This window comes from Manihot esculenta, chromosome 15 (assembly GCF_001659605.2).
Source record: "Manihot esculenta cultivar AM560-2 chromosome 15, M.esculenta_v8, whole genome shotgun sequence".
Taxonomy (NCBI): Eukaryota; Viridiplantae; Streptophyta; class Magnoliopsida; order Malpighiales; family Euphorbiaceae; genus Manihot; species Manihot esculenta.
This window is the reverse complement of record NC_035175.2, coordinates 2,795,388-2,896,656: the sequence shown is the minus strand read 5'-3', so window position 1 is coordinate 2,896,656 and position 101,269 is coordinate 2,795,388. Positions and strand designations below refer to the sequence as shown.

Here is a 101,269-nt window from a genome sequence, read left to right as displayed (position 1 = left end):
AAGGTGGAAAAAGAGAAGAAAAAGAAATCCCTCTTCTATTCCACTGCTTAAAGAAGACTATAATTTATTCTCGTTCGAATTTGAATTTAAATTTAAAATATTTTAATTTTGAAAATTAGTTTAAATGCTGATATGATATTTAAAATTAATTAAAAACTATTTTTAATTAATATAAATTATATTTTAATTATTAAAATTAATTTAACATATAATTTAGTCTATATATTTATAATTTTTATTTTATTAATAAATTAATTCATTTAATTATAATTCATTCATATATTTTTATAAATTATTATCTAAATATTATAATAGTATACAAATAAATACTTAATTTTTACAAACTAATTTTTCATATTTATTAAAAAATTAAATAAAAATATTAGTACAATAAATTCATTTATATTTAAGTCAGGATTTTTCTGTAACAGTCCTACCCGGTTATTTAATTAACCGAACCGGAGACATTACATTTTGTAACATTTTCTTATTTTTCCTTTATTTTATATCATGTAAATCATGATTTTTTTTTTTACCAAAAATCCGCCAGAGTTTCCCCTAAAATATAGACTTAATTCCACCTGTAAATAGTAATATCACACTTCTATTAATCTTAACACATAAACTTATACTAATCATCCATATTTACATCAAACTTAAAATATTTAAAAAAAAAAATCTAATACCAACCATATACAACTTCATCTCTAAAACTTTATGTACATGTCATATTTCTAAAATCAAATTCATATAAAAATTTACAAAATATACTCCAGGATAGTGAATGATGTAACTCTGACTGGGTTGAAGCAAATATTGCTCTACTGTTCCTTGAATCTACAGCCTGCGCGAGGAAACATAAATTCCTAGGTGCTAAGCAATTTACTTAGTGATGCTCAGCTTTTTTTTTAATAAAACATTTAAATCAAAAGTCATTTAATAACATTAATTCAAACAAATGACAAATAGCTATATAAAAAATAATTTGAAATACTATAAATCATATTATTAATTCACATAAATATATATATTTTAATTTCATAATCATTTTCTTTTTCTTTATCATGTAAAAAATTTTATTTTCTCTTAATACTTTTATTTATTTATTATTTTTCTGTTGGCCCCTATAAATTTAAATGGGACTGTTAAGTCAGATAAGAAAACTATAACTGTAAGGCACAAAGTGCCAAATAACTGTATGGCTCAAAAACCGATTCTATAACTGTAAGATATCTCATTGTATCTCAAGAATCAGTGTAACTGTAGTGCAGTACTGCAAGATCTGTATATGGTATGTCACACTCTTAAATTAACTCACAATACCCACCAAATTCACTAGGGCCGGACTTTGAATAATTTATACATTTAATCAGGGGGACAAAAACTATCAATACAGTGTAACTGTCAATTATTTAAACTATAATATTTTATCATAATACAACTGTGCTTTTAAACATTGTCATATCATGTAAATTTATTAATTTAATTCAACTACATAAATTACAAATTCATCATTTAATGCTTAATTAATTAACTATTATTCCTTTTATTATTATTATTCTTATTTTTTTAATCTAATATTCTTTTTTTTTTCTATTTATCACAATATACCTTATTTCATTTTTCTTTTTTTTAATTCCTATTTTTATCTTATATTATTCTTATTATTCTTCAATATCATATTTACGCTATGTCTCATTTTTCTTATTCCTTTAATTTCTTTTTTTTTATCTAATCTAATATCTCTTCTTTTTTTTCATCTAATCTAATATCTCTTCTTTTTTTTTAGTATACTAAATTTCTTTTTATTGTCACTATATCTAACCAAATTAGACATAAATAATAATTTTTTGAATTTATTGAAATAGAGTTGAGCACAAATCTTCCCAAGATCTTCCACAAGCTTAAACTTCCCTAATTTTCCTTTTCTTTTCATTTTCCTTTTCTTTTCCTTTCCCTTACACTTCTTCTTCATGAAAAAAATAAACCAATAAATCAAATTAATACAATATTTCTCATAAATATTCACATAAAATGATAAGAAATATCTCTACAACAAAAACCCCTAACATACTTTTAAATTTCCAAACCCTTGGTTACTATTCACTCTCTTTCAATCTTGAATTTTCTATTGATTTCTCTTCTTTTCTTTAAATTCTATTTTAAAAAGGTGTTGGGATAAGATGGGTAATTGATTGGAGGTGGAATTTTGAAGAAATTTTGGTGTGGAAAAAAAAAGATAGAGAAATGGATACTTCCTCTTAGTTGACGGGAAGGAGAAGGAGAATGGGAGAAAAATAGGTTTTTTCTTCTCTGCCAACCTTTTCTTCTTTCTTTTTTTCTTTTTCTTTTTGTTTTTAGTTAAGTGGCTAACCATTACCACTTGTCTTTAAATTAGATTTTTATTTATCTTTTTTTTTTCTTTCTCTTTTTCTCTTCTCTTTTTATTTTTTTCTTATTCTTTTATTTATTATTTATTTTATTTTATTTTATTTCAATTATTTATTTATTTATTTATTTATTTTTACTTTATTTTTTTATTTTTTTTTGGATGCTACAACTCTACCCCTCTTATAAAAATTTCGTCCTCGAAATTTTACCTGTATTAAAGAGATGAGGATATTGTGCTTTCATGACATCTTCGCTCTCCCAAGTTGCTTCTTCTACTTTGTGATTCCTCCACAGAACTTTAACAAGAGGAATTCTTTTATTTCTCAACTTTTTTATTTCTCTTGCTAGAATTTTCACAGGTTCTTCTTCATATGACAAGTTTAGCTGTACATCCACAGATTCTGCTGGGAGGATATGAGAGGGATCTGACCTGTATCTTCTAAGCATGGAAACATGAAAGACATTGTGTATCTTGTCAAGTTCTGGTGGTAAGGCTAGCTTGTAGGCTACCGGTCCTACACGTTCCATAATTTCATAAGGACCGATAAACCTAGGATTCAGTTTGCCCTTTTTGCCAAATCTCAGCACTTTCTTCCAAGGTGAAACTTTAAGGAATACTTTATCGCCCACTGAAAACTCTATATTCTTTCTTTTCTTATCTGCATATGATTTTTGTCTGTCTGATACTGCCTTTAACCTCTCCTTGATGACCTTAACTGTAATACCCGGCTAGAGTCTGGCGTCGGAAGTCCTGTAATCCGGGGAATTTCTGATGTCGGAATCCTCTGGAAGGATATGGATTATGTTTTTCTATGTTTTGAAAGCATTTTCATGTTTTAAAGTGTTTAAAGAAGTAAGGTTTTGCAAGAAAAGCACCAAGGCAGAAAAGCCAAGGTTCGGCCGCCGAACGTGCATGGCATTCGGGTTCTCATTTGGCCGCCGTAGTTGGTCTGGCCAGCCAACTATAAAAGGCCCTAGGTCGGTCAAATGGATAAGATTTGCTTTCCATTTGCACGAGCTGAGGTGAGACTTGATCTTCCTTGGGTGATTTATGTGTTTTCTCGAATCTTTCATGGTTTTAATGGATTTTCATGTGGTTTTGAAGTTTTTGAGCAAAAGAGCAAGTTTGGAAGCCTGGAGAGTTTGAGAGAGGATATCTCCATATCTCCACGTAGGGATCGTTCAATCTCTTGTTTGGAAGAGGTAAGTGAAGATCCTGAACTTCCTTCCTTGATGTTTGAAGGTTTTATGGCAGTTTCATGGGTAGGATGCATGAATAGGGTTATATGCGTTTTTAGTGATTTTTGGTGTATCAGCATGGTTAAGTGTTGTTTGGTATGTTTGTTGGAGATGTTAGGATAGGTTTAGACCTCTTTATGCATATTATATAGTATATGCTAGTTGGGAGTAGTTGCTATGCATGTTGGATAGGTTTTGGGTGAAGTTTGCATGAAACAGAGCAGGTTTCTGCCCAACGGGCAAAACCAGGTTCGGCCGCCGAACCCCTTGTGGAGGCAGTTTTGGCTGCCAAAGCTTGCCCCCGAACATTTGGACTTTCGTCTCTGGAGGCAAGGTTCGGCCGCCGAAGGTTGAGTTTCGTCTCTGGACGAGACTTTTGGCTGCCGAAGGTGCCGCCGAACATGCATGAGTTTCGTCTCTGGAGGAGAGTTTCGGCCGCCGAAGGTGCCGCCGAAAGTGCCATGTCCAGCTTTCTTTTGCATGTTTTAGGTGATTGTTCTATGATGTTTTAGAGGGTTTTTGGGGAGTTTCTTAAAGATGTTCTTGAGTTAGTTTGGTCCTTCATTTCAGTCCACCTGTGTAGGAACGGACCAAAGGAACTAAGGAGTTCAGCAGTGAGCACTGTTTCTGAACCTGCAGAGTCAGTACAGAGTCAGCCAGAGGTGAGTGGAACTGAACTATATCTTTTGCTATGAGAACTCACACATTTTTAGCATGTTTCATGCATCATTTATGCCATGTTTATAGTATTGCATTAGTGAGCACGAAGATGTTGCATTAATCAGTGCATGTACAGATCGGGCGTAGCTTGGATTCATTAGCCCCCTAAATGAAGACCTGAGGAGCCCTGAAAGGGCCGGGCACACGGTACCATAGGGTGCTGAATGAAGACCTGAGGAGCTCCTTCGCGGGCCGGGCAATGTGGGGGAATTTTGAATTAGTCCGTCTGAGATTATGTGATTTACTTGTGTTGTGATGCATTCCATGAGATCATGTTTATAACATGTTTTATATGTGCTACTCACTGGGCTAGTATAGCTCACCCTCTCCCTTAACCCCAGTCTTGCAGGTTCAGAGTCCAGAGGTATCAGCAGGGTACAGATAAAGAGAAGAGTTATGTAATAGCTAGTGTGGACATGTAATTGTAAAAGATAGTGTATGTTGGATAGATGATGCTTGACCTTATGAGTTATAATCCCTTTTGTATATACCTGGTCGGTTATGTACATGATTTTATTGTATATGAAAAACCAGGCTTAACAGTATATGAGTTGACCCGCTTAGAGCAAAGATGAGAGCTCTAGCAGGGGTTTTACAGTACAGAGATAGTGTATGCACAGGTTAAGCCTTGGAGCAGAGAAAAGTTTTAAATGTTTATAGAAAATGTATGATCATGTATGGGATTTCACAGGTACACAGAGTTCACAGCAGGCTTACTACGGGTCCCGGCGGTCTTAAGCCAATCTGGATCCTAGCGCCGGTAGCAGTTCGGTTTTCGGGCTGTTACAGATTGGTATTAGAGCCCTAGGTTCAAATGGTCGGACCTATATAGAGAGAGAGTCGGGCTTATAGCGGTCATAAATGGTCAAGCACCATAGGAAAGCATGTCCATTAGGATAGGACGTCAGTCCTGTCTATCTGATGTGTGAAATGCCATGATTCCTGCATGTGCCATATATGTTGCTAATGTGCTATGTTATGTGTGTTGTGTTCCAGAGAGTGAAGATGCGAGGAGCTCGTCGATCCGCGAGATTGACTGGAGTCCCACTAGGAAGTGAGGGTACAGCTGCTCATCCTCCTGCATTGCCATGGGCAAGATCTCACAGGTCAAGCAGGGAAGGAACGTCACGAGACCCTAGAAGGTCTTCTGACGAGAGCAGAAGAGGAGTAGATAGAGGGGGAAGATCAGAGGAAGAGAGAGAGGCTATGGATGTTGGTCAGAGCAGAGATGAAAGTATGGGTATAGGAAGGTCTGAAGAAGGTATGGGAGAGTCCCAAGGAGGCGCTCAGGCCTCAGGGTTTAGCTATCCACCCTTTCCACAGGGCCCGGGGTATCCGATGTGAGGTACGTCGGATTTCTCCAGCTTTGCCCCATATCCACCTTATATGCCATATATGCCTTATCCTTCTTTTTACCCACCATATCACATGTATCCACCCCCACCTTTTCAGCCAAGTCCAGCACAACCTGAACCAAGAGAAACAGTACCTCCACCTCCACCAGAACCTGTAGCCCCTGTTGTTGAAGCACAACAGCCTAGTTCATCAGGGGGACATAAGGTGAAGATGACCGAGTACTTAAAGTTGGATGCTCCTAAATTCAATACAGGAGATGATCCCTTTGAGTACCTGAGTCCAGTCAGAATGATAACCAGTGAGTTGTGAGCTGATGAGAGCAGGGCCATTGAGATGGCAGGGTTCACATTAAAGTGCAAGAAAGCTAAAGAATGGTTCAAGAACTATGTGGACCCGAGAATAGACAGCATGTCTTGGGAAGAGTTCGCCAATGAGTTTGCAGGGTGGGCTTTTCCTGACAGTTCCAGGGAGATGAAGGTTGTCAAGTTTGAACAGCTGAGACAGACAGAAGAGATGAGCGTTGATGAGTATACAGATAAATTCCTGGAATTGTTACCATACGTAGGTCAGGCGTATGATACGGATCAGAAGAAGGCAAGGAGATATGCCACAAGGCTTCACCCCAGATATTTCTCCTTGATTCTTCCAGCAGAGAAAGAGAGTTTCCACTCCATTATGGATGCAGCTAGAAAAATGGAGGCGAGTGCCATCATACAGGGAACAGGAAAGCAGCAGGTGGCACAGTCTTCGGGTTCTAAGACCCCCAGTGCAGCAGTTTCTGGCAGCAGAAAAGGAGAGAAGTTTAAGTCCAAGAGAGGCAAGTTCTGGAGCAGGATTAAGTCAGGACTGGGAATGGGAAGCGGCTCCAGCTCTGGCACAGGCAGTCCAGTATGTCAAAAATGTGGGAAACCACATAGAGGAGTTTGTCTGATGGGATCTACAGCCTGCTATAGTATACAAACCACATAGTATACAAATAAATACTTAATTTTTACAAACTAATTTTTCATATTTATTAAATTCTAATATTTTATATTTGATAATAAAATAATGAGCTAAAAATTAAATAAAAATATTAGTATAATAAATTCATTTATATTTAAGTCAGGACTTTTCTATTTAACTTTTCTCTTAACAATGAATTTTTTTTAAATTAGGCAAAAAGAAAATAATAATTTTTTATTTTATTATCTTTCATACATAAAATATTAAATTTTAACAAATAAAAAAATAATTTATAAATATAAATACTTACTTGATAATTATAATATCTAAAAATCAATTTATAAAAATTTTAAAATTAATTTTAATTAAAAATTTAATTTTTAAAATAAGATATTATTTTATTAATTAAATAAAAATTTAAAGACTAAATTTTAAAAATATTGAAATTGATATGTAAGCTCCACTAAATACTAAAATAAATTATATTTTGTTAGGCCATCTCCAATCCTATACACCATTTTTTTGCACTATTTTAGTGCTTTACACTAACATGGTGCAATATTATTTCTAATCTTCTACACCAATTTTAACACAAAAAAAAATATTTTATTTATATTCTTCTCTCTCTTTAATATTATATTATTTATTTTACTTTAATTTTATTTATATATTTCACTCAAAAAATTCATATAATTTTATATATTCACCCTAAATATTTATATATTTATATTTCCATCCAATATTCAAATATTTAATTATTTTATAAATAAACAAAAAAAATATTAATTATAAAAATATATTAATTAAATAATAATTATAAAAATATAAAATAAATTATAAATATAATAAATTATAAAAGTTAAAAAAAATAAACTTAATTAAAAATATATATAAATTTTAAATTATATTATAATTTAAAAAAATAAAAAAAAATAAATTTTAAATTATATTATAAAATTTAAAAAAAAAAACAGAAAATAGCGCTGCTACAGTGTCACGCCTAGTGTTGGAGGGCCATCTCCAACACCAAAATAAAAATTAGCGTAGCGTTGGAGATGGCCTTAGCAAATGATACTAGTAAAAAATATTTATTTTGGCAATGGTGTAAAAGTATATATTTTTTTTATTTGGAAAAATATTAAACCGTTATTCCTAATAATGAAATAAAAATACATTTTGGAGGGCACAATTGATAGAAAAAATCCCGCAACTCTAAATATATATTTAAACATAAAAAATAAATTTAATTGATGGATAAAATTTTAAAATTATTAATAATAATAATATAATAAAAGTTGTAACAAGAAAATAGTTTTTAATTTTGAATTTTTTAATTAATAAATTGTGTGATTTTTAACATTTCATAAAGAGTAATTTAGTGAAATACTAGCCTTGTCAATTTATTCTAATTATTCCCTTAATTCTAAAATCGTAGAAGTTTTATGTTAAAATAATTACTCAGCTATTCACACGATTGCTACAATAAATATTAAATTACTTTATTTATTTATATACTATATGAATACAAGAACCCTTAATTTCTCTCAATATATTTTTATTAATAAGATTATAAATTCAACCCTAAAATCCGCTTAGTTTGAAGGCCAAATTTTAAGATTATTCACAAGATATATATATATATATATCAATCTCAGATCTCTTCTCACTCAACTTACTTTGGATTTTAAATATTATTTGCATAATAAAAAAAAATATTTCTTTAATTTTAACGAAACTATTATTGCTGCAATGAAAAGTTCAAAAAATTGCTTCTAAAAATATTATTTAAATACAATTAAAAAAAATAGAATTACCTATTTATTTTTAATTTTCATGATTAAAATATCTTCCGTTTAATCTTCATGATTTCATGTCTTCATTTTCAAATAAAGGTTAATTTACGGCATAAACTGAATAAAATTTCGTCAACTGTACAGAAAAATTGACACGTTTGACTATGGGAAGAGACGCGTGGACCGTTGACTTTAAAATGATTACACTCTGATGATTAATATTAATTAAAATTTTTATTTAATTATGAAAAAATTAAATATTTTGATCATATAATTTAACAATTTTATATGATTAAGAGTTTAAAATTTTAATTAAGATTTAATTTCAGTAAATTAAATTATTTATATAATAAAAATAACTATATGTAATTATAATTTAAATTTAACTAAAATTAATTTAAAATTTTATTATAATTATAATAAATTTAAAATTAGAGTTTTTAATTTAAAATTAAAAATTTAAATTATAAATATAAAAATTTATAAAGTTTGTATCTATTTGAGCGAATGAACCTTAAAAAAATCGTCAAGTTGGCTTTGTTGGTAATTTCAAGTTTAATTAAACTATTCTTTTTTATATTTTATAATTAATTGAATCTTGCTATTAGTTGGAAGGCTAAAATTGACCCATTAACATTTTTCACTTTAACAATTTCGCAGTACATTTCTTTTTTTCTTAAACTGAAAAAGAATAAGTGGTCGCTGGTCAAGTCAAGTATGCCATTCTCAATCGTTGAATTTCCTCTCCCCGTGGGAGAGCATATTTCGATCTAAATCGAAAAATCGAATCGAATCGATTGATTTCGGTTTATCAATTTGATTAATCGAAGTAATTGATTTGGTTCGATTAATATATTTAAAATTATTCGATTTTCAGTTCGATTTGATTTAAACATATTAAATAACCGATCAAACCGAAAAAATCGATTTAGTGGCTAAGTCTGAGCCCGAGCTCTGACCTCTCGTACCCAACCCAGCACCCCAACCCCCTCCATCCCTTTTTGTCACGGGCCCAGGCTTTGGCTCTCAGTTGGGACCGTGTGGCACTTGACTTGAACACTATCAAGGCAAGTCAGCCAATGTGTCTACACGTTAATCTGCACGACGAAGCAAGTTGGTTAGCCGAGAGGCTAGAAAGCTATTAAAGCGAGCAAGATCAATACATATCGAGCAAATATCAACATCCAACAAGCATAAAGGCATAAGCAACAAAAGTATCACATGTAGGCACAAATATTTGATAAAAAGGGCTACTCATTTCATTCCAGGGGCAAAACAATCATTACACAACTCAGCACAAAGGTCCTCACACCACTTGCAGACAGGGGGGAACGCCTACAAGGGTGGAGGCACAACATAGGGACTCGATAGGCCTACGGTGGCCAGCTGGGCCCAGTCCTCACTGGTGGCCAACTAGTCACTCCCCCCTAAAGAGCCATTAGGACAAGTTGAACTATGGCAGGAGGAGACATCAATATGTCTGAGGTGACACCCCCCTTAATAAATACATGAAAATGAATTACAAGGAATTGACATAACACTTTTGATACTACTCTTTTATACTAATTTCTACCCATCTTGTTTCTGAAAAATCCCATGTTGGGAAAATTACATTTTAGTCCCTCTACTATTCTAGAACCCTAACACTCTCCCCCACTTAAACGGTCGACGTCCTCGTCGACTGAGTTTGACGGAACTCTTCAATCTTCTGGGAATGTTGTTGGAGGCTTGACTCTTTCTCCCAACTGGTTTCTTCGATGCTGAGGCCTTTCCATTTGACGAGGTACTCTTTGTAAGGAGGGCTTTTGGTGGTCTTGATAACTCGTTCAGCTAAAATTTCTTCAACGCCTTGATGTACTGGTGCTGATCGTGAAACGGCTGGTCTTGAGGGTTGGTTTCTGGTGACGTCTGTCACATCTGCATGGTATGGCTTGAGTCTGCTCACATGAAGTACTGGGTGGATCTTCATCCATTGCGGTGGCTCCACTTTATATGCAACAGGCCCTACTCTGGCAATAATTGGGATTGACCCTTCATATTTGCGCACTAATCTTCGATCTCGGTTGCGGAGGAATCGCAGTTGTTCTGGTATCAGCTTCACCATCACTAGGTCTCCCACTGCAAATTCTTGAGGTCTTCGATGCTCGTCAGCCATCTTCTTCATATGCTTGGATGCCTTCTCTAGTTGAGCTCGTGCAATGTCTGCATTTCGCTTCCATTCCTTCGTAAATTGATATGCCTTGGGGTTCCTCCCTGTGTATGGCACATCGAGAGTATGAGGTGCCAGTGGTTGTTGCCCTGTAACAATCTCAAATGGACTTTTGTTAGTAGCAGAGCTCTTTAAAGAATTAAAACAAAATTGTGCAACATCAAGTAACGAGGCCCAGTTCTTTTGGCTGGTGCTGACAAAGTGTCGCAAGTACTCCTCTAGCAACCCATTGAATCGCTCTGTCTGTCCGTCGGTTTGAGGATGAAAGCTTGTCGACACATTTAGCTTGGTGCCTAAGATGTGAAATAACTCTGACCAGAAGGTACCTGTGAACCGCCCATCTCTATCACTGATAATGCTTTTTGGGACACCCCAATACTTCACCACATGTTTAAAGAAAGCTTTGGTTGTTTCTTCAGCTGAACAATATCTCGACATTGGTATGAAGGTTGCATACTTGGAAAACCGATCCACGACTACTAAGATGTGATCATACTCCCCCACTTTTGGTAGACCCGCAATGAAATCCAAGGAAACACTCTCCCAAGGTCTGCTTGGAATTGGTAGAGGTTGCAAGAGACCTGCCGGTTTTTGTCTATCCACTTTGTCTTGTTGGCACACCAAACAAGTCTTTGTATACTCTTTCACGTCATCTTCCATGTGAGGCCAATAATAGCCCTGTTTTAGCAAAGCTAGCGTGCGTCGCCAACCAGGATGTCCAGCCCATAACGTATCGTGGCATTCTTTTAATAGTAGTCTTCTGATGTTCCCTCCCTTTGGGACATATTGTAACAGCCCGGCCTTCCTCCGAGACCGGCACTGCTACCACCCACAGCCCGTGACCTCCTTCGGGCCCCGCCACTGTGAGCAGCTCTTAACATCCCTTCACCCTCACGGGATCCAGGCAGGATTTGTCCCTCGGGAGAGCACCTACGGCCCATCTTACCCCAAGTGGATTTGGCCCAAATTTCCCTTTGGAAATTAGGTCGCCTCCCCCACTGCTCGAACCCTTGACCTCCCACTTTAAGGGAATAGTCTGGTGAGAGTGAGTACCAATTGTTCCAATGGAACAATTGGTACAATTGGTACTCACTCTCACCAGACTATTCCCTTAAAGTGGGAGGTCAAGGGTTCGAGCAGTGGGGGAGGCGACCTAATTTCCAAAGGGAAATTTGGGCCAAATCCACTTGGGGTAAGATGGGCCGTAGGTGCTCTCCCGAGGGACAAATCCTGCCTGGATCCCGTGAGGGTGAAGGGATGTTAAGAGCTGCTCACAGTGGCGGGGCCCGAAGGAGGTCACGGGCTGTGGGTGGTAGCAGTGCCGGTCTCGGAGGAAGGCCGGGCTGTTACACATATACTCGACTTCCCCTCGTCAAAATTAGATCATTGTCTATCCAAAATTGGCGAGTCTTCCCTTCTTGAATTAGGTTCCACAAGGCTAGTGCTTGAGGGTCCTTCTTCAAATTTCCTCGAATCCGATCCCCCACTGAGTTCTCCACTCGGCTTTGAGACAACTGAGCAATTCGGCTAAGAGTGAGAACTTCTGACTTTCTGCTTAAGGCATCTGCAACTCTATTGGAACTCCCAGGTTTGTATTCAAATTGGAAATCAAATTCCGCTAAGCACTCCTGCCATCTGGCTTGTTTAGGTGATAATTTCGGTTGTGAAAAGAAATGGCTGACCCCTGTATTATCTGTCTTTACCACAAACTTTGACCCCAACAAGTAGTGTCTCCATGTACGTAAACAATGTACAACTGCTAGCAACTCCTTTTCCTGGGCAGTGTAACGAATCTCTGCATCTTTCAACTTGCGACTTTCAAAAGCGATTGGATGACCGTTTTGCATCAGGACTCCCCCCAATGCTAAGTTTGATGCATCAGTCTGTACCTCAAAAGGCTTGTTCATGTCGGGAAGAGACAATACTGGTTCTGCTGTGATAGCTTCTTTTACATCATCAAAAGCAGCTTGGCACTCCTTCGTCCATAGCCACTTGTTTCCCTTCTTTAGCAATTCTGTAAGCGGACATACTTTGTGAGAGTATCCCTTCACAAATCGCCTATAGTAATTTGCCAACCCGAGGAAGGATCTCAACTCTGTCACGCCCCTCGGCACACTCCATTCTTGGATGGCTCTTATCTTACCCTGATCCATGCATATACGCCCTCGTTCAATCACATGACCCAAGAACTGAATCCGGGTTTGAGCAAAAGCACATTTTTCCTTCTTTAAGAATAATTTGTTCTCCCTCAGTTTTTCAAAGACTAGTTGGAGATGTTTCCGGTGTTCTTCCATGGAGGAGCTGTACACGACAATATCATCGAGATAGACCACTACAAACTGATCAAGGTATTCGTGAAATACCTGATTCATTAGAGTACAAAAGGTGGCAGGAGCATTGGTTAGTCCAAAAGGCATAACAAGAAATTCAAAAGCACCATACCGTGTCACGCAGGTTGTTTTGGGCTCGTCTCCTTCCTTAATCCGCACCTGATGGTACCCTGATCGGAGATCTAATTTAGTGAAGAATTTGGCTTGTCCCAGCTGTTCTCATCAGCACATTCACTTGTGCCCTAAGCCCCTGTATGTCATCTTCTATAGGTTTCACGGTATTTTCAACACCCTCTCTTATAACATCCACGGTGTCTTTGACATTGTCCTTGATCTCATCAACAACCCCCACTAGGGAAGTGTGAGCATCAGCAAGAGATTTTAGATTTTCCGTCATTTCATCAACTTGAGAGGCCACCGCCCCCAGTTCATTCACTTTTGTTTCAAGATCACCCCACCGGGTGTCATTCCCAACAGGGGAATTTTGGATTGGCTCCACCACCGTGGGCTCCCGTTCACTTCTGGACAACTTGGCTATCACAGCCAATAGTTGCTCATTTTTCTCTTCAAGCAGCGCCATGCGCTGGTAAACGGTATCAAACTCCAGTGCCATCCCCTCTTGGGTGGCATATGTATTAGACAACGCAGCAAGATCATCAACCCTCCTCTCAAGGGCATCAATGCGGGTTGCTGACTTCGTCATGCTTTCACACTCTCGTAGATCGTTCGAGCTCTGATACCAAATGTCACGGGCCCAGGCTTTGGCTCTCAGTTGGGACCGTGTGGCACTTGACTTGAACACTATCAAGGCAAGTCAGCCAATGTGTCTACACGTTAATCTGCACGACGAAGCAAGTTGGTTAGCCGAGAGGCTAGAAAGCTATTAAAGCGAGCAAGATCAATACATATCGAGCAAATATCAACATCCAACAAGCATAAAGGCATAAGCAACAAAAGTATCACATGTAGGCACAAATATTTGATAAAAAGGGCTACTCATTTCATTCCAGGGGCAAAACAATCATTACACAACTCAGCACAAAGGTCCTCACACCACTTGCAGACAGGGGGGAACGCCTACAAGGGTGGAGGCACAACACAGGGACTCGATAGGCCTACGGTGGCCAGCTGGGCCCAGTCCTCACTGGTGGCCAACTAGTCACTCCCCCCTAAAGAGCCATTAGGACAAGTTGAACTATGGCAGGAGGAGACATCAATATGTCTGAGGTGACACCCCCCCCTTAATAAATACATGAAAATGAATTACAAGGAATTGACATAACACTTTTGATACTACTCTTTTATACTAATTTCTACCCATCTTGTTTCTGAAAAATCCCATGTTGGGAAAATTACATTTTAGTCCCTCTACTATTCTAGAACCCTAACACTTTTGGCCCCAGGCATTCTCCACATTCTCCAATCTCCCAATTCCATTCCCGAATCCCTATTCTTTCGATTCCTCCCCCTGACCTCTCCACATTCTCATAGTCGAATCCCTAACAAATCAATCATCAAATCCCATCAATCTCTTTCTCTTTCACGTCGATCGTCAATCTCTTTCTCGTCAACCGTCGACTATCAACCTCTTTCCCGTCGATTTGCTGAGTATCGCCGCCGACCGTCGATTGTCTGTCCTCTTTCAGTGTCTTCTTTTCCGTCGATCTGCTGAATAAATTCACGAATCGCTCCCTATCGATCTCTCTCCCTCCCTCCCTACTGATTTGTTGAGTTTCGCCGCCATATGAGCCAAGCTGCTACATGGGTCAGAACCAGACCATCCTAAATTTGACGGATTGCCGAGGTTGTCTCTGAGTTTAAGCATCACGGCGACATCCTCGCTCTGCAAAGAGCGCGCAAAAGAGACAAGACAGAGTAGGAAAAAAGGAACAACGGTAGAACCCAAATGATCTGTTTTTTTTTTCTTTTTTTTTTTTAAGAAAGCAGATAAAAGCAACCCATCCATGAGTAATATGGTAAGGAGGGAGGGAGGGAAAGAGCAAGGCTCTCTGAGGATGCTGCCGTGATGATGATTTTATCGGTTCGATAAAATCACTGAGGCTGTCTCTGAGTTTAAGCAATAACGGTAGCAACTTCAAACTTCAGTGTTTGGTGGTATAGAAATTTCTTGCTATTTAATTTACATAAACTAATAATTCCTTTGCAGATTTCAGTTTGAACCGAACTGAATCAAATCAAACCGATTTTTATCAGTTTAATTCGATTCGATTCGATTATATTTTCATAATCAATTTTTTTAATTTTTAAAATTTTAACAATTTACTTTTCAGTTTTATCGGTCGGTTCGATTTGGAACCGAACCGACCGATTGCACAACCCTAGGGTGCTGCATTCTTTTATGCTACAGAAAAATTCATATTGCGTTCTTTTTTATTTCCCTTTTTGCCCCACTCCATTAGTTTGACTGTTTTCTTTTACTTTCCCCTTATTAATAAAGAGACGAGAGTATTATTAATTTTAAATAAATATTAATATCTTAACAAAAAATTTTAATTTGAATAAAAATTAATATTTTCTTCATGAAATATTAATTTCAACAAAAATTTGAATTACTATTTTCATGAAAATATTAATTCCTTAATATATCTTAATAAAACAACTAACACATGAAATTATTTATTGAAATTGAAATTTTTAAAAATAGAAACAAAAATAAATATAAAAAGACTACAATTTTATTATAAATAAAATGTAACAAAATGTTGTTGGAACGAGGGCAAACGGGGAAGATACTCAATTGCACAAAAATGTTCGGAAAAAAGAAAAAGCACAATAATGATGCTCCTCTCATCCCGGTGAGGGTAAATCCAACGATTGAGAAGCACCTTCACATTTGCCAAGTGGTTTTAATATTGATTTATTTATTCTTATTTTTAAAGGAAAATATTGATTTCTTTAACAATCGTGAAGAAAACAGGCACGGGAAAATGATATTTTATTGCTATCCCCAAATCCACTAGCTATAAATAATCCTACTGCTTCTTTCATCAACACAGTCATCTACACTTCAATTCACCGTTGAATAATAATAAGAAGAAGAATAGTAATCAAGATGCCGCACGGTGAGCCTCTCTCCCTCTTTCTTCTTCCCCTTCTTCCTCTTGTTTCTCGCAGGGCCTTTTATTATGCTCACAGAGGTTTCTTTACTCTCTTGTTCAGATAGTGGTCATGGAAAGATTATCCTCGCACGGATTCTTTATGTCTCCTTCTTGGGTCTGGTCACCGCCGCCGCGACACAGTATTACCGGGAAAGGTTGAAAGCTAAAAGAGTTGAAATATCTATCATGCCAAAGCTAGACAGGAAAGGTTCTGGCCGCGTTGGAAGTCTCGAAAGATTCTCTCACTATGTTGGTGATTACACATTCTTGAGAATCTTTCTTTCTTTATTTTTTTTTTTAGAAGAGAAACAAAAAGAGAGAGTTAAATTTTTTGATTGTGGTGCAGCTAGGCAATTGGGATTTGCAGATCCAAGTCAATGTCCACAACTATGCAAATTGGCTTATGATTATTTGAGAAAATCTAAAGATTGTGAGGATAACATCTATGAAATTTTTGCAAATGAAACTGAGGCTGAGTCTCTGTATGTGAAGCTGATAGAAGAGTTCGAAAGATGCATCCTCAGTTACTTTGCCTTCCACTGGACTCAAGTTTCCCATCTGATCACTCAGGTTATTACATAATATACTCTCCAATGAATTTTCTCATGTGAAGTTGTGCGTTTCTTCTTTGATTGGCATGGATGAATGACAGGTGATCAATGATGAATCAGAGAAGAGGCATAAGCTGAAAGACGTTGTACTGGCAGCTACAAGGTAAGGCTTGTTTCACCTTCAGCATATTCTTCTCTCTGATGATCAATTCATTTCCGGTTGTTTAGAAAATTTAATATTGCATCCTTACCGGTCACGTTGTCTGTCCCCATTAGTATTATATCACAATTTATACTTTCTTTTCGCAACTTGAAATATTATAAGATACTAATTTTGTAACACCCCCTAAAGCGGTGCCTGCAGCTTGCCTTGGAGATGCGGGGTTCCCACATCGGACAATTAGCAATTTATAATAATATGGTTATTTAGCTTAAGTTGTGTTTTGTTGCTGCAACCGGCAACGAAATAATTTAATGGGCCTTTAAGAAACTGACTGTTTGTGGGGCTATCAATAAAAGTTAGGGGACTTAAAAAGAGAAATTTTTTCATTCCTGATAATTAAAATGAATAAAAAAAAGAGAGTATATATTCAATCTGGGAATTTATTAGTGATAGTGCTTGTTGAAAAGGAAAAAGAAAAAATAAAGAGAATATAATTTTAATATGTGAATCTAGCGGTGATAGAGCTTGTTGAATGAGTAGTGTTGACATATATGGCGTTATCTCACTTTTTGCAGCAGTATACTGTTTCCATATTTATGCCTCGTGATCCGATAAGAAATTTACCTCTTTAGGGCGATACTTATGCCTTGTGGTCTAATCAGAAGTTCACCCCTTCTCATTTTGAATGGGCAGGAAACAAAGATTTGAAAGGGTGAATAAGGAGTTGAAGGTAACTAGGGTCTTCTCTACGCTAGTGGAGGAGATGAAAGCAATCGGCAAGAGTGACTCACAAAGGTCGGATTTGATGGTCCCTGTAGCCCTCAGTCAGAGAAGTCCGGTGCTGCTACTCATGGGCGGTGGTATGGGGGCTGGCAAGAGCACTGTCATCAAAGACGTTCTCAAAGAGTAATTACTTGATTAATTAAAGCTTCACTAGAAACAACTACTTCAGTGCTACATTAATATTCACATAATTGATATCATTAATTGAATAGGTCATTCTGGTCCGGAGCAGCACCAGTAGTTGTAGAAGCTGATGCATTTAAAGAATCAGATGTTATTTACAGAGCCATAAGCGCTATGGGTCATCACGATGACATGCTTCAAACAGCTGAACTGGTATTGCATCTCTCTTTCTCCTGATTATACAACCTGTTAAACATGAACTCTAAACAGATCTTGTTTATTGGAATTAGGTGCACCAATCATCAACCGATGCTGCATCATCTCTGCTAGTAACTGCATTGAATGAGGGTCGAGATGTGATAATGGATGGCACCCTTTCATGGGAGCCTTTTGTTGAGCAGACGATTGCTATGGCACGTAATGTGCACAAATACAGGTATCGAATGGGAGTAGGATACAAGGTAGCAGCCGATGGAACCATTACTGAAAATTACTGGGAAAAAGAGGGAGATGAAATTCGGGAAAGGAAACCATACAGGATAGAAATGGTTGGAGTTGTTTGTGATGCTTATCTTGCTGTTGCTAGAGGCATCAGGTGTGCATCTAAACATATTAGTTTTGGTAGTTAATAATCTATTTTGTTGATAATCTATTTAAATTGGATAAGTTTTCGGAATTTAAATAGGAGAGCTATAATGACCAGAAGGGCTGTGAGAGTTAGTTCACAGCTGAAGTCCCACAAGAGATTTGCAGCTGCATTTCCAAGATACTGTCAACTTGTTGATCATGCCAGGCTATATTGCACCAATGCAGTTGGAGGACCACCTTCGGTATGACTTTTCACAGTGTTTGTTTTGATTTTCACAAGTGCTTTTCAAAAGAGGCAATTCCATTCTGATTTAAGTTAACATGAACCACCATAAATGAGATGGTAAACTATCGAACTGACATCCCCTGAACTAGGAATCATCTCTTATACTATTAATGTATTTTCGCTGGGTTTGAAATGCAGTTGATCGCGAGGAAAGAAGGCAATAGCAGTCTGTTAGTTGATCCAGAACAAATCAAATGCTTGACCGATGTTAGCAATTTAAACCCTGACGCAGAATCCATATACGAGCTTTACTCTGATTCAAGCCGAATATATGATTCTAACTCAGTTTGGAAAGGGGTCATCTTGTCCCCTTCAAGGTCTGCCATTCAATTAGAGCTCAAAATGTCAATCGGAAAGATCGAAATGCCGCCATCCAAATGATTTAGCATGAAGAACTAATCCAATTTTCAAAACTCGGTTCCAATTTTTGACTTGTGTGATTTTAACTATGAGAGGATTGCTTGTGCTTATCCAATTGGAGAAGCTTTTTGCTAACAGCCATAAATGGAAACAAAATTAGCAGACAAAAAGAGTTAAAGCCATTGCATTCTACTAAATTTGCACCCCATTGAATTTTTTTTTTCCAACTCAAATCTATGTTGGAAAGGCTAACGAACTGACTAACCACAGTCAACACTCAAACCCCTAAATTTACAAATTCTATCACGAAAACCGCTCAACATTCTTAACCGTCGCTTTCTTGACTGGTGATTTAATACTCTTTGGCTTTTTCATTTCTTTCATTGGCATCTTCTTCTTAGCAGAAACTGACCCCTTCTTTCTCGGAGATTTTGGGGCTTTCTTTCCAGCAGACTTCGCGGCTGCAGTTTTAAGCGATTTCTTTGGCTTTGCCTCAGTTACAGCCTTCAGCTTCACTGTTGTGCCCCTAAGCTTAGCAGGAGCCTCAGTCTTTTCCTTCGCTTTGACCGGAGCTTTCACATTCGTAGTTTTGGGAGGGAGCTTAAAGGAGTTCTTGACTTTAACAAGCTTGCCACTAGCAACAAGTTTCTTCAGTTGAATAAGCAATAGCTTCTTGAAGTTAGCAGGCAAGTTAGGGTTTTGCTTTCCTTGGATGAACTTGGCAATTGCGATCTGACTCGACCCGGTTCTTTCTTTCAGCGCCATTATAGCCTCATTTATCATCTATCTCCCAATACATTTTAAAATGAACAAAAAATAAAATAATCAAATCACACACATGTATATTACAATAAAATAATTGAAAAGTATATACTTAAACTTAATATATGCAATACCTTGCTGTACGGAGGATGGGCTCTCGGTTTCTTGGGAGCAGGGGCAGTGTTCTGCAATTTTGGCTCCTTCCAAGCTTTGGCTTTGCCCTTCTCCGGAGCTTTGACGACCATAGTGGTGACAGAGAATTGAAGGATCAAATAAATGAGATTTTAGGTATTGGATAATGAGAAATGAAGGGAAACTGGAGAAATTTGAGTTTTTTTAGGAAGAGATGAAGCGACATATAAAGGAATTAGAAATGGAAAAGTCGAGCTTTGATTGAGGGAAATAGGATTCATTCGGATCGTGAATTCGTGATCCGGGGGAGAAGGATTCCCCAGCGTGAGCCGTTGGATTGAAATTTTAACATTTGCCGAGAATTGAGACTGATAGGGAGAAGTGGGAACGGATAAGGACGGACAGAGCGCTTGAATTTGAACCGCTGAATTCATAGTTGCGTTTACATTTTGTTTATTTTAAAATTTAATTGTGGCAATAAAATAAATAATAATACTGTATATTGATTTTTTTTTTTGTCAAGAGATCAATATATTGAATAAAGACCCAAATATAACAATGAATTTTAAAAAAAGTTCTTGGTTCAAAACAAAACAAGCTAAAAAAAATAACCTAGTCCATGGATAAGTAAAAGTTCAAATGAGAATATTCTGAATTAAGATATCGAGTCTTGATAAATTCAATATTAAAATATTTAAATATTTTTTTATTTGGGTGGAACTATATTATGTGACTTTGTTTTAATATAAATTGACATAAATATTTTTAATATAAATCGACATAAATATTTTGATAGTAATTTTAAAAGTTCAAATTGCAATATAAATATTTAATTTAATTAGTTTTATTCAATTTTTATTGAACTGTTTTAACTCGATATAATATTTATAAATTTGTATTTATATATATATATATATAATAAATTTAAATTATATTAAAAAAATTAATTATAATAATTTAAGTATAAACAATAATAAAAATTTTAAAATTTAAACTTATTATGTAATATTTTAATATTTAATATATTTTTATAAATTAAATAAATTTATTATTTAAATTATATAATATTTTATTATTATCTTTTAATAAATTAAATGATAATGCATCTTTAATAAATATTACATTACATTATTTACATTATTTTATTTTTTAATATTATAAAATTAAAATTTAAAATTAATATAATAAGTTTTTATAATTTTCCATAAAAATAGAAAATAAATTTTATTGCATTTAAATTACACTCTTATTAGTTGTTAGCTTAAATTGTTAATATTGATTTTTGAGATTATGATTTATCACTTTAATAATTTATAATTTTTTATTTTAAAATTAAATATATTATCAGTAATTAAAACAACACCATATTATCTAAAAATTTTATTTTATTAAATTATTTATATTTTGATTTTATTTTAATTATCAAATTATTTATGACATTATTTATTAATTTTATATTATCAAATTATCACTTTAATAATTTATAATTTTTATCTTATAAATTTGAATGAATTATCATCCATTTTAAAATAATATTTTAAATATCACAGTTAATAATTTTAAAAGCAATATATATATATAATTTTAATCTTATAAATTTAAACGTTCTAATAATTAAAATTATAATAATATTTTAATATTGTTATTAAAAATTTAAATTATTATATATTATCGTCTATTATTTTATTATCATTTTTTAATTTCAAATTTTTATTTAATAATTTAAAAGTATCGAAGTTAAACTTATTTCAACAATATTATTTTAATTTTGATATTTTTATTTATTAATATATATATATAACTAAAATTTAATTATTTATTTATAATAAATATTAAATTTTCACTTTAATATTAAAATATAATTATTGATAATTAAAAGAACAACATATTATCTAATATTGATAAATATTTTTAATCTCAATTTTAAATTCATATATTTATCTCATCCATTTATCAAAATACAAATTAATATAAATGTAATTATTTAATTCAGTTTATATTAACTTATAATTTATCATTTGAATGGTTTTTAATTCTTATTAAACATATAATTATATTTTTAAAATATTTTGCATGATAATAAAATTGATTATTATTACTAAATAATAGTCCAATTGAAATTCCTAAATATCAGTACTCATTCAAATTCAACAACTTACTATCATAATTAAAAATAAATATTGAATATATTAATTTCATAAGTATTAAATATTATAATTTATAAAATAATATCAATAAAAGCTTTTATATAGAAATTCTTTAAATTGCTAATATATAGTTCCATTAGTAATGTTTTTAGTGTTCTTTAAATTTATATAATAAGATAATTAATGAAAATATATTTTTTAATTTTAAAAGAGAAAATATTTTATTTGGAGTTTTGATTAAAAAAATAAAATTTTAGTATTTTTAGTATTTACAAAGTTTTTATTTTTAAATTTTTAAAAAAACTTTTTTTCTTTTATAAACTTAATAAAAATTCAATTATATTTTAAATAAGTAATAATTATCTGCTATTAAATTTATTATTTAACAGTGCTCATAAATTAATATATTATAAAATTTTAATTTTTAAATATTATAAATATTACTCTATTTACCATAATATTTAATATTTTTAAAAATTAATTAAGTTTGCATTAATTTAAATATTTTAATTTTTAAAATTAAAAAAATAGAAATTTTTATTTTTAAAATATATAACCCACCTATACTTACAAATTTAATTATTTTCTTCTTTTTTCATTTAAAAATATAAAATTTATTATTAACATAATTTATAATTTTATAAACAAATAAAAATATTGATAATAACTTATAATTTTATAAATAAATAAAAATACCCATTTCAATTTGATTATATGATTTGTTAATAAATTTTTTTATATTAATTAAAAATAATAATACAAATGTGGCCTTTTTTATTTTTTATTTAAAAAAATAAATTCACGCAAATCATTAATTTAAAAATATTTTTATATTTTTATATACAATTTATTTTTAATTTATTATTTTTTTTAAAATAATTTAATTTACGATAAAATTTAAATAAATAGAATTTAAATATAAACAAAATTCTATAATAAAATTTAATGAAGAATATTTTCAATCAATTTAAATTTAAATAGATTAATAATATAATTAAATTAATTAAATTAATTTTTTTAAATAATAATAGACTATAATTATTTTTTTAAAAAAATTATAATTTAACTTAAGATAAAATTTATTCAATTATAATTTAAATATTAATAAATTTCATAAATTAATTTGAATTGAAATAAAATATTAATATAATTAAATAATTAAACTAAAAAATTTTAAATAACTCCTAATATTCTCCCTATTCCTACTTTTATATATATATAGAGATCACTAAAAAGTGGTTTTCTAATTATGTTTCTCACATAACAGTTTATCTATTGAATTTTGGTTATAATTACTGGTTAATATATTTTATTTGAAAATAACTAACTTGATTTATTAAAATATTTAATTAATTTTATATACTTTTTCTTTAATCAGATAGTTTTCTAAAAAATCAATGATAAATCATGAGACTGAAATTAAAAAAAAAAAACTATGAATAATGTTTTCTCTTTATTTTTTCAAATATATAAATTGAAACTGCAAACAACTTTATTTTAATTTTTAAATATTATTTATTTTGAAAAATTCATTTTTTTTTGTTATTTTGGATTCCTTGAAATTTTATGCATATTAAAAAATATTAACCTTTTTATAAAAGTTGATTTTAATAAAAAAAAATGGACACAAAGAGTAATAGAACTTAAAATAATTATATTTGCAGACTATCAATTACATTATAAGATCTAATAATAATAATAATAATATTTTTTTATGAGAAACATAATTAGAAAACCACTTTTTAGTGATCATCTTCATAATTAGAAAACCACTTTTTATTGATCATCTTCTATATTTCTATTTTTATTTTTCTCAAAATATTATCAATTTTTTTATTATAATTAATAATAAATTAATTATTATAATCCTATTTATTTATTTTTTATTTTTAACCTAATTTCTCATTAATTATTTTTAAATTAAAATTGAAACTATCTCTAAACATTTTATTTAAAATATATGCTATTAATAATATTTTTATTATTTTAATAAAACTTAAATATAAATATAATTGGAAAGTTAATAAAAAATATAACTTTTTAATCATGATAATAATTATTTTTTAATTTAATTAAAAAAATAAAATAAATAAAAATTATAAAATAGAGAAAATTTTATTCATTATAAGATTTAAATTAGTAAAGATCACTTGGAAAGGTGATTATACAATATTCTCTATTTTATTGGACAAAATATACTTATTATATTTATTATTATTATTATTTTATATATTATCAATTAATTATTAATTATTATATATTTCAAGGAAAAAAGTGTTTGGACAATTACTAATATTTATAATCTTTATTGTAGTTTTATTTTTCATACAATAAAATTTACCTTATAATTAATAACTACTCATGAATGAATTTCTAACATTTATTTTAATTGATTACATTTATTTAACATTTAATTGAATATATATCAAAGGCAGGAGAATAATATAAATTAAGTAATCATAGAAATTAGAACTACTTTGAACAATTTAGTTGGATTAAGCTTGGCCCATGGAATATGTAAAGACAGGCCCAGGATTTGCAGAGGACAAAACATGAATTAAGAAGCTATACAGACCCTTATTTGCAAATATTGAATACTGGCTCATCTTAGGGTTTAGAAGCTGAGATTCCTACTGGATATATAACCCCGACTTTACCAAGACGTCCGCTTCTTCTGCTTGAAAACCCCTGCGGCCAGAGTTCTATCGAGCCTAGTTTAGGGTTTTCTTATCCCAAACCCAACAATTAACCATGGTAACCCTAATCTCTTGCCCTCTCTGGATCTCTCTCAATGTGTGTGCATTTACGCGTCTATAAACATTTTGCGTTTGTATGTATGTGTAGGCGGATGTTGAGACAGAGGTGGCTGCTGGACAGCCAAAGAAGAGAACGTTCAAGAAGTTCAGCTTCAGAGGTGTGGATTTGGATGCTCTCCTTGACATGTCCACTGATGAGCTTGTCAAGCTCTTCCATGCCCGTGCTCGGAGAAGGTAATTCAAAATTTTGAGTACACTTGTCTTTCTTTATCCGTATAGTTTTCTGATTCTTCTACATTTAATATTGTTACAAATGCATATCACAGGTTCCAGAGAGGTCTGAAGAGAAAGCCCATGGCTCTAATCAAGAAGCTGCGCAAGGCGGTAATTGTTCTTGACTTTTTCTTTTTTTCATTTTATACTTGTTTAATTGAATTGCGATTTCTCTGTGGATCTTGGATTTTTGATCGATTTCAAAGATTGAAAGTTCGATAGGCTGTCGGTTTTTTTTTTCCGGATGGTATTGGATGTTTATGAGTATAATCTCACTTATTTAAACAGAGTATATGAAGTGACTGTATTCAAGTGTTTGCTATTTAAGCTTTTGGTAGTTTATTCCGGATTGTTATTGTTATTATTTTGCGAGTGTTTGAATATGGTGGCCATATATTCTGGCTTGGCTGCAAATTTGTTTGATGGCCTACAAGGAAATTTGCTACTTATGTTGGGTAGTTATTGAATATATTTTCCATGAAGTAGGTATTCTTCCCGTGGTTTCACATGATTGCTAAATGTGGTGAGCAAAATTAGTCTCTATCTTACAGCAGTAACTTGTGATCAAGTTTTTAGGGATCACCAAATTACTACTTTCTTTAACCCTTTGGGATACGTTTGTTATGGGGATTCGTTTGGTATGGGATTAAAAAAATAAGGTTAATTGTTAATGGTCTGTCTTTTTATGGTGTAATAGTTAACCTTAAAAGATAATTTCTCTCTCATATTTGGTATAATAGAATGAGAAATAAAAAAAAAAAGTTGAGAGGTTAAAGTTTAACAATTTAACTTGATATAATACCTTTTTGTATGTTGCACTAGGAGTAGGTAGTGCAATGAATATATTACTCATTAGGGGTGATATGTTAATCTATAGTGTAAATGTCAATCCAAAACCAATGAGTAGCTAAATGATGTTAATTATTAATCCTAATTATATAATCCCTTTAACCCCATATAAAACATACCTTTACTTGTGATCTGCAAATGAGTAGTCAATTGGTTGCTGATACACAGTTACTGTGTTTGTGGTATATGTTCATATCTAATTGAAGATTGTTCTGTTGAGCATTTGGATCTTCTGATCTGAATTGTATTACAGCACGAGTACATATAGTTAACATTGGCACTATGCATTAGCACTAAATAAAAGATTCTTTCTAATGCTTGGAGCAGAAGAGGGAGGCCCCACCTGGTGAGAAGCCAGAACCTGTTCGAACCCATCTGCGTAATATGATTATTGTACCTGAGATGATTGGAAGCATTATCGGTGTTTACAATGGGAAGACCTTCAATCAGGTTGAAATCAAACCTGAAATGATTGGTCATTATTTGGCGGAGTTCTCAATCTCATACAAGCCTGTTAAGCATGGTAGACCTGGTATTGGTGCCACCCATTCATCTAGGTTCATTCCTCTCAAGTGAAACGTTTGCTTGCAGCGTGAATGTTCTAGTTCTTTCCTATCATATGAAGACGCCTTTGTTGATCGAATTTTTGTCTATTTAATTATGGCAAGTTTAGGTCTTTAAACTCTCTTAAGGAGACTTGGTCCCTGCTTCTGGTTTGAAGAGCTGATGTTGTGGATTTTATTGTTATTATTATTTTTTTTACATTAGTCTAAATATATGGTTGGATTTCTCAATTTTTTTTTTGGCTTTAAGTGAACTCCCAATTCATATGATAATAGTTTTAAATCTGTCTTCCTCGTAACAAAAAACTTTAAAAACTAAAACTGTTTCCAATGATCACGAGCAATTCTGTTTGCTCGGTTGGAGATGAATTGGTTCTATTCAATTGCAAATTTGAAGTTGTATCTTATCTGTTTTGATTCCTTGATTAGTAAATGACAAAGATGCATTAATTATGTTGCCGAAGGCATAGGAATCACGATCAACAGGTTAACTTGTTGAACATTACAGGTCACCAGGTCGGGACTCTTCTCAGTCTCAATCCATTGTAACTCATTGACTGCACCGAAAGTTCCTCATAGAAGGGAGGCGAGACAGATTGCAAAATATAAATTTTAGAAAAAACTATGAAAAAACTTTATTTTAATTGAATTTGTGATGCTAACTATAAATTATATAATTTCAGCAACATTTATACCACTGTAAAAGTTATAAAATTAACTAATTAATTTTATTAAACTTCAGAGAACGTAGAATTCTCCCTTAACTTTTTTATAAAGAGAACTTATTTTGAATCCACAATCAACCACCATATGCAGAGAAACTTTTCATTTAATATATAATTCAGTGCCTATATAATTAACTACATCCTTCGTATATTCAGAATATTTTGGTCCTTAGATTTGTTGTGATTGAGAGGTGGTGAAAAGAATAATGGTCCAAATAAAAGGCGTTTGATGTATTCTAATTATAGCCTTGAAGTTAATTACGTGCAAATTATACCCTTTATTTTACATTATTTATTTTATAATAAAAAATTAAAAAATCTTTTTATAAACTTATATAAAATTTTTACTTCCTCAAGAATGATTTTTTTTAAATTAAATAAATTAAACTCTTTAATTTTAAATAAGAGAGTTATTAAATAAATTAATTAATTAAATTAAATTTTTATAACATTTTTTATATTAAAAAGAGTGAAAATCATATGGTGGGCGAGCAGGCTGGGCATTCACAATGATCATAACGCTAATGGGAAGTGCTAGGTAATTTGCACTTCAGATTGCGACAAGGGTGGCTTTCACTATCAGAACTATCGTCACTTTAAACGATGGATTTATGTGAAAGGGTAGGAGAGGACTAATTATTATAATTTCTTTCGATGAAAAATCAAACATTAGCTTTCACTATTTGTTCTCTTTCTCTATGGATTATTTTTAATTATTTCTAATTTAATTATATTGTTATCATTTGAGGTTTGGGTTTGGGCCTGAGACTCATGAGTTGATTGAGCTAGAACTGATCCGGCCCAAAACCTCGCGCGAAGAGTATAGCAAGGGCGAGTGAAATTGGAAATCGCCCAAGTCAACTTACGATGCAAATGGTTTCTCACGTTCTCCAAAAATTGATTGCTTCCAACGAAATGAGAAGCCTTTGAATCAGAAAGCTACCATCTTCGTTCTCCAACTGCAACATCAACAATGTCCAATTCGCCCCAATTCTTCTCTCGCCTCAAGCAAACCTCCCAATCCCTAAAATCCAGTCTTCATCCGTGGCCCCTTTTCATAGACCTCACCTCTATCAACCTCCCATCCTCCATTCCCGACGCCACTACTCGCATAACTCAGAATCTCACTCATTTTCGCGCTAATTACTCTATAATTCTCTTACTCGTCCTCTTCTTTAGGCTTTTGTATCATCCTCTCTCCCTAATTGCCTTCTTTATCACGCTCGTCGCTTGGGTATTTCTCTACTTCTCTCGCGAGGAGCCGCTTACTCTTTTTGGTTACCAGGTGGATGATTTGCTGGTTTTAGTTGCCCTTTTCGTGGTTACGATTTTGGTGTTGGTTTGGAGTGGCGTTTGGCTTAATGTTGTAGCCGCGATAGGAATCGGTGTGCTTTTTATGGTTTTTCACGCGGTGCTGAGGAGTACGGATGATCTTGTTGCGGATGATATAGAAACGTCGCCGTATGTAAACCTGCTTTCTGAAGATGATAGCCCAAGAGGGGGCTTGTAGCGGTACTTGATCTTTCCCTTTTTCATTTTTGGAGAAGATTCTTGCTTTTCTTTAATAGGATTTTGACAAAAACAATTGCTGTGTATGTGAACGTCTTTGGGATTCCCAGCTTTGCTTATTTCTGCTTCCCAATTTCTTGATAAAAGATGGTGAATCAGTAGTCGAACGAAATCATAGAGAAATCAATGAATGGCAAGGAATTGATACTATAGTTTTCTAATATTAGAAATTTGCGTTGATACTGGAATTTGCATCTTCCTAATATCATTCATCAAAATTTGTCTTCTTTTTTGTTAATTGTTCTTGTTTTTTGGTTAGTTGTTTTAGATGTCAAGAGCTCACTATCAAGAAGCTGACTAAGAATTGAATTTTGATTAGCAACTATAGGAAATGGCATCAGTTTAAGTAGAGGAACCTTTTTATTCTTTCAACTGAAATCTAATAGCCTATTTTTTGTGATAGGAAAGTAGTATCCGTACTATTTGTTCCTTGTTTTGTAACGGTAGTTCCCAATGTTTGTTTAATGACCATCAAGCATTATCCTTTTACATTTTGTTTACCCAGGATGTGTAGTCAAATATAGAATGTCATTGTAGCTGTTGATTTTCCATCTTTTCTACAACTCCCTTTATGCTGAAATGTTATATGCTGCTTGTGGTGAACCTTCTTTTGCGTGAAAATGTCTAGCCATAAATTCATTCCTAGCCATAAATTCATTCCTGAAGTGATGGTACCAGAGATATCATGCTATTTGTACAACTGAAGTAATTCTGCTGATTAAAAGCCAATTTTTTCCCTAATATGGGATTTTTTTTTCTGTTGTATTTTCTTATGTATTTGCTGAAGAATTGGGGAGTTCAAATAGTTAGTACTTCTTGGGTGTTTTGGCTATGTGCCAGGTCATTGTAGACTTATCAAACCTCTTTTTTACCTGCAGATGGAAGGTTGCTAGGCATGCATGTGTTAACTTTAAACAAATTTAACATTTGTTTTTGTTATGTGATCCTGTCATTTTATATTATGAGAGCTTTTCAAAAAACATCTATGGGTCTTGTTTTTTCAAAATTTGGTTTGAGGGATTAGATTTAAGTTCAGAAGAAACGACTTGTGTGGGTTATTTTTTACAATTTGTCTGAAGTTTGAAAGTTAAACGAGAAATAAAACCAGTTATTTAGTTTATTCAAGAGATACAGTAATAGTGGATACTTGAGGGTTTTGTACTACTGATAACTGGTAATAGATAAAGTTATAGAGCAAGCAGAGCAGTGAGAGTAGTATGCTGCTGCCAAATAGCTAGGAAGAACCATTGACTGAAGAAGCAGAAACGATTAGGCTATACTAGACTCTGGAATTTGGTCCTTGTGGATGGGGTAGCCTTTGATTGCATTGTGGTGCTCGGAGCATGCAGGGGGTTATTGGCATGGAAAAGTTGTAACAAGTTACAAAAGTTTTTTTTCCCGCAGCAAATGGATATTCAAGTCAATGTCATGTATTGTGGGGGGTTAGAGGGATTATGCCTAATTCAAGACTAAGAGAAGTACAAATATCAAATAGCTGAAAAGAACTTAACGCCCATTTATAGAGCCTGGCAAACTGATATATCTGGAAGCCTTTCACTTGGGGGACACGGACATGTGAACGTTAATCCATTTTATTTTGGCCAGGGAAAACTTTTAAGTTTTCAGGAAGTTAACATGTTCAACTTGTTTGATTGACATTCTAGCCTACCTTTTCAAGAAGTTAATAAATCTACTTCCTTACCTTCAAAAGAAGCATCCTACTTACCCTAGGAAGTGAATTTTCCAAAAGATTGGGAGTTTGACCTGGCCGTATTTGTTACACAAATTATAAAACAATAGGGATCGCTTCCTTTTGCAGATAAAGTGTCGACTATTGACGTTTTGTTTTCCCTAGTCATACCAATAAATTTGTAAGGATTTGTGCTGTAATCTTGCAGGCTTTGTGTTGCATGGTGTAATAGCTGCATAAAATTAAACTGACAAACTCATTGTATTGTGGACTAAATATTCATAAGCGGTAATCAGAAGCCTTACTGATAAACTATATGAAGCGATTGCGCCCTTCGAACCTCATTACGGGAGAAATGGAATAATAATGTTTTTGTAAAGAAATAAAATGGCATTCTACTTGGCACTTGGTAGTATGATTGTACTGTGCTGGTGGGGAAAGGGTGAGGGACAATTTTATTGTCGGTGCGCAAATTAAAGAAAAGAGAAGTATTTACTTCCAGCATTGTATTCAACCATGAAGAAAAGGTTAGGAAAACATTTTCCTTCTAATTTTCAGTATGCATGCCAGTGGCTGGCCTCATCAGAGAAGGGAGTTCATATCTAATTCAACGTGCTTAGCAAAAATTTCACTTGCAGAACCTGTAAGACGATCTTATTTCAACTTGTTAGGCCGGCAACATGGATCCTACATGTGACATGCTTTCTAACAGTCAGCTACCACTCTTTCCCTGGATTCTGTCATTAATCAATCCAGGGACAAAATCTCCCGGCCTTCGAATAGAAATCAGTATTCTATTCTACGTTATTTCTGTATTTATCTATAATTTCTACTATTTCTATACCTTTACTTACAAACAAAGTTGGAAACGAACAAGGAAAATCAATGAATTTAAAAGCACAGGTTATGCACCACATGTCATAGCAAATTGAACCTCTGCATTTACATAACATAATGAGAACTTGAAATTTGAACTTTCAAATTGAAGATAGCAAACATGTATAACATTTATGGTAAGACATCACTGTTGTGTATGTAGCTAGAAAGAAGCACACCAAATTGAAGTATAGCATACCAAAGTTATACCTAATATCATAGTTTGCAAACTTCGAAAATGCTATCAAAACTAAAGAATGGTAGCAGTAAAACACAAAATTTAGTCAGTGGGGGGAAGAATGGAACTCGCTTAAACCTCAGTTAGCAAGTAGATTTCTGTGGCAAGATTGCATCTTCTTCCCTTCAATCATTAGTCAAAATGTCAAGAATCAAAATTAGACATGCTAGTTATAAACTTGAATTTCAGCGTAGTTAGCCAAGATCACTAGTGCTGATTTTCTCAATTTTGTTCGTTTTTTAAGTGATAAGAACAAATGACCCAAAATTAAATTTAAATTCAGTATAGCATGTCAAGAGGGGTTTAAATTATGTACATGCAAGTTTCTATACAAGAAAAACTTATATATGATGACATAAAAGCGTCCATATGAGGAGTAGGGGCAGAATGCGCCCAGAATCTGCAAGCACAAATATGACTTCTACTTGATAGTAATAGTGCAGAGACTAAGTCATTAATTGATCGATTCAAGACTTGGTAGCCAGCTATGCAAAATAAACGGAGCAGAGACAGAGAGGGGGGAGAGAGGCTCTCACAGGCGTGGAGGCCTCCGCAGATGATAGTAACATCTCTAAACAGCTTATTGCAAAGAGGACGTGTCATGCATGCCGCAAGCTTCTACCTTTGGAACTTCACCGCCTTGTTCAACATCATCTTCCTTGACGTCACCACCTGACTCGCACATATAAAACAGATCCACATACACTGATGCTGATTACTCATACACACCTTTTATCTTTATGCACATACCCACATGGTGTATGTGATCGGTGTGCAAAACTCACGAGAATTCTATGTCGTTTTTATGACAGCCTCAATTGTTTTATTTTTAAAAAAATTAAACCACCAACGAACCTACCTAATTTTTTGTTTGGTGAGTGAGAAAAAAAAATTGAAACAGGGAAATGATGTGAAACTTTTTAGAGTGTCGATGTAAGTCTTGCTGGATTTAGATAATGAAAATGGACCCTTGATATGATCAACCGCTTGCTTCAATGATTTTCGGAAGCAATCGGAAAAAAAAACTGCTTATTTATTTAGATTACTAAAATCAAAGAGGAGCAAATACAATTTCTGCTTTATAGGTAGAGGCAGGGGAGGGGGGGCGCTAGAATTTTCCCGCTGGCTAGTACAACCCGTGGCCGTGGTGCACTGCAACTGTATCATTTCGTCACCGTTTTGCAGCAGCCAGTGTTGTTAGTCTAAGGGGGTCTTTTTTGCCTTGGGCACGTGGATGTCATGTGATGATGTGAATGTTTGGATCAAACGCTGTTGTTTACATGTGAGATTCCTTTTGATTTTTCTTTTTTTTTTTTAAAGTGAGAATCCGTTTTGAGATTGATGGATAATCATGAGGTTAGTTATTATTATTGTTATTTCTTATTTTTTATGACGTGAGATTTAGTTATTTAAAATAAAAGAATTCATATATTTATAATTTATTAAGAATTATGATAATTTTTATATTTTTTTATAATTTTTATCAATTTTTTTATTCTAAAATTATTATTTATTTTTTATAATTATAATAATATATAAATCAATTATTATATCTTTATTTTATTTTATTTCATTTTTTAAAAAAAAATTTAAAATATTTAAAATAAATATAATAAAAAATATATTTTTTAATATATGTGAATAAATAAAATAAATAAAAATTATAAAATAGAAAAAATAATAAAAAGAGAACATTATGAGTCTTATTAAAAATAATTTTTTAAACTGTGATTAATTAAATATGTAAATTAAATTATACAGTCAGAAAGCTTTTGTCCTCTCTTAAACCACCGACCGACGAAAATAAAATTTAGAAATAGAAAATTGACGGACAGACAAGCAAGGGCGGAGGGAAAATACGACAAAGAGGGCACGTGCCGTACCGGCGATTGAAAAATACTTTGCAGGGGAATGAAGGTGCCGCAGCGGCACCTGATACCCTACCAAAGGGAAACTCCTAACTCCGCCATTGCAGACAAGAGCTCATAATTATCGTTTAGAGCATACAATAAATTTTCTAAACATAATAATTATTATCCCTACAAAACCAATACATTGAAATACGCACAAAATACACATAATAAAGGGTAAAAAAAAAACCAATAAAGGCATTGGAAAAATAAAAATATCATATTTAAATGTATCAAAATTTTTCAAGAAAAGAAAAAATTGAAGGGTGAACTCTCAACTTTTATAAAATCAGAAATATGTGCATTGGAAAAGTAAGAAATGCTAATGCCTATAGGATAAATACTGGAAAATTATAAATCACTGTCAAGTAATCACATCACATTTGGTGCCCGAACCAATCGATCAGGCTTTTGAAGACCCATATCAACTTCCTGCAGGCTCGGTCATTTCAACATATCCAGCCTTTGACCTGAAATTTTACGTGTGCTGAGAATAGTCTGGATCCTCACGTTTACCAAAAGGCAGTCCCAAAAGATAATAAAAGAACCAAGAATCTCGGTAATATTTCTCTAGCGGCAGCAAAGAGGACCTTTTATTCAAGATCCAACCAAACCCTTAAACCGAGCATAGGACATAATTAGTATTAACACAGCTACACAAAATGCTCCTGTTACCATTACCACCTAGCAATATAAGAAAACATAATTTAGTACACAAAATTAGTTTGAGATTGGCAGCTAATGTCACCAGTTGAAAGTTTTGTGTTACCCATTTAAACATATATCCATGGTTATCATTCCATGTATATGGGATATTCATGCCAAATATTCCAGCCACCAAAGAATAGAAGGATGAACAGACAGTTCCTGAACTTAGAAAGAGCTCTAACTGCAGCAAAAGGTGGAAGAAGAAAACAAATGTATGAAAGATCAATTAACATATTCTAATATCCCAGGAGACACACACAGAAGAGAGAGAGAGATAAATTAGACTCTAGAATATGAGTAGTTGCACACATGAGAATAAATCAAGCACCTGAATCAGCTGGTTTCGATGATTGTCAAGCTGTAGAAAAAAATTTCGTAATAATCAAGAGACACATACACAACCCAAAAAACTTGACTAATAATTTCTTTTTTATTCAATTTCAACATTGTCTACCTGAATATTAATGTAATCCTCTGTATCATCAATGTATTCACGCAACTGCATTTTTTCAATTAAACAATGTGAATATAAAAATAAAAGAGGAGGATAATAATCATTTCAGTAACTACACTAAAAAATCTTTTGAATATATAACAAGTGTACCCAATGCATAAGAAGGAAAAAGACATACCGTAGTTAATTTGTTCAGAGTGCTATCAATTTGCATAAAATAGGCCTGCAGTTAAATTTTACAACCCATTTTAGACATATTGGCTTCAACCCATTTCAAATAAACAAGATAAAATAATTAGTGGAACACTTTTTATAACCTCTAGTAACATTTCAAGCTCCTCAACGTCATTCTCATCTCCACGAACTGTTGCCACACTCGCTCTACTTGCCCTAGAAATTTTTGAACCTATGGTAGGGGAGGCAGAAAACCAATTGGCACCACCTGATCCACTAACTGGCGATGCACCAGCCAACTTTCTTGACAAGTACAGGTCCGCCATATCATCATCGTCATCCAGCAGTTGCTCAAGCTCATCTCTTACCTATGATAAAGAATTATAAGTATTACTTCCTGTATGATTTTCAGAAGTTCTATGGCAATTGTTATGAGCATCTTTCATTCATTACTAAGTCAAAAGAAGTCTGTCCTGAACTTCCAATTCCCCATGAAAATTAATCTCCAATTGTAATGCAATCACTTTGCTATGATTTACAAATTTCTAGAGTCAAATACCTCTCTAATTGAATTTTGAATAGTGTTATCCCAAGCTAAATCATTAGTATACAAATATGATCATGTACAATAAACGAATAAAAAAGAAGTATTGGATATTGCAATGTTTCGAAAACCATAACATTTTAATGCATACCTTCTGAACCCGAGCAGTCAACCTAGTCATTGCACTCTTCAGTTTACGAACTCTATCCAAGTTACGGCTACTAATCTGCATATTCCCAGTAAGAAGAGATATATATATTTTTTGGTGTATTGGGTGGAGTGGGGGTTAAAATGTCTGAAGATAAAATAAACTTCACTAAGCATGAAAAGGATGCCTCTGAAAGAGATTCTAACTAATAAAGAGAAATTTATCAAGTTCACAGGGTTGAATACAAGATGGATAAAAAAGGAAGCAAGTTAATGAAAGGTCAATGATAAAAGATTTACATATCAAACTTTCAACAATTTCCTCTCAGTTCTGGAAAGACAAGTAAAACAGGAAGTGCAACCCTCCAAACGTTTCAGAAATCAAGCATCAGATATCCCAAATGTCGTTAAAAAAATAAAGCAATTAAAAAAAAATTAGAAAAAAAAAATGAAGAAACATAAGGCATCACCCTACGATGAATAAGGAAATGATCCACAATCTTTAGGATCTATTTATCCCCGAGTGAAACTTTTCAACCTTGCATTTCATCAGTTGGTCATATGTTAAAACTTTTGTCTTGCAGTTGTATCAAGGATACTGAAGTCGCAATCAGTAACAAAAAGAAGAGGAGAAACTCAATAAATCATGAAGAAAATAGATAAACAAAAACAGCATGATATAATCAACAGTTGAATGTAACACTGAAAGTTTCAGGAGATGATCACTTCATCAGTACTTCTCCCAAGGCCACTGCCAAAGCACACCGGTGAAAATCAAGCAAGAAAGCATTTGAACAGATTTAGTTTAAATCAACATGAAATGAGAACAAACAAGGTGATTTGGTAGCTACAACCTCAAACAACTAACTTGACCAAATACATCAGGAAATTTCTTTTTTTTTTTAAATGGGGAAAATCAAAACAAGATAAGGCACTATGGTAAAGAAGCAGAGTTGAAATTGAATCCTTGATCATAAATCCATAAATCTCACCATAGGAACTCATCTCTTAACCCAACTACACGAGCATTTTAGCAATTTAATTTTTCTGGGAAAATTGTAATATTTTTACCCAATCCCTTTTTTAATCCTTTTCTACTCTTAAAAGATGTTGCACAAGTACTTACTTTGGAGGTAAGCTCATCTAAAGCAGGATAAGCAGCAGACTCTAGTTCTGTTGTACGTGCAGCTAGAAAGCTACAGATGGCTTCCAAAGCCACCTCCAATGCCCGAAATTCAAATGGAGACTCTGCATTGACAATACATAATACTAAAAAATGAAAGAAACAAATACTAAGATTACATAAAAAATGAAACAAACGTGATATAAAGAACACATATTTATTGATCAAATAAATGTCATGGAGGGGAAAAAAAAATGAAACACACCATCCTCTTCACCCGCCTCAACCTCATTTTGCCCACTGGGATTCTCTCTCCCATATCCTTGGCCTTGGGGAATGAGATTTGCAGGGGGTAGTCGCCTTTGAAGTTCCTCAACAACTGGGATGACATTTTCATCCAGTGGATCTCGAAGCAATACCTGCACCATATTGAAATAACAATCTCATCCTATAAAAATTAAAATTAAAGGTGAAAAAGAGAATTGGGGAAACAACAGATTTTCTTCAAGAAGGGGAAGGCATCGATTCGAACATAGTAATCAGGTCAAAGGCCATAATGAGATTATTGATCTCCGGTAAGCATGAGAAAGGTTACATCATTATCCATGAACTCATTCTTCAATCATGAGCAAAGCCCAAGCAAGTCCTCTTTCAGTCCATATAAGTTGAATAAAATAAATTCAAATTCTTTTAACTCTTCATTCTGCCCACATCCAATACACATATAGTGAAACAAGACAAACTGGTTCCATTAACTCAATCAAGGACAACCTTCTACATTTCACATATAGACATAGAGAGAACAACACTAACCTCTTCAGAAGTAATAATTGCCTTGATGTGCTGCCCAAAAACAATGATCAGTAGAAAATAGGAGCAAAAAACAAAATATGAAAGAATAGAGATAAAAATTTATCCGAAATGTATTATTAACCTCCAAGTTCAAAACAATAGCCCCCTCTCGTCCAAGAATGGTAGAGGGATACGACAACAATGGGTCGAGAATACGGAGATCGCGCGCGTGAATCTGCACGCGGTGCATAATAGCGTGCTTGTCAGCATCAAGAATGGTGCTTTGTCCAGAAGCGTCGATGAGAATCCAACTCCTGGCCGGCTGCATCTTCTTCTTGACGGCGGCCGCAGCAGAAGCTGCAGCAACCTGAGGGTCCGCAGGGACCACGTGCACGTCCCTCGCCATGTTGAAAACCATATCCAAATTACATCTCCCTCACAACACTAAATAAATGCTGGAGCCGCGGCAATATTGCCAATGGAGTAATGGATGGACTCGGTGTGGCAATACCAGAATCAGGTACCGAAACAAAAAGCAGTGATGGCGTATATTTTCGAAGCGAGTGGTTGACTCTTGAGAATTGGGTTCCCTGCGGCTAGGATGTACGGGTGGTTAGCTGCTAACCGGTGATAACTTTACACGTAAATATTGAATAATAGTAATTATTAATTAAAAGAATTACTATCAAAACCTACATGATGTCTTAAAAATTTTTAATAATCAGTTTTTATAATTTTATAAAAAATTTAAAATATTTTAATATAAAATAATTAATAAATTTTTTTATAAAATTAAAAATTAATAAAAAAATTCATTAATAAATTTAAAATATTGAGTTTTCCGTAATATAGAATTAAATAGATCATTTCCTAATTAATTTTGCTGAACATTTGTTTTTGACCCAAACTCTGTGTTTGAATTGATTTGATTTTGGCCCACTAGTTTGACCCGACAACCGAATTTATGTTACTAGACACGAAAATAAGTGAGAAGTCAGCTTCAGCGACTGCAAGGTTTCTTTCGGCAGTTTCACTTTCACCCCTTTTTCGGGATTCACTCGCTCCATTTTAATTGTTTTTCTATATTTTGATTAAAAATTTTAATTTTTTATATTTAATTTTAAATGCATTATAAATAATTAATTTAACACGTTATAATTAAATTTCAAATCATTGGAAAAATTTAGTTTAATTTATTTATATATATATTTTAATCTTTCTCTTATGTTTTCTTTTCATCAAAATGCTTGATTATTAGTGCTGAAGACTTAATTTTCTTTTAAATTATTAAATTTTAAAAATTATGAAATATTTTATCCTATAAAATTATATTTAAAAAAAAATTATTTTACTCTATTTTCTCCAAAATAAAGTGTAAATCGGTGTGTTCTAAAGAATTACAGAGCTTCACCGATCAGAACTCCGGCTCTATCCTTAAGGCCCTGAAATCAACATGACTTTAAGTTGACCAATTTCCCATTTTTATTTTATATTATTTTCCTGCTCTCTCATTTTCCATGGCTTCTCTTGTGGGAATTGAAAAGCACAATTTGATACCGTTCTCAGTGACTTGTCTATGTGCTCGTCCCTGCCACGGGGGAATATTGGGAAGAAGGAGCAGAGAAGCTGCGTTGAGCCTTTATTTATTTAATTAATGACACATAAGTCAATTGTTTAATATTTTTTTAATTTATTGGGTCATATAACTAAAAATCATTTGAAAACCTATCATGATATGTTAAAAGGATTTTTTTATTATTTAAATAAAAGTTGAGAATTTTAAGTGATAAAATAAAATTTGGACACTTTGTTATTATAAACTCCTAAAACTGTAGCATTATGAGTGGTGAGGTCATGTTTATATTAGTAGCTATCTGTTGCCAAGTCCTTTGTCTGGTTTCGTGAAGTTTGTGATTTGGGTGGTTGAAATTATATTTGGGTTAGGTGCTTTCGTAATGTACAGCAAAATGCACTCATCCACATTAACTAATTCATAATTAACAGTTTTTTTTTGGTATTATTAACAATTACAAATAATAATATATCTCCTGAATTTCGTTGGGAAAGTGTCTTTTCAATTATGGAAAAGGAGTTTGGTGTATAGTGGTTACATTCCCTACGTATGTGGCTATTGGTTACAAAGATAAGCACAGCGAAATCAGACAAATGCCACAACTCTTATCTCTAACTTGTTCACATCCAATTAATCACAGATTTATAATTTATTAATTGACTTATCTTTAGCATTTAATAAAGAAAAATCTTGCCTTGAACTGATGTATTATGAGCCTTGAAGCTTTTTTTACATGAAACCTTGTCTTCGAAAAAAAATTTAAAAGAAAAAATAATTACAAGGAACAAAAATAATCTCAATGAATTAATTTATATTTTTGGACGATATCAATGTTTTGAAAACATCATGATGGTCACACATTGACAAAATAAAACTATATTTATACCTAAATGCGGATGCCTGCAAGATAAATGCTGAGAAATCTCACCGTTAAGTAAGCATATCACATTCTGTATTGTCTTACAATTATAATGTCGGTGTCTGAACCAATTGATCAGGCTTTTGACGACCCATATCAACTTCCTCCAGGCTTGCTTAATTCAACAGATCCAACTTCTGATCTGAAATTTTACGTGTGCATAGAATGAGTCTGGATTCTCAAATTTATCAAAAGAAAATATAAGAAGTAGAATCTCGGTAATCTTTCTCTACAGAAAAAAAAAAAGAGAACCTTTTTTCAAGATCCAACCAAACCCTTTGAGCGAGCGTAGGACATAACCAGTATCAAGAAAGTGGCACAAATTGCTCCTGTTGCCATTACCACCTAGCAATATAAGTAAACCTAACTCAGCACACAAAGTCAGTTTGAAATTGGCAGCTAATTTCACCAGTTGAAAGTACTTTTGTCTACCCATTTAAACATGTATCCGTGGTTATGATTCCATGTATATGGAATATTCACGCCGAACATTCCAGTCACCAAAGAGTAGAAGGACGTACAGACAGTTCCTGAACTTAAAAACAGCTCTAACTGCAGCAAAAGGTGGAAGAACAAAACAAATGTACGAAAGATCAATTCACATATTCTGATATCCCAGGAGACACACAGAGAGAGACATTAGACTCTAGATATAAAACAATTACAAAGAGAGGAATAAATCAAGCACCTGAATCAGCTGGTTTCGATGATTGTCAAGCTGGAAAAATTTCGCAAAAATCAAGGGACACATACACAACACAAAAGAATTTCTTTTATTCAATTTTTCAATTTCAACGTCATCTACCTGAATATTGATGTAATCCTCTGTATCATCAATATATTCACGCAACTGCATTTTTTCCAAATTAAACACTGTAAGAATAAATAATGCAGGAGCATAATGATCATTTGAATAACTCCCCCCAAAAATACTTGATTTATATAATAACAAGCGCACCCAATGCGTAAGAGCGAGAAAGACATACCGTAGTTAATTTGTTCAGTGTGCTATCAATTTGCATAAAATAGGCCTGCAATTATAGTTTACAGCCGACATCAAATACAAATATTTAGCTAAATCAGATCTAAAAATATTAATAGTGTAAAATTATTGTGGGTCTATATGAAATTCTATACCAGGTAATTCGAATAATTAAACGGAGACAAAATAATCAGAGAACACTTATTATAACCTCTATTAACATTTCAAGCTCCTCAACATCATTCTCATCTCCACGAACTGTTGCCACACTCGCTCTACTTGCCTTAGAAATTTTTGAACCTATGGTAGGGGAAGCAGAAAACCAATTGGCACCACCTGATCCACTAACTGGCGATGCACCAGCCATCTTTCTTGACAAGTAAAGGTCAGCCATATCATCATCGTCATCCAGAAGTTGCTCAAGTTCATCTCTCACCTATAATAATAATAAAAAAAAATTATTAAGTACTACTTCCTGTCTGATTTTCTGAAGTTCTATGGCAACTTTTATAAGTATCTTTCTTCCCCTATTAAATCAAATAAGTCTGTCCCGAATTCCCAATATCACCTAGTGTATTGCAATTCCTTTGCTAGCAGTTATAAACATTTCCAGAGTTAAATACTTCTCCAGTTGAATTTTCATTAATGTTGTCCCAAGCCTACATATAATCATCAACATATGTCTATCATATGCAATAAATGGAATAAAGAAGTATTGGATATTGCAAACTACAAAATTTTATAAGCATACCTTCTGAACCCGAGCAGTCAACCTAGTCATTGCACTCTTCAATTTACGAACTCTGTCCAAGTTACGGCTACTAATCTGCAATGCAGAAAGAGGACAGATTTATTTATAACAAGCTCACAGGGTTGATTGCAAGATGGATAAAAAAAAAGAGAAAAATGAAGCAAGCTAACGGAGGCTCAACTATAGAAGATCAAAGGAAAAGATTTACACATCAAACTTTCTACAATTTCCTCTCAGTTATCTGGAAAGACAGGTAAAAGAGGCATTGCAAACCCTCCAACAGTCAGAGATCAAGCATCATATGCCCCGAATATTGTAAAAAAATTAAAGCAGTATATTTTTTTTATTGTTTAGACAAAAGAGAAAAATAAGGCATAATGAGGAAATGATCCACCAACAGTTTGCTCATATGTTAAAACATTTGTCTTGCGCTTCTATACTGAAGTTGCAATAAGTAATAAAAAAGAAAAGGAGGAACTCAATTCATAAAGAAAATATATAACAAAAAATTGCATGATATAATCAACCTTCATTGCAGCATATACGCACAAATAATTAACATTTTAAAATTTATTTAAATATAATTTTGATAAATTAAATTATTTTTATTAAGTTATAAAATGAAAATACAATAAAATATTTATATAAATAATATACGAAAAATCTAATTTTAGTATTTTTTTAATCAACTTGATAAAAAACTATTTAAATTTCGTTATAAGTTTTAACCAATATCACTTGTTTAACATGAAAATAAAATAAAAAATAAGTTAAAAGATGAAAAATTTTATTAAAATTTTTTCAAGATTGAAAATTGAGTTTCTAATAGTTAAGATATGTTATTTATAATAAAAACAAAACACTAATATATAAAATTAAAAAAGTATTTAAAATATTTAAAAAATAATTAAAATACAAAATTGACCCCTAAATAATAGAATTTTCATATCGAATTTTATGATAGGTGTACGGCTCTTGTCACACTTTTGAAAGTTGTGCGTTTCGAAATTTTCTTTCCAAAAAGATATCGTAAGTCTCTATTCAACATTGAGAGTAAGAATTAGGTTCGGTTTAAATTTACCATAGAATACAAAACTAATTGCTACATGTGAGAACTATTCATAAAAGAAAAATTTAGTCTAAAAATTCATACCGTAATTCCTAATATTTTTATTCTATAATTCAATAAAAAATAATAAATTTTAAAATCATATATTTAATTAAAATATAATATAATAAAATAAAAATTTAAGCGAAAAATGAATGTTAATAAATTTATTAAAAATTTTAATATATTAATTATTAATTTATAAGTTATTTAATATATATATATATATATATATAGATTAAAAAATTTAACATTTTGAAGAGTTGGGTGCAACTTTTACTTTTATTCTTTTAAGTTGCGTTCGATTTCACGCTTTAATTCTTCTTAAAAGAAAAATATAAAATATGATTTTGAGTTGTATTTTACTAAAAGGAGTACTATCTTTAATTAAATAAGTTTCAACAGCTTTGATAAATAAGTTTTTTGAAATAACAAATTTTTGATCAAAAGCATTTTATATTTTATTTTGATCCTTTTCCACTATTAAAAGATATTGTAAAAGTACTTACTTTGGAGGTGAGCTCATCTAAAGCAGGATAAGCAGCAGACTCTAGTTCTGCTGTACGCGCAGCTAGATAGCTACAGATGGCTTCTAAAGCTACCTCCAGTGCTCGAAATTCAAATGGAGACTCTGCATTGACAATGCAGAATACTCAAAAATGAAAAGAAACAGATATTAAGATTACATGAAAAATGAAACAAACGTGATATAAAGAACACATATTTCCAGGAGAATCATATTTATTCTTTATTGATCAAATAAATGTCATGTAGGGGGAAAAAGTGAAGCACACCGTCCTCTTCATCCGCCTCAACCTCATTTTGCCCGCTGGGATACTCTCTTCTATCTCCTTGGCCTTGGGGAATGACATTCGCAGGAGGTAGTCGCCTTCGAAGTTCCTCAACAACTGGGATAATATTTTCATCAAGTGGATCTCGAAGCAATACCTACACCATATTGAAATAACAATCTCATTTATCCTACAAAGAGTAAAACGACAAGGCGTGGAACAACGGATTCTCTCCAACATGGTCACTAACCTCTTCAGAAGTAATAATTGCCTTGATGTGCTGCAGAAAAACAATTATCAGAAAAAAAAAAAAGAGCAAAAAACAAAATATAAAAGAACAGAGAAAAATAATTGAAGCAAAAGAAATCCGAGATGCATGATTAACCTCCAAGTTCAAAACAATAGCCCCCTCTCGTCCAAGAATGGTAGAGGGATAAGACAACAATGGATCGAGAATTCGGAGATCACGCGCGTGAATCTGCACCCGATGCATAATCGCGTGCTTGTCAGCATCAAGAGTAGTGCTTTGTCCAGAAGCATCGATGAGAATCCAACTCCTGGCCGGCTGCGTCTTCTTCTTCACGGCGGCCGCAGCAACCTGAGGGTCGGGAGAGACCACGTGCACGTCCCTCGCCATGTTGTAAAACCATATCCCAAACACATCTCCCTCAGAACACTAAATAAATGTCGGAGCCGCGGGTTGAGACTAAGCAATATTGCAGTGGAGTAATGGCTGGACTAGGTGTGGCAACACCAGAATCAGGTGCCAAAAACAAAAAGTAGTGAACTGGTGATGGCTTATATTTTTAAACGAATGGTTGACTGTTGAGAATCGGGATTCCCTGCAGTTAGGCTGTACCGGTGGTTAGTTGCTAACCGGTGATAACTTTACCCGTAAATATTGAATAATAGTAATTATTAATTTTGCAGCGATTGCGCCATGCCCAATGTTCCTTTTAAAAATAATAATTTAAAATAAAAATAAATTATTACATCCTATCAATTATGCAACTAAAATATAGCTTTCAAGAAATCTAATATGATTTACAAAATTCAACTATTAATATTAAAAACTTTTTAGTAATTTTATTATCAAATATTCAATCATTTATTTTTTTAAACGAACAACTAAAATTATAATTATAATTTTCAAAATGATTTATTATTATTTAGCTAATTATCTTTCAAATATAAAATTATAATTATAGTTTTCAAATATGATTTGGTCTTTATTAATGAAAAATAAAAATGTTGGTTGTGAGTGGTGAGGTCATGTTTACGTTAATGTTGGGAGTGAAATATCTGGGTTAGGTGCTTTTGTAATTGGGGAGGGCGGAATTGTAATATAAGTAAAAATGCAAAATTAGATTAAATAAATTAATTATTAAAGTATTAGTTAGATAACAAATCCTATAAATTATTAGGTTTATATTAATAAAATATAAAATAAATTTTGGTACCCAATAATGCCTTACATCAGATGAGTTTGGGTCAGTCTCGTACTTATGCAAGGATTTGTGCAATCTTTTGTTTTTAATTTATATTATCCACATCAACCATGTTGCTTTAGTTGAAGACACAAATCCTTGTTAAATATGTGATCACTGCTTAAAATGAGGGGAGCAAAAACTCATAACCTTCATTGGAGTTCATCTACCATTAGAGTAAAAGAATATTATTGCCCAGGAATTTGTTGGAATTATATTTCAAATGTATCAAATAATTATAGTAACTTCAAGAAAAAATAAATAAATGCAATAATAATATTAATTAATAAACATAAAAGATTTAGAATAGTTTATGATAGATTAATTAAGACATGTAAATTCTGTACTGTTATTAAAGAAGATTTACTCTATGGGTACAATTTTAAGAGATAAAATAATTTTCTCTCGTTCTTGCTTGAAAAATTAATAAAATATTATAAAAAATTTATTTGAATAAAGTGGTTTCAATAGAGTGATAGATTTGGTACATAATAGAAAAGGGATGAAGAAGAAATAAAGGCTAAGGAATGAACTTAATAAGAAAAACAAAGAAAATTTCGAGGGAGTGTTGTAATTGTAAATGTGTATTTCACGTTTGCTGGTCATGCCTATTTTTAGGCATTCAACATGCCAAAGTCTGTTTGTTACACGCACCTCCTAAGTCGGTTCTTTTTTTTTTTTTGGAATTTTATATAAAAAATATCTAACAGAATTGTCATCTTAAAAGAACACAAGGAAAAAGAAAGAAAAAAACAACCTGGGTTTCATTATTATGTTCAAACTGAGACTATTAACCATCTCTGCGACTTTTGTTGTCCAAAGCTAAGAGAAAATCGTCATAAGACCATACAGGAACATGACATCTGATTTTGTACTATGAAAATCCATAACAATCATCAGGTCATTGCAAATGTTTAACCCTTTTTTAATAGAAAACAAAAGGTCTTCAAACACCGCCCAAAATCTTAGAGCGAGCAGAGCAGCGGCCAATTTCCACCCAGCTGAAATGCTCAAATGGCCACTACAGTTTCATTGCAAGCATGGGCCAAGCCCATTAATTTGTGGATATAAAAACACCACAACTTCAATCTGAAAACTTCCATCCAAATATAAATGGTGAATAATTCAAAAAATTAATTTTAATTCAATTTTGTTTTACTTATTTGGATATGTTGAAATTTAAATTATAACATGTAAAATATATCAGTGGCCATAGAAAATTAACGAAAAATAAAAATAATTTTTGCTTACACATTGAAGATTATTTTGAAAATTTTTTAAAGAATATAATTTAAAATTGTGAGAGATTTAAATATCTATCAAAATTTTTTAAAAATACTTTGATTCTGATAATAAGTTGAATACGCCATGCACTTCAATCGTCGCCGCCACTGATCCTTGAAGAAGTCGGATTCCATGACGGGGCAGAGCATCGACAAGGGAGAATGAGATTATTTAATCGAGTGAGAATGAAATCATAGTCCCTTTTGGAGTTGATAAGCACACAGCTAGATCTTAGCGGGCAGAAAGATTGAGCCCAAACTGTTGTCAAAGGCGACATCTCATTCGAGCTTTGTCTGTTCTTAAGCTAGAAATTCAGGCAAATCCACCGACTGCCAAGTGAGCTTCATCCGTTTCACAGGCATAGGATGCTAGATGAATGAACACATTGTATTAAGATAAATTTCAGAAAATAAAACATGCTCAATTTATAGTATCATGATCCGTTGATGCCATCAACTCAAAACACAAGGGACCGACAAAAAAAAGCCGCTTAAAAGGATAAAAGATAATAATATACGTTATCCTCAACATGTATGCAAGCAACTGTCTGTGGTACAACAACCAGACAACTCAACTCTCGCAAGCAATATACACTCACCTTCCTAGCTTTACCAAGCGAAACAAAACCCAAAAGAACCAGAAGAGAAAAATCTGTACAATCTCTCCTCTTGGTTAAGCCTTCACTGCCAGGGTTTGCAAGTGATCTATAAAATCTTGCAAGCTCAAATCATCAGTGAGTATGATTTCTGATCCTTCTGTGTATGTTGAGTTCTGAGTAACGGATGGATTCAACTTAGCAAGAAGGAACCTGGCCTGACTACTGTGTTGGTCACATTTTATCAGTTTTGGTGCAGGAACTCGTTCTACCACCAATTGCTCTGCGTCAATTTCAGGAGCTTCCAGCAGCTTTCTCAAATTCTCATGGTTTGGATCTTTGTGATAGCCAAGTTTCCTCCACTGAGCAATCTTGGATCCATAATGAATCACCACATGGAAGTAAGAATCAAAGAGCAAAATAACATCACGTGAGATGGATCGAACATCTAGGAGGACTGGAATTGGAGGGCCATCGAAAGAATACTGAAAAAGTGTAGGTTGTATCATGATAAGGGAACCAACAACTCCTTCACGGTTCAACATCAGGTGGAAGAATGCAGTTTCATCAGGAGTACTGTTGAAAACATCTATAAATTGGGACCTCCTTAAATAATACATGAACTGAGGGTAAAGAGAGAAGTTTGTTGATAAGCGGAAGGTCGATGCATCTTCTTGGATATAGTCACCAAACTTGGAAGCAAAACAAATAAGATTGTCATCCAGCCATCTCACGACATCTCGAGCATAGCATGTTTCTGCTCGGTGAATGGCAAGTCTGGCCATGACTGAAGCTGCTGCTTCCTGATCAAAACCGGAAGTGATTTCTGCAGACTTATTGCCGACCCATCTTCTTGCAGCTGTGGTAACCCTTTTCCGGATTCCCATGTTTCCATGTCGGTAACGTGTTATAAACTGTATAAAAAAGGCAGACCCAGGATGGGCCTTCTGCTCATCACCCACTTCAAATAAGAAAGTTAAGCATGTTTTATTAGTTAGTGTGCCCAACTTCCATGCATAAGTGCCACCCTCCCCAGTCTCACGGTCACTCACTAAACCATTATTTTTCCTAAGAGAAACACAAGGTCCAAGTGCTCCGCAGATCTTTACGTCTTTTGTGGTGATCACCTCAATTGTTGCATCAAAATACATCTTCAAACTCCCTTCTTCATCACGACCAAAAATGTGCCGCAGGCATTTTCTGAATTGATCAGACTCAAATAGCTCTCCTAACATCATGAATCCGCCAGACCTCTCAACTGGGGCTTTTAGCTCTGCTGCTCCTACTTGATCAAGGGAACAAGCAAATAAATCAAGAACAACAGATGCATCAGATAATCTCTGAGATAACCTACTATAGAAGCTGCAAGATTTTCTATAGTGAGAAGCATGACCATTGATGAGGTCTCTATGAGTTCTAATGGCATTACTAAGATCTGAATCCACAATCATCCCAGGGCCCAATGTTGCAGGGCCAGAAGTGAAGACCATAATCCTTGAACCTGTAAGCACTGAACATCCCTCAAGAAGTCCAACTGCAACTGATATTGCTGCTCCAGTGCACCTTTGAGGTCGATGACCAGGCATGACTACTGCTAAGGAACAAATTTCTTCAACTGCTGTAGTAATATTGAACTCACATTCAGATATAGGCAGCAAAAATCCCGGATTCTGAACAAATGGTTTTTTTCCAAGTTGCTGCAATTTGGTGCTACGTACACCCAGAAATTGTTGTATCTGTGGGGTAAAAGGAAGAGAGCAATAGGCAAATACCATCATTTTGTTTTCTGGACTGATTACATGCATTAAAGCTTTGAGGACATCCAAGAACATGGAACATTTGCAAATATCATCATACAGCAGATGACTTTGTTATACAAATGCAATACACAGGACATGCCCTCATTTTGATATTCTGATATCTAGGAAAGAAAAGCAGAAATATGATGGAAGTGAAGTAACCAAAAAGAATCATAGGTAACAACTGAATCAGAAAGATGAATACCTCGTTAGTTTTCTAACCATATGATGAGATGCAGATTATGAAAGCATCAAAGAAGTGAAATTTAGCAACTAATTGATAAGCAAAGAATAGAAATATCACTGTAACAAAGAATAGATAAATAATCCAAAATTCAGAATTGCAATCGTACTAGAATTTAACGATATAGTTATGTACCTGCTCCGATGAAATCTCACGTTCACCATGGAACACCACCACCCTCGAGCACTCCGAGAATCCCAGATCATAAACCCTAACCATTGAATCGAACGCAACCAAGCCGACCAGCGCATTTTCTGGTAACTGCTCAATGACCAACAAAAGCTCATTTTTAACCGCCCTCAGCTCCTCTTCGGCTGTACACGCATCCACCACAAACACAAACGCAGGTCCAATCCCCTTCAACTCCCCACCACCACCTACACCAGCTGCTATTCTCGGAGTCCCCAATGATGTCATCGACGACAAAGATGTATTAGATGAAGACAAACCATTTGCCCAACTATAACCCAAATGCGAACTGGAAGCAAATTTGGTATCGATCTTATCGATTTTGTATTCTACGGTGCTATAAGTGGGAAAAAGTTCTGCTGGAAGATTAGCTTCGCCAATACCCGAGTAAGAAATCGGAAAAGAATTTTTCTGGTAGCAGAAGGGACAACCCCAAATGCGAGACTGGTAATCCACGCGAGCGTAAGGGTTTAAGATAGCGCCGCATCGAGTACAAGTAAGGGGTTCATACGGGAGAATTGGGAGCTCTGAAGATTGCATCAGTGGCGTGCACATGATGCTAAGTGGAATTATAAGGGACGCGACTTCATTCTTCGTCGTGGGCCATGCGTTCCAGGACCAACGCAGTCCCTCGATCGCCTCCAGCTCTACGAAATCCATAAGGGGTTCGGATTGATCTAGAGCGCGGGTGCTTTTAGGGAGGTTTCATGGTGTTTTTAGAGGCGACTTGTAAGTGAGTGTATAAAAAAGGAAGGGAATCTTAGATGTAGTGAGAAGAAAGAAAGTAACCGAGGGAGATGAGATAATCAGGCTGCTTGGTTGGGGAGAAAGCAAGCGAAAAACGAAAAGCCCCCGCGGAACTGGGGGTTTGGGGAAGTGAAGTCCGGTGGCTAGTTGATTGATTCGGTCCGTAGACGCGAGGTGGCCGGTGATCTTTTTGTTTTTCCCCCGAAGGCCGGTAATTACAAAATGGTTAATTTTGGCTTGCGAATGGTAATTTTTTTTGCTTAACGAAGTAAAGAGAATGATTTACCCTTCACAGGTGGTCTGATCCCTTTCCTTTATCGAAACTGGAAAGTGAAAATTTTTTCTCTATTTATTTTGGAATTAATTATTTTTATAATAAGAATTAGAAGAAAATTGAATTCTCTCTTATTATTACCCCATCATTAAAATTAAAATTTAATTTCCTTCACTCATAAAATTGCTCATCTACTTGATCTAACCATTCTCCTCCAAATATAGAGATGTCTATCATTGAAAGATAATAAAACCATGAACCCAAATGGATGGATTTATTGAAAAATCATAGCCCAACTAGACCATTGATTTTCTTGCTTTTGCAAAGCACTCGTAAGCATGGGCACAACTGCTGCAAGCATCGCTGTTGCAATTACCGTATCTTGATTTCCAAATCATGACAAAGCCCAAGGCCCTAAATATAAGAATAATACAACAACCCACAAGCCCATAACCCAAAATAACCGAGTCCAAACGCCTAAAAAAAATAATCCTTTATATTAAAGTAGACAATTTGTTAAAAGGATCCGCAGCCTCTCTTGTGCCCTTTTTTGTTGTTGAGCTATATGATGGGAGCGAACATGGAAAATCCTGCATGTTTGTCCAAAGTTGTTCCAGGAGAGGATTGTATTACAAAGGTGGTTGTTTTCTGAGGCTGTAACTAGACTTGCATATGGTTGATTAGTAACTCTAAAGGCTACAGCTGCTAAAAATAATTACTTCAACATCGACAATATGTAATTTAGTGTCATTAAAATCATTCTTAAAATTATAAAATTTTATATTTAATTAAATTTATTATTATTGATAGCATGAATTCAAGTATAAAAACATAGTTAAAGCTGCGTGTAAATTAATAAAGGGAAGGTCATATTCCATGAATCCACACTAAATTTGCGCAATTGCTTAAAGACTATAAAGAGACATTTTGCTGCTCATGCGTTCATTGGGTTGCATACTTTGAGGATTAAAGCAAACATGTCAAAGTATTTCCCTTAAATTAATGATATAACACTGCCATAATTAGTGCCAGATCCAAGAAATAACTTAATTTATTGCTTAATTGAAATGTGAAGCAGACTGCCGATGGAGATTAGTGATCCCATAAGATTTTATTAATTAATTAAATACATGGACGTTATAAATATGTGCAAGTACTGCAGCTAACCATACCACCATCCCTCACATTATTGTAGAATGCCAACCACATTCATTCTGCAGCTAGCTAGCCTACATTCACCAATCAAATCCATATTCTGCTTATCCCAAAACTTATAATAAAAACATACATATAAAATTAATGGCCATAATTGAAAGCCCCATCAACATGCACATGGCCTTGTTCCCCTCAATCACTTGCCTCCCCTTCAATTTAGTAACTCTGGGTAATAATAACAATAACTCATGCATTAATGAATAAAAAAGAGACACATATCAGATTGGGAATCTTTCTGATGAAAGAAAAAATATATATATATATTTATAAGTAACATTAAATTGTGAAGGAATAAAACATTTAACAACTATGACAGCCATGACAACAACAAACAATAGCCAAAATAAAGGGGAGGAATATAAGGGATTATTAATAAACAAACTATTAGTAATAAACAAGCCAGACAATAGGGGTTAAGTTTATTGCTCCTTGTCCATTACAAATGTCTAGATCTTTGATATCTATATACCATCAAATTGAAATACAGACACATCCAAAGAAACACCATTTTTTTTCCCTTTTTTTTGGTTGGCTTGCACAAGTGCCTTCTCGCCTACCTAGTCTTCTTGGACATAAAGACTAAATATAGAGGCAGCTAGCACCGCAACTGGCAAGCTACTGTGGTTGTTCATTTCAGGTTCTGCTCTTGCATTTCTCCATAGCTCTTGGCGCTGGAATTTAATTTGAACAAAGTTTTTGGTTAATTACTGATATGTTATTTGTCATTTAATTAAAAAAAAAAAGAAATTAATTAAGAACAAGAACGTAAAAAGTAAAAATTATTATTGATCGATAGAATCAAAGTTTGCTTACCAAGTCCAATAGCTTCAGATCCTTTCATAATGCGCAAGCGCTTGCATGAATCAACAAACATCCTGCATGAGATATTCCCATGTAAATTAGCGATAAATTTCTTCAGTTTTCATTGAGTTTTTAATTTTTTTACTGCACACATTGCAATTATATATGCTATATGTGACAGACTATTATATATAATAAAAAGCTTATTCAATCAATTTGATGCACATGATGATACACTGCAAGTAAACTGTTATCTTTTTGTTTTTCTAATATAAATGAAAATCATGCCTAACTTGCAGGAATTTTAAAGAAGAAGGAAAGAAAAAGAACTTACTCCCATGGAACATCGCCCACGAGCATCCAGTCACCATCCTTATCTTCATAGGATGGCACATACTCAGAGCTGTTGAGAAGATCCATCAATTTGCTTTCGTTCATAAAGTCTATCATTCCCTGGGCTCCATAATTGCCTGCATAATAATCAAGTTGACAAAATCATTTTAGCTAAAAGTGCTTCTCCGTATGATAACCTATATAGCATTAATTTACGCTAATATCCTATACTGCTATGAACTAGATCTAAACAATCTCGGATCTAAAAGAAATATACAATATGAAGTTTCTTTAATTAATAATTATGTCCTGGTAGAGAGATCTCATGAATGCTATCGGCTACCGCTAGCTAGTTGCTTTCTGCAACTTGCAGTTTATGTTCTTCAACCTCAAAAAATTTGCAGTTATTTTGCTACAGCATTTCGCTTTACAATTTAATTTCTCAACACTTTTTTATACTTGCAGAGTTGTTGTTAGCTACGAACAGATCTGTTAAATTCTTGGGAACTTTTAATGACTTGCTTCCAATAGTCAATGGATGTTATGTTATATATATAAACTTACCCATGGTGAAGGAGCTGAACATTTTGGCCAAGGCATCAGATAGCTCTTGGTAGCTTTTGTACATCTTCAGGTCTACCTTACGAAGATAAGGTGCACCATCCATGCAAACCTTCACAAATGCTGCGCTATTGCCGCTTGCTTTCTCACCTTCCTCGCTGCTGTTTTTCTGCGCCATAATGTTCTTTCTGTAAGATCTAACTGGTGGCCAACCCACAACTTGTGCCCTGAAATCCATTACACATCTCTTTAATTTCCTTTTTATCAATTAATACTAGTGCATATGTATAATAATGCTACAATTATCTTTAAATTGAGGAGCTTACGGAGGAAAAAAATAGGAAAAAAAGGACTCACTTGGCTGGTGGCTTGGCCGGGTCCTTGATGGTAGCAGCAGGAAGGTGGTTCTTGTCCTTAGAAGCATTCTTGAGATTATCATTCAGATCCATGACACCATCCTTTGCCTGAAGGTTAAGCTTCAAATCAACAGTCTCTGCAAATCCTCTTTTCCCAGTAGCCTTTGGTGTGGCGGTATCCACCTCAGTTTTTCCACCACCAGGCAATCCAAGACACAGCTCAGTCTCCTTGTAGTTCAAATCTCGGTCAGCGCCTCCTAGCACGCTCGCCATTTCTCTGCCACCCTCGAGCAGTGGTTCAGTCTTTTTGGTCCTTGTATTATTGCTCCTTTTCCTTGCTGCCGATAACTTTGCTTCTTCCTTGTAGTAGTGTCGTCTTCTCTGTTTTGGCAAGCTAGCGCGAGAGAGACCCCAATAATATAACTGGGGTGGGGGGAGGGGTTCTCGTGTGTATAGCTGCATGTGTACGTCATATCAAGTTGTTGATCCATGGTTTCTCGACACGTGGACACTCCTGCCGCGTTGATTTTCCAATGAGGTAGCCGACGACTTCCAATCCTGATCAACTAAGGTTTACCTCAATTACTGGTCAAACCATATGCAGAGTGTATACGCCCCGTGACAAAGTAATTTGGGAAATGGCCATTTTTATCTAGACAGAAATCTAAACGAGTCTAATTTGATATGTTTTAAATTTTATTTTTAAATCATCATAAATATTAAATTAATAAAATAATATTTTTATAATTTTACATATCAAATAAAAAAAAAGAAAAAGCATTATTAATTTTCTCAGCATTTTCTAAGGTCCTTTTCAAATTCAATTATCATCATCTTCTCCGGCCGTAAAGCAAGGCTTGTGGGCATGACCACAGAACTTACAACCAAAATTAATGAATAATAATATTGTTATTAATATTAACTGATCATAGGGATCCGCCACGCAGAGAACAAACAGGACAGGGTCATATGCCATTTTTATCTTTAAAAATTGCATATAAAAATTGTTAGTTTATGGTAAGATTCCTCCAGGAACCTTCCATTTGTGCATCTCTCACATGAATCAATAATTCATGCAATGCCATTTTTATAATCTTAACCAATTTCTCCTCCCTTTTCTTCTGCCTTTTCCGGCATAAAAAGAACAGAAGAACTTCAAGTCAATTATTTAAGAAACTGATTTGAAAGTTAAAAAGATAAAACTTTTATATTTATATATGTATTTTTTTTAAAATTTTAATAATTATAGTTAATAGAGATTCTGTAGATTTTTATATTTATATTAAATTAAATTATTTTTTATTTGTAAATATTAAACTCATTCTTTTGTACTCAATTTATCTATTCAAAAACTGGCCTCTAAAATGATAAATCAATTAAGTGGATAAATATTGCAGCAACTGTCGCTGCTGATTGGCTCTTAATTGATGATTATTTTATGTAAAACAAAAATTATAAATAAAATGGGTGTAAATTAATAAAGCTACATTTATTTTATTTTTTATCTTTAAATGTTTAATAAAATAAATGAAATAATGTTAAATAAATAAAAATTTAATATTGTTAAAAGTTCAAGCAATAATTTTTTATTTTGAGAAGTCATTTTTATTAATTTCACATTTAACAAGGAAAATATTATTTATTAACTAATTTTTTTTATAAATATTTAAAATGGTAAAAAATATTTAAAAAAAATAATTTATATAGAAAATATTTTTTTATCAAAAATAATTTTCAATATAAGAATTTATTTTTCATTATTTGATAGCAATATTAAAAATAAAATATGTCAATAAATTTGTAAAATTTTCAAAATAAGTAAAACGATTTATTCTTTTAAAAACTAGACCTAATTTACATGTTAATCAGTAAAATATTTTTAATTATATATTTTTAAATACTCTAAATATAAAAAATAGAGAAAATATTTTTAATAAAACAAAGAAAGCATATAAGAGTAGCAATTTTCGTAAACAACACAGGAGAGGAGAGGAGAGGAGAACAGCATCGATGAACAGCAGTTATATCAACGTCACTAATTCTATTGAAGGGCATGGTGGTCACTTAGAGACAGGTCACATCCTTTGCAGATAGAAACATCCCTAACCCTAGCTGTGCCCTTGCCCCATCAACATCTCCCAACCCCTTTCTTTAACTTTTTTATTATTGTTATTTTCCCCCCTAATCTGCCTATATTGACCATGATCTTAGCCACTCCCAGACACATCCTTCACTCAATAAACTCACAAACTAACACACCCTTTTCCATTTTTTGGATTTGGGTAGAGTCAAAATCATATCACAATAAGAGAATATCTATATTTCCATTCCCAAACAACTCCTTATCCACTAAAGAAAGTGACTCCCTTCTCAGCCAAATTCCATTTTACACTACTCACCTTTGTTGTCAGAGAGATTTCACCCTTTTTGGGTTCTTCATATAATTGGGTTGATCAAGATTCCAGTTACTGGGTTGGGTTAAATTAGAATTTTGAAATCAGGAAAAAAGGTTAATTCAATAGAAAAATCTAAGAATTTATTTGTGATAGTATACAGCTTCAATGCTAAAAAATATCATGATTATATATCCAAGGTGGTCCTGTGGTCATTTTTAGCCACCAAATTGGAGATATAAACACAGTGCTAGATATCCTTTTTTTTTTTTTTTGTTTAAAAGTGAGTAATTGATTTTCTATACTGCTCAATTTCATACCTTTTTCTGCTTGGTAAAGTCTTTCAATATCAATCTTCCTCTTTTTCTTCGTCGTGGGCCTTACACAAGATTAATGATGATTACTACATAATTCCAACCTCGATGATCTAGAATCAAACTTCTCTCATCTTACAGCAGTGATATTTTTTACAGTTTACATGCATGCATGTTCACATCACACCCACAATATAAGTAAAAATGTTTCAAAAGTATGCCACCCCACTCTCTCTATATATGCTCTGGCAGATCAAAAGGTCAGATCTCGAGGTGATCTCCCAAGTTGATCAGCAATGCAAGGAAAAAGGTAGATTAATATTAAGTTATTAATTAACAGTTTTTTAATCAAACAATTTATGGGCAGTTTATTAAGGGAGATGGTCCTACCACTGCAATATATGAGAATCTTCGGCCACAATAATATTATTCCAAATGTTGGTAGAAGCTGAGACACAAGATACCATGGTGGGGGCTGACCAGGGCACTCATCCCTTGGAATGTCTAGTTTTAAAAATAGCCTGCCCATTTTGCTTGATTATCTTTGATCTTTGGCCCCAACTAACGCGTTTTAAAGTTAATGAATGACTAATTAATTACATAGTTTGATATCCTTGGAAAAAAAAAATAATAATCAAGTCAACAAAAACTTGTCTCTTAGGCAGCTTCAAGCTATTCAAGAGAGTTTATAATCTGGGAATGATTATGGAAATATCATGGTGAACGAATTACATCTGTTCATCTAAAACCGAAGAGGATATACCAAATCCTCTAATGGCTGACAAGAGGATCACCAAACCTTTTTAAAGTAGATCATATGAACATACGAATATTATTTGTTTGGTTACCTAAACGGATCAAACTTTCTAATCTTCTGCATTTTCTGCCCATATTTTCTCTATTTAGCAAAACGGAAAAAAGAAAAATAAAGAAAGAAAGAAGCAGATATGTGGGGGCATGCATTTATGCTGGATGAAGCAGAAACTAGGTTAAATATATAACACAAGTATAAAGGACAGATAACACATTAACATAGTAAAGGACATAGTATGGCACCAAAGTAGATTGGTGTCTCATCTTCTCTTCCTTTTTCACCCCTATTAGATTCCGATAAAGGCATGCATGCAATCATATTGCAATTCAATGAGATCTTTTAATATTAACAGCAGAAGAGGAAAGAGCTTTATTCATGAAGCCCTAAAGATATTAAAAGGGTATAACTGACATGCACGAATGGATCCCAAATTTGGCCCTTCAAGCTTCAACTGATGGTAGCTAATTGTTTTAAGGCCCTCATCAATGGACCCATCCACACTGCCATTTAAATCGAATCTTCTGCTGCCTCCTAAATTTTATCCCTTCATTCGCAGTTAGCTGATCTTGTTAGCAAAAGTTTGATTTTCTGGTCAAAATTTCCCGCTAATCTTGTTTTGTTTTGGAGCCATAATTATAACCCAACTTCCCAATCTCAATCAATCCGTACATGATTATGAATGATCCATCGGTGACTTGTTCTGGCTTGAGATACTATAGCTGTTTTACTTGAACCTGGTTAACAAGGGATGACAAGTACAGTAATGAGCTGAGACCTACTTCACTGACAGCCCATCTACACATGAAAAATCAATCCTGTTACTCTCAGGATTAGGTCGAATGAAGTTATTCCCATGAATGGCCTTTGATTCACAGACGTGGCCTGACCAACTTCAAGCAATTTTCTGTTCAATCATGTTATTCTAATAGGAGAAGATTAAGTGGTCAGTTGGATTCGTAGTATATGTGCAGTGCACGCTCAATATATTAATGGTTGCAGTACACAGTACCCTGCAGCTAGCGAGGATTCATTTTGTGCAGCATTTTTCAAGTTTGGTAAGCAAAATTATTTTCTGTCAGATCCTGACAACCAAGCAGCTTCATCTTCTTCTTCTTACTCAGCTCTGATCCCACACACGTGTACCTGCTCATGAAATTATGATGCTTCTTTCTCGCTATAAAATGTTACTCGGTGTCTGAAATCCCCTCTCCCAAACGCGTTTTCACTAACACATTGCAAGATTTTGGATTTACTAATAATTATTATAACAGCTATATATATAATAAATTAAAAATTCAATAAGAAAGGGTCTAAATTTTGTTACATCGATCCTTTTAATTCATCGGAATAAATATTTTGACTGTTATTTTATAAGTGGAGCCATTAGGGCAACTGTGGTCCTAAGCTAGCAAGCGAAATTAATAAGGGGAAAGCCCACGGATTTAATGCAGAGAAAGGTGCCCTACAATTTGTGACGCCCACATACATTGTCTTAGTGCTCCTTCCTTTTGGGGTGGGGGGTTTCATATGAGTTGGATTTCTTTTTCCTCTATCTGTTGGCTTTGTTTGGGACCACTTTACTTGGCTAAGTTGTATATTTGTCATTTTGTCTACGTTCATGGATATACTACCAGCAAGAAATCAATCACTTCTCTCCAGCTCTTTCTCACTTTTTTTGCTTAAATTAATTCTTAGGCATGTTATATATGATACAGATCTTGTTAATGCTTAAAATCTGTTCGTTTCTTATGCTTAGTTGTTTGATCTATGTCATTTTGGTGGATAAGTTGGATTTGAGTTGCAAATCTGCAATCAAAATCGTATAGCAGTCGAGCACCGACTAGCCTAAACCAATATATTCCAGCCCATGCCCTTCTGTATAGGGGTCTCCATGTCTGTTTTGTTGTGATCACAAGACACAAAACCATGGTTGTGAGAATATGAGGAGAACATTTGTGTCTTGTTTCTGCTACCAATTTCAAACTTAAAAAAAAAAAATGCAATTTCTTTGAACATATATGGACATACTAGCTGGTTTTCTTACTATATGTCTCTAATTGGAAAAAAGAAAAAAATTTTAAAATTGAATCCATACCCAGAAAGCTCACTAATTTAAAAAATTCTCCTAACCTTTGGATTAATCTCAATTTGGTTAGAGTTGTAGTTGTACACATAAATACATATGGGTACGGTAGACATGAGTTAGATGAGACCTACCTATCACAAATTAATAAGTTCAAAATAGTAAATTATTTTTCAATGCAGTTTTCTTTGCAACCACTCATTTTAATTTTATGCCTAAAAAACATTCAACTTATATAATAATGCACGAGTATTGTAATAAGTACGGCTGTTCGTACCATCTCTTAGGATAATGTTTTTAACATTACATAAAACGTGAAACAATGTAGCTACTAGCTAGCTAGATGAAAATTTTTCTTGCCAAAATTCATTGTTCATGTCCAAGATCTTAACCAGCAGTAGTTCTGAAGCCAGCAAGCTAGCTAGATATATAGAGACGTTGAAGAAATAAAAACCCAGCAAGATAAAACGATTAAAGCATGCTTTTTGAAAATAAATCTAATGAGCTATCGCTATTCGCTACCACACGTATCTAATGTGTGATGTGTATGTGAAGACCATAAATCAGAAAAGTATGTGCACCACAAAAGGTGGAGGGTCCATGTCACATGCAAGCAGTCGGTCAAAAGTCTCAGAGATCTAGCATGCCAACTAGACAATTTCGACTCCATTGATGAGTCATGTCAAATATATATTTGTCCAAGCTGGAGTTTTAGTGGATCAAAGACCATCACAGAATAGACCTAAATCTGAATCATTTACTGTGCATCACAATCTTGTTGCTGGTGCTGATTGAGCAGATGCCAAACTGATGATAAAGCTTATTATAGCTTAGACTATAAGGGGCCGGGGAGTCCGCTAACAAACAGCTTTAATTCATGGATTTGGTCATATTCATTACTCTTCTTCGACCACAGAATTTAGCCAAACTGCTGCCGGCTGCCCCTGTAGATTTCTTCCATATGCATGTTGCTATGCTTTGCTTCAACATTGCTGGGTAATGACACACGCAACAACCAGCCTTCTAAGGCAATCCTGCTTATTACACCCAAGCGCAGGGATATTGATTTTAGGAATATGGATTTCCTATGTATTAGACAGATACCATGATTTCTCTAGTTGTTCTTTTATGATGTTATCTACGTTTGTCTTATAGATAATAATAGTAATAGTCATGCCTTTTAACCTTTTTTTTTTTTTTTTTTCCAGGGAGTGAAGGCTCCAACTTTAAATTATTAAATGAAGTTTATGCTTTTTAATTAATGAAACAAATCAGATTGAATGATACTTTTCAATTTTAATAGAAAAATAAAAAGAATTCATACTATAAAATTATATTGGAGGAAGGCAAGTATACGCAATCTTTTCTTAATAATAAGGATGGAAACTACATTCATAAACTTTCTTAACAACACAACACAATTAAATCTTATTAATTTTATTCTAAATTTTCATAAAATAATCCAATAAAGCAAGAATTACTTTATTTAGCATAGTCACTGAAACTTGGAATACAATCAGGTTTTTCTTTTTTAAACTTTTTTTAACAAATTATTTATAAGTTATAACAGGATCAGTTTGTCCCTTTAATTCTTATGGTTTGTATAAAATCACGTGCTTAATAGGTTTTAATTTTAATTTAAATATTTAATAAATTAATGATTTTCTGGAAATGGGTGGAAGTGAAGACGATGAAAAAGGGAGAAAAGAAAGCTTTAGAGGGAAGTTACATCAAATGTAAATCTGTTGATAACCAAAACATGGAAGAAGCTTTTGAAGGCGCACGGGTGGGTTGCTGCACCAAGAAATGGACCCTTGATGTTGATCATCAGCGTGGAATGAATAGGCATCCTATGCTCATTTCCACACTCTCTGTGGGTCTCACCTACTTATCTGCTTTGGGTTTTCCTAATCAATGTTGGTTACCCATTTCTGTCACACAGTCGCCCGGCCTGATTAACATCGCAATCTTCCTAATTAACCACTCAGTTTTCAATTTTTATTCTTATTATTATACAAGGCAGGCGGAAAAAAAAAATTAAATCCTTGAGTTTTCTTATTAATTTCCACCATATAAAAATAAATAGAGTTAGAGAAAAATAAACTCAGGGAGGGGGGGGCTGACCATGTTATCCCACATGTGATGTACCCACCCATAACCAAAAAATTTCAAAGCTCACAGCCAAATTCTAGACCCACATGGCCATGCTATGCCCATACCCAATAACCCATGTGGACCCCATCACCCACATGGGTATGTTTCCTCATTTTTTTTCCCTCTCCTAAGCAATCGACGATCCTGATTTCCCTCCCAAAACTCATCTGGACCGTATCCACTTTAAACTCCCTCCAAAAAGTCTTCCATACGGGCGGCTGTGCTTGTCCCACTCTTGTCCCCTAAATGCATAGACAAATTGCTTCAAAGCTGCTGCCATTGCTACTTGCTACCGACAACTTAGCTTGCCTTTGTCCACAATTCATGCATTCTTAAAATTCCAAATCCTATTTTGCTCGCCACTCGCCGTTTCTTCTTATATCCGCTTTTTCATATACTATATAAAATACTCAAATTCTTTGATTCCCATTCACATAGCAAACTCAAAATTTTCTCACTGCAACAAACGAAAAAACTCATCACAGCAACAGTAATATTCCATTTGGCTGGTTTTAATCAAAGATTGTTACAAAAATGGAAGGTGGTGTTGTATATGAGAATGATCTCAACCTCAAGGCTACCGAGCTTACACTTGGGTTGCCAGGAACTGAAAGAAATCAGGAACAAGCAGTTTCTTGTGCTAGAAACAACAAGAGGCCGTTGCCGGAGAGCAGAGATCAGGATGCCAAATCTGATGTTCCACGTGCTGACCCTGACACACCCCCTGCTCCTAAGTAAGTACTAGTAATTTTTGCGTGAAGAATCTTTATATTAGATCCTTGCAGATGTTATATGTGAATACTTATAATATTGATCTGATTTGGTGATGGGACTTGCAGAGCACTGATAGTGGGGTGGCCGCCAATCCGATCCTACAGAAAAAATAGCTTGCAGCAGCCTAAGCAGACTGAGGCTGAGTCTTCTGGGATGTACGTGAAAGTAAGCATGGATGGGGCACCATACCTTAGAAAGATTGACCTCACGGTTTATAAAGGTTATCCAGAGCTCCTCAAAGCCTTAGAGAACATGTTCAAGTTCACCATAGGTATGTTTTTATCATATAGTATTTGAATTAAATTTATCTGAACAAATTGAGAGCTGAAAATTTGGATAAGAAGAAAAAAAAATGAAAATCTTTCAAACTTTCTCAATAAGGAAGAAAGCTTTTTTACCACCTAATTGAGCCGACTGACCAATGGAGAAGATTTGTAACTAAGAAATAAATTACAGATTTAGCTAACCAACCAAATCTAACTAATGAATAAATATTTACACTTCTGCAGGTGAGTACTCAGAGAGAGAAGGCTACAAAGGATCAGAATATGCACCTACTTATGAGGACAAGGATGGTGACTGGATGCTGGTTGGAGATGTTCCATGGGAGTAAGTTTCTTTCTTTCTTTCTTTCTTTCTTTCCTCTTTTTTTCTCATCTTTCTCTTAAAATAATTTTGATCTATGATTCTGGGAACTAAACAAGGTTTGTTTAATGTTACTGCAGAATGTTCATGTCATCCTGCAAAAGGTTGAGAATCATGAAAGGATCAGAAGCAAGAGGCTTGGGCTGTGGAGTATGAAAACCCCACAAGCCGAAGCAGCAACCCAAAGAAGCAGGAAAAGAAAAGATTATGTTTCCTATGGAGGGAAAAAAAGATCTTTACAGCTTGGGTTCTGCAAGAAGATGTTCAATCTAAATCTCTGGGTCGCTCTATTGACAGATCCTGAAGCTGGACAGGACACAGAAAAAATATCACTGTGAAGTTAAAAGTTGCGGTCATAGGATGACGAAGCAAGATATGTAGTGGCGTGGATCTATGGTTTCATTCAGCTGATCATTGTGCTCTCATCAACCCAAAACTGTAAATGGAAAAGTTTTCTTAAAGAAAAAAGGAAATTGAAGATAGGTCCATTCAAGTCTTGCATGGTTCTGTAACACTTTGTATACAATACTATGAAGTTGCACAGTTTTGTTGTTAATTGCAACTGACTGATCTACACTGTAGATGTTCTATCATGAGTTAAAGTTTGTTGTTCTTGTTCCGTACTGTTCTTGCTTCTTGAATATAGAAGATATTTAGACTTGTAATGAAGCTCATGTGGTTACCAGTTGAGTTGTTCATAGGTTCCATGCCCATGAGAAACATGTCATCTTCTCACTGAGATTTGGTTGTTCAAGAAATATGTAGCAAGATCTTTTACCGTTGTCTAGAATTGATTGACAGCTTTTTTTTTTTTTAATTTATTATTTAGTCCATAAATTACAATTATTTAGTCCTTTATTATACTAAAGAGAAACTAATAATTTAATTTTTATGATTTCTCTTTCTCAAATTTTAGCCATTAATGAATTAGTCTTTTACTGTTAGAAATATTTTTATCTTATTTATTTCTTTTAATTGTTAACTCTTCTGTCTTTTATTATCACCTTTTGTAGGTTGATTAAATCGATAAAAATGAATTATTCTGATTTAATTTAACAATAATGCAATTGCAACCTGCAGCTCCTAATAAAATTTATTTTTTTTACTCGCTCTCTTCATCAATAAAATCAGGGAAAAAGAGCAAAAGATAGAGCATAAATGCAGAAGAGATGAGAATAATTTGTAACTGTTAGATCTGAAGCAGCCAAAGAAAGAAAACTAGTAAGTAAATCTCTGAAAAATGAGTTGCTGCAATTTTGAATTCATATATGATAGCACCTATGGAGTTTTGTGCCTAATATTTGACCCTCATTACGTATCCATGTGTCTCTTATTAATCAAAATTACAAGTACTTTCTAAAAGAAAGCTTGGATTTGGATATAAAAACAGCCATAACTTAAGCATCACTCCATGGTATTCAGAGCAGATCCAGAGACCTTTGGGTTTGGGGACTAGGGTTTCAGAACCTGCGTGTGAAAGAGGGCGTGCTTAATATCCTCAACAAAGAAAAAAAAGATTGATATCTTTTTATCAGTTTCAGTTGTTTTCTGGCGCAGAGCATATTGACTAGAAAAACTGATGTTGGGAACAGTGAAGACCAAAAGAGATGCACATGCCGCACTCAACATTATTAACTGCTCTGTTCATGAGAAAGAGAATGGTCGTGGTCAGTGGTCAGTGGTCAGAGCTCCAAGCAACAGTGGCTGGTCTTGAAATTAAGAAGCATTCACCGCTGAATCAGATTCCTCTCCAAGAAGCCCATCTACAAAATTCAAATTGATTTTTTCTTTCTCAAACAGCTTTATTGTAACAAGTAAAAAAAAATTTCAATTTTTTTTTTTTAAAAATATACAGGGAGAGAGCTAGTCTAAAAGTATTGCTCTGTTTTTGGAAGACAAATTTTCTGCAAGTATTATTAATTTGCTATTGCTTTTCCTAAAGAAGTTGCTTTTCAGGATATGGCTAAACATGGGATTACCATTAATTAACACTTTGATTAAGGAAATCTTATCGAGCAAGGAGAAGATTTTTGGGGTTTTGTAAACTTTCTTCTGTCTGATAGTCTTTTGGCAAAAGGATTATCAGTTGGGAACCACATGCCATCAACCAAATTCATGTTTACTTTTTCTTTTAAAGAATAATCATAGATTTGACCCAAAAAAAAAAAGAATATTTATAAGATTAAAGTCATTAACAGATTAAAAATTCTGCCTTGCAACATATGCAATGCATTTATGCTTTTTATACTTAATTTTTAAATTTGCTTCTACACTTTTGGACTTAAACAAAACTCTTCCACACCACTTACAATTTATATATTCATTGAATTAGAATCACTAAATACAAGTGCAGTCTTGTTGAAATTCTAGACAAATAGATTATTATTATATTTAAGCATTAACATCATCGTCTTTTATACCTCCCTTTGTCTAAATAAACCCTAATGCTTTACGCAAAACAAGATTTAACATAATTCCAGGGCTTGACTCTAGTGATCTCTAAGTTGATATGGTTGTCGTTTGTGGTTTAGAATCCATTGATAAAATTAAGACAACAATTCACCTATCTTATGAAAGACATATTCAAAGATAGTTGCAGCAAGTACCCGTCAATACTCAATGGATGAATTACAAAAATATTATTTCCCAATATTATTATTGATAAGTTGATAATATGAATATTTAAAAATTTGTTAAATTTGAGTTTTGATTTTATTACACTTTCTTCCCTTTATCAGTTTAACTATTAACACTTTAAAAGAAGACTAAAAGATTTTTGTAGAAGATCAATGTTTTAATATAGTTTTTTAAAAATAAATAGATAAAAATATTAATAACCATAATAATTACGAATTAAATAGTTATTTATTTGAAATTTGAGTAACAATGTATGTTGAAAGATTTTTAGAAAATAGATGTAAAGACGAATGTGTTTATCGAAATTAAAATTTAGAAATGTTTTATCAAGTTTTTCAATAATTAGTGATTAACTTATTAATAACTGTAATACTTACAGACATTTTTGTAATCTCCAGCATCCTAGAAAGCCAGTCCTCAGCCAGCACATATAAATGCGACAAAGTTAGTTAATTTTAGGCTAGAAATATTAGGCCATCTCAATTCTCGAAGAGTTATCGACCTCAAACCAGCTCAGAGACAGCCCACATGACATGTATCACAGATTATGTGGCTCAAACCTTGTGTCACCCAGAAAAGAAAAGAGGAAAAAAAAGGAACAGGCTGCTTGCCACTCAGGTACTTCCATTGCTCTGGAGTACTGTAATAAAGGTGTTATCTTCACTGGCTACATCACCTATAGGCACAACCACAATCGGGTAAAATGCCCACAAATGAAATAATATTGGGAACATCCAGTAATCTATCGACATTTCCATCTCAGCTTCAAAATGAGTTTAGATTTTTCCTTTTCTAAAGAAAATAAGTTGATTTCCTTTACATGTAATCTATGACAACATACCAACACGGGGCAATATTGACAAAAAAAAAAAAATGCAAGCATTTAATAAGCTCCAACTATTTTTAGACCAAAGTGGGATCCAAGGGGATGTTACTGTCACATCTGCTGATCATTATTACTTAACAACTAACTTATGTAAATTCTATGACATGAAAAGTTATTTAGTTCAATAAAATATCAAAAGCAATTAGTTTAATTGGTTCAACTGCACAGAACAGTTTTGCTGCTGACAGCGCCTTTTAGGACCACATTCAGTCAAAAGAAATAAAAATTTAGAGGGCTACTTAAGAAAGAAAGTAAATCACCTCAGGACTTTGTTTGGAAGCTAATTTCAGAGCGTGACTAGGATTCATGCAGTGGCACTAGCACCAATTAACAAATATTGGAAGCTTTCCCCCAAATACCAAAGATTTGAAGCACAAAATCAAATCAAAGATGTAAAAGGTTTAGTGGTAACAATGACATGAATAAATATATCATAGTCCTCAGTGCTGATGCTTTGAACTGAGATTCCTTGAGAACTCAATACTTGAACAGGTTCAACCAGCAAAAAGGAGACTGGAAAAGGTCACGATATCCATTTCATAAGCTGCTTTGTTCTTGAAGCTGAAAATCAAATGGAAGTTAAGCCCCTCACTGTCCAACTACCATTTATGGGAATTATGCATGTGAATCTCGGCAATAATACAAGGAAATAGTTTATGTAATTTTAATCCATGACCCTATGTCACAATGAAGCAAACTCACAGCGTCTACAAGGCTAACCTTTCATCTATGCTGTTAGAGAAAGTTGAATTATGATCTCTACGTCCCAAAAGCTTCATTTCTTTGGTGAGCAAGTCCAAAACAAAGTAAATGTTTTCTGAATCAAAATGAGCATCATCACCCATGACAAACTCATGGACTACACATCCCAACTCAATCCAGCTGGAACCTTTATTCTTTTTAACTTGGTTATCCCTAATCATTGTCCTCACTTTAGCAACATCGTTCCATCGTCCAGCATCAGCATAAATGCTACATAAAAGAACATAATTTCCAGAATTATCTGGCTCAATCTTGAACAGTTCAGCTGCTGCAACTTCAGCCAAAAGAACATTGTGATAAACCCTACAAGCTGCGAGCAGAGCACCCCATATGGCCGCACTAGGTAAAATTGACATGCTGCATATGACACTATGTGCTTCTTCAAGGCACCCAGCACGACTAAGAATGTCAACAAAACAAGCATAGTGCTTTTCCAAGGGTTGAATTCCACATTCATCAATCATTTGTTTGAAAAACCTCCTGCCCTCATAAATGAGGCCCCCATGGTTACAAGCAGTCAAAACCCCAAGAAAAGTCACTCCATCAGGTTTTATGTTTGCCTTTTGCATCTCATCAAACAAAGAAATGGCATTGTCACTTAATCCATGATTTGCAAAGGCTGTTATCATTGTGCTGTAGCAAAGCAAATCTTTATGGTCAACCATTTCAAACACTTTCACTGCCCTCTCAATGGTTCCACATTTTGCATACATGTCTATCAAACTGGTGAGTAGCTGCAGATTAGAAGAAAGAGAAGGTCCTATGAAGTCATGGATAACTGATTCTGCTGTATCTAGAACTCCTAACTGTGAACAAGCCGAGATAATTCCCAACACAAAAGTTTCATCTGGCTTAATATTTTGCTTCTTGAAGGATTTGTACAACTCCAGAGCACTACGAGGCTGCCCATTTTTGGCATAACCTCCAATCACAGTTGACCAAGCAACCAAGTTCTTCTCAGGCATCTGATCAAATAAACACCTAGCACCTTCCATATCTCCAACTTTAACATACCCATCCATCATCATAACCCAAGATGCAACATTTCTTTCCTGCATCTGGTCAAAAAACACTTTTGCATTTTCCAAATCCCCTGCTTTACCAAACCCCGAAACCATCATATTCCATGTTCCAACATCATAAGTTGGCATCCTTTCAAAAAGATGTCGAGCAGCAATAAGATTTCCAACACTCATATACCCAGAAAGCATCACCTTCCATGCTGCCAAGTCTTTTGCAGGCATCTTCTCGAAAAGAATCCGTGCCTCCACCATTTCCCCAGACTTGATATATCCCTGAATTATACTAGTCCACGAGATCACATTCCTCTTTTCAATTCTATCAAAAAGCTCGCGAGCAATACCAACTAATCCATTATTTCCATAACCCAATACCATTGAATTCCAAGAAACAACATCTCTCTCCTCTATCTCATCAAAAATCCGTCTTGCAAAGCCCACTGCGCCACATCTCATGAACAAATCAATCATTGCATTTTGGACTATCAAATCAAACGCAAAACCACATTTCAATGCAAACCCATATACCACCTCCCCATCTTTGAGTCTCCCCAGCCTAGCCAAAGCCTTAAACACTGATGCAATAGTGAAATTCAAAGGCGCAATGGAGTCTCTGTGCATATCAATAAAGAGTGAAAATGCATTTTCATACTGGTGAGCTTCAGTGAAACCATGAATCAATGCTGTCCACAGAAATGTATTTGGTTCCGGGATTTCATCGAACAGTTTGTGAGCGCACGAGATGGAACCAAATCGAGAGTAAAGCCTTAGAAGTTTGTTCAGAGTGAGGTCGGAGGAGGTGAGGGAGCCTGAGATTACAAGATAAGCATGGATAGATTTTAAGGTTTTGAGAGACTGGCACCTATTGAGAAGGTTTAAGAGAGAGTGATTCATTTCATGGCGCCAAAATTGACGAGGTATGTAAAGCTGCTCTTTTACGCCTTAAAATTATAATATGTAAATAAGCCTTTTTTTTTTTTTTTAATTTAACTCGTATGCTTTATAAAATAAGTAACGGATTAATATAATATTATCTTTTAATAATAAAATAATTTTTATAATTTAAAATATCAAAAAATTTAGTATTTTAATTAATATAAAAATTAAAAATCATAGAAATAGAAAATAAAATTTTACATTTTTAATTATTTTTATATTATATATATTTTTTTGAAATAAATATTGAAATTGAGAAATATAACCTTAAACCTCTTAAATTTATTAAATGTACTTATTATTAAATTAAGCTATAATTATAAATATTATTATTATGTTATTTTTTTTCTAAAAAACTAATTGATATGAATTTAGATAAAAATAAATAAAAAAATTAAAGAGTAATAACTTTTTCACCATCTTATTATATGACCACGCAACTTCGAAACACCATTAAAAAAAACGGGGAAAGAAAAGAAAGCCAATTGCCGGTAAACTGGCAGAGCTCAAATATAAGAGATTTTTTATGAAAATAAATTCAATTAAATTTCAATATTTTTATTTAAGTATCATATACGTTTAATTTAATTTTTTTATCAATTAAATTTCTGTATTTTTATTTTAAATAAATTTTGATTTAATATAATATTTTTTAATGATAAAATATTATTTTTAATTATAAAAATTCATTCTTATAATTTTAAAAATCATTTACATTTTTTATGCATTTTTAAATTTTATATTTTAATTAAAATACTAAATTTTTAATATTTTAAATTAAAAAATAATATTTTATTAAATCAAAACTTATTTACACAATAAATTAAGCCAAGCTGAAGCTTAAAGCTGCACTAAGACATCAAATGAACAATGCACCTTTTCTTGGAGATGTTTAATGAATGTAGCGCCTAAACTCAGTTTCAGGTCGCTCGGCACAACACTGGGCATCTCTGAGTACATAGAGATGCAAAGAGAAATGAAAATTCTAATAAAGATTGATTCTATAAAAATTAAATGTTGAAAAGAATCCTCAAATAAACCTACCATCTCGTAATGCATAGAGATGATCATTCCAAAGAACCATTAAGTACAGACTTCTGAGTACCTACCCACAAAAAAAAAATGAAAAATATTGACGGTTAAACAGAAGCACAAACATTTTTTTCCGTAACTGTCTTGTCATATAATATACTTCAATTGGTCATAGTGAAGTTACATGAATGTTGAGTTCATCCAGTTTATGCCTGCAAATGGACGAGAAAATAAATTATTATAGACCAAAATGTAAAATAAAATATTAAGTAGAAAAGGGAAAATGTTATTGCACAAAATATTCAGTAATCAATATGCCATGATTAACTTTCTATTCACTCCCCAAACAGCATATTGAATGATTATCCAAAGTGGCAAACGCCATGAAGATTAGCATTCAACATCTAAGCATGATACAAATGCCAAAATTGCAACAGAAGAGAAAATAATTAAATAAAAAAATAAGGGGTACAACATTAATATTAAAAAAAAAATACCTGTTGTTTTTTCTTCTTTGGCCTCCTCTTCCTTCGGGGTTTCTGTGCATCAGAATTTGAACTTAGATTACTACCATTCCCCGTTCTTGTATTTGAAGATCCCCCTGCTTTAAACGAAGACCCACTTCTGCTACTTGATGTATTGCTGGATGTAGAAATTTCAGACCTCTGCATCCATGAATTTTTGCTTGATGAAGCTCCAAACCTTGAATGGGCATGTGAAAAATTTGATAAAGAGTTGTTTGAAGGCCGAGGAGGAGGCATTAGTGCTCTAGCAGACATCTGTTTCTGTACAAAACAACTGATGTCAGGGAAAAAGAATAAGAAAAATATAGAAACAACTAATAGCTGGGCAAGTCATTGAACAAGGATGCCATATTCAGATTGGACACATAACCTGGTTCCTTTCATCACTGGACATACCGGATGCTGCTTTGCCAGAAGTGCTGGAAGCTTGTTCCCTGAAAAGTAAATAATAAAAATTAAATATGCATATACACGAAAATAACATCGCGACCGGCTAATGTACCATTACATGTTACCTAATTTTCTGGTACTTGAACTGTTATTATACTTATACGTAGTAATAAAAATAAAATTCAAGTGTTACCACCAATAAGAAAAAAGGGAGGACAAAGAAAAGAAATCCTTGAAACCTCCATCCCTCCCTTACAATTACTTGATATACCTTGTACTTTTATCAGTCCACTCATCATCTGCATCTGCTTCATCACTTGAGGTTCCAGTTAAGAAGAAATCATCTTCACTCAAATCCAAAAGACCATCATCCTCACTTCCCGTCTCTGTAAAAGGGAAGTCCAAAAGAAGACATCAATTTGTTTGCAACATTGTAATAACAAAATATTATTTTGGTGATTGAACACTTTTTTTCATCATATGATGCCCGTTCTAATAAAAAAATTTCCAATATTTTAGCAAGGCCACCCCACACAAGCACTATCCACATTAAGCTTTTACTCAAGGCGCCTCAATCTCAGAAGAAGAAGTTCTACAAGGGGAGAGAGAGAAGAGGGAGGGGGGGGAGGCTGATTATGCCAACATAAAGTTATAAGCCTGTTTCACATTGAAGTGCATAAACTTGATAGAGTACAATTAAAAAGTGTGCTGAATGTTTCGAGAGAAGCAAGAGGATTAAACATATTTATGTCAATTATTAACTCAATCCCAAATTCCCTATACAAGATATGTAAGATAAACATATTAACCACGTCTAGCAAGAATAAACCAATCCATGTAATCTCCACACCATTGAGAATCATCCACCTTTCTTCTCCCAAACAAAACACAATAACAAAGAAGCCAATTACCTAGTAGCATCTACAGCTACAGATAAGGATCAATTTAGCAGAATCCACTACATTCTGAAGTCCTTATAAAAAAAAGCCACAAGTCCATATGCTGTATTTCAGCGAAGCAAGCACTTGAAAAGTTGACATAAACATTCCACCAAGTTTTATGCAATTCATCAAGCACAGTACAAATCTTCTCTATCTGAGATTACAGTATACTTTATCAGTATACTACAAATATAAGTACTTATCGGTATATTCGTCAAAATACTTGTCTGATTTCTTTGAGATAATTGATATGCCTCTCCCTCAAATAGGACACATCTGAACTCAGATTTCCACAAAATCCACTATTAAACACTTTGTATCAGCATGAAAGCACACTAGCAAAAGAAATAAGCATTCCCAAAATGGCAACCAGAAAAACTGCTGGTGGAAGTAGAGGAAAGAAAATACCTTCTAAATCCTTCCCACTAGCTGCAGCAGCAACTAAGTTGGCTTTAATCTGCTTGCGCAATCCATTTCTCCTATCAACTATGTCTGAATCATCACCTCCAGTAAATAAAGATACATATTTCTCAGTCTTGGGAAAAAACTGCAAGTGGAAACAGTTAGAAGAAATTAGCTTCCAATATATTTTATAATCATTTATTTATTCTCAATAAACAATCTGAGGACATAGCAGCATCTACATTTACTTGAAGATTACTCCTACAGAACTTTGGTTTCAAATGAAAAAAATTCAATATAGGGTAAAGCTTCACCAAATAGTAAGACCATGAGTTCAACGTTGATTAGCCTTTGAATAAAAATTCAGCACACTAGTGAATTTATAATTTCAAAGCATGATCTATTTAGAGGACAGCAAGTTCAAATTTCACAGAAAAATGTTGTTGAAAGAGAAAGAATGGCAAACATATACCCTAACATATTCAAGGTCCTCTTTCAACTTAGAAAGTTGCTCAGCAATCTCTGCATCCTGTGCCTGACCAGATGAAGCACGTTGCAGTTTCTCCAGACGCCTTATTCTTCTTTCTACTTTTCTTCTTTCTGAACAAAGGAAGTGTTGCTTTTAAGCATGAAGCACAGAACTTGGGCGGTGCCCAACGCAAATTGAATGCTAAGGCATGTAGGAAAGGATCCACATTAATTTATTACAAAAAAAAAGAAATAAACTTACCAAAAAACTTTATTTTCCTATCTCGCAAGAATATTTTGCGTTCCAAAGCCAGACGTGTATGAATCTCCTGTTGCTTCTTAAGTCCTTCTAACTTTTTCTCTTGAGCCTCTCTGACTTCAGGAGGAAGTTCCTAGAGGGAATTAACACTTGCATTTAGCATTTTCAATGAAACACAATACAATGACCCAACCGCTCTTATCACCCCCACTAAATAAAAAGAGGCAAATGACACAAAAAGTTTCCACCACAATCATTACAAAATCAAAGCCAATAATAATAATAAATAAATAAATTCTTATACACGATTTATATATATATATATTTTTAATGAAACATAAAGAATTAAAATTCTTGCAAAATCCTTATTCAATAAGGGAATAGAAACTGAATTCACTACTTGAAAAAATAATATTTAAAAAAAAAAAAGAACAAGTCGATTGAACACACAAAACCCTAAATCTAGCATGTATAAACTTTTCCTTTTTCTTCGGGGGTTTATCCCAGTGCCGAAAATGAAAGACGCAGGAGATTTGGGTAAAAATGGAATTCTGAAGTGTACCTTGCGAAGCATGCGCTCTGTGGAACGAATCTGGTTCTTAAGAGACACGGACTTGGGCTTTGGCTTCTTCTCTACGCCCATTCCCTTGGATCGCCGCCCCACGTGAGGCTTCCGTTCGGCGACCCTGCGCTTGCCATAGCCACCATGGGCCATTTTTCCTCAATTCAATATTAGCTGCTTTCTGTAGCTTAGCACCAGATAGAGAACGTAGATAAGTAGAAGACACTATTTTGATGCTACGGCTACGCTGGCGATGGTAATATAAGGGCTCGTGGAGGTAAACTTTGAGATGCTGTCGACAGAGACGCTTCCCTCTTTTTTCTCTGAGTTTAATATTTAAGTAATGTAAATTAAAAAGCAATTTACAAAAATGGGTAGTTTTTAATCCATTTACAAAATTAATACTTGAATTAGAAAACGTGAAGTTTTTTTTTAATAATAAACTCTGAAAAAAACTATGGTTTCATTTTACATATCTATTAAATTTAGATTAAAATTTCGAAAAATTAATATAAATTTAGTCAATTATATGTTTTTTTCTTCATTTTAAACACTTTGTTTTTATATTAAAATTTTTATATATTTCAAATCTTGAAAATTGAAAAATATATATAGTTCTTCAATTACGTTTTAAAAAATAATTAAAATAATTTCTTTTGAGAAAAAAAAAAAGATAAACTGAAATCACAATCTCAAATTCACCTTGAGTTGAAGTCCTTCTCCCTGATGGCCCACAATTCATATTGGAAGAGAAACCCAGATGGGTTAATGTTGATGGCCCAATTAGAAAGGCAGTGACGTCCAAAGAAGCAGATGGACATATTTTCCAAATAATGAGAAATTCCATTAAATTATGAATTTTATTTATTTAGAATAAATTTATTTGCAGGGAAATATATGAATTTAGAATAAAAATATATGAATTTTATTTATAAATTCCATTAAATTAGTATAACACCTCGTTCCTTCCCCTGTATGGCCTTAATCTTATTACTATTAGTATTTATTCAGGGGAAATATAAGAACTTGAAAGGACAAAAAGGGCCTCATTATTATATATATCCACTAAACTCCATCTCTGAACTACCAGAAGCCAATTTATCTTGCTGTGACCTGAGGTTCGGATAAGCCATCTTCCGAGATGTCAAAGAACAAATCATCGCTCTTACACAAAGCATAAACAATATCCACCACGCTAGGCCTCTTTGAAGGATCTCTATGCAGACAAGCACCAGCAACGTTCATTACATTCATTACACTCTCTATTATTGAGCCTGATTCTTCTGAAAGAACATCATCCATCAATGCCTTCAATCTTTTCTCTTTCTTTTCCACATTTCCATCCAAAACTGCTTTAGCTTTTGCCCATAAAACCTTACCCTCTTCATCAATAGCTTCCTTGCCGGATATGAGCTCAAGCAGAACCACACCGAAGGAGAAAACATCCATCTTTGTCGAAACCACGCCATCAGTTAGATATTCAGGTGCAATGTAGCCTTGAGTACCGACAATGTGCATTGTGATGGCGTTGCACCCTGATTTTGCTAGTCCAAAGTTGGCAATTTTGGCTCTCATGGTTGAATCTAAAAGGATGTTACTGCTTTTGATGTCTTTGTGCACAACCCTTGGTCTAGTGTGTTCATGGATGTATTGGAGACCATTGGCAACATCAATAGCTATGCGTAATCTTGTCTTCCAGTTCAACTTTTCATTATTGTTGCCGTGCAGCCATGAATGAAGAGAGCCATTTTCTATGTACTCATAGATTAGGTAGCAACCAGCGTCCTCGGTGTCTATGCAAAAGCCCTCTAGCTTCACCAAATTTCCATGGTTTACCTTCATCAGACAGAAAGATCATGACTTTGTCATGAAACATCAATAATTTGCAGGGAAAACAATTAAGCTCTAGAAATATGATTAACTATTGAAATGGGTTACAAGGGTTTGTGGGTGCTAGACACAACTTGGACTTTGGTCTACTCTTTCACTGTTTTGCAGCATCATTCAGCATTTCAACAAATGATACAATTGATATTTTTCTAATCAGCCAAAGATGGTTCAGTTTCGCAAATCCAATTAACATAATATAAATTAATCCTACCGTTTCTATGAGAGCATTCACAGGTTTCATTCTTTCTGTTTTGACTGCTTTAGAAAGAAAGAAAAAGAAGAAAAGGATTCGAGTATTATTTTGCACTTGTGATGCCGTGATGAGTAATCCAAAAGAATACATTCCAGAGAATTAGGGCCAGGCTGACGCAATACATGAACTCATTTCCTTCTCAATTATTTGAAATCTGTTCTGTAGTTATACCTTTAAAGCCTTCCAAGTAGAGGCAACCATAGTATAATATTCCCTACGGAATGGACAGGTCACTTTACCTAACCAAATAATTTTTAATCTTTAATTTTTAATTTATAAAATTCAAACAACTAGAAATCTAAATGGAAGTCAAGACTGGTGTCATTGTCTACTGGGATGTTTCGTTTTTGATCCCCATGTCTTTCTGTATTCTTAATTATGTACTCCTGCAATCAGTCTTATGATTCCAATTACTTTCATGCTTTTGATGTTGCAATCTTCAACATTTGAGATAAACTAGTTCTGAGTCATCAGTGCCCAATCCTTAATAACTACGATTATCTGAAACTATTGACAGGATATTGTGCCCCTGATTAGGAATCAAAGAAAAAAGTGAAAGCTATAACGTGCGTCAAAGAGGAATTTTAGTATTTTACCTTCTGTAAGATCTTAAGCTCCTCGTAAGCATTCCAATTCATCTTCTTAATGGCGTAATCCTCCCCATTAATGGATCCTTTATACACAGACCCTTGAATCAAGAAATTTTCATTGAATCCATCTGTAGCTTCTCTCAGTTCATCAATCTTAAAGACCCTGTACTTGTCCAAGCAATCTGAAACATCTGCTAGCAAATTTGTTTCCATGTCCTTTGAACCTTTCCGTTCTCCATAGAATTGCAGTCTCCGCTTCTCTTCATCCCCTTCTCTCTCTCTCTTCAACTTATCCTCTCTACATACCCAAACTCCACTTATCAAAATCAACAAAACCCCGGTAACTCCAAGCCCGATTGCCAATCCTGTGATCAAACCTTTCCTCTCTTTCCTTCCAGAAGCCACAGGAGTAACTATAGGCTGCGACAATATTGGAAGTCGATTGACTGGAATGAAGATTGTATTAAAAGGCTGTGGATTATTGCCATTAACATCTATAATCGACTGTGTGTCAACTCCAAACCTTGAAGCAACCAGTGATAAGTTATCAGAAGGTTGAAACACATAAGAAATCAGATAATTCACCTGGTTTTGCAATTGGGTTTGATTAGGACACTTGCAAAATACTGGAAAGATCACGTTTTGGCCTATATCGAGTAGAGTAGGGATGAGCGTGGGGTTCACGACCTCAACAGCCTGGTAAGTAGTGAGGTTTCGGAAGTTATAAGTAGAAACCAGGTAGAAAGTGTCACCTTGTTTGATCGTGTATGAGATGTTTGCATATGAGTAATTGACACCAGTAGTGACATTGACTGTATTGCAAGAACATGACAAAGGAACAAAGAGAGATTGGTCAGGGATAAGAGGTGAAGACGGAGAGGAGATGTTGCTTGGTTTTGATATCATAAGACGGCTAACAGAGAAAAGGTCACCGACGGAACCCAGGTCAAGGAAGTTGGGTGCCGTGGCTCTGTAGAAGGCGTAGGTTTGGCATGGGTTGCTAGTCTGGTTCACCGTGCAAGTAAATCCTTGGGTGCTTGGCTCTGGCTGAGCTTGCAAACAGTTGAGAATATAATTAAAAGAAAGAAAGAAGATGAGAGAAGAGACTAACCGGGTATGGATTCTCATTTCTGGTTCTGTTTTCCTTGTCCTGTTTTGCGTTGGTTTATAAGAGATATGTTAATGGAGCAATTCTACTAGGGCGAACTCACCTTTTCGAGATTATATTTCTAGTCAACTGTTTCGTGTACATGGTTGAATTTTCTTTCCGCTTTCTCCATCCATGGGTTACTGGGTATGGGTCCAACCAACTGGTGTAACCCACCTTCGACGGTCTGATCCTGGTCTCACGTGGAAATTGTCCGTCCGATTGAAGAAGTAGGTTCTCAATTCAATTCAAAATGTGAATCAAATGGAAGCAAACTTACCATTCAAACGATTTGAGTGCGATGCTGTCAAGAGAAACTTTTCAAGCCTTATGAAAGCCACCTGCATACGACTCATTGGATGACAGATGACTAGTATGCAGAGGAAATTTGAGCGGGCATGGAAGGCAGTAATTATACAGGTTAAATAAAAATTGGATAAATAGAAATATACTCTAAAAAAGTAAATGGGTAAACTTTTTAAAATATAGTAATTAATTAATATTTATTTTAAAATAATTATTTTTATATCTATTAACTTATTATACCATAGATCATACAATCGTTCTATTTTATAATTTTTGAAGGACTTTAAGGTGACTGATAGTTTATGGGATCAAGTGATACGTGTCCTGCAGAAATTCACTGGTCAGTCTTCAATCCCATTAGTAGGAATTCCCTAGAAATGTTGGAAAATAGAGACGAAGCCGTGTCGGAGATGGGAATACGCCAGCGGAAAACATAGACCCACGCCACAACCCACAAGGGCAGGGACAATGGTAACTTTGCCTGATTTTGAGGGCATTTATATTAAATCTAGATATTTTTTTTACAACCACAACAACGTTTTTGATATTTTTCTTGGAAATTTTCAATTAGTAATATTTAAATAATTCTATATGATAAGACACATATTTTAAGCCCCAAATGTTAATTATATTAAGGTGTACCTTGCAATATTTTTTAAAAATTATTTTCTATAAGATTTTTTTGACTTAACAAATTTAAATTAGTATCTCTTTCAGCTAAAAATATATAAATCTGATAAAGTATTTTTCTTACAGCTGGTGTCATTAATTTCCAAGGTCAAATAACCGACACAAGCAATTACCATCGCCGTACGTCCAGTTGTGACAATAATTCCAGAAGCAACCAAAGCTGCTACAGTAGGCTTAGCCAGTGAAGTAAACTCTTTCAACTGAAACATATATAAGCTAGACCTGATAGATGAATTATTTGTGTTCAAATTTGTGTATTTATTACAAGTAATGATAATTATAGATATAAATATTTAAATTAATAAAGAAAAAACTTATTTTCTAAAATAATCACATTCAAGTGGAACACTCTAGTCATATTCCATGGAAACCGACAAGAGGCAGGACAATTCCATTAATTACGCTATAGTTGCAGTTTGCAGCCACTTGTGCACTAGACTTGGAAAATAGAAGACATTACGAGTCTTTTCTTTTAAGGTAGAATGAATTTCATTAACCCCATATAATATAATCTAATTTGTACAACACTAAAAATAAAGGCTTCTGAAGCCTAAAAAATAGTTTTAAATTGCAAACAAATCTAAAGGATCAACAACTAAACTCCAAAGCTAAAGAAAAGAGAAAATAGATTTGTAGTTACGACAACAATAATTGCCTTTTGATTCTTATGTGGAAAGATGACATTAAATTTTTTCTCGAAACAACACAGAAACAAAGCACTCAAAAACATCAGGAGAGAGGCAAAATAAGAAAAAAAGCAGCAGAATCCAATACTCGCCCATTTTTCCTCAAACCACATTAAACTCTAGAAGCCAAAATAACCATTAAAGCATCTCACCCAAGCCCCGCTACAACATGCAAGAAACTAGCTGAGGCCCAAAGTAGAGAAATCACTGCTAGAAGAGTAGATCCAGAACGGCGCTGAGAATAGAACGTTTTGGCAACTAAAGTGAGCCACAGTCATTAAAGGCTAAAATCTAAACTGCGAAGAAAGAGGACGACGGATCAGCTTCTTTAGCAAATTTATCATTTATTGAGGGTCACCAAGAAAGACATGCAAGTCTGATACCTCAAGAATTATCCATCACTAAAATTAAGCCTTCTCACCGATCAGAAAGCCAACCACCAGAACAAAGCTGGTCTTTGAGGACACGCATCACTAAAAATCAAGTCATCATGAATTTTAAGATCTGTTAATAGGACCAATAGTGTTCAAAATTTGTTCCTAAATTTAATATAAAATTTTTTAATTAAAAATTAATAATAAATTTTAAAAATTGTTGATAATATTAATGAATTTGTAAAATTCTATTGGTAATAGATAGATTTTTAATAGTGGGAAAGCAACTGGGTGACTCGGTGAAAGCAATACATAAAGCCTGTACATATATTTATAAAGTTGGGAAATTTTAATTTGGAGGACAATGATTAAATTAACAAAAAAGATAACAAAAATAAAATGTCAGCGCACCATGAAATGAAGGATGGAAATCCCCCCCAACTCAAAACTATAATTTTTAGATTTGAGAATCTACACCCACTCACTTCATAATCCTTAATTCATTAAAACACCAGTGGAAAATCAAACTAAGTTCCACGATAATTGTTATTTTAGATTTTTTAAAAATTATTTGTCAATTTAAAATTTTCAAAATAACATTAATTTTTATTTTTTATATATATATTTTTACTCATTTTTAAATTATGTAATACTAATTAATGACCGCTGAGTTTCTCCACCTCGGTCTGAGGTCAAGTCCACGATACCAGTCCATTATCTAGAGGCCCACAAGCCTCATACATGCACCAGGTCCGATCCGCTCAGCCTCGAGACCGGGCTCCAGTTAATCTTTTCAGTCAGGCCAGCCCAGCATTGTCGGTCCAACGAACAGATCCTCTCTGGGCTCAGTCTTAATTCTACCTTTCGGCCCAACTCAGGATCAGGAGGGAGGCCTACCCATCCGTCACAGGGGACCACCCACATGCGCGTTCGGGAAGAACCAGAGGCCGTTACGCATGGGACAGAAATCTGATTTCATCGTACGTCCGTATCAACGTAGCAGGGATTAGGGATGTAAACGGCTAGGGTACCCGCGAAAATTAAACTACCTGAACCCGAACCCGATTTATATTAGTAATATCCGAACCCGTTCCGAACCCGATTAAAAATTAATTTAAACTATCCGAATCCGTTCCAAACCCGATTATTATTATCCGAATAAAACCCGAATCCGTTTAATCTTATATATTTTAATTAATAATTTATATAAAAGATATTTTTCATTAATAATTTTCATTTAAAAAATTTAATATTTCTAAAGAATATTTAAATTTAAATTTTTAAATATAAATATATAAAAAAATTTATAAATATTATGGTAAAATATATTTTTTATATTAAATTAATTATTTATATAAACGGGTTCGGGTAGTGGGTACCCTATACATAAAATCCGAATCCGATCCGAACCCGCAACGGGTATTATTTTTAAAACCCGAACCCATCCCAAACCCGATTATAACTACCCAAATCCGTTCTATTAGGGTTCGGTCGGATCGGATACCCGAAAATACCCGATCCGTTGCCATCCCTAGCAGGGACTGGTGGTCCAATGGTACACGTTCTGTTAACACGTCACTAGCAGACAAAAGGAAACATATAAAATGAGAAATACTCTCCTCTAGGGGAAGCTTTTGGCTAAGTTTACAGAACCCATTGTAAAACCCTATTTTCTGGATCTCAGATCATCAATTGGCGCCGTTTGTGGGAACGAAGGAGATCTTTTCATCGCCTGAGTTCCACTCTTACAATACCCACTGAGATCCACGATGCCTAACCACAACGAAAACAATCTTGTCAATACCCCTAATGACCTGAGCTTCGCTCAGGAGGGACAACAGTTCTCTTTTTCCAGTCCCACAACACCAAACAACCAACACCAATCCCCTTCAACCCCCCCTAAGCTTGGCAGAGAACGTGCTTGGAGCTGCTCTATCCAACCAGGACCTTCCAACCATGGCCCTCCAACTACAAAATACCGCCCACTGGTTGGGACGGGTAATGCAACAAAGAGGCCTTAACACCCCGGTAAATGTGTTGCCAGTGGTAGAAGAACCCAGAGCCGATGAACCTCGCCAACCTACCCCCAATCCCCCTCAAGTAATCAGCCGAGAAATGGAAGAGAGAAGTAGGAGAGCGGACGGAGAAGTAGAACCAGAAGCAAGGGTTCACGGAAGGAGGGCGAGGGAGTTGATTGAGAATGATGAAGTCGACAGTTATCCCGTTGGAACAACCAGAAGAGTGGGGAGCGAGACATGGGAGGAGGCATACCGCCAGGAGCCGGACCGATGAATGATGGGTCCAGTGGGACCATCAACATGATCATTTAGCTGAGAATGGGAACGAAAGAGGTTGGATTTATTAGAGAGGTTATGTATCCACAGTGGCTAGCAAATCTTGTATTAGTCAAAAAGGCCAATGGCAAATATAGGATGTGTACAGACTTCATTGACCTCAATCAAGCATACTCCAAAGATTGTTACCACCACCCTGATATTAATAAAATAGTCGACTCCATGGCCGGCTTTGAGTACATGTCGTCCTTAGACACAATGTCTAGTGATCACCAAATCCCAATGGACAGGTCAGATGAGGAGAAGACCTCGTTCATAATAGAAGATGGGACCTACTGCTATAAGGCCATGTCTTTCGGGCCGAAAAAACCCTGAAAGTGGTCGGACTGGGAGTCTATCAGATCGAAAACGTGCAGGGAAACCCTGAGCCTCGCGCCTGGAATATCCAGCACCTAAAGAGGTACTTCCCTAACAACATTTGTAAAGAAAATTCTTGTGCTCTGAAAACATGAAAGAATAAAATAACACCATTTTTGCAAAGCAATGTTATCTTTATTACTGTGAGTATTAATTTTCTTTGAAAAAGAAAGAACAGATCCCAGAACACCTCACTGAGACATAGAGATCTCAGGGAAGTAAAAGACCAGGATTTCCAAGATCTCCTGGCATCAGAAGACCTCACTGAGACATAGAGACCTCAGGGAGGTAGAAGACCTCACTGAGACATAGAGACCTCAGGGAGGTAAAAGACCAGGATTCCCAAGATCTCCTGGCATCAGAAGACCTCACTGAGACATAGAGACCTCAGGGAGGTAGAAGACCTCACTGAGACATAGAGACCTCAGGGAGGTAGAAGACCTCACTGAGACATAGAGACCTCAGGGAGGTAGAAGACCTCACTGAGACATAGAGACCTCATGGAGGTAGAAGACCTCACTGAGACATAGAGACCTCAGGGAGGTAAAAGGCCTCACTGAGACATAGAGACCTCAGGGAGGTAGAAGACCTCACTGAGACATAGAGACCTCATGGAGGTAGAAGACCTCACTGAGACATAGAGACCTCATGGAGGTAGAAGACCTCACTGAGACATAGAGACCTCAAGGAGGTAAAAGGCCTCACTGAGACATAGAGACCTCAAGGAGGTAGAAGACCAAGATTCCCAAGATCTCCTGGCGTCAGAAGACTCACTGAGACATAGAGACCTCAGGGAGATAGAAGACCGGGATCCCCAAGATCTCCTAGCACCAAACGGCTGGTGGGATCCAAAAGATCTCCCGGAGCAAAAATAGCCGGGATCCCCAAGATCTCCTGGAGCAAAAACGACTGGGATCCCCAAGATCTCCCGGCGTCACATGCTCATAGCAAACAGCGGTGTGCAGGGACAACACGCAAAAACAACTCATGAAAACACAGCGCCGACCTCACACGAAAGATGGGGCCCTGCTCACCACCTTAAAAGGTACAAGATCTGACTTATCACCATTATGCAAAGGCTATGTGCCCGAGCTCATATTAATAAAGTAATGAGAAAAATGAGGACATCCTTGCAAATATCATAAAAACTCAAAATTCAGCCCACTGTTAAAAACTGAGGTCACGGTTAAAGCTAGTCCAGCTCGAAATGAGCTTACAGATAAGAATGCCTTAGTGAAATGGAGAAATTTATAAGATAAAGGTTCAGCCAATTGATAGAATTTCAGTCCTGATGAGCTTGAGGGTAAAAAGGAAAAACAAGTAGAGTAAATGAAAATGAAATTTCATTAAAAGGAAAGTACAGTACAGCCTATGCTAATTATCTACACGGGCTGGAGGAAAAACAGTCCTCAAAGGACTTACATGCCTAGGGGCATTATTTACATCACTATCACCTACACACATACTATGCTGGACTAATTTTAGCAGATTATCATTGCTTCCTGATTTAAACATAGCCATCAATGCATTGTCCTTACTTACATACTTGTAAGCTAAACTTTGAATATCACGGAACACACGCTTGAAAGCATCAACAGAAGCTTGACTGAGTGCAGCAGATCTCTGTTTCTCATAGCACAAGCGCTCTATATTTAAATCGACGGCAAGTTGATCATCTTCACCATTTCCAGCAAGGAAATCCTGATACGAATCCACCATGAACTGCTTTATGTTACATGTGTAAACTACGTCTTGTATTCCACAATAAACTTCAGAAATCGTGTTATTCCATGAGTTTGAGTCAGGAGCAGACATCAGGGGCACCACGGGAACATCCTTCTTCTTCTCGAGAGGAAGGAGAACAAGAGCCAGTCTTCTAGAAACCCGGAACTTCTCTGAAATGAGAACCAAGGCAGGCACTTCGGTGGAGGTAGGACGCTTGTCCCTGACCTTCTCCTCTACACCCCCACCATCTGCAGAACTGAGTTCCCTCTCCTCAGTAACTGGGCCAACCTCGGCAAGGGCTCTCTGAACATTCTCCACAGAGGCGATCTCAGTCCTGCTTACAGGGACCATCACCCCAGCTATAGAGGCCTCGAGCCTCTCTCCAAAAGCATCGCCAGAGGTTGGGGCAAGCTTCGACCCCGTCAACCTGGAGTCCTTGCTAGGCCTTAAAGTTCGTGGGGACCTGGGGGCTTGAACAGCTTGAGTGGTCGAGCCCAACCTGTAGTGGCTTGGCGGCCTTGAAGATTCGGCACCTCGAGAGCTCGGCTTCGGAGCTCGGGCAGGAGCCGGGGGAGGAGGCCGGCCAGACGACCTGGACGATATGACTTCGGCTACTTGTTGAGTATCCTCCTCCACCAATCGCCCCGCTAGGAAGGCGTCCAAGGCAGTGTTCATGTTCTCCCTGGACGGCGTGAAATTCTTAAGGGGCTTAATCTGATCCATCTTCACTTCAGAAGCTGCAAAAAATCCAAAATCGAGGAAAGTCAGAGCAATCCTCAACAAAAATCACAAAAGCAAGATTAGAACAGGCCTCCACGAGGGGCAAAGTAATAAATTTTTGGCTCGCCTTGACCAGCCTGAAGAAGGAAATGAACAGACGCACTGTGGGCACGAAATCTCGGCTCAGATAAACAGATTCGAAAGAAGACATAAAGAGAATGGCATTAGGAGTCGGTATTCGGGGAGTAATCTCGAAATACCAGAAAACCTCGTTAAAGAAGGGAGAGAAGGGAAAGGATAAGTCATATTCCTTCTGTTTAACAAAGAAAACTAAGCTTACGTCTTTCTGATGGTCGATCAGACCAGAGGGATGAGGATTGGGAAGAATAATCCACCCATTCCGGTAAGAGGCCCGAAGATGAAAAAGAGTGATATCTAGATATTCCATGGGAGCTTAGAACTATCCATGGAAAAAGAAAAGCGTACCTTGAAGATAAAGACAGGGAGATGACAATGGCAGTGCGCATGAAGAGCAGAGAAAAGCAAGAACTTGGAGAAGATAGAGAGAATTCAAAATTCAAAATGACAATAAGGTGAAAGGGTGTTTTGAGGCAAACTGTACTTAAATGACGCGGTCATAATGATTCTTGGTATTTACCCCCTCGTCAGTCGGACAATAACTGACGAGAAGGTAAAGGGGCAATTGATGACCGCTGGATTTCTCCACCCCGATCTGGGACCAGGCCCACGATACCAGCCCATTATCTAGAAGCCCACAAGCCTCATACATGCACCAGGTCCGATCCGCTCAGCCTCGAGACCGGGCTCCAGTTAGTCTCTTCAGTCAGGCCAGCCCAGCATTGTCGGTCCAACGAATAGATCATCTCTGGGATCAGTCTTAATTCTACCTTTCGGCCCAGCTCAGGATCAGGAGGGAGGCCTACCCATCCGTCACAGGGGACCACCCACATGCGCGTCCGAAAAGAATCAGAGGCTGTTACGCATGGGACAGAGATCTGATTCCCTCGTACGTCCGTATCAACGTAGCAGGGACAGGTGGTCCAATGATACACGTTCTGTTAACACGTCACTAGCAAACAAAAGGAAACATATAAAAGGAGAAATAATCTCCTCTAGGGGAAGTTTTTGGCTAAGTTTACAGAATCCATTGTAAAACCCTATTTTCTGGATCTCAAATCATCACTAATATATATAAAAAAATATGAAACATATTTTAGATAAATTATTATAATTTTTTTAAATTAAAATTATTAGTTAGTCTTATTAGTTTGGGTGAATAAATTTTAAATGACAGATATTGTGAGATAAAGATATTATAAAATATCAAAAAAAAATTAATATCAAATAAAAAATCATTTAATAAAAAAGGAAAATAAAAACAGGCAGCAGCCACAATTAGTAACACTATCAACAAGCCAGTAGGCATTTTGGTGCCATCCCATCATTTGCACATTTCAAATATAGGTGGAATAAGTGATACAACCAAGGGAGAATCTTTCTATACCATCTTTATGCCTCTTTTCTCTCTGTTTGAGATAAGATTAAACTGGAGGATCATAATCAATTCATAACAAAATTTTCAAGATAGCGACTGAATAAACGCAGATCGTAGACTTTTTTAATTACCACGATTAATGGATTTCTAGAAGTCGAAATGCTTTCCAGGTTGAACACTTGAACTGATGTTTGCTAATATTCCTATCACGTCACTGAAATGAATGAGGTCCAAAACAGCCTAGACAAATTCACCCCCTTCCAGAATGACCAAAAGCAGAGTGATAAAAAATCACGGCCTATTTATGAAAGCATAGCTAGAGTTGGATAAACCTTAGTAACTCTTCTTTGATTTCTAGTTCTCTGCTTAAATTGCTAGAGATCATCAAAACTTTTTGGAATTCTAACTCCTGTTATACACACATACACATTATCCTGAATTTCACTCACCACTTGAAATTAACAAAATAAGGCATGTATAGAGAAAAAGAGAGGAAAGGAATGGAGCAAGCAAAAATTTACAAATACGAGCTATACCTTTCAATGATATTACATATAAAATGGTAACAATTACAGTTGTTCTCACCATAGAGGAATTATCTCTTTGTTATGTCATCCTTCTGTATGGTGAAATCCCAGAGGTCACCGTACTTCTCATTGAAATCCCATATGCTCATGGTGTTGTAATCATTTATCAACTTGTCACGAGCTCCCCTCTCCATATTGTATATCTGGGGTTCAAAGTGGTGAGGCTTGTCGGGCTTATCCATCTCTATTATGCAAAATATTAATGCAAATAAGCCTGCTCCAATAAACAGGTACTCCCCCTAAACATAAAATCAAATAAAAACTTTTTGAGTCATATCAATTAGCAAAAATATTTTGCTTATCATTAGCTCCTACATCTCCAGCAACTAAGCCCTGCTTAAAGTTTAGTCCGATTTTAAATTACCGGAACATTGAAATACATCCCAGCTGCAACTGCTGGAAGAAAGAGCCATGAAATAAAACCTGCAAATCAACAATTAACAATCAAACCTGAAAACTTTTATCACCTATAATCTACATTATCTATATAAAAACAGTTTTGCGATAGTTATTCATTTATACCCTGAAAACCTGTTGGCGGCTCTACTGCTTTAATATCTTCAGCAATTAATTCCCAAAATGTTCCTGAAAAAATCGATAACAATGATATATTTTTCACGAATACTGCAATGTTAATTGGCCCGTTAATTAAAATACTATGCTAATCCGGCTAATCCTGAAAAATGGTCTAGCAATGGAAGCAAACAGCCAAACTTCAGCATTTGATAAGGAAATGACAATAATCTGAGAAAACCTACTTTTTTCCTCGCCTTCGTAGAAGGTATGATGCTCATCGTACTCTCCGTACTTAAAATCTTCCTGTATTCAACAATATACAGAAGTACTTAACCTTATAAGCAAGACCAATTCACACTAACATAAGGTCGATCTATCCATAAGATGGAGCAAAAACCTACAGCGTCAATACCGGGAGTGGCCCAACGGTCAATCGGATCTTCGTTGAGATCAGGCTCAATCTCAGACAATCCAGCTGCATTTAGTCTCGTAGAGCTATATCTACTACCCAACCTCTCGTAGAACCTGAGGGTTTTCTGGTTCAAAACCCTAATTCTGGTTTCGACTTGGTAGGAGCGGAATTGGGGCACTGAATTTGCCAAGAAAACTGAGAGGGAAGAAGTAACCGCCATCTTTTTCGCCTTATCTTTTCTATCAGTTGAACCTTTAAATGCCCGCCTTTTATTTTTCCTCGTTAGATGTTTGGGTCACTGCGCTTTGTAGAAGGACCCGCGTGAACCCCGAATTCCTTGCACCACGTGTTCTCCAGTTTTTTATGGGCAAACGTGGTCAATTTTGATTAGTGGTCGAAATGAACATTCGCCCTCTTGCTGTCACTTTTATTTGTACGCGGAAACGATTCTACCCGCTTTTGCGGTCGCCTATGAAAATTAATGGATTAAACTACAATTTAATACCTGGCTTTCAGTAAGATTTATAAATTTGTGCTCATACTTTAAAAAACTAGATATTTAATTTTATAATTTTAAAAATAAAAAATATAATTCAATCATTATTGTTATATTATTTTTAAAAATTTAATTTAATGTAAGTGTTTAAAGTACATAAATTAAAGTATTAGAGTGTATAAAATTATAAAAATTAAATTAAAAATATTATAAAGAAATCATGTGTTTTTAAAATTTTTATATATCAAATAATTAGTTTTTATAAATATATAAATTAATAAATATGTTTTATTATATTTTACTCCAATTCTATTGCTAAAGCAAGTTGATTATAGTTTGGTTTAATTTCCTCTTCTTTTGGCTATTCAGTATAATTTTAATTTTAAAAATTAATTGAATGATTAATTTTTTAATATAAAAAGTAATTTCAACCGAATTAGTTTATTTATTTTTAAATATTACTCTAATTCAATTATAACTTTAAATTAAATTTAATTGATTTCAATTCAAACTCAAATATAAAATATAATTTCATTATCAATCACTTTTTTTATAAATTATTTAATATTTGAAATCTATTATTTCGAACTTAAAATATTTCTTTAAAAAATAAAAAATATATACAATTTCATAACACTCTTTAAAAATGTGTATTAATAGTTATTTTTAAACTCAATAATATTATTTAACTTTATAATTTAAAAACAAAGCAATTTTATGAGGCGTATGATTATCACTAACATTTGCTTATTAGCTCCTAACGGAGCTAGGGGGTTGAGAGAGCACCATGGCCTTCTATGTCGATGGGAAAAAAATGTATATTTTTAAAGGAAAAAAAAATTATATATAAAATATAAATACCTGTACTGATAATTTCGAAATACGCTGCTTCACATATGCACATAGTAGGAAAAGAAGAGCTAGCTCTAGTATCGGCCTTCTCTTGAATATGGTATCGTGGGGTTATAGTGGGGATTAGACTGAGGATAATAATGGTTATGAGGAGTATGTAATAAATAAGAAGGGGGAGTTGTTATGAGAAACAGGTTTTTCTCTCTTTGATGAGGTAGAAGGCTTATTTTTTGGTATGTCCTTTTATTTTGAACATAATCATGTCAACAACATGTAGGCATGATTAAATTTTGATATAAATAAACAATCAGTTTAGCCGATTGAGTAAAAAGAGAATTATTTCTCTAATTTATATTCTCTATATGTTACGATAATATATGATCAAAATTTTGTTGAAAATTAAATTAAAAAATGTTGAAGTTTTTTTTTTTTTTTTAAATCGTAGTACAAATAGAAATACGCTAATGTTCGTAATTAACAAATGTTAAAGTTTTTTTAGCCCAGTTTTTAATCCTCTTAATTTAAAAAAAAAACATCGTAGTACAAATAGAAATAGCTAATGTCGTTTTCGTTTATAAATTGATTTTAAAAATTTTAAATAAGGATCATTTATTTACTTGTAATTGACACGAGCCAAACGGAATACTAGACACTTGCATAAGAAGCCGTGAGCCCGTGATTGGACTGTCCGTGCTATTCTATTTATTTTCCCACTTGTTCCCTCGCTTTTTATATTCTCACTCTCGATGTCACTGTTATCTGCTTAGAAGTCCAGTTCCTTTATCCGCGTAAGCAATCCATTTCTTTCTCTTCATTACATTGCTTTAATCTGTTCCCAGAATTTTGTCTCTGTTTCCTGCTAAGAAGACAATTGGATAACTCTCTATTTTGATTTCTTTTTGCGCGAGTTCTTTATCGTTGACTTGCTTTGTTTCGTTTATTGATTTTCGCTACGAATATTGGAAAAGAACTTCTAATGCGATCTTAATGGAAAGTAGACCCTTTATCTGCTTGCTGAGATTGAAATTGTTTGCTTTGATCCAGTCTGGTTAGAAATTAAAGCTTTGAACGCCGACGCGACTGTGCAAATCCAAAATTAATTAATTTCAAGCTGGCTGTTGCTTGCCGGCCGAATGTGAAAATTAGTAGAATGGGCTTAGGTTCATATGCAAGAAAGACTTGTAAAACTTGCTCAAATTGTATTGGAAGTAGGTGGTCGATGGTTAGTTTGGATCAAATTTGTATTTATCTTCGTCCATCATAACACTTTTTGTAACCAAACTCAATCTAATCTATATTTTTTATTTATTAGCTAGATACATAGCCATTAATTTTAATTATATAAAAATTAAAAAATTACTGCACCTGAAATAATTAGAGAAAAATAAAATTACGTGTATGCAAATATTTTGCAGACAGGTGCAAAAGTATAGCTAATTTTAATTTTTTAAAAAATAAAAATAAAAATAATTGAATTGATATATTACATTTTTAATAATAATAGAAATACAAAAAAATATAATTAGTATTATATTCAACCAAACATAAAAACTAAGAAAGAGAAGTGAAGTTAGAATTAGGATGTAAATTTGATATAAAATGTTTATTTATTGGTTAATTAATAAAAAAACTATAAAAATTGGATAAAATATCTAAACCAATTCAATGTAAACATTTAACCAATTTGTTAGTTTGAATTGGTTAGATTTCATGCATTGAACAAATGGATGAACACCATAATTGGAAGTATTTGTTCTTATACCAACCGCTAGTGTTGTGTATATTGGTTTCAAGTTCTTTTTATTGTAATTTTGTCCTTACTGGAGACGTGTTCTATGTTTAATTTTTGGGAGAATTTCTCAGTTGTTTTTTGTGTGAAGGGAACTTTTGTTCTTGAGCTTTTCAAATATTTTCTTCTATGATTTTGTTGCCCCTTCTGTCGTACAAATTGAATTTGTTTCTATTTGGGAAACGCATCTCCGTTATCAACAGCGCTTACCCAGTTGAATGTTGGATGTTTTCTGTTTTATTGAGTTTATTTTCCTTTTGCTTTGCAGTATAAGATCTCTTGCCATTTCATCCATGGATGCTGCAAAAGATGCCTCGCCAAAGGACTTGCCACTTGGGTTGGATGCAAGTACTGAGGAAGAGTATGCTTTCCAGTCCAAGCTGCTTCAAGAGTTGGTGAGCATCTCCAGCATTGACAAGGCATGGACTTTTAAGTCTAACAGTGGTATGACTTGTGACTTTTTAACTTCTCATTTTCCTTCTCTGTTCCATTCTTTTCCTGTCAGTAATTATTTGGACGCAAAATGTTTTGGCGCAGGAATGGGCTCGCAGGCAATGTTTTTAATTAGCCAGGCAAATCTTTTGGCTAACAAGAGGAGAAATTACATTCTATCCGCGAGTATTTCAAAAGAAAGTGGCAGTTGTGGGAATTTTCAGTGGGCCCCGTTTCCCATTGAGATGGCAGGTGTGTCTACAATAGTTCCATCACCATCAGGTTCAAAGCTTCTTGTAATTAGGAACCCTGAAAATGAATCTCCGTCTCGTTTTGAAATCTGGAGCCAAGGTCATGTAGAAAAGGAATTTCACATGGCACAATCTGTTCATGGTTCAGTATATACTGATGGATGGTGAGTTATCATGTGAATATAATTTTCCATCCATGACTTCACTGAGTATTTGGTTCTGGGCTGGTGTACTTTTCCTTTTTCGATATACATGTCCCTCGGTTGTAGAATTTGTTCAGTTTTAAGTGCTATAACTGCTGAAAGAATTACATTAGTTTTGTTTGAAAAAATAAAGGACTCGGGACATATACTCAGGTGAATACTGTCAAGTCTCTTCAATTGCTAATAGCATTGGCAGTGGTTGTATATATTTTCACATGTATGTCTTTGGAATGGAACCTCGGATATACTAAATGCTTTGCTATTGTATAGGTTTGAGGGGATATCTTGGAACTGTGATGAAACCCTGATTGCTTATATTGCTGAGGAACCATTGCCCTTCAAGCCTATGTTCAGTGGTCTAGGCTACAAAAAAGGCAGTGCTTCGACAGATAAGGACAGTGGTAGTTGGAAAGGTCAAGGGGAATGGGAGGAGGATTGGGGAGAGACATATGCAGGGAAAAGGCAGCCTGCACTCTTTGTCATGAGCACCAGCAGGTGTTGTACTTCTGATCTTTGTTATCCTTGGTGCTATGATAAGGTAAGAGATTGCTTTTCTTGCTATGAGCAACCATAATCTTGCTTTTTGTTGCAACAGTGGAGAGGTACAACCTGTTAAAGGAGTTGCGAAGTCTTTGAGTGTTGGCCAAGTTGTTTGGGCTCCAGCAAGTGAAGGCTCGAATCAATATTTAGTTTTTGTGGGTTGGTCATCCGATACTAGAAAGCTTGGCATAAAATACTGCAGCAATAGGCCCTGTGCATTGTACGCAGTTCCAGCACCAGTTTACAAATCAGAGGCCAATGCTTTCCAATTCTAGTGGGTATCTTGTTTTTCTAGAGCTTATTTAATTTTTCCGCCTGTGAATAATCTCAATTTGGGGATTGAGTATTTGAACTGCTTTATGTGTATAATCTTTCTGTTTGTTGTAAACTTGTAATCTTCCAGAGATGGTCCTAATGAAGGTTCACCTGTTCTCGACCTAACTCAAAGCATAAATAGTGCCTTCTTTCCATTGTTCAGGTAACCTTGCCATCAGATGCTTGGTTTTGGGGCTTCACTATAGACTGCAAATATTTAGTGCACCATAAGTTCATAACTGATGCAAAGTGCTAGTTCAAGTGTTAAAGAAAAGTCAGAATAGCTGTAGCTAGAGCAAATATATTTTTTCTTGAAAAATTGCATTTCTCCTGAAGTCACTGGATTTTATTATTTCTGGTTCCTATTATCCCATTTGTTTTATTGTTTTCCAGTGTCAGGCATATTCAGCATCAGATTCACTTCCAAAATATATACAACTTAATCAGAAACCTTCTAGCTGATTGCATGGCTATTTTGCTTATGTTTTTTCAAATCCAGTCCAGACAGAAGGTTCCTTGTGTTTTTGTCTGCAAAAAGTTCTGTGGATTCTGGGGCACATTCAGCAACCAATTCACTTCACAAAATTGATTGGCCAGTTAATGGACAGTTAAGCTTGCCTGCTAAAGTTGTTGATGTGGTGAGCTCTTATTGTGTTATCTGTTAATCTAAATTTGGTGTCTGTTGAGCTAGTTTAAAATTTCTAAATTCACATCTAACTGATTGGTTTCTTATGCATATGTTAGAAAATTGCGAACATTGATTTCTTTGTAAGTGTTTTGTTAAGAACTTCATTTCTAGGATTGGCACCTGTAGGAGCTTACATAACAAAATAAATCAGAATCTGATAATTTTCTTTGTCTTGTGCTTCTATTTTATGGAGATTAGGCTGGAAGAATATTGGGTTATAATTCTTTAATCCTAAATATGCTATAACTGGCAGTTTACCTGTGGTGATAATGATTTCATATTCGTTGATCAAATGATGACATATTCTTGTTCTAGAGAGGGGAATGGTGCATCTGACATTTTAGCTTGACAACATTAGGAAACCTATTAATTATTTATTTCTCCATTTCAGGACAACAGATTTTAAGTTTTTGATGCAGGATCATCTCCTCCTATTTACATAGATTTCAGGACTATTTATTTAAGGAAGAAACATGTATAGTTTTTTTTGTATTATTATTATGTAGGAACTTTGATTTGGTATTCCTAGTTTAGGTTTGATATTTATTTTCCTAATTAGGATTCCAAATCCTAATGCTGGTCGGTCGGATTACAAAGTCTAGTACATAATACCTGCAACTTCTAGGCATTTTGGTGGACTTTTTTTGTGATTCACGATTAAGTATAAGGATAATTGAAATTTGTTTCTCACCCTTTTGTTCTCCATTATTCTATTGGTTCTACATCCATTTGGTATAAGAGCTTCTTCTACATCAATGTGACTCACTTAGTTTTGTAAAAGAATCTGATGGGTGTCAAAGATACAAAAAATAACCTATTTAGATCCAAAAAATATAAATTGCTTAGGGTGAATAGGATTGAATCCACAATGAATTAAAAATCTCTGTCCAATACTAGGAAAATAAATAACAAAAATAAAAAGAGGGTTTTGATGAAAAGTGAAATCAAAATAAAAATCAAGATAGTTAAAGAAAGTAATAAAAGACTTGAGAGAAAACCAATGCAAATAAATTCTAGTTAAAAAAAATAAGATCCAGTTTAGTTGCAAGAATTGATAATTGAAGTAAAAATATTTTTATTCTTTCCAATAAATTAGTTTTAGCTATGGAAGACGCTCCTTGTAATCAATCTCTCCTTAGTCCTAAATTAACTAGGAAACATTCACTAATTAATCCTAGTCAACAAACAACCGAAAAAATGTTTATTGTATTTAATTTATCAACCGCTTTAAGAATTAGAAAGTCTCAATTCTAACCAACAAACTTAATTGCATGGTGAGTTTAAACTAGATTATGCAATTCTTTAGTGGGTTACTTTAATTGTTACTTATTGTTGAATTAAGCAATTACAGATTTCAAATATCCAAACTAACAATATATTATCTTGAAAATATAGGTCCTATTATCAATTAACAAAACAATAATGATAATAATAACTGAAATTGTATAAATATTAAAAGAATAAAGATGAACAATAATATTTAGATCTCACTGTCCATGAAGAAATTAAAACTTCAACCTATCGTCAACTGGAACTAGAAAAATTACCCACACGTTACTGTGTGAAAGCACAAAAAGAAAAGGAAAGGAATTTCAGGGTGAAAGAGAGGATGTTGGCTGATGTTGTCAAAAAAGTTTTTAAATAGCAAAAATCTAGAGAAATCCTCTTGAATTTTTTTCTTAAAGAGTTTGATTTGAGTATATTTTGTGAAACAACTCTTTTTTATTTGTTTCCTAGAGAGGACAAATATTTCCCGATCTTTAGGAGAGGGATCTTATGAGATCTGAACTGGTTTGAGTGATTTAAATGGGAGAATCTCGATTTTTTTCACGTCAGATATGCTTCTATTGTTGTTCGGAGGCTTGCCCAGAGATTTGGGCAAGTCTTCGGTCAAGTCTGTTCAACCACCGCACATAATCAACGTCTTTTCTCTTTGATTTTGGCTCATTTTTACTATCCTTTGCATTTATGTATAAAATCCATAAAATTGCCAAAATAAATAGCGTTCATATCTCATTTGACCAAATATTTGATTAAACTATATGTTGAATATGTACATCATCAGAATCTCACTTAAAACTCTCAAACACTGAGAGGTGGCAGTATAGTTTCTGGAGGACCTTCCTCTCCTCCATTGATCTCTTCACTGAACTAAGTAGCAAACTTGCCATGCTTCTGAGCATAGAAAGAAATCATCACACAATGAAGAATTTATTTAGAGAAGCGAAAGATATTTTACTCGTGAGTTTTCTTCTACAATCCTTGCAGATTCCTGTTGTGCAGTGCTCAGAGGATGGTTGTTTCCCTGGGCTTTACTGTTCAGGGTTTCTTAGAAATCCATGGCTTTCTGATGGGTGCACTATGATGTTATCTTCAACATGGGGAAGCAGTCAAGTTTTACTTTCTGTGAATGTGTTAAGGTAATTAGTTAAGCCATCCGCTTTTTCTTGTGTGCATGATATAGGTTTGTTCCATAATTAATTCATGATATAAACCAAATTACAGTGGGGATGTAAAACGCATTACTCCTGCTAACTCAAAAGTCTCATGGAATCTTCTTGCTGTTGATGGGGATAACATTATTGCTGGTAGAACCTGATGTTGATCTTTATTAGTTGTCTATCATTTTAAAGTGAGGAGAATTTAAAATAAAGATTTCTTCTTCATCTATTTTTTCTTTAATGTCAGTAACTAGCAGTCCAATAGATGTGCCAGAGATCAGGTTTGGTTTTCTTGTTGAAAAAGCAACTAAAAATGCCACATGGAGGTGGTTAGACGTATCAAGCCCAATAGTTAGTTGCTCTGAGATGGTACGCATTATCAGCTATCCTGTGTTATGCTATAATCGGTTGTCATATATAGATGATCCTTTGAGCCTGTTCTTGGTACAGGTGAGATCCTTGCTCTCATCTCGTCAGTTTGACATATTGAAGATTCCAGTCAAGGATGTTTCCAGCTGCCTGACAAAAGGTATTGTTTGCAATATGAGTTGGCATGAGACAAGTGTCACATTTCTGATGCATCCTAATCACAGTCTAATTTCTAACCTTCTGACTACAGTAAGTGTTCAATGATGTTAATAATAGTATTTAATACCCCTGTTCCTTTCAGTAACCACTACCATTCTGAAAACTTGAATTGTTTGGATAAAACCTCTCAAGAAGAAGACAGAAAGATATTTCTTTGCTATGCATATCCATTGATTTTCTTCCCTAGGCATATGAAATGGGAAATTTTTATAGGATTTGTTTTGTAAGAAAGCAATTAGGGTGTTAAAAACGTATGGGGATTATTGACATCTTTCATTTCATCTTTGACAAATTGTTTTGAGGAAAAACTATGTGAATACATCTTATGTCGCTATGATATCTTATCTGCTGCATTGTGTAATTTTTCAGGTGCTGCCAAACCTTTTGAAGCTATATTTGTGTCCGACACCAAGGAGACTGGCGCTTGCAACCCCCTAATAGTATTGCTTCATGGAGGGCCACATGATGTCTCTGTGTCAAGTTTCTCAGCATCGTCGGCATTTCTCTCTTCAATAGGTTACAGCTTATTGATTGTAAATTACAGGTTATATGAACTTCTGAACTTCTCCTTTTTAGCTTGAATAAGCACCACCTTTAAGGTGAACGTATGTGGCACTGTGCTGGTCTATATTCCATTGTGCTCCTGCACAGGCTGTTTTACCTGTGGAAATGAAATTTGTATAGTTTTGTTAACCCTCTTAAAATGATAATTAATAATTTTTTCCCTTACAAGCGGCATTCCATCACTTTTTATATGTCACCTAACAAGACTATTGCAATGCGAAGCACCAACAGCTAACTGCAGAAAAGAGAATGGAACTCAAGATAATCTGGAACAGATGTTGTTGATTATATCTCAAGTAGCCAACATGTTTCAAATTACAGGATGCCTGGAATAACTTTTTAAACCTGAAATTTTTTGTATTCATGTTATAATGAGGAAGAAAGCAGATAAAGACATAAAAAATTACTTCGGAGTAAAAAGTTTTGGTTGATAAAGATTCCCTTGTACTGTTCTTATGTGTACAGCCACACACTGTTATAGTTTGTCAAATGGCAAGTTGTCCAATGTGTGATCAAGGCACTTTTGACTTGCTGATTGCTGTTAATTTCAAGGTAGACTGGTAGAGGCTGTAAAGTTCATTTGTGACCCTGCTTATTTTCTGTTGTTCGATGCTTAAGAAATCATTGTTTTAAATATGAACTCTATCACCAACATATGCCTGTCAACGATCATCATTTAAGCATTTTCTAATGTTGTAATTTATCTCAGAGGTTCATTAGGATTTGGCGAGGAAGCATTGCAATCTCTTCTGGGGAGAGCTGGGTCTCAGGTGCTTGCTCTGGATCTAGTTTTGCTATGCATGCTTAATCATGTGATTCGATTTTGTTAAACTGGGGGTTTAGTTTCACAATATTGGTTTATTTTCCCTTAAACTGTGCTTTCCGTTTCTTTGAAGGGGTATTTTCATGGTTTCTCCACTTTCCCCTGTTTTATCTTTTCTTTTATCTTTTGTCCTTCTCCTCCATTGAACTTAATCATGCACACGAGATTTCATCAAGATTTAACAATTGTATTCCAGCAACTTGTTTCCATTTTTATTGTTCAGTGAACTCCATGTTTATATATTTAAGTTCAGCATTCCATGTGGATCATAACCTTATCTTATTTTCCACAGGATGTCAATGATGTACTTACAGCTATAGATCATGTCGTTGACCTGGGTCTTGCTAAGCCCTCTAGCATAGCTGTGCTTGGTCTTTCCCATGGTGGCTTTCTCACGACGCACTTAATCGGCCAGGTACACTGGTTTCTGACACTATAATTCCAACAATAACAAAGGTCAATTGTCATCAGTGGACTGAATGACGGGTTTGTGATATTATATGATTGAAGGGGGAGATATTTCTTTGTAACTTTCTGCAGGCACCAGATAAGTTTGCTGCAGCAGCTGCAAGAAATCCTGTTTGTAACATTGCATCAATGGTTTGCACAACTGACATTCCTGATTGGTGCTTTGTGCAAGCTTATGGGATAGAAGGGAAAAATAAATTTACAGAAGCAGCTTCAGCTGAGGACCTTGCTCTCTTTCACAGCAGGTCTCCTATATCTCACGTTTCAAAGGTTTGACCTGTTTTCTACTGTAATTTTTATAGCTGAGTTTTTTTAGCATTGAAAATCAAATTTCTTTGGCTATTAACATTATAAGGCTCAGTGAGAATACTCCAAAGTTACTATGAACCTTACGTTTTTAATGATTTATGCAGGTCAAAGCACCAACGATCTTTCTTTTAAGCGCTGAGGATCTTCGTGTTCCAATGTCTAATGGTTTCCAAGTAAGACAATTGCCCTTCTCAAGTATAATCTATGGTAGAAAATTTGTTAGTTTTACGGTTGATACTGTTTTCAGACCACAGATAATTAACCTCTTGAAAGGATTGAAAATAGTAAACTGGGGTTAGTTAGAATTTTGTAGATGTAATAATTACGATGACATTTTGGGAATGTGCAGTATGCGCGGGCATTGAAAGAGAAAGGAGTAGAGATCAAAATCCTCATGTTTCCGAATGATGTTCATGCAATCAAAAGGTAAAACCAGTGCTTTGAATGCTTTTGTGCATGCTAGTGGACAGGGTAAACGACCAAGCTCTAAAATTCAATGTGTTGATGCTTGCAGACCGCAATACGACTTCGAAAGCTTCCTTAACATTGGGGTGTGGTTTAAGAAATACTGCAAATGAAAGATTTCGTCTGTAGCCTCAAAATGTATTAATCGATAGCTTGTCCTTTGTGCCCCCTCTCCTCCCCGTCACGGAAGACTCGAAATCCAATGTACCATATTGCCGATATGTCCTTAGCCTCGACCAAAACAAACCAAAATAAACGTAATTTATTTTTAAATTTATAATTTAGTCCTGAGTATTGTTATTATTAACAAGTCGATCTCTATATTTTTAGAAATTTATTAAAATATTTTTATTTTTTTTCTCCGTCAACGAAATAGTTCTTCCGTCTATTTTTGCCGTTAAAAATATAGTAAAAAATTAAATTACTTTTTTTTTTCTTCTTTCTTTTTTTCTTCATTTTTCTTTTTCATTAATTCTTTTTCGTTCTTTTGCTTCATCTTCTGCTTCTTTTTCTTCTTCTTTTTCTTCATTATATCTTCTTTTTTTTTAAGGAGGAGGAGAAGGAATTATTTCGTAGACGGAAATGAATGATAAGGACGTTTTAATAGATATGAGAAAAGATATGAACTATTTTGTTGACAAAAAAAATGATAAAAATATTTTAATAGATATGAGAAAATATAAGAACGTTTTAATAAATTTCTGAAAATATAGAGAAGGACGATTTCGTTGACGGAAAGAAACGATGAGAAGAGACTATTTCGTTGACGGAAAGAAACGATAAAGACGTTTTAATAGATATGAGAAAAGATAGTGACTATTTTATTGACGTAAAGAAATGATAATGACGTTTTAATAGAGATGAAAAAAAGATAAAAACATTTTAATAAGTTTTTAAAAATATAGAAACTGATTTGTTAATAATAATAATAATATCTAAAAACTAAATAAGAGATTTTATTTGAGAGTAAAATTGGATTTTAAAAGTTTTCTCTCTCTTCCTTTATCTAATTTTAACGGAAAAGATGACGGAATGACTATTTTGTTAATGAAAAGAAAAGATAAAAACGTTTTAATAGATTTTTAAAAATACAAGGATTGACTTGTTAATAATGGTAATATTTAGATATTAAATTATAAATTTTTTTTTATTATTATTAATAGTCATTTATTTTAATTGGATAAAAAATAAAATTAGAAATAAAGATAAAGTTATTTTTAAATAAAGAATAAAAGTAAAATGTGATAAATTTATAATTATATTTCGTAAATTCTTAGAAAGGATGATTTTGTAATTTTATTAATAAAATGCAAATTTTATTATTTTCTCTCTTTTTTCGTTTTTAGTTTTTCTCCTTTTTTCAACGAGTGAAAGTGACAATCCTTAAATTATTTTCTATTCTTATATTTTCTTACATCCAAAAAAGGGTTGCTCAATCTTCTCAGTAATCTCAAATAAACTAGTATTAAATTAATTGGAAAGTTGAATTTGAATCCATCATTGAGTATAGAAAAAAATTGTAAAAGAAAAGAAAAAAAGCCATCACTCAATTTGGTCCTAAATCCGTTAGAACAACCTAAAGCGGGTTTTGGTTCTAATTGATTCCCCGTAGTTTCATTACAATAAGATTTTTTACCGTGAAGCTATTATTTCATGCGAATACATTAAAAAAAATAATAATAAATATACATTAATAAAAATAATAATTATTTTTTATTAAAAAATAACTGTCAAAAAATAATTTTCATTTAAACTCATTCAATTTTTAGTATGCTTTCAATTTGATAATTTAATTTTAATTTTTTCTTAAATCTCCTTAAATTTTAATTTATTTTTATTAAACTTCTTTTTACCTATTTCAGATTAATATAAATAAAAAATACATATTTTCTCTCTTTTTCATTATCTATTTTCCATTTTTATTATCTCTCTTTCCTATTTAGTCACACAACTTATTAATTATTGATTATTTTATTTTAATAATTTAATTAATATTTTTATATTTTATTTTTAAATCACACAATTTTTTTTAATAATAAAAATATTAATTAGATACAATTTTATTTTAAATATTAATTTAGATAATTTTATAGAGGAAATTTTAGTGTTTAAGCAACTTTATTGTGTATATTATTTATTAATTTATTTTAAATACATAATATTTTTATATTTAAAATAACAATATAAAATTTTATTAAAAATAAATTATTTATTAATTATCATTTTATTTTAAAAGTTAATGAATAAATTTTTTATATAATTATTTACATAATTTATACATAATTATAATAAAATTAATTTAAATAATTATTATTTTATTCTTGTGAAATAAGTTTTTAATATTTAAAATTTAAAAATGCTTTAAAATAATAAATTATAAAAAATAAATAAAATATAATTTATATATTATATATATTTCTCTCACCATACTAAAAAAATATAATAAGTAATGATTATTAAAAAGATGATGTTACTTTTAAATTTTTTATTAATTAATATATAAAAAGTATTGATTCAAAGAAAAAAAATA

General features: G+C 34.2%; 13 protein-coding genes and 1 pseudogene across 18 annotated transcripts; 5 read left to right on the top strand and 9 right to left on the bottom strand.

The window, feature by feature from the left end:
* The first annotated feature begins 15,907 nt into the window (after positions 1-15,907).
* On the top strand, positions 15,908-19,027 carry LOC110602171 (calmodulin calcium-dependent NAD kinase). The gene is made up of 9 exons (XM_021739619.2): positions 15,908-16,066; positions 16,164-16,355; positions 16,449-16,672; positions 16,755-16,816; positions 17,510-17,722; positions 17,812-17,935; positions 18,013-18,317; positions 18,408-18,552; positions 18,735-19,027. Exons 1-9 carry the CDS (start codon positions 16,057-16,059, stop codon positions 18,975-18,977), a joined length of 1,518 nt encoding a protein of 505 aa, XP_021595311.1. The 5' UTR covers positions 15,908-16,056; the 3' UTR covers positions 18,978-19,027.
* Positions 19,028-19,112: 85 nt separating this feature from the next.
* Positions 19,113-20,260, bottom strand: LOC110602172 (histone H1). The gene is made up of 2 exons (XM_021739620.2): positions 19,853-20,260; positions 19,113-19,739 (listed from the first exon to the last, which is right to left on the bottom strand). Exons 1-2 carry the CDS (start codon positions 19,961-19,963, stop codon positions 19,260-19,262), a joined length of 591 nt encoding a protein of 196 aa, XP_021595312.1. The 5' UTR covers positions 19,964-20,260; the 3' UTR covers positions 19,113-19,259.
* A 4,330-nt stretch (positions 20,261-24,590) lies between these two features.
* LOC110600731 (40S ribosomal protein S15) lies at positions 24,591-26,669 on the top strand. The gene is made up of 4 exons (XM_021737586.2): positions 24,591-24,751; positions 24,842-24,987; positions 25,080-25,137; positions 26,203-26,669. Exons 1-4 carry the CDS (start codon positions 24,749-24,751, stop codon positions 26,449-26,451), a joined length of 456 nt encoding a protein of 151 aa, XP_021593278.1. The 5' UTR covers positions 24,591-24,748; the 3' UTR covers positions 26,452-26,669.
* Positions 26,670-28,005: 1,336 nt separating this feature from the next.
* LOC110600894 (PRA1 family protein D) lies at positions 28,006-29,859 on the top strand. 2 transcript variants are annotated; one of them, XM_021737808.2, is made up of 2 exons: positions 28,006-28,675; positions 29,611-29,859. In XM_021737808.2, exon 1 carries the CDS (start codon positions 28,137-28,139, stop codon positions 28,671-28,673), a length of 537 nt encoding a protein of 178 aa, XP_021593500.1. In that variant the 5' UTR covers positions 28,006-28,136; the 3' UTR covers positions 28,674-28,675; positions 29,611-29,859. The 2 variants fall into 2 exon arrangements, with proteins under 2 accessions (XP_021593500.1, XP_021593501.1); XM_021737809.2 differs by having other exon boundaries at positions 29,238-29,694.
* A 3,846-nt stretch (positions 29,860-33,705) lies between these two features.
* Positions 33,706-37,996, bottom strand: LOC110602736 (magnesium transporter MRS2-I). Its single transcript, XM_021740332.2, has 11 exons — positions 37,531-37,996; positions 37,410-37,439; positions 36,862-37,015; positions 36,600-36,721; positions 35,478-35,552; positions 34,926-35,150; positions 34,787-34,831; positions 34,609-34,653; positions 34,483-34,512; positions 34,216-34,335; positions 33,706-34,130 (listed from the first exon to the last, which is right to left on the bottom strand). The coding sequence occupies exons 1-11, from the start codon at positions 37,804-37,806 to the stop codon at positions 34,044-34,046; spliced, it is 1,209 nt and encodes a 402-aa protein (XP_021596024.1). The 5' UTR covers positions 37,807-37,996; the 3' UTR covers positions 33,706-34,043.
* Positions 37,997-39,741: 1,745 nt separating this feature from the next.
* On the bottom strand, positions 39,742-44,398 carry LOC110602737 (magnesium transporter MRS2-I). 3 transcript variants are annotated; one of them, XM_021740333.2, is made up of 12 exons: positions 43,898-44,395; positions 43,763-43,792; positions 43,516-43,669; positions 43,231-43,352; positions 41,614-41,688; positions 41,074-41,298; positions 40,867-40,911; positions 40,686-40,730; positions 40,569-40,598; positions 40,313-40,432; positions 40,133-40,225; positions 39,742-40,022 (listed from the first exon to the last, which is right to left on the bottom strand). In XM_021740333.2, exons 1-11 carry the CDS (start codon positions 44,147-44,149, stop codon positions 40,139-40,141), a joined length of 1,185 nt encoding a protein of 394 aa, XP_021596025.1. In that variant the 5' UTR covers positions 44,150-44,395; the 3' UTR covers positions 39,742-40,022; positions 40,133-40,138. The 3 variants fall into 3 exon arrangements, 2 of the variants coding, with proteins under 2 accessions (XP_021596025.1, XP_043806987.1); XM_043951052.1 differs by having other exon boundaries at positions 40,569-40,730; positions 43,898-44,398; XR_006348703.1 differs by lacking the exons at positions 39,742-40,022; positions 40,569-40,598 and having other exon boundaries at positions 40,313-40,410; positions 43,898-44,397.
* A 2,248-nt stretch (positions 44,399-46,646) lies between these two features.
* Positions 46,647-50,118, bottom strand: LOC110602735 (protein transport protein sec23-1). Its single transcript, XM_021740330.2, has 2 exons — positions 49,057-50,118; positions 46,647-48,614 (listed from the first exon to the last, which is right to left on the bottom strand). Exons 1-2 carry the CDS (start codon positions 49,768-49,770, stop codon positions 46,956-46,958), a joined length of 2,373 nt encoding a protein of 790 aa, XP_021596022.1. The 5' UTR covers positions 49,771-50,118; the 3' UTR covers positions 46,647-46,955.
* A 1,572-nt stretch (positions 50,119-51,690) lies between these two features.
* On the bottom strand, positions 51,691-53,874 carry LOC110600709 (auxin-responsive protein IAA14). Its single transcript, XM_021737549.1, has 5 exons — positions 53,399-53,874; positions 53,045-53,268; positions 52,482-52,617; positions 52,160-52,221; positions 51,691-52,017 (listed from the first exon to the last, which is right to left on the bottom strand). The coding sequence occupies exons 1-5, from the start codon at positions 53,857-53,859 to the stop codon at positions 51,980-51,982; spliced, it is 921 nt and encodes a 306-aa protein (XP_021593241.1). The 5' UTR covers positions 53,860-53,874; the 3' UTR covers positions 51,691-51,979.
* A 7,569-nt stretch (positions 53,875-61,443) lies between these two features.
* On the top strand, positions 61,444-63,041 carry LOC110600708 (auxin-responsive protein IAA4). The gene is made up of 4 exons (XM_021737548.2): positions 61,444-61,889; positions 61,995-62,200; positions 62,439-62,538; positions 62,655-63,041. The coding sequence occupies exons 1-4, from the start codon at positions 61,690-61,692 to the stop codon at positions 62,728-62,730; spliced, it is 582 nt and encodes a 193-aa protein (XP_021593240.1). The 5' UTR covers positions 61,444-61,689; the 3' UTR covers positions 62,731-63,041.
* Positions 63,042-66,315: 3,274 nt separating this feature from the next.
* LOC110600706 (pentatricopeptide repeat-containing protein At4g02750) lies at positions 66,316-69,937 on the bottom strand. 2 transcript variants are annotated; one of them, XM_021737545.2, is made up of 4 exons: positions 69,859-69,937; positions 69,691-69,764; positions 66,818-68,687; positions 66,316-66,658 (listed from the first exon to the last, which is right to left on the bottom strand). In XM_021737545.2, exons 3-4 carry the CDS (start codon positions 68,497-68,499, stop codon positions 66,592-66,594), a joined length of 1,749 nt encoding a protein of 582 aa, XP_021593237.1. In that variant the 5' UTR covers positions 68,500-68,687; positions 69,691-69,764; positions 69,859-69,937; the 3' UTR covers positions 66,316-66,591. The 2 variants fall into 2 exon arrangements, with proteins under 2 accessions (XP_021593237.1, XP_021593236.1); XM_021737544.2 differs by lacking the exons at positions 69,691-69,764; positions 69,859-69,937 and having other exon boundaries at positions 66,818-68,865.
* On the bottom strand, positions 69,798-73,708 carry LOC110600707 (rRNA-processing protein EFG1). 2 transcript variants are annotated; one of them, XM_021737547.2, is made up of 8 exons: positions 73,393-73,708; positions 72,834-72,963; positions 72,576-72,703; positions 72,110-72,248; positions 71,032-71,146; positions 70,741-70,804; positions 70,344-70,625; positions 69,798-70,058 (listed from the first exon to the last, which is right to left on the bottom strand). In XM_021737547.2, exons 1-8 carry the CDS (start codon positions 73,543-73,545, stop codon positions 70,053-70,055), a joined length of 1,017 nt encoding a protein of 338 aa, XP_021593239.1. In that variant the 5' UTR covers positions 73,546-73,708; the 3' UTR covers positions 69,798-70,052. The 2 variants fall into 2 exon arrangements, with proteins under 2 accessions (XP_021593239.1, XP_021593238.1); XM_021737546.2 differs by having other exon boundaries at positions 70,344-70,631; positions 73,393-73,707.
* A 586-nt stretch (positions 73,709-74,294) lies between these two features.
* On the bottom strand, positions 74,295-77,674 carry LOC110602378 (serine/threonine receptor-like kinase NFP). The gene is made up of 3 exons (XM_043951438.1): positions 77,553-77,674; positions 76,132-77,465; positions 74,295-75,228 (listed from the first exon to the last, which is right to left on the bottom strand). The coding sequence occupies exons 2-3, from the start codon at positions 77,251-77,253 to the stop codon at positions 74,491-74,493; spliced, it is 1,860 nt and encodes a 619-aa protein (XP_043807373.1). The 5' UTR covers positions 77,254-77,465; positions 77,553-77,674; the 3' UTR covers positions 74,295-74,490.
* An 8,829-nt stretch (positions 77,675-86,503) lies between these two features.
* LOC110601256 (photosynthetic NDH subunit of subcomplex B 5, chloroplastic) lies at positions 86,504-87,767 on the bottom strand. The gene is made up of 5 exons (XM_021738323.2): positions 87,505-87,767; positions 87,346-87,406; positions 87,110-87,172; positions 86,952-87,010; positions 86,504-86,826 (listed from the first exon to the last, which is right to left on the bottom strand). The coding sequence occupies exons 1-5, from the start codon at positions 87,733-87,735 to the stop codon at positions 86,596-86,598; spliced, it is 645 nt and encodes a 214-aa protein (XP_021594015.1). The 5' UTR covers positions 87,736-87,767; the 3' UTR covers positions 86,504-86,595.
* A 1,757-nt stretch (positions 87,768-89,524) lies between these two features.
* On the top strand, positions 89,525-99,004 carry LOC110600828 (annotated as a pseudogene).
* The last annotated feature ends 2,265 nt before the right edge of the window (positions 99,005-101,269 follow it).

Coding starts and splice junctions, on each gene's coding strand:
- LOC110600731 (XM_021737586.2), top strand. Junction 24,988..25,079: donor CATGCCCGTGCTCGGAGAAG/GTAATTCAAAAT, acceptor TGCATATCACAG/GTTCCAGAGAGGTCTGAAGA. Junction 25,138..26,202: donor TCAAGAAGCTGCGCAAGGCG/GTAATTGTTCTT, acceptor TGCTTGGAGCAG/AAGAGGGAGGCCCCACCTGG.
- LOC110602736 (XM_021740332.2), bottom strand. CDS start 37,806: ATGGTTTTCAACATGGCGAGGGACGTGCACGTGGTCCCTGCGGACCCT. Junction 36,722..36,861: donor TGAGGCGGGTGAAGAGGATG/GTGTGTTTCATT, acceptor TTGTCAATGCAG/AGTCTCCATTTGAATTTCGG. Junction 35,553..36,599: donor TAGATGAGCTTACCTCCAAA/GTAAGTACTTGT, acceptor GGGAATATGCAG/ATTAGTAGCCGTAACTTGGA.
- LOC110600708 (XM_021737548.2), top strand. CDS start 61,690: ATGGAAGGTGGTGTTGTATATGAGAATGATCTCAACCTCAAGGCTACC. Junction 62,201..62,438: donor CATGTTCAAGTTCACCATAG/GTATGTTTTTAT, acceptor ACACTTCTGCAG/GTGAGTACTCAGAGAGAGAA. Junction 62,539..62,654: donor GTTGGAGATGTTCCATGGGA/GTAAGTTTCTTT, acceptor ATGTTACTGCAG/AATGTTCATGTCATCCTGCA.
- LOC110600894 (XM_021737808.2), top strand. CDS start 28,137: ATGTCCAATTCGCCCCAATTCTTCTCTCGCCTCAAGCAAACCTCCCAA.
- LOC110602172 (XM_021739620.2), bottom strand. CDS start 19,963: ATGGTCGTCAAAGCTCCGGAGAAGGGCAAAGCCAAAGCTTGGAAGGAG. Junction 19,740..19,852: donor CCCATCCTCCGTACAGCAAG/GTATTGCATATA, acceptor ATTGGGAGATAG/ATGATAAATGAGGCTATAAT.
- LOC110602171 (XM_021739619.2), top strand. Junction 17,936..18,012: donor TGCTTCAAACAGCTGAACTG/GTATTGCATCTC, acceptor TATTGGAATTAG/GTGCACCAATCATCAACCGA. Junction 18,553..18,734: donor CAGTTGGAGGACCACCTTCG/GTATGACTTTTC, acceptor TTTGAAATGCAG/TTGATCGCGAGGAAAGAAGG.
- LOC110602737 (XM_043951052.1), bottom strand. CDS start 44,149: ATGGCGAGGGACGTGCACGTGGTCTCTCCCGACCCTCAGGTTGCTGCG. Junction 40,433..40,568: donor ATCGAAACCAGCTGATTCAG/GTGCTTGATTTA, acceptor CTTTTGCTGCAG/TTAGAGCTGTTTTTAAGTTC. Junction 40,226..40,312: donor ACGGATACATGTTTAAATGG/GTAGACAAAAGT, acceptor TTATATTGCTAG/GTGGTAATGGCAACAGGAGC.
- LOC110602378 (XM_043951438.1), bottom strand. CDS start 77,253: ATGAGAATCCATACCCGGTTAGTCTCTTCTCTCATCTTCTTTCTTTCT. Junction 75,229..76,131: donor AGCTTAAGATCTTACAGAAG/GTAAAATACTAA, acceptor TGTCTGATGAAG/GTAAACCATGGAAATTTGGT.
- LOC110600709 (XM_021737549.1), bottom strand. CDS start 53,859: ATGCAGCTATACACACGAGAACCCCTCCCCCCACCCCAGTTATATTAT. Junction 52,222..52,481: donor GTGGGCGATGTTCCATGGGA/GTAAGTTCTTTT, acceptor TATCTCATGCAG/GATGTTTGTTGATTCATGCA. Junction 52,018..52,159: donor ATCTGAAGCTATTGGACTTG/GTAAGCAAACTT, acceptor ATTAAATTCCAG/CGCCAAGAGCTATGGAGAAA.
- LOC110602735 (XM_021740330.2), bottom strand. CDS start 49,770: ATGGATTTCGTAGAGCTGGAGGCGATCGAGGGACTGCGTTGGTCCTGG. Junction 48,615..49,056: donor GTGAGATTTCATCGGAGCAG/GTACATAACTAT, acceptor TTTACCCCACAG/ATACAACAATTTCTGGGTGT.
- LOC110600707 (XM_021737546.2), bottom strand. CDS start 73,545: ATGGCCCATGGTGGCTATGGCAAGCGCAGGGTCGCCGAACGGAAGCCT. Junction 72,964..73,392: donor CAGAGCGCATGCTTCGCAAG/GTACACTTCAGA, acceptor AATTCCCTCTAG/GAACTTCCTCCTGAAGTCAG. Junction 71,147..72,109: donor TAGTGGGAAGGATTTAGAAG/GTATTTTCTTTC, acceptor TCCCTTTTACAG/AGACGGGAAGTGAGGATGAT.
- LOC110601256 (XM_021738323.2), bottom strand. CDS start 87,735: ATGGCGGTTACTTCTTCCCTCTCAGTTTTCTTGGCAAATTCAGTGCCC. Junction 87,407..87,504: donor CCACTCCCGGTATTGACGCT/GTAGGTTTTTGC, acceptor TGTTGAATACAG/GAAGATTTTAAGTACGGAGA. Junction 86,827..86,951: donor GGATGTATTTCAATGTTCCG/GTAATTTAAAAT, acceptor TTTTATGTTTAG/GGGGAGTACCTGTTTATTGG.
- LOC110600706 (XM_021737544.2), bottom strand. CDS start 68,772: ATGAATCACTCTCTCTTAAACCTTCTCAATAGGTGCCAGTCTCTCAAA. Junction 66,659..66,817: donor TCTAACAGCATAGATGAAAG/GTTAGCCTTGTA, acceptor TTTGATTTTCAG/CTTCAAGAACAAAGCAGCTT.